This window comes from Canis lupus, chromosome 15 (assembly GCF_011100685.1).
Source record: "Canis lupus familiaris isolate Mischka breed German Shepherd chromosome 15, alternate assembly UU_Cfam_GSD_1.0, whole genome shotgun sequence".
Lineage (NCBI taxonomy): Eukaryota > Metazoa > Chordata > Mammalia > Carnivora > Canidae > Canis > Canis lupus.
Genome location: NC_049236.1, coordinates 6903310 through 7032180, shown reverse-complemented (window position 1 = coordinate 7032180; position 128871 = coordinate 6903310). Strand labels below are relative to the sequence as shown.

General features: G+C 41.5%; 2 protein-coding genes and 1 long non-coding RNA gene across 12 annotated transcripts in view; 1 reads left to right on the top strand and 2 right to left on the bottom strand.

Moving 5' to 3' along the window:
* Positions 1 to 15668: 15668 nt before the first annotated feature.
* On the top strand, positions 15669 to 51456 carry ZMYM1 (zinc finger MYM-type containing 1). Of its 7 annotated transcripts, XR_005370185.1 has the most exons (10): positions 15669 to 15803; positions 24347 to 24517; positions 26058 to 26130; positions 26530 to 26779; positions 32181 to 32352; positions 37264 to 37417; positions 38695 to 38832; positions 39082 to 39119; positions 48172 to 48404; positions 48612 to 51456. XR_005370185.1 is itself a non-coding variant. In XM_038557953.1 (9 exons), the coding sequence occupies exons 2-9, from the start codon at positions 24422 to 24424 to the stop codon at positions 41951 to 41953; spliced, it is 3177 nt and encodes a 1058-aa protein (XP_038413881.1). In that variant the 5' UTR covers positions 15669 to 15803; positions 24347 to 24421; the 3' UTR covers positions 41954 to 43392. The 7 variants fall into 7 exon arrangements, 6 of the variants coding, with proteins under 6 accessions (XP_038413881.1, XP_038413879.1, XP_038413880.1 ...); XM_038557953.1 differs by lacking the exons at positions 48172 to 48404; positions 48612 to 51456 and adding an exon at positions 39653 to 43392 and having other exon boundaries at positions 37309 to 37417; XM_038557951.1 differs by lacking the exons at positions 48172 to 48404; positions 48612 to 51456 and adding an exon at positions 39653 to 43392.
* Positions 51457 to 65661: 14205 nt separating this feature from the next.
* SFPQ (splicing factor proline and glutamine rich) lies at positions 65662 to 83067 on the bottom strand. 4 transcript variants are annotated; one of them, XM_038557947.1, is made up of 15 exons: positions 82991 to 83067; positions 81834 to 82181; positions 81049 to 81595; positions 80332 to 80520; positions 79082 to 79383; positions 78890 to 78985; positions 77816 to 78012; positions 77631 to 77715; positions 77164 to 77281; positions 76784 to 76832; positions 76583 to 76704; positions 70945 to 74126; positions 67726 to 67769; positions 66604 to 66690; positions 65663 to 65751 (listed from the first exon to the last, which is right to left on the bottom strand). In XM_038557947.1, exons 1-12 carry the CDS (start codon positions 83050 to 83052, stop codon positions 73989 to 73991), a joined length of 2253 nt encoding a protein of 750 aa, XP_038413875.1. In that variant the 5' UTR covers positions 83053 to 83067; the 3' UTR covers positions 65663 to 65751; positions 66604 to 66690; positions 67726 to 67769; positions 70945 to 73988. The 4 variants fall into 4 exon arrangements, with proteins under 4 accessions (XP_038413877.1, XP_038413875.1, XP_038413876.1 ...); XM_038557948.1 differs by having other exon boundaries at positions 81049 to 81592; XM_038557949.1 differs by lacking the exon at positions 70945 to 74126 and having other exon boundaries at positions 65662 to 65751.
* Positions 83068 to 96866: 13799 nt separating this feature from the next.
* Positions 96867 to 128871, bottom strand: part of LOC119877013 — a 41377-nt gene continuing 9372 nt past the window's right edge. The window contains exons 2-3 of the long non-coding RNA XR_005370184.1: positions 100618 to 101024; positions 96867 to 96978 (exon numbers count right to left, since the gene is read on the bottom strand). This is a non-coding gene — a long non-coding RNA (uncharacterized LOC119877013). The remainder of the gene's footprint in view (positions 96979 to 100617; positions 101025 to 128871) is intronic.

The window sequence follows — 128871 nt, the reverse complement described above, 5'->3', positions numbered from 1 at the left end:
AGCATGGAGCACAACACGGGGCTTAATCCTACAACCCATGAGACTATGACCTGGGCTGAAACCAAAAGTCAGATGCCCATTCGTGGGTATTCAGGTGCCCCTTCTTTTATGGCATTTTAAATGGTAAAATTTCATTTTCTAGTTGTTTGTTTCCATTATAAATATAGAAATATGACTTTTGTATGTTGGTTTTGAAGACAGTACCCTTGCTAAATTCATTCATTAATTCTAATAGTTTTTCCAATTTGTAGCTATTTTCTACAGTTTCAACTATCTAGAGAATAAAGACAAACTTATATTTTCCTTTCTAAACATAGAATTTTCATCTTATTCTGTTGCCTTAATAAAAATAGTGGTATCGGGCATCAGTATCTTCTTCCTGCTATGTTGTTTTCAATATAAGATCATTAAATATTAAATTTGGTTTAGAATTTTTGCAGCTACCTGTGGGGGATTAATTACGGCAAATTCTTTGCAACTTCTTTCATCAAGAAAGGGAGTCTATTTCCTTATCCCTTGTTTCTTGGTTGGCTTCGTGAGTTATTTTGACTGACAGAATGTGACAGAAGTGATATCCTATAAATTCCCAAGAGTGGGTCTCAATAGTCTTTGCTGCTTCTGCTTTGACTTTCTTGGGAACATTCTCACCATCATGTCAAGATCAGATGGGCTAAACACTGAATGATGGAAGATCAGGTGTAGAGCAGTCAGCACCAGGGCCACATACATATGAATGGAATCATTTTGGATCCTTCAGGTTGATAGATGACGGCAGTCTCATGAGCGGGCCCAGGCAAGATAAGCAAAAGAATTACCTAGCTAAGCCCAAATTATAGCATCATAAATGAATGAAGGGTTATTTAGCAGGAGAGAACTGTTGCAGAAGAGATATCTAGAAATGGAGACCGCCAGAACTAAAATCTAAAACACGTGACATCAACTTTGGGACCAGGCAGCCAGCAGAGTTTGGAAAGACAGCAGGAGTCTGTTAGTGGAGGCTGAAAGAGCAGTGAGGAAATTGTTATTGGAGGTTGGAGAAAGACCAGCTAGTGTCATGCAGTGGCAAAATGTTCTGCAGCCCTGCTGCTGATAATAACGTGGAAAATTAAAAAATGTAATTAGTGAACTTGTGGATCCAGTTTAGGAGATTTCCAGGCTGAATATTAAAAGTGCTTATTTTAAATAAATAAATAAAAATAAAAAAATAAAAATGCTTATTTATTTTAGTCACCTATGATAAGATTTTGCAAAAGATAAACAAGCTGAAGAAGGAACTTGTGTTTTCAAGCAGAAATTAGACAAAACGTGAAGGGCCCAGGACAGTCTCTCCAGCTAGCTAAATATCAGCAAAATAAACAAATCTCGGAAGAAAAGTCACGTATAGGACATTAAGGTAAAATGTGGCCTCAAGGTCAACAACTCAAGAGTGCAGCTGTAAGACATCAAAAGGAGTTAAACAGTGCCTCATAGACCCTCTTATCTAGACTGAAGGGCTTCTAAGAAACACAAGGGCCTTGTGCCATAGCAATCTGACACATACCCAGAGGAGAGAGAGTTTTGTCCCACAAAGAAGAAAGGATGTGGTTTGGGAGCCACAGAGTGAATCTATATCTCTTCAGTAAGACCCACAAAGCATTTGCCAAACCAAAACCTTAGACCAAAAGGATCACGGACAGCTTGAAAGGAAAGAGATCCTTACAGAAGCTGAGAAAGGTATGAGATGCAAATATGGACCATTTCTTATGGAAAATAAAAGTTCCTCAGGGGAGGAAGCCATGAGCCCAGAGGGAAGAAGCAAAAGCCTCTGAAGAAAATGGATTATGAAACCATTCCCAGGGAACAAAACAATCAAAGAACATCCCTTGTCATTGGAGTAGGAGAATCTGACCACAGGTGCCCAGGTAGTGAATTACTATGGATCAGTAACTGTTACATGCTTTCTGTTCTTCCTCTTTTTGAACAAGAGCCTTCATTGGAGTCATTATGTCTCTGTATCAGGTGTTTTGGGTGTATGGGGAACAGGGAGCAAGGGGACCAGATGACTTGACTTTTTAGTCCACAGGTCTTTGGATTGAAAAAGTTGTAGCTGAGCAGATGCACCAAATGAACTACACCAGAGGAGCTGCTTCTTCATAGGCCCGATTCAGAGGGTGAGAGCCTGGACTTTGACCCAATGCCTAATGATTTGAGGCTTTTGGTTGAGGACGTGAGTGTATTTTGATTCGGAAAGGACATGAATTGTTTTGTCCAGAAGGCAGACTATAAGAGATTGTTTCCAAAGTTGGTCACCAACAACTCCTCCTCTCTCCGTATGTGTCTGAGGCTTCTACTATCAAGAAGTGGAGTCAGTTTCCCTGCTGCTTGAATCGGGGCTGGCCTGCCCACTTATTTGGATCAATAAATTGCAGGGGAGTGACAGTGTGACAGTTACAGGTGTAGGCTTTAAGAGAACTGGCAGCTTCTGCCTTAGTTCTCTCGAAGCCACCATCATGTGAACAGGTGTGGCCAGCCAACTGGAGAGACCACACCAAGAGGAGGAGGGAAGTCCCTGAGCTTCCCTGCCAAAGTCTCAGGGATGTGGGTGAAGTTCTCTTGGGCATTCCAGCCGGATTCCTAGATGAAAACGTCAACGTGCAGAATAACTCCCCAGCTGAACCCAACCAAACACAGAATCATGAGAAATAACAAATCATTGCTTTAGGCCACAGTGTTTTGGAGTGGTTTGCTACATAACAATAGATAACTAACACACTAAAATAGTTTACATGTTTTATATTTTTTTATTTATTTTATTTATTTTTTATTTTTTTATGTTTTTTATTTTTTTATTACATGCTATTAGGAACTCCTTTGCAGAAAGTATGTCTTGTTTCAAGAATCCTTACTGTATACTTCTATTTCAGATTCCCGGTTGCAATATTGTGACCTGTTTAGAGTACAGATTTATTGTTTACCGCTCTTTCTTTTCCTTTCCCTTTTCTCTACCTTGAAAAGTAGAGTATCTTAATTATTTTCCTCAGATGAAGTTATGGATGATATATATTTTTTGAATCCCTATGTGTTGAAGACTATTTTTGTAACAAAGAAACCCCAAAATGCAATACCTCAAATAAACTGAGGTTTAGGGGTGCTTGGGTGGTTTAGTTGTTTAAGCTTCTGCCTTCAGCTCAGGTCACCATCTGAAGGTCCTGGGATCAAGCCCTGCGCTCAGCAGGGAGTCTGCTTCTCCCTCTACCCTCCTCCCTTGCTTGTGTGCTCTCTCCCTCTCTCTCTCTCAAATAAATAAAATCTTAAAAAATTAAAAAAACTGAAGTTTATCTTTCTTTCATATCACTGTTTGAGGCACGTGTTCTAGGTCATCAGCTGTTGTGCTTCTACATCATCATTTATGAAGACAAGATTCTCCCATCTTGTTTCTCCCATCATTGAAACTGGTCGCAGGCACATTTTCCAGAGAGTATGAAGGAGGCACACATGGGTCTTAGGTTGCTGGGCTCGGAAATGACGCATAAGACTCCGAGTACACATTATTAGAGATTTTTGTCCACATGACCATTGAAGCCAGGGGAGGGTGCAATGAGGAGAGAATAGCATCACGTTCCAGGCTATAATTATAATCCCACAGTAAAAATGACATAATTGGTCATGAGGTGTTGCCAAATCAAAACCAAAGTTGCTGGGAAGTGATAGGCAGCTTTCCAGCTCACGAGCACAGTGCAGACGGATGAGTAGTAAGTGCAGAAAATCCTAAATGAAACATGAAAAAGAACACTTACTTACAAAGGAAAGAGAATTAGACCAGCTTTGGACTTCTCATCTGCAATACTATGACAGAAACTAAAATCCAAGAATGTTCTACATGGCCGAGACATTTGCCAGGGCCAAATAATGACATTTCTGGAAATACTGTGCAAGATGTGGTGTGGATTGCTAACTTTCTAGTGCATTTCAGTCTTTTCTTTAATGAATAAATCTATCAGTCATCAGCGGACCAGGCCTTCTCCACCTCCGCCCTTCTCAGGACTGCCTGGGCCGCTCCTGGGAAGAGGAAGCCCCATAGCTTACCTCGGCCTGGAGGCAGTGGAGGAAGTGTGTATAAATTTGGGCCAATGAGGGATCCCTGGGTGGCTGAGCATTGAGCATCTGCCTTTGGCCCAGGGCGTGACCCCAGGGTCCTGGGATGAGGTCCTGGGATCAGTCCCACATCGGTCTCCCCGCGTGGAGCCTGCTTCTCCCTCTGTCTGTGTCTCTGCTTCTCTCTGTGTCTCATGAATAAAAAAAAATAAAATCTTTTTTTAAAAAATCAATTAAAAAAAAAAAAGAATCCGTGTTGCGCACTGCAAAGGGGCTCTTCAATCTCTGCAAACCTTTTGAGATAAGGAGTTAACTCCTCCTTCACAGCTCCTTTCACAGTGGACAGCTCTGCCTTCAGGAAGGTTTTGATCGTAAACCCTGGCTGGGCCCTAGGAAGGGAGTCCCCTTCTCCCTCTTCTGTCCTTGCCCCCACTTACATAATTCACCCTGGGGTACCACCCTTCTTTTGCTCAATCACGGTACCAAAAGTTATCAAGCACTATTGAGCCAGAGCCGGTGCTAAGCACTGGAGACATAGAGATGAATTTTAGCTTTTAAAGTTCATGTGCTAGAGGGGAGACAGACATGGAAAAACCATTAACAAGAATTAGAAGCCAGTGAGTAATGGGGCTGGGGAGGAAGAGAAGTGGCTTTCAGGAGAGACTCCCTGCAGGAGAAGACACCTGAGCTGAGTGGGGACAGTCAGGCCTAGGACCCCTGAAGTCAGCGCTGCCTCCTCCACCCACACACCCTCCAGCTGTGTCCCAGCTCCTCAATCCCACCTCCTGCGTGTCCCGGAAATGCAGAGAGGAGAAAACCGGCCTGGACATCCCTGAGGCCAGGTCAGCATGGCACAGAGTCACAGGCAAGGGTGGGAGGTGCCGCCCCGTGAACGCAGCCGCCCATCGACTGCTCCATGGGGTCCAGCCCTGCATGGGATTCCCCTCTGGCAGAGGCTCAGAGGAGGCTCAGAGGAGGCGATGGGCCCCCCTGCTCACAGAGAGAACCTCACAGGACAGTGGCTGTAAGAGAACCTTACAGGACAGTGGCTACCCAGGAGGCAGCCTGAAGCCCTGGCTCTCGTGAGGGTCTAGACCCCTGCCCCAGAGAGTAGGAAAGGCCATGGGCCTGGCCTGGCTGAGCAGCTCTTGCCCCCAGGGCCCCTGCTATGGGCTTGGACTCCTAACTACTGCTCTCCCGCATACATGTGCCAGCATCCTGGGAACTAGGGCGCACCTTAGACTCTGGTTACCTCAGCCCAGCTCAACTCTAGTCATAGATTCTTAGACTAGAGAAGGCTCCGGGGCACTAAGGAAGAAGGAAGGAAGCAAACGAATCCCTTCTGTACCAGGCACTACACACGATGCTTTACGCAGATCAATCCTTCGATACCACAAAATTTCAATTTTGGCATGATCGTAGGAAAGGATACACTTCAGACTGTTAACACTCACCTGGGATGTGTAAACTATTAGAAGATTTTGTTTCAGTCTTATACAATAATGTATTATCAGAAATACAATATTTCTAGCTGCCAAAATATCTGTGTTTTGATACATAGATATATCTTATGTCTCCCCCCGCTTTTTTGTTTTTTTAATGTAAAGGGTCAGTCATTAACATTTAAGTACTGACTTCTATTCACCCTCTCATTCTTCCTCAGTTGAGGCAGGGACTTCTCTAAATGGACGGTTTAGTCGGAGAAACTGTGCAGTTTAGCCCCTTCTGCTTTTCTCTCTACGTGAAAGCAAGTTGTCAACAGGGATCTAGTTTTCCTTGGCTCTCTTCTGCTCTAAGTCTCACAGGGGCAGGCCTGCCAGGTAGGGAGTCTCTACCCTCCAACCTAGCCTTTTCCAGTAATGAAGGTGATAGATACCTTTATTTGCCATTTCCCGAGTCTCATTTCTCAATTGGTTTAGAAGTTAGTGGGGAGGAGGAATGCTAATTACTGGGCCTCCTTCAAACTCCCACTAGTACAGTGGAAAGAACCCTGAATCAGGAGATATAAAGTCAAGTCAGTAAAATCCTAGGTCTGCCATTTATGAGTTGTGCCCTAGGGCAAATCACTTACCACTTAAGATCTCAATTAAGATGAAAGAGTCTACATTCTTGATTATAAGCAACAGGAACCAGGTCTGGTTGTTTTATCTTTGTTTTTAATTTTAATTCCAGTGTAGTTAATGTACAGTGTTATTTTCAGGTGTACACCATAGTGATTCAGCAGTTCCATATATTATTATATAATATATAATATATATTATTCAGTGCTCATCAAGATAAGTGGACCCTCCCCTTCCTCCTTCTCTTTCTCCTCCCCCTCCCCTTCTTTCTTGAGTAGGCTCCATGCCCAATACGGGCCTTGAACTCATGACCCTGAGATCAATAGTCACATGCACTAACAACTAAGCCAGTCAGGGACCCCGGGTCTGGTTGTTTTAAGGCAAAAAAAACAAAAATCATATTGTTTTAAAGCAATATGATTGCTTGCAGAATGATGAGAAGGGGTGCCTCGCTGGCTCAGCAGGTTAAGCAGTTGCCTTCCACTCAGGCCATGATCCAGGGGTCCTGGGACCCAGCCCCACATCAGGCTCCCTGCTCAGTGGGGAGTCTGCTTCTCTTTCTCCTCCCTGCCTGTGCTCTCTCTCACTATCTCTGTCTCTGTGTCTCTCTTCTTTCTCAAATAAATAAATTTAATCTTAAAAAAGAAAAAAGAAGCTCTAGGAAAAGGTTTAGGCAATGGACAAAAGGAGGGACCTCCCAAGATCTGTCAGCAAGAATAGCTTAATCCATGTCACTGATGTCGTTAAAATAAACTTGATGCCAAGCATTCTGTCTTTGAATCTGGGCAAGCTAAATGCTAAGACAACCTCCCAAATAACAGAGGTTCTACGTTGTGAGAGTTTATTTCTGTCTCACACATTCTGTCTCACACAATAGTCCAACGTGCGCGCTCCCGGTCTAGGGGCTTTTCTGGGCCGCTCTCCTCCAGGCATTGCCTCAGGGACCCATGATCCTTCCCTGTGTGTCTCTGTCCTCTTCTATAGGAGTTTTCTCCACTCAGCCAGTGGTTGTGGAAAAAGAGGGCAAAGATCACACGTGGGAGGTTTATCCAAGTTTATCCAGGTCAGTTCTACACGTTGGGCATCGTTTCTATGTTCCACTGTCCAGAACTCGAGTCACATGGCTGCACCTAACTGCAAGGAAAATGTAGGACACCTGTATGCCCAGGAGGGTAAAGAAGATGAGGTTTGAGGAACATTGGAAAGTCACTGTCACAACATCACTTGAACAAGATTCAAAGTTCTGAGAATGATCATCTGATTGGCCAAGTTCAGGTTACACGCTAAGCTACTGGGCATATCAGGGAGGAAATAAGGAAAGAATCTCTCTCTCTCTCTCTCTCTCCCTCTCTCTATTCTTCTATGAGAGGAAGCAAATAGAGAAATTGTCTTCAGTTACAATGGAGAATTTCTCTAAAAGGGAGATCAGGATCCTTCAAAAGAAAGGGAGAATTGGATGCTAGGTAGCCAAAAATGACAAATGCCTATTGTATTTGCAATCTGCATGGATTACACAAGAAAGTCTCTAAAGGCTTTTTCAGCTTTAATAGTTTATAATTCAGATGCAAGAACTAAAAAAATGTATAGCTATCCAAAGATTTCTGTTAAGAGCAATAGTCCTCCAAGTCCTGAGGGCATTCCTGACTCTCAGAAGAGCAAATAATTCATAGAACAATTCGTCAATGCATGGGACAGCATTAGTGCCCAATGGAATCTATAGTCTAAGAAAAGTATGATTCAGTAACATAACATGTTAAAATGGAAAATAGGGATGCCTGGGTGGCTCAGCGGTTAAGCATCTGCCTTCAGCTCAGGGCGTGATCCTGGAGTCTGGGGATCGAGTCCCACATTGGGCTCCTTGCATGGAGCCTGCTTCTCCCTCTGCCTCTCTCTCTGTGTTTCTCATGAATAAATAAATAAAATCTTTAAAAATAATAATAAATAAATAAAATGGAAAATAGCACTGCAAGATCATGACCTTGAATTTTTTTCCCCATGTCTGTCACTACTGAAAGAGGCCTAATATTTTGGTCCCACATTTTACTCTCATATATCCCTAACACCTAAATTTGATTTTTAGTAGTTTTATCCACTAAAAGTATCTGGAATTCATTGCAGAGTAGCTGATTATATGGGGCAGGGGGAAAAAATAGTATGACTTTAAAGAACATTCTGTTATATATAGCAAGAAAGAAGGGATGTTTCAAGGATGTCAGGGACAGAGCTAAAAGGACAAAGCCTAGAGATGTACCTACAGGTGAAGTTGTAATAATTTAATTTTAAAATGTCATAATTAGAATGAATTGGAATAAGTCAAATCTACAAAGGCTATGCATTCACACTAAGACTCAAATGAGAGAAGTAAACAAAAAATATAACTTTAAGCAAACAAAAAAAATTAATACAATAGATGGACAAACACAATATATGTTTTTTAATAATAAGTTATATGAGGGTGCCTGGGTGGCTCAGTGGTTGAGCGTCTGCCTTTGGCTCAGGGCGTGATCCCAGGATCCTGGGATCGAGTCCTACACTGGACTCCCAGTGACTAGCCTGCTTCTCCCTCTGCCTGTGTCTCTGCCTCTCTCTCTCTCTGGTCTCACATGAATAAATAAATAAAATATTTAAAAAAAAAAGAAATAATGAGTTATATGTGTGTCTTTGAGTGCACAGGTGTGAGTGCATGTGTATTTTTTCCTACTGTAAAGGGTGTGTTGACTTAAGTATACTCACATATATAATTTACCTATATTTATGTTTCATATATGAACAAGCAGATAAAAAGGAACCAAAAGGTAGGAGGAAGGATCCATCAATACTAGTAATTTTGTAAAATTATCACAACCAGATAGAAGGGGAGTCTGTCAATTATTCAGCACCAGATTTACAATAAGCAAGTAAGAATAGATTTGAAAAGCTATTCTAAGAATGAGAAGGGTGAATCAATCTTCCATCTCTCAGGAGATAAAAAAATGAAATGGCCCTCCTAATTACTGTAAAATACTAGTGATAAGTCCATAAGTTTTTAAGCAGATCAATGCTATATAATGGCAAGATGATTGATCAAGAACTGTTGGTCTTGCAAAACTTAGAGCTTAAATCATTACCAAGACACACTAAGTTTCAGAAATTAGAAACCATAAGGAAGACAGAATTACAAATCCTGTGGTATTTAAAAACTATTACTATTACAGGGGCACCCGGGTAGCTCAGTCAGTTAAGTGTGTGCCTTCAACTCAGGTCATGATCCCGGGGACTTGGGATCAAGCCCCACGTGGGCTTCCACTTCCTCTGCCTCTCCTCTCTGCTTGTGCTTCTCTCTCTCTGTCTCTCTCAAATAAATAAAATCTTTTTAAAAAATGCTACTACTGAAACCCTAAGAAGATATTGAAATAAACACAAGTATAATCTTAAGAAGTGGGTGGCTCAGGGGTTTAGCGCTACTTTCAGCCCAGGGCATGATCCTGGAGACACGAAATCGAGTCCCACGTCGGGCTCCCTGCATGGAGCCTGCTTGTCCCTCTATGTCTCTGCCTCTCTCTCTTTCTGTCTCTCACGAATAAATAAATGAAATCTTTTTAAAAACATCTTAAAGGATCACTGGGTGGCGCAACGGTTTAGCGCCTGCCTTTGGCCCAGGGCGCGATCCTGGACACCAGGGATCGAATCCCACGTCAGGGCTCCCGGTGCATGAAGCCTGCTTCTCCCTCTGCCTGTGTCTCTGCCTCTCTCTCTCTCTCTCTGTGTGTGACTATCATAAATAAATAAAAAATCTTAAGAAGTATAAAAGCAGTGCAAAAATAATGCACTCATATTCAACCCATGGCATTGAATTAGATTACAAGCATAGTTGATTTTGTAATTTTTGTATTTGTGCATACTTTGCTGATTGTTTAAGGTATATGAGATATTCAAAACTACCAGCCATATTATATTTGTGATTCCAGCTTAAATTGTTTAAGGGAATTAAATTAGTCAAATGTATATTATATATTTAACGATCAAGAAAAATGATTCCAACATTTCGTTTGTTAGAAATATGATTTTGGGGTTCCTGGGTGGCTCCGTTGGTTAAAGCATCTGACTTTTTTTTTTAAGATTTTATTTATTTATTCATGAGAGACACACACACAGAGAGAGAGACAGAGACAGAGGCGGAGACAGAGGCAGACTCCCTGCGGGGAGCCCAATGTGGGACTCAATCCCAGGACCCCAGGATCACGCCCTGGGCCAATGGCAGATGCTCAGATGCTAAGCCACTCAGGCATTCCAAAGCATCTAACTCTTGATTTCAGTTCAGGTCATGATCTCGGGTGGGGGTCGTGGGATTGAGCCGCAGGTTGGGCTCCGCACTTATCAGGCAATCTGCTTGATATTAGGTTCTCCCTCTCCCTGTGCTCCTCCCAGCCTCTCTCTCTCTCTCTCTCTCTTTCCCTCTGTCAAATAAATAAATGAAATCTTTAAAAAATATACATATATTTCCCTTTGGGTAGCCCACAGCATCTCAGACTCAACATATCTAAAATTGAACCCATTATTTGCCCCAGTGCCCCACTCCTTCAACAGCTCACCTCCCTCTTTCCTGTGTTCCCTCTTAGAATAATACCCCCATCCACCAGGATGTGACAATGAGAAATAGAAACAAAGATATTCTGAAGCATAAAGGAGACATTCACACATCCCTTCACTAAACAAACATTTATGGAGGAGGACTCCTTGCCCAGTATTGTGTTAAGTACTAAGGAGATGAGCTGTGAGAGACAAAGACCTACAGTTCCAGAAACAGAGAAAGCGCATGTCAGGCAGAGATGCAGAGAAAGACCTACACAGAAAGTTTCATTTCAACTTGCATGTTTGATAACCAGAAAAAAGTATATAAATATATATAAGTAAATATATATTAAGTATATACTTTATATATATATATACAAGTGTATATATATGTGTGTGTGTGTGAGTATATATATATATATATATTTCAAATAGTTGTCCTAAGACATGACACATTATTCGGGTGCCTTTTAAAAATTTTCTTTAGTAGGGTACCTGGGTGGCTCCATTGGTTAAGTGTCTGATTTTGGCCCAGGTTATGATCTCAGGGTCCTAGGATGGAACCCAGGTCTGTCCAGCTCTCTGCTCAGCAGGGAAGCCTGCTTCTCCCTCTCCCTCGTGCTTGTGTTTTCTCTCTCCCTCGTGCTCCCTCTCTCGAATAAATAAATGAAATCTTATTTATTTATTTTTTAAATATTTTATTTATTTATTCATGAGAGACTCAGAGAGAGAGGCAGAGACAGAGACAGAGAGAGAGAAGCAGGCTCCCCCCATGGAGCCCAATGTGGGACTCGATCCCTGAAATCCAGGATTTTGCCCTGAGCCGAAAGCAGAGCCCAACCACTGAGCCATCCAGGCGTTCTAATAAAATCTTTTTTAAAAATAATAAAATGAAATTTTCCTTTAGCATAAAGAAACTTGAAGAGGGAAAAGGGCTCAACAAGGAGACAAACAGAATTATGACTCATTCTTATTCTCTCCACCTGCAGATAGTTATTGGCAATTAGCTGTGTACTAATGACCTTGGGAAATCTCAAACTATTATTTCGGATCATTCTTTAACTCTTGATTTTTTTTTTAAATTTTTATTTATTTATAATAGTCACAGAGAGAGAGAGAGAGAGAGAGGCAGAGACACAGGCAGAGGGAGAAGCAGGCTCCATGCACCGGGAGCCCGACGTGGGATTCGATCCCGGGTCTTCAGGATCACGTCCTGGGCCAAAGGCAGGCGCCAAACCACTGCGCCACCCAGGGATCCCAACTCTTGATTTTTTTTCAATAAAGTTATGGGGCTTTTTTTTTCCATTATAAAAGTGATACAGGTTATAGTTTGAGGGGAAATATATGAGAAGTCTTTTGGGGGGATTTAAAATACAAAGAACACAGTTGTGGGATTAATTCTCATTCTTTCTGAACTCTTACTCTTGGACCCAAAGTAGGACACTCTTAATGTTTAGGTGTTGTCCTAAGGGTATAAAGGCATTGATTTTGGATGAGCTCCTGGGGAATTATAGGACTATGATTCGACTATTGGGCCTGTCTCTTCAGATACTTAATCAAAAGTAGTAAGTCAAGGAACTAAGTTGGGGTCTGATGCTTCATCCAGAAGTAACAGGGATGAATTTTAGGGCATATTCAGGTATGAAGAAAATACCATTTTTCTCATAATTGAACTTAAACCCAAATCTGAAGCCTCCTCACACTATTACACTGGCAGAAAATTCAATCTCGGTCGTCATTGGCATTCCCAAGAAGAAATCCACCAGAGGTATGTATAGGTGCCAGGGTGGGTCGCCCACCATTAAAGCATCAGGGAGGCTCTGCAGCGATTGGTTCAATAGTCCAGACTGGTTACCACAGAGATGGCTATTGCCCCAATCTGCACCAGGACCCATGGCTTTGAGGCATGAGGATCTTCATCGAGAATAAAAATCCTTATGCTCAAGGTCCAGCCCTCTCCCCTCAGTGCTGTCAAAGAACACGGTGCAGCTTCCCTGAAATCACACAACTGTAGATCTTCACCCCCTTCCTAGCCTTCTGAAATCTTTTCTTCCTTTTCTTTAAGGCACTTTCCTGTCTTCTCTCTCTCTCTCTCTCTCTCTCTCTCTCCCTGGATATTTTCATAATCTTTTCAAGTCAGGTTGAATTTTTACAAAACATAAGGCTGCTCTTGACTTCTAACAGCTTTGGGTCCTACCAAAACCCCTCTGTCAAAGATGCAAGGGAGGAAAGGTATATAATACAAATTAATGTCTCAAAAATTAGATAACTTCCCCATGAACAGTTTGCACACTCAATGGTAGTCCTCACCTGGAACTAGGATTCAATCTTTTTTATAGTGTTGCTTTTTCTCCCTTGGCTCCCTTGGTCTGATAATAATCAGAAACGCTCTGATATGGGATGTACACTGTGCTCCAGTTTCCTGAAGTTGTTACACAAAAGCTAGGGCTTATCTTTCACACATATATTTTATTTGTATAAGTCATTCATTTATTAGAAACAAGAATCTAGGGGATCCCTGGGTGGCGCAGCAGTTTAGTGCCTGCCTTTGGCCCAGGGCGCGATCCTGGACACCCGGGATCGAATCCCACGTCGGGCTCCCGGTGCATGGAGCCTGCTTCTCCCTCTGCCTATGTCTCTGCCTCTCTCTCTCTCTCTCTCTCTCTGTGTGTGACTATCATAAATAAATAAAAAATCATAAAAAAAGAAACAAGAATCTACATATCTTGAAGATTTAACTGCTTTATTTTGCTTGGACAAAGTTACATCAACTTAGAAAATATAATGCAAAAAAAAAAGAAAAGAAAATGCATTTGTTGTCAGCAATTGCTCATGGATACACATTTACTAGACAAGACTTTGGGCTGCTAGTGACAGAAAACCAAATCAAAGAAGGTTAAATACATAGGGAATCTATTGGTTGGGGCGCCTGGGTCGCTCAGTGAGTTAAATGGCCAACTAGATTTCAGCTCAGGCCATGATCTCAGGGTCCCAGAATCAAGCCCCACTTGAGCTCTGCACTCACAGGGTAGTCTGCTTGAAGATTTTCTCTCTCCTTCTTTTCCTCCCCACCCCTACTGCCCCACTAGTACTCTCTCTCTCTCTCTCTCTAAAACAAATAAATAAAACTTAAAAAAAGAGAGAATCTACCGGCTTACATAATATGGAAGTTCCAAGAGTTGGACATCACAAATGGATCAATCAGGGAAGGAAGGTGTCAAAATTATTATATGTTCTAGACTGGAATCAGAGTACTCCATCTTCCAGATATTATGACAAAGTCAGTGGTGGTCACTTGATAGCACCTCACGAGGATTTTTCTTCCACCCTATCAAGAAATACATTTTTTTAAAGATTTTATTTATTCATTCTGAGAGACAGACAGAGAGAGAGAGAGAGGCCAGAGACACAGGCAGAGGAAGAAGCAGGCTCCATGCAGGGACTGGATCCCGGTTCTGCAGGATCACACCGTGGGCTGAAGGCGACGCTAAACTGCTGAGCCACCCGGGCTGCCCAAGAAATACATTTTTTTAAAGATTTTTATTTATTTTCTCATGAGAGACACACAGAGAGAGGCAGAGACATAGGCAAATGGAGGAGTAAGTTCCACGTTGGGGAGCCTGATGCGGGACTCAATCCCAGGACCCCGGGATCACAACCTGAGCCAAAGGCAGACACTCAACCACTGAGCCACCTAGGCGTCCCAAGAAATACACTTCTATATCTAGTGAAAATATCCTTCAAAAGTGGAGGTAAAATAAAGACGTTACTAGAGAAGAAAACCAAAATAACTTGTTGCTAACAGTCCTGTTCTAAAAGAATTGCTAAAGGAAGTTCTTCAGATAGAAGGGAAATGATACCTGAAAAAAATCGGGGAACATCAAGAATGAAAGAACAGAAATGGTAAGTATATGAGTAAACATAATAGACTGTTCTCCCCTTGAGTTCTTTTAAAAATATTTACTAGTCGACAGTGAAAATTATTAACACTGCCTGATGGGTTTGTGATTCTAATACATAAAAACAACCATAACAAGACAGTAGGGAGAGGATAAAGGGATTTATTTGGGGTAATAGTTCTACATTCCACTTGAAGTAGTAAAATATGATTCCAAGGGGATTATGAAAAGTTAGTTATGTTTATTGCAATCACTAGAGCAACTACTAAACAAATCATACCAAAAGATACGATCATTAATACAATAGTTAAATGAGATACTAGAAAGTGTTCTAATTAGCCAAAAGAAAGCAAGGAAAGGGAACAAAGAGCAAACAATAAAATGATATAGCTAATTACTATAGATTATATTAGGAAGGTAAGAATGACTGTTGGAGAAATTCAGTTGTTACCAATGTAGTATTCAGAATCACCCAAAGGTCTGAATGTAAGGTTAACCGTAGAGGACATTTAGGGACCCTGGCAGCAGGGGTCAGGAGGGCGTTTTGCCCTGGACATAGACTTTTGATAATAGCACAGGAAGTATTTTTTTAATAAATTTATTTTTTATTGGTGTAGCACAGGAAGTATTATATAGTCAAAGACGAGACTGCAATACATTCATCACTCAACTCTATAAATCTTCTATTATCCTGTTAATGATTTTAGGAATAGAATAATTATTTGATCCTATACTTTTCTGAGTGTTGAAAATATTAAGTAGCCTTTAAAATATACCATACGAGCAGCCCAGGGGTTCAGCGGCTTAGCGCCGCCTTCAGCGCAGGGCGTGACCCTGGAGACCCAGGATCGAGTCCCGTGTCGGGCTCCCTGCATGGGGCCTGCTTCTCCCTCTGCCTGTCTCTCTATCATAAATAAATAAATAAAAATATTTTAAAAAATGAAATAACTCCCATTTCGAGGACGCAGAAATCGGGATTTACAGAGGTCGCTGACAGAGGTCGCTAACAGGCCCACCTGCCCCCGAGCCCAGCCCGCGAGGCTCAACCGTCGGGGTCAGCCCCGCCCCCTCCAGCGAGGGGCCCGGAGGCCCCGCCCCCCGGCTGCGCCGCGCAGGCTCAGCCGCAGAGCACGCCGGGAAGGGGCGGGGCCTGCGTGACCGTTCCGCGTCGAAGTCCCTCCGAGCCTCCTCGCGCGGCGAGCGTCCCTGAGAAAAATTAGTAAGCGTCCTCCGGCCGCCGCGGCGTCGGTGCCTCCCCGCGCGCCTCCCGCGAAGGGGCAGAGAGCGTGGCCGGTCGGCGGGAGGATGAGGCGTCCGGTCGGGCCGGGCCGGGCCGGGCTCCCGGACACGGGTCCCTGCGAGCGGGTCCGCCATGTGCGGCCGGGCCCCTTCCCGCGGCCGCAGCGCGCCCGCGTGCCCCTCGCCGGCCTGCGCTCCCCGCCCCGCGGCCGCCGCGGGCCTCCCGGAGGGGCCGCCCGCGCACACCCACGCACGCCCGCGCACGCCCAGCTCGCGGCCCCTACTGTAGTGCTTTTGCGGGAGACGCAGGCGGAGCGGCACGCACGCTCCTCTTGGGGACCCCGACGCGGTACTCGAACCTGGGTCTCCAGGGTCACGCTAACCTACCTGGGCCCCCGGGGGGCCCCGAGAAGCCGTAAAAAAAAAAAAAAAAAAAAAGAATCACGGAAGTGCTCTTGCAACGAGGTGCTGCGCACGGAGCGTCCGCAGAAGGGGACTGACCGGTGCAGGAGTGTGGCTCGAAGCCGGGCCGCGGGGAAGGTGCGCGGCCGGCCCGGCGCCCAGCTCTGTGGGCGGGAGCTGCAGCTCCGGGGGACGCCCGGCGGCCGCCGTGAGCCTCGCGCCGTGCTCGGGCTTGCGCGGCCGCCTCGGGGGCCGGGGGTCGCGGGGGCCCGCGTCGGGCTCTCCGCGGGGAGCCTGCTTCTCCCTCCGCCTGGGTCTCAGGAATAAATAAATAGGATGTCTAAATAAATATTTCTTTATTTGTGTTTATTATATATAGCATATATTATGTTTCTTATATTTTTTATTTTTATAAAAATTATTTTTGTTTATATTTATTACATTTTAATTTTTAATTATTATGCTTATTACATTATTTTTATTGAATTATATTTATATTATACTTATATTTATGTTTTATATTATGTATATTATATTTTTATTTTTTACAAAATAATTTATTTTATTTTTATTTTATTTTTAATAGTTTGTTTTATTACATGTTTATATTTGTTATATTATATATAATATATTTTTATTATATATTTATTATATATAATGTATTTTATCATGAAATATTTTTGTTTCTTATATTTTTATTTTTAATGATTACTTCATTATTATATATGATATATTTTATTTGTTTATAAAAATAAAATTTATTTTTATTTATTTATATACTTTTATTATATTTTTTAATTTTTATATATATTATATTTTTATTTTTTATATTATTTATATTTTTATTTTTAATAGCTTATCTTATGTGCTATGCTTATTTATATTTTTATTATATTTTATAGAAATATTTCTTTTTTTTTTTTTTTTTTTTATTTATTCATGATAGTCACACAGAGAGAGACAGAGAGGCAGAAACACAGGCAGAGGGAGGAGCAGGCTCCATGCAGGGAGCCCGACGTGGGATTCGATCCCGGGTCTCTAGGATCGCGCCCCGGGCCAAAGGCAGGCGCCAAACCGCTGCGCCACCCAGGGATCCCGAAATATTTCTATTATACATTTTTATTTATTATATTTTTATTCTTAGTTATTTCATTATATATTTATTATATATGATATATTTTTGTTTTTTATAAAAAATAAAATGTTTATTTTTATTTTTATATGCTCTTATATTTTTATTTTTAATAATTTATTATGTTATATTTATTATATATGCAATATATAATATATTTATTATATATAATGAGAAATTTAAATTTTATAGTAAGATCTTTTTTTTTTTTTTTTTTTACTTTTTATTTACTTATGATAGGCACACAGTGAGAGAGAGAGGCAGAGACACAGGCAGAGGGAGAAGCAGGCTCCATGCACCGGGAGCCCGACGTGGGATTCGATCCTGAATCTTCAGGATCGCGCCCTGGGCCAAAGGCAGGCGCCAAACCGCTGCGCCACCCAGGGATCCCTATAGCAAGATCTATATTACATTCAGCCCCAGCATCCTCAGGACCCAGCAGTTTGCCGTTTAGCTCGTAGGATGAGGCAAGAGCGTTTAGGGGAGTAGTTGCCCTTTGCTTGAAATAGTGATTTTTGTCCCCCAACCCGGGATTTTCTGTGCTGGAGCATATACACAGGTTGGAATCCAAAAAGAGCAGGTGAGAAGCTGTGAGCGTCCTCCTTAGTGTCACCGCTGCAGGGAGGGGGTGTGTGTGTGTGTGAAGTGTACTCCCCTAGATGGCAGGAAGGGCTATTTTTTGGATGCTTCAGAAGTCTCCAAAAATAGGTGACGCTTGGTATATTACACGGTTAACTGTATCTAATGATTTTTGTTTTAATTTTTAATTTTTTTTTTAAGATTTTATTTATTTATCCATGAGAGACACAGCGAGAGAGACAGACACAGGCAGGGAGAAGCAGGCTCCCTGCAGGGAGCCGGATGCGAGGCTTGATCCCAGGACTCCAGGATTACACCCTGGGTCAAAAGCAGATGCTCAACTGCTGAACCACCCAGGCGTCCTTCTTTTTTATTTTTAAAAGTAGGTTTAAAATATATATATATATGAGTGAAATGTTTGCTGAACCTCAAAAGCTACTGATTTTGTCAGGCTCCCCGCAGGGAGCCTGCATCTCCCTCCACCTGTGTCTCTGCCTCTCTCTCTGTCTCTCATGAATAAATAAAATCTTTTAAAAAAAAAAAAGCGTAATGTATAAAGAAGTAGCTGTAATGCAAAGAAGTAAAAGGTTAGAGTATACCTGCTTCTAGACTGAGTCACTTTATTTTTGCTTGTGACGGTACCACATATTAATTACCGTAGCTTTATAGTTAAGTCCTCCAACTTTTTTCTTTTTATATATATATATATTTTTTTACTTTTTTCTTTTTTGAGATTGTTTTAGCTTTCTATGTTTATACACATTCCCTATGCATTAAATCCTCTTGCAAGTTCCACAAAAACTGGGATTTTGATCTGTAGCTCAATTTGGGGAAAACTGACTTAACAGTATTAAGTCAGTCAATGAGCGTGCTATATTTCTCCATTTATTTATATCTTCCTTAATTTCTCTCAGCATTGTTTGGTTTTTCAGTGTAGAGATCTTGACCTATTTCATTAGATATATTCATGCATTTGATGTTTTGTGATGCTTTAGAAAATGGTTGTTTTAAAATTTTTTTGATTGTTCAAGTAAAAAATGATTTTTGAATATTGGCCTTCCTAAATTTACTTAATAATTGGCAGTAATTACCTGGAGATCCTTTTGGATTTTCTTTTTTTCTTTTTTTTTTTTTTTTAATTTTTATTTATTTATGATAGTCACACACACAGAGAGAGGCAGAGACATAGGCAGAGGGAGAAGCAGGCTCCATGCACCTGGAGCCCAATGTGGGATTCAATCCCGGGTCTCCAGGATCGCGCCCTGGGCCAAAGGCAGGCACTAAACCGCTGTGCCACCCAGGGATCCCTCTTTTTTTTTTTTTTTTTTTATTTAAAGCAGTATGTTTGCTTTCTCCCTTTCCAATCTTTACACCAAATTTCCGTTAAATATTTCACTTTAACTTAAGGAATTTTCTTTAGCATTTCTGCAGTATAGATTTGTTTGTGATAAATTCTCATTTTCATGTATCTGAAGGAAATATTGCACCTTTATTTTTTTTTTCTTATTTTAAAGATTTTACTTAGAGACACAGGCACAGGGAGAAGCAGGCTCCCTGTGGGGAGCCCAATGTGGGACTCAATCCTGGGCCCAGGGCCAAAGGCAGATGCTCAATCGCTGAGCCATCCAGGCATCGCTTACCTTTATTTTTGAAGGATATTATTACTGACTAGAGAATACTTTAAGTAGTTTTTTTTTGGGGGGGGGGGGGGTTGTTTTTTCCCATTACCTTAAAGACCCTCCATTGGCTTCTGGCCTTCATTGTTTCTGACAAGAAAACAGCCTTTATTCTTTTTTTTTTTTTTTCTTTTATTCTTATTTCTGTTTTCCTGTATGTCTTTTTTTTTTTTTTAAGCTATTTTTAAGAGTTTTTTATCTTTAGTTTTCACCAGTATGACTCTGATATGCATAGGTTTGGTTTTTTCCTTTTATATTTACTGTATTTATTACTCATAGATCTTCTTGAATTGTGTGGTTTGATGTTTTTCTTCATTTGGAGGAAATTGGCCAGTAGTTTTTCAAATACTGCTTCTGTAGCCTTGTCTGTTTTCTCTTTCTGGAACTCTATTTACATCTGTGTTAACCTTTTTGCCAGTTTCCACATATTGCTTACATTATTTGTATTTTTATTTTATTATGCATCATCAGTCTGAACTATTTTCTACTATTGATATAAAATGTATCTATTCTTAATTTCTCTATTTTCCAATTCTCCTATTTCTATGACTTCTTATTCCAGGGGTCTGCTAAACTTCTTCACCTTTTTTCTCTTATCCTCTCAAATGCATCAAAGTCCTAGCCTGATAATACCAATGTGAATTACCTATAGATCTGTTCTGTTGTCTTTTTTCTTTTTATTGGTTTTCAGTCAGTCTTATTTGGGGCTTTTTTTTTTTGAGGGTATACCCATACATTTTTATTGTATTGTGGATGACAAAATTTAAAGACTCTAGGTGCACTTCCTCCAGAGAGGGCTAAGTTCCTTATAAGCAGGCAGATAGTTCTAACAGATTACATTGATCCTGTTGAGGGTTAGCATTAGGACTTGTTGGGACTTTTTAGGGCTGATTTATTTTGGGTTGCCCTTTTTTCCAGGGACTGGTCTTTTCTCCTGGGATATGATCCTTACTCCTACCACATGGCCAACTGAAAGTCCAGATCTTTACCAAGCCCCCTCTACCTTTGCTGGGCTTAAATCTCAGCTTTGTTCTTAGCTCTGCAAAGCTACTGTAATCTCTGTTCAGCTCTTTAGACTCAATCTGCTATTTTCTGCTAGATTTTTTTTTTTTTAATTTTTTATTTATTTATGATAGTCAGAGAGAGAGAGAGAGAGAGAGGCAGAGACACAGGCAGAGGGAGAAGCAGGCTCCATGCACCGGGAGCCCGATGTGGGATTCGATCCCGGGTCTCCAGGATCGCGCCCTGGGCCAAAGGCAGGCGCCAAAGCGCTGCGCCACCCAGGGATCCCGGATTTTTTGATGTCATAATCCATAGATGTACATTTGGAGATCAGCTAAAAAGTGGAGAAGGAGGTATTTGTGTGCAAATTGGGAGGCTTATTTCTCCTTGGTTCCCACATCTCCTTTGTGCCTCAGGAGCTCCACCTGCTTTGGCAACCCAAAACTCCCATCTCCTTAGCTCAATGTGCTGCTGTTTTCCTCTACTCTGTTCTGGAAAGTGTCCTCAGGACAGATAAAATTAAAGCCTGTTATTTTTATCTGTTATGCCTAGATTTATCAGTCTCGTTTTTTTAAACATTCTCTACACCCAACATGAGGCTTGAATTCATGACCCTTAAGATCAAGAGTTTTGTGCCAACCGAGCGAGTAAGGCACCCCTAGATTTGTCAGTCTTATTTTTAATTCTTGCCAATCGGATAAAATTTGGAACAGAGTTGGTTTAGAAGCTGAATAGGATTTGAATAAGCAAAAATGACTTTACAGGTAGAGCAGTATAAGCACAGTTATAGTGGGGAAGAATTAAAAGATTAAGGGCGAAGCAACTTGAAGCATCAATATTGTAGTAATTTTCCAGGAGGAAAGCTACATACATTCTCTCTGGAGATCTGTTTGTGTGTCTGGAAATAATTCCTGATAGCTTGTAATTTCTTTGCAGTCTCCAGTTTTACTTTAAAAATTGTGAATTTTGAGGGGCGCCTTGGTGGCTTAGTCAGTTAAGCGACTGCCTTTGGCTCAGGTGGTGGTATCAGGATCCTGGGATCAAGCCTGAGTTGGGCTCCCAGCTCAGTAGGGAGTCTGCTTCTCCCTCTGTCTCTGTGCGCGCGCGCTCTCTCTCTCTCTCTTTCTCTCTTTCACTGTCAAGTAAATAAATAAAAATTTTTTTAATTAATGTGAATTTTATTCTCTGCTCCATGTTATCCCTCTTTGGTTTAAATTAAAATATTTTAATTGGTTATTACCTAGTAGTATTAACCAGTAGGAACCTGTGCCACATTAATACTCCAACATACATGGGTTAGCCCTAGTTGGGAAAGATAGGTGAAAGACTATATTAAAAAAGAGGTTTCATTGTGTCTTGGTGGCTCAGTCAGAGGAGCATGCAACTCTTGATCTCAGGGTCATTAGTTCAAGCCCCACATTGGGTGTAGATTTTTACAAAAATCTTTTTTAAAAAAATTTTTTTAAGTTTATTCATTTAAGTAATCTCTACACCCAGTGTGGAATTCAAAACTCACCACCTGGAGATCAAGAGTCTCATTCCTCTGAGCAAGCCAGGCACCCCAAAAATAAAATCTTTTAGGGTTTTTAATGTGCATCTTGTTGGAAAAGAAAGTACTAGATTTGTTATTCATATATGTTTTTTGCTCTTTTGCTTTTTCTAATAGCTGAAGAAATGTTACATACTGTTCTTCCTTGCTTCAGAGACCTAATTTAGATTAATTAATTACACTTTGAGGGTGCTTTCCATTATTTGCCTATTTGTGTGATGACTGACATTTGAAGGGATTCCAAGATGCAAAAGCTCATAGATGCGTTGTGGGTTTTTGTTGTTTTTTTTTTTTTCTTTAAAATGTGTTGTTTTTAATTGATTTTTAGACTTGCATATTTTCTTTTGAGTGAATGACAGTCTAGTAGTCAATTTTCCGTGAGTTTTGCTTTGCTCTGGTTATTTGGAGTGCTTAAGTAGGCTGCACAGAAGCCGTCTGAGCTTTTACTGCACTTCACAGTCAGGTCTTATTCATTTAATTTTCTGCTCTGGGATAGGGACTTTGAATTAAAGCTACCAGAAAAGTGGGGGAAAGACCAAAGATGAGAGAAAAGAAGATAGAAGGAACCAGTTTGTCCTGGAAAAAGAGACCTTGAGGCTGAGCAATCAAAAGGCACTTGTGATTCCTCAAAAGACATAAAATGGGATTATATTTTAAGCCTGAATGTGCAACAATCTTTTATATTTTGATTTGGGACTTTAACTATCTTATATAGTTCCCAAAAAGGAATCCATTCATGGGGGTAGAGAGTAGGAGACAGGCATGAGGTGTAATTGGAAAATAGATTCAGGGCAGCCCCAGTGGCACAGCGGTTTAGCACCACCTGCAGCCCTGGGTGTGATCCTGGAGACCTGGGATCAAGTCCCACATCGGGCTTCCTGCATGGAACCTGCTTCTCCCTCTGCCTGTGTCTCTGCCTCTCTCTTCGCTCTCTCTGAATGAATAAATAAATCTTTAAAAAAAAAAAAAAAGGAAAATAGATTCAAAATCTATTTAGAAGGTATATTTGATCCACTTTGGTGATTAAATGTGGGGACTTTGGGAGAAGAGGAATTTAGGACTACCCCTAGATTTCTGGCATGGGAAATTGGGTATAGAGCCATTTTATCAAAAAAGGGAACATGTGTAAAGCAGGTTTACAGGAATACTATAAGAATATAGTTTTAAATCTCTTGAATTAAAAAAAAGAAAAAAATCTCTTGAATTTGAGGGACCTGTGGAGCATCTAAGTGGAGATATTTAGTAGGCCATTAGATATATGGGCTGGAGCTCAGAAATGTAAGGCGAAATCAGCTTAAAAATGATAATTGAATCCAAGGTTGTGCCCACAGAGCAAATGAGAAAGAGTCCTGTGGAATTGAAGGAACAAAAAAAAAAAATTGTTTTAAGACTTTATTTATTTGAGAACATGCACAAAAGAGAGCATGAGTGAGGGGTGGGGAGAGGGAGAGGCAGACTCCTCGCTAAGCAGGGAGCTTGACTTGGGTCTTAATCCCAGGATCATGACCTGAGCTGAAAGCAGACCCCTAACTGACTGACCCACCCAGGCATCCCTGGAACACAAATAATTTAGAAGCAGGTGAAATAAATGTTTGAGAAGAAAACTGGCAAAGAGGTAGGAGGAGGAAGGAATATGTTTTGGAGTCATAGGATTCAAGGAAGTGGAGAGTTTCAAGGATGAGGAACAGGAGTGGTCAGAGAGAGGCCACTAGCTTTAAAAGTTGGACCCTTAGTGTATTTGAATGTTTATATGTGAAGAACCAGTAAGGATGGAAAGAGGAGTTGAGGGAGATGAAGATAATAACTGGCTCTATAGGAGGGCATTGGCGGGGGAGAGGTAGTGACTACAGCTATTTGGATTAACCTTAGATAGAAGACTTTATGTTTTCTAAGACTAATAATTTAAAAGTAAACGTGTGGGTTAATGAGTTTATGCTATAGGCAGGCCTGGGGGAATAAAAGTGAAGAAGATTAGTCCCAGAAGAAAGCGAGAAATATGTCCACCAGAGAATTACAAAGCGAAACTATGTTAGGGAATAGTGATGAAGGGAAGAAAGCCAGTGTTGGTACTGTGAAGGAACCTTGAGTCTAAGCTGTCTGAAGACCCGTTGTGCTTCCAGAAAATTACCATATTTAAAAGAACTAATGTTAAAATCAGACTCTCAATTCTTATTTTATTTTAGGAACCTGGACACTCTTCCCCAAAGAAGAATTTCATTAGTTTGGAACTGGAGGATTCCTTTGCATCAGATACTAAGATGAAAGAATCGCCAATAGATGGTGAATGTGACAAAGCAATGGCACCACAAATGGGGCGGGTAGATGAAATTAAGACTGAACCTGACAGTGCTCAGGTAAATATTCTATTTTCTTTTTTCTAGAACAGCATTTAATTGTACATTTCAGTTATGCAAGATGCTAGTTTACTGGTTGAAAACCTTAAATCTTTATCTTCCCCGAAGTAGTTGGTCACATAATATAAGGCATATGGTGTGAAATGCCATCCCAACTCTATATAAGAAAATGATTTGAGAAAAGAATGGATGTTTGTTTGTTTTTTGTTTGTTTGTTTTTTTTTTATTTTGTTTATTTATTCATGAGACACAGAGAGAGAGAGGGGGCGGCAGAGGGAGAAGCAGGCTCCATGCAGGGAGCCCAATATGGGACTCGATTCCGGGACTCCAGGATCATACTCCGGGCTGGAGGCAGCGCTAAACCGCTGAGCCACCCAGGGCTGCCCAAGAATGGATGTTTGGCATGGGGTTTTGTTGTTTTTTGTTTTGGGGTTTTTTGTTTTTGTTTTTTTTTTTTTTATATATTTATTCATGAGAGACACAGAGAGAGAGGCAGAGACACAGGCAGAGGAAGAAGCAGACCCCATGCAAGGAGCCCGACGTGGGACTTGAACCCAGGAATCTAGGATCACGCCCTGAGCTAAAGGCAGGCGCTCAACTGCTGAGCCACCCAGGCCTCCACCCAGGCCTCCCGGCATTTGGTTTTGGATTGATAAAAGGATTGCTTAGGAAATTATGGGTCTAGCTAAGGTTAACACATTTTTGTTTTCATTTTTCTTAACTTAAAACAGTATGGCTAACTAATTGTATGTAATTATTAGAATTTTTTCTTTGTAATTATTTTACCCAAATTAATTTCATGTTTTTTCTTAAACTTTTTCACACATATTATGTCCTAAAAAATCTATAAATAATAAACTGACTCAAGCCGTGAATGTTCTGTGAGTAGTGCCAAATTTCTTTAGACTGTTTATATATGAGCCAGCTGAAATTTCTAATGAAACAAAAAGTGAATTCAGTTTTAATTTATTTCTAGTATTCTGTTTAGAAATAGCCTAAAGTAAATCAGTGTTAAGTAGGGATATGACTCCCACTGAGTTGGTGATTCTGGGGAATATTGTCCATCTAGGAAGTGTTTGTTGCTTCTTCAGTCTGTGGACATTCACACATTGTGGATGTTGTGGACATCCAAACATAGATCATGTTTAGATAGATTGCCTACTGCTCTGAAGAATCCTCCGTAAGACTCGTAGCTCAATCCAACAACTTTTGTGTTTAAGGTCTTTACAAAGACAATTAGCTAGTACTAATTAAAACAAGGAGGGAAAATAGATGTCATTGAGTGTGTCTGCTCTTTGTGTGGTAGCTACCGAAGGACTGTGTGAACAAAGATTACTGAAGTCACGTCCAGGTATGATAGAATATAATGTAGTAATTGATTAGTGTTGTCAGCCAAAGGTCACCAGAAACGAAGTGTTCACCTATGGTTCAGTTCAGTTACACAATTCACTGCAAAGACTTAAACATAATTTATTATTTTCTATTGAATAACTAGCTGTTTTATACACATTGTATTCATTATTTTCATTTCTTGTTTTAGGAGTACTGTCAAGCCCAGCAGCCCAAAACTCAGGAGAATGAACTGAAAATAAACACTACCTTTTCAGAGAGTGGTAATAGAATTACTTAAATTAATCATATTTATCCTAACCAACGTATTAGCCAGTTTATTCTACTTTTTTAGAATGTCTTTGAAGGGATCCCTGGGTGGCGCAGAGGTTTAGCGCCTGCCTTTGGCCCAGGGCGCGATCCTGGAGACCCGGGATCGAATCCCACGTCGGGCTCTCGGTGCATGGAGCCTGCTTCTCCCTCTGCCTATGTCTCTGCCTCTCTCTCTCTCTCTCTCTGTGACTATCATAAATAAATAAAAATTAAAAAAAAATGTCTTTGAAAAGTGCATTGTTTGTTTTGGGTTTCAAGTCCAGTAGAAGTAACCTCTAAAAGAAAATGAAGGAATGCATACTTAATTTTATGTAAATACTAATTTTCTTTCTTCCTGTTTGTGTTTATAGCTCCACAGTTGACTGCAGGCATTCAGCTTTCTCTTACGTCATCTGGCATGAATAAAATGCTTCCTTCAGTTTCAACCACAGCTGTTCAGGTCTCCTGTTCTGGTTGTAAAAAAATCCTTCAGAAGGGGCAAACTGCCTATCAGAGGAAAGGGTCTACTCAGCTTTTCTGCTCCACGCTGTGCATCAATGAGTACATTTCATCTGCCAATTCACCAGCTCTTCCCAAGAGAACTTGTTCAAACTGCTCAAAGTATATAATTCTAAATTATGCCCTCTTTTACTTCCCTACATAGATCTTGATCAGAGTCTTGGTTGTAACTGTCTACATTTTCATTTTTTCTAAAGAAATATCACCTTGGTTTAGTGAAAAGAAGCCGCTTCCGCTTTCAGTTCCTCAATTAGATTCTTCAGAAATAGTTTTTCTGTTGAGAGATTTGCAGAATTTAAAACATAAGGAGTTCTGTTTCTCTTCAGCTTTAAATAATGTGACTTCTGAAACTTACTTTCCTGCTGTTTTCATTAGAAATTCTCTGTAAGTGGGATTATTATATGTCTATTCTATCATTTAACTGTATAGGCTGCAAACCACTAACACATTAATCATATAATAGTAGTCAATTTGGATCGTTCAAGGTATAAAATAACCAAGGTATAACATTATAAAGTAATGTTTCTGTTGTAATGACAAATGAATTTATTAGATACTTTTGCAAATTTGAGTAGTCCTAGGTAAACATGGTTGCATGTAATCTTTTCAAGATTTCAGTGAGCTGCTGTTGGGGTTTGTATTGCTACTTTTTTTTTTTTTTTTTTTTTAACGTATATAAGGCAATTTAGATGCAGAGAGAGGAAGTAGAGGTAATTTCATAATGAATTAGTGGAAAATGTCCAAAACTTTGAACTCTACCTTGAGATGTAAAGAATCAATGTGCTTTGAAACTCCTATCATACTATAATTCTGGTTTATTAGTTCTCATTAAAAAAATAAAAAAATAAAAAAATAAATGCTATTGCTAAATTTTAAATGTTTTTGTTTCAGAACAGAGGAAACACACAGGCCACCAGTTTTGCTTGTAAATATAGTAAATACCTTTCAAGTATCTTATTTTAGAATCCGATTGCCATAATTTGAATCTTTCTCCATTTATAGTTATATTTTACAACTCATAGCAGCTATATCAATATCATCTGGGAGCTTGTTAAATAAAAATACAGAGTCTCAGGTCTCACCCAGATCTACTGAATCAGAATTGCATTTGTCCCCAGATAATACATATATATGCTTAAGTATGAAAAACAGTGAGAACTTCTTTCTTAGTATTCCCATCTGTTTTATAAAATGTACATAAGAATTATGAGCATTAAATAATAGATTTAAGCCATCAGAGCAATACTGGCATGTAATAAGACCTCAATAAATGTTAATTATCACCATTATTATTCTCGTAACAAATTCACAAACCCTTTTTATTGGTTGCTTCAACTCCTCATTTGGCTGCTGCTTCGGGTGTTATCCGCTGCTTCAAGTCTTACTCCCTGAAACTCACCTTTATCTTTGTGTTTTTTTCAACTCTTCAATACTATGTCTTTTTTCCTTTTTGCTAAGGGCTGTAAGGCACTCTCTTCAGTCTGCTTTCTTTCTCTGCAGAATCATAAAACTGGAAGGGGCCTTAGAAATCATCCAGTCAAAACATTTTCTTTTGGTTTTGAGGAAACTGAGGTCCTGAGAAGTTAAGGTACCATGTTACTATGTTTGGAATTTACCTATTATACATCTTCAGCAGATCTCCCAGACAGATTGAAAAGGCTGAAACAGGAAAGATATAGTGTAAGTTTTTCTCTAAGATGAAGAAATCCAATATGAGCAAAAATATGAAACAAGTTTTACTTCCTTTGGAATATTTTTCCAAAATTACTTCCTTTCAAATATTTTTTAATACAAAATACTATTGTATAGGTTGGTGGAAAGGTGATAATAATGCATACATAGCCTGGAAGAGGCTGTCCATTGTTCAGAGTAACCTGTGCTTTTCTCAAAGTTTTTTTTCTTCCTCATTAGCCTCTGGTATTAATCTACAGTTCTCAAGATTTTAGCTAATTTTCAGTTACTATTGAGGTTTCTTTTATAGCAATGATTTAAAAATCTGTTTTGAGTTAATGCAGTTTTTGTTTCATGAACCAAATAAAAAGTGGCTTTGAAAATGACATTTTAAATCATGTTAGATAAGACTTCTTTTGAGAGCAGTGTGTTTAAGAAATGTCATTTTTGCACTGTAGTATCCCAATTTGAAACCAACCAGAGATTCTGAAAGCAGTCAACAGAGTGCAGAATATCCCTGTGCATTAATGCTGTATAACACATATAAATAAGAAAGTTGTTCAGTCCTGTGCTTGGAATTTGTTTAAGCTAATTTTAGGCACTTTTAAGAAAATTCATTTTTTAGTTTTTTATTTATAAGGACTTAGTAGATTAGAAACCAGGAATCTAGTATACTGGTAGCAGTAAATCAGTAAGCATTTTCAGACTTCCATGCTTCTGCCGATGCAGTTTCTTCTGCCTCCCTTTCCATTTGGCTAATTTATTTCTGTCACAAAGGTCTGCCTCAAATATCCTTACCTCTTGTCTGTTCCCACACAATTTTTTCCTCTCTTCTCACTAACCCCCACCCTTTCAGAATAATTGTTCCATGGTCTGTGTTTTAATAGTGTTCATAATTCCCACAGCATTAATCAAAATTTTTTAAAGAAAGAATTGATACTGCCCCAGTTAAACTATGAATCTCTTGAGATTAGGAACCAGATCACGCTCATCTTTATATTCCCAATGCCTTTACACTAGCTGGCACACAGTGAATCCGAGAAAAAAAATTTTTGTCAAATAAAATACAAGGATAGTACAACTCAGATACTGCATTTAGAGCTATATTTTAAACCAGTAAAATGACTGATTCATAGTAATGAAATGAACCTGTTATTTTTGGTACAATCTATTTCAGGAGGAAAATTTGTAAGTGTTAAAAATAGTGTTGATTTCAGGAGTATTTCATCTAGAAAACTATTATCCTGAAAGATTGATGTTCTGAGGTTTCTAAGTAGCCAGACATCATTGGCAGTTCTCAAACATTCTGGTTTCTGGAACCCTTTACACTCTTAAAATTTTTTGAAAAGCCAGAAGCTTTACTTTATGTAGGTTATATCTGCCAATATATACAGTGTTCGAGATTAAAACTGAGAAATTTTATTTTATTTATTCATGAGAGAGGGGAGGCAGAGGAAAGAGGCAGGCTCCCTGTAGAGCAGGGAGCCCGAGGCAGGGCTAATCTCAGGACCCTGGGCTCACCGCCTGAGCTGAAGGCAGACACTTAACTGACTGAGTCACCCAGGTGCCTCTAAAACTGAGAAATTTTTAAACTAATTATTAACTCCTTTAAAAAGAACTCAGTGAATGTGGACATAAATAATATTTTTAATGAAAAGTAGTCTTTAGTGAAAAGAATTTTAAGAAAAATTGAGTGAACATCATTTTATCAGTTTTGCAAACCTCTTCGATGTCTGGCTGGGTTTTCATATCTGCCTCTGTGTTCAATGAATTGGTAAATGTTTTGGCCAAAGTGTGAAAAAAATCTGGTCCTAACAATCAGTAATTGGAAAAGGGAGGTATGTTTTAATAGTCTTAGATTTTGTGGATGCTCTTTGATACTCTAGCAGAAAACAGGTTGTACTTCTTAAAGGTTAGTTACAATGTGAAATCTGAAACCATATCAATGAATTCTTTGTACTGTTAGGTTAAAATACATGGATCTGTTTGTACTTTGAATGGGTTTTTTTTTTTAACACGTGAATGAATGCTTTTTTGTTACATGCTATCATAATTTGGAAAATACTACTTCACTGAGTTATTTAGATCTTCCAAATGTTGGCATATTTCTTTATGCAATATTTTAACAATCACATTTGTTAAAAAAACAAAACACTAATCTCATCAGGAAATCTTAGCTATTGGGACGCAATCAAGTTGGAGGTGGCAAATTTTCCAAAATTATAATTTCAATGAAAGCTTGAATTTTATCATTGGCAATGAATACTGTCAGCTCTTTATCTTGAAGTAACAGTCTTACTTTATTCTTTTTTGAGAAAATATTTGCTAGATATCCACTCTGGATAATGGTATGTTCTTTCAAGTAAAAATATGTTCCATGAAAATAGTAACTACCTCAGGTTGTAGCTCAACATTCTCACGTGAGATTTTCCTGGAGACAACCATCATAGTTTGGTGTGCAGGAGAAATACTTTGTGTCTCTGTCCCATATCATCACACGGAATATGAAAAAGAAGTTTTCAAAGATAAAGCTTAATAAGAAAATGATTTTTACAGCAAATGTATGGCAATGAATAGCTGATACCAGGACGTTTTGGTGCAGCTGCATTAGTTTGTGCTAATAAGGCCCTGGCATTTTACCCAGTATTGGTTTTTTTTTTTTTTTTTCCTCCCAATTTACTGAGGTGAAATCCACATAAAAAGCCATTTCAGCAGTATTTACTACACTCAACAGTGTCTAATTCCAAAACATTTCTCCAACGTATCCATTAAGGAGTTTCTCCCCAGAGAAAATTCTCTTTAGCCTCTGGCAACCACCAATCTGCAGTCTATCTGGATTTATCTATTCAGGATATTTTATAATTATGGAATTCTACAACATACAACCATTTGTGTCCATCTTTTTAGCATAATGCTTTCAAGGTTTATCCCAGGCTTATACATGTTGTAGCATGTATAGCAGTACTTCATCTTTTTTGTAGCTGAGTAATATTCCATTGTATGGATATATCACAATTTGTTTATCTATTCATTCATTGGTAAACATTTGGACTATTTCCATCTTTTGGCTTTTTTTTTTTTTTTTTTTTTTTTTCTTTTTAAAGTAAGTTCCAGGCCCAGTGTGGGCCTTGAACTCACAATCCTGAGATCAAGAGTTATGTGCTCTACCAACTGAGCCAGGCCAGTGCCCTTATCTTTTAGCTATTTGAAATAGAGCTGTTAGGAACATGTGTGTCTTCATACTTTTTTCAGTACGAGGAGTGGAATTGCAGTGGCCCATTGTTGATTTTGCATCATCAGTTCCAATGTTAACATAGTGAAAAAGACAAATGACACTTTTTTGGGCAGATAATATTTTAATATGAAAATAGTTTTGTTTTAGTGGACCCCTCTAAAAGTATCCGGAGGATCCCTAGAGTTTTGCGGGCCATAGTTTGGTATCCTCTGTCTTGTAGATTACAGAGTTGGTCAGGTATGAATATGTGATTGCTCATCAACATTCTATTATCACTAGCACTAACTAATGCAACTAGGTAATCCTCAAAACTGTGCTATCAGATGTGTTTTGTAATCCCTACTTTATAGATAAAGGAATCAGCATTTGGGAGTATAAATGACTTACCCAACATTATGTAGTATAAATTCTAGAACTAAATACCAAATTCAGGTTTTGTTATTTCAAGGCTGATGTCCCTGCTGTTGCATAATCTTTTTTTTTTTTTTTTTTTTTTGCTGTTGCATAATCTAAAGGTAGGTGAAATGGGAGAGGGTTACTTGAAGGAGTGCTTTAACTTCTAAAAGTGTTTAATGGTGCCCTTGTTTTTCTTTTTAGAGACCTCTTAAATCTAAAGGATGTGATCAGTGTCCAGCTAGAAGATACATCTAGCAAAAATTTTTGCAGCCAATCTTGTCTTTCATCATATGAAGAAAAAAGAAAAGTATTTGTTACCATATGTACTAATAGCATTTTAACCAAGTGCAGCATGTGTCAGAAGACTACTGTTGTAAGTTGAAAATCTAACTTTTAAGAATTCTTTTTTTTAAAGATATTTATTTATATATTTGGTTTATTGAGAGAGAGCATGAGCAGGGGGGAGGGCAGAGGGAGAAGCAGACTCCCCGCTTAGCAGGAAGCCCAATGCAGGACTCAGTTTTATGACTCTGGAATTATGACCTGAGCCAAAGGCAGGCGCTTAGCTAACCAAGTCACCCAGGCACCCTAGTTTTTAGGGATTCTGATTATTTTGTTTAAATGTTAGAGTTTTTACTGAATTAAAAAAATTTTTTCCAAGATTTTATTTATTTATTTGACAGAAAGAGAGGGCCCAAGCAGTGGGAGCAACAGGCGAAGGGAGAGGGAGAAGCAGACTCCCCACTGAGCAGGGAGCCTGATGCAGAGCTGGACCCCAGGACACTAGGATCGTGTCCCTAGCCAAAGGCAGATGCTTAACTCACTAAGCCACCCAGGCTCCCCTTTACTGAATTTTTTTTAAATCCTAGATTCAGTATAAAGTAAAATACTAGAATGTGAAACACTGTAGTAATGCCTGTTTTTCACTTTCACTCCAGCAACCTCATCATGAAGTCTATCTTGAGAACCGTGGGGCTTACTTATTGTTACACTGTCTCTAGTTTGTTTCGAATGCTTCAGATGAAAGGACAGTCTTATTACTTTAATAGTTCAGAGAGAGGGTACCCAGGTGGTTCAGTTGGTTAAGCATCTAACTCTTGATTTTGGCTCAGGTCATGAGCCCCACATGTCCCTCTCCCTCTGCCTGCCCGCCACACGCTCATGCTCGCTCGCTTGCTCTCTCTCAAATAAATAAATAAAATACTGAAAAAAAATAGTTCAGAGTATTACAGCACATAAGTGGGTACGAATAAAGACCTGTTGCATAAAGTAAGGACAACTCCATTTGAATTTGACTACGTGGACTCAAAATATCCAAGATTGAGTTCCTTCCATTAGTTTAGTTGTGGATGTTTCCACTTTAGGAAAATGTAGGGATAAGATTTTAGTACCATTGGGAATAGTTTCAGTTGATAAGACAGTGAAGAAGATGAAATAAGACTTCTGACAGTTCCTCTTACATAACAATTCATGATAAATGCTGTATGAAGATTCTCCTAAAGACTCTCAGGATGATCTTGCCTTGAAGAAAACCAAGCAAATGGAAGCTTGTTTATAAACTGCAAATAAATAGGCCTCAGCAGTGTAGCGCCGCCTTCAGCCCAGGGCATGATCCTGGAGACCCAGGATCAAGTCCCACATTGGGCTCCCTGCATGGAGCCTGCTTCTCCCTCTGCCTGTGTCTCTGCCTCTCTCTCCCCCTCTGTCTCTCATGAATGGATAAATGAAATCTTTAAAAAAATAAATAAATAAACTGCAAATAAAGATAGCAGAAGTAACAATAGCCTACCTATCGTAAAACTCAACCACAAAGGTGTTTTTAATTCTGTTTTCTTACACCTAAGCAATGTTAAAATGAATTAAGAATGTCACAGGCTTTTCTGAATGAGAAATAATCCCCTTTCTGGTAGAAGAGCCGTGGGTAGGTGGTTCTGAGAGCAGAGAAGCTGTCCTGCTTTGGTGGACTACATGAGATTAACGCAATTAGTGGTCTGAGCCCCTTTCATGAGGTAGGATTATTGTCTTGCTTGTTCGGATGATGCTTTGAGACCCAATTCCATCTCCGTAAATTCTTCCTTAAAAACACGCGATTCAAGATAGGATTCTCCGCAAGTGTGAATTCAACTAAGTCATTTGTGAGCCACATCTTCCCTGTGGCAGAGTGCTCATGTGATGACCTTGGGCACAGAAGTGGGAAAATGGGAGGCATGGGAGCCTTCTGAAGGCAAGAAATGCCGTTCAGTCTTTTCCTTCTTCATCCCTCACACTCAGTGAATACACCTTGTCCTGTTTTTAAGAGCCTATTGTGAGTACCACATACTTAGCCTATGTGATTGGTTGAAAGAGTTTAAAAAGCACCATTTAACACTATATCCTGCATATGAGTTATTATGATAGTGATAATGGAGAAAAATTAATATTGTTAGTTAACTGTAATAAGAATTAGAAAAATATTCAAATCTATGAGTCTAAAAATAGGGTGACTTTTTATTTCTAAAAGTAGATTGTGGGATCCCTGGGTGGCTCAATGGTTGAGGATCTGCCTTCAGCCCAGGGCGTGATCCCAGAGACCCGGGATCGAGTCCCACATTGGGCTCCCTGCATGGAGCCTGCTTCTCCCTCTGCCTGTGTCTCTGCTTCTCTCTGTGTGTCTCTCATGAATAAATAAATAAAATATTTTTTAAAAAACACAAAACTAGATTGTTTGAGGGGCGCTTGGCTGACACAGTTAAGTGTCTGACTCTTAGATTCAGCTCAGGTCGTGATCTCAGGGTCGTGGGATCGAGCCCCATGTCCAACTCCACAGTCATTGCAGAATCTGCTTTAAGATTCTCCTTCCCTACCCCTCCCCCCCCCAATAAATAAATCTTTTAAAAAATTTCTTCTAGGGATCCCTGGGTGGCGCAGCGGTTTGGCGCCTGCCTTTGGCCCAGGGTGCGATCCTGGAGACCCGGGATCGAATCCCACATCGGGCTCCCAGTGCATAGAGCCTGCTTCTCCCTCTGCCTGTGTCTCTGCCTCTCTCTCTCTCTGTGTGACTATCATAAAAAATAAATTTAAAAAAATGTCTTCTGGGATCCCTGGGTGGCGCAGCGGTTTGGCGCCTGCCTTTGGCCCAGGGCGCGATCCTGGAGACCCGGGATCGATTCCCACATCGGGCTCCCGGTGCATGGAGCCTGCTTCTCCCTCTGCCTGTGTCTCTGCCTCTCTCTCTCTCTGTGACTATCATAAATAAATAAAAAAATTTAAAAAAAAAATATTTAAAAAAATGTCTTCTAATGGACTGGGGTTTTTTTTTTAATAGTTTTTTTTTAAAAGATTTTATTTATTTGAGAGAGAGAGCACGAACAGGGGGACTGAATCCTAGGACCCGGGGATCATGATCTGAGCCAAAGGCAGATACTTAACCTACTGAGCCACCCAGGCACCCTAAAGTAGATTGCTTGATAGAATTTTTTTTTTTTTTAAAGATTTTATTTATTCATGACACACACACACAGAATGGCAGAGACACAGGCAGAGGGAGAAGCAGGCATCATACAGAAAGCCTGACGTGGGACTCGATCCAGGGTCTTCAGGATCATGCCCTGGGCTGCAGGCAGCGCTAAACTGCTGCGCCACCAGGGCTGCCCTGCTTGATAGAATTATACTTACTTTGACCACATCTTTTTTCCCTCCACATCTTTTTTCTTTTTAATATTTTATTTATTTATTCATGACAATACATAGAGAGGAGAGAGAGAGAGGCAGAGACACAGGCAGAGGGAGAAGCAGGCTCCATGCAGGGAGCCTGATGTGGGACTCGATCCCGGGTCTCCCGGATCACGTCCTGCGCTAAAGGCGGCGCTAAGCCACTGAGCCACCCAGGCTGCCCCCTCCACATCTTAATAGAATAAATTAATTGTTATCTTTCCCAGATGAATAATAAATTAACTATAAATAATACCAGTATTGTTACTTAATGTTAAATATTGGGCTAAATAATTTTATTTTTAAGATTTTATTTATTCATGAGACACAGAGAGAGAGAGAGAGAGATGCAGAGACACAGGCAGAGGGAGAAGCAGGCTCCATGCAGGGAGCCTGACCTGGGGCTCGATCCCAGGTCTCCAGGATCATGCCCTGGGCTCAAGGCAGGCGCCAAACCGCTGAGCCATCCTGGGATCCCCTAAATAATGTTAAAATAGCTCTTCTCAAAATAAAAACGTCATACTAATAAAGGATAAAAGAATTTTCAAACTTAAATTGTTTTTTGTTTTATTGTTCCTTTGCCAATATCCTGTTTTTCATGGAAGAAAATCTGCATATGGTATTTTCATTTGTCCTTGTATTTTATGCCCCCAAAAGCAGTTCTTTTTCACCATTGCTCTAAGCCCAAAATGATGGTTCCTGTTACAGTAGAAACAATAGATGGGGAACCACACAGTTCATGTCCTTTACACACTTACTGCTTACTGAATGTACTATATTCTGTATATCTTACTGCTTCTGTGCTACTTTCTAACAATATGCTTTCAGTGTTTACCATGAAGTTAGGCTAGAAAAGCAATGATTCCCACAGCTGTTCTCTGGCTCCTCTGCTTTCCTGAGTTAATATTCAAAGTGGAATTGAGTGGGGCACCTGGGTGGCTCAGTCGGTTAAGCATCTGCCTTCAGCTCAGTTCATGATCCCAGGAGCCCCACATCAAGCAGGAAGCCTGCTTCTCCCTCTCCCCCTGCTTGTGCTCTTTCTCAGTCAAGTAAATAAATAAAATCTTTTTTTTTCTTTTTCTTTTTAAAGTGGAATTGAAGAAAGGGATATAATTGTAAGACTTTTGTGTATTTATCCAGTCAGAGTTGATTGCCTGGAGTGATAAACATATTCTATGACCTCTTTCTTCATTGCTTGCATATGAAGAAAGCATACTGCTTTCTAATATGTATCTAATAATGCTGCTGCTACTAATGTATATCTGATAAATAACACAAATATTGGAATGATCTATTTCTTTCATTTTAGTCACTCTAATCTATAGTGCCTTTTTTTCCTCTTTTTTGTTTGTTTCTAATTCAAGTTAGTTAGCATATAGTGTATTATTAGTTTCAAGGTAGACTTTAGTGATTCATCAGTTGCATATAACATTCAGTGCTTATTTTTTTCCGATTTTTAAGAAAGTGTAAAAATGTGACTTCATTATCATTACTTGTTATATTTTAGCTAAGAGGAGCAATAATGGGTGTGTTTTTGTTTGTTGATAATATGTCATACACCAGGAATATGAATATAACTTTAATCTTTAAACAGAAACCAACCCAAACACTTACATCTGTTCTTTGCAAATCATTGAAGCCCTCAGATGAAATGATTGAGACCACCAATGACTTTGGGAAGACAGACCTCTTCTGTTCTGTTAATTGTTTCTCTGCTTACAATAAAGCTAAGATGGAATCATCAACAGGTAATGTTTGCTTAGAAGTTATCAGAGGTTTAGAAACTGTTGAATATTACTAATTTCCTTTAGTTTATCACCTTGATTTATCTCAACATGAGTCAAAACAGTATAAAACTCGTTGCAAAAAAAATGTTTTCCAGGTGCACCTGGCTGGCTCAGTCGGTAGAGCACGTGACTCTTGCTCTCAGGGTCCTGAATTCAAGCCCCACATTGGGCATGGAGCCTACATTTAAAAGGAAAAAAATGTTTTCCAGTAGTTTTATGTAAAAGGAAGCCTACTTCACAACCAAAGACTTAATATTTATTTGTAAAGATCATCATATTAGAATATAGAATTTTATACTTAGCCCTGCTTTGTAAAAATAAGGGTATCAGTTATGTTTTTTTATAGGAAGTGGAGCTAGTTGGAAATACTTGAAAGTTCATTAATAGAAAAGCACAAGTAACCCAGGGCCAACTTTGTATTCTATCAAAGAGCCTCATATAGGACCATTAGTGCTATTTTACATAGATAATAAAGAAAATGATACCCCTGAGGTTTGTACTTCATGTAAACTGGTTTATTCTAGAAATCTCTGCAATACTAGCTTAGATACCAGTCTAACTCCAGTCATGTTGAGGGTTATGAATCTTGAAAGAGTTAGAAATGAGACCCATTAGGGGTGCTTGGCTGGCTCAGTCAGTAGAGCGAGTGACTCTTAATCTTGGGGTTATGAGTTAGAACCCCACATTGAGTGTAGAAATTTTTTTTTTTTTAAGATTTTATTTATTCATGAGAGACACAGAGAGAGAGAGAGAGGCAGAGACACAGGCAGCGGGAGAAGCAGACTCCATGCAAGGAGCCCGATGCGGGACTCTATCCCGGGACCCCAGGACCACGCCCCGGGCAGAAGGCAGGCACCAAACCGCTGAGCCACAAGGGGATCCCCTAGAAATTACTTAAAATAAAATAATGTGTTTAAAAGATGAAAGATCTGATATCCATTAGGAGATATTGAAGGAATCTCTTTTCTATTCTTCGTGGGTAATTTCATGTAAATGACATAAAGGGACTTGAGAAGTTGTATGCAAAGGTCAAATATATTAAAAAATGGAAAATGTAAATTATCAGTTTCAGGGTACTAATGTGTTTATGCTAAAGAACCTGGCTATAAGCCCTACTCCAATTTCCAGCAATACCTAAAGCTATTGGATATTTGCATTGTTTGTTGAAACACTGGTTATTAAACAGTGCTTTCTGATTGATTCTCCTGGTTGTTGAGAAATCTTTTAATTTTTTTCAGTAAATGTTTCTGTGGTACAGGATGCCTCAACAGAGCTCTTAGCTCCAAAGAAAGATACAACTCCAGTTATAAGCAATATAGTGTCATTGGCAGATACTCATGTTTCCCTGCCCATCATGAACTCTGATGTCTTACAAGGTAAAATTGATATAAAGATACTTGATATAAAAAAACAAAAGATACTTGATATATACACTGTCTTCACATCCTTGAGGAATCTATCTATATTCTTAGGTTGTTTTTGTTGTCTGATATGAAATAAGCAATTGTAGTTTATGATGCTGTTTTATTTATTTATTTATTTATTTATTTATTTTTTTTTTATGATGCTGTTTTATAGATTATAGTATAAGATCTTGAATTGATGTTACTCTTTTATTTTACCAGATACAGTTTCTTCAGTAACAGCAAAAGTCATTGTAGATGTAAGTTTTGTTCTTAATACTTTCGACCCTGTCTTTTTTAAGCATATTTTGTACATTTATATATGTAAACATATATATATGTGTATATATATACATATATATGCATATTCATTCCTATTTTCATCCTAAGGCTCAAAAAAGTTGAACAAGAAACATCTTTTGGTATTCATATTCAATTTCCCAAATCCCAGGTTTGACTTGACACTATTAATAAGAATATTTAAACAAGTATTATTAGTCATAGTTTTTCCTCTGGGTTCTTTATTACCTTTTTCAATATTCTAGGTCACATGAGCAATAAAAATTATTTTTATTACAATTACATACCAAAAGATTCTTTGAACGTTTAATGCTGAGTCTAGATTGCAACATTATATTATAAATAATTGTTAATGTTTCCCTCTAGTGGAGCTCATATTGCAACTCGCCCATTCATTTTATTGTGTTACTAGAATAGATATGTTTGATATATTAATCATTTGAAAACTGTTCGAACAAATGTTTTTTTTCTTTTTCTCCCAAACATTGCTAAGAGTTTACCCAGTGAATCAAGTAATGGTGTTGCTAATAATAGTGTTGAACAGCCAAGGCTTTCACCATCTTCATCAGTACCCAGTCAGCATACAGTTGACTCCAGTGTAGAAGTACAAAGAGATCAAGTGTCAAACCAAGATGCTACATACAATATGAAATCTATGAAAATAAGTGATGGACTATGTCACCCAAAGTTTACATCCAAAGTACAAAAAGTTAAAGATAAATCACGAAGTATTAAAAAATCTTGGTGTTCAAATCTCCAACATTTGAAAAACAGTATTAAGAAGGATGTGACATTCTGTTATTCATGCCAGTTGTTCTGCCAAAAAAATTTTAGTTGTGGAGGAGAATCATTTGCAGGCCAAGGAATTTCTAATTGGAAAAAGACTCTAGAAAAATTCAGGAAGCATGAAAAAAGTGAAATGCATTTGAAGTCATTGCAGTTTTGGAGGGAACACCAGTTTTCTGATGAAGCAGTCAATGATAATTTATCTATTCATTCAAAGCAGATTGAAGGAAATAAAAAGTACCTAAAGCTTATAATTGAAAATATTTTATTTCTTGGGAAGCAGTGTTTACCATTAAGAGGAAATGACCAATCAATTTCATCTATGAATAAAGGTAATTTTTTAGAACTGTTAGAAATCAGAGCAAAAGATAAAGGAGAAGAAATATTTCGACTTATGAATTCACAAGTTGACTTCTACAATAGTACACAAATTCAAAATGATATTATTGAAATAATAAAGACTGAAATGCTGCAAGATATTGTGGATGAAATCAATGTCTCCTCAGCTTTTTCTATAATATGTGATGAGACAACTGATAGTGCCACTAAAGAACAGCTTGCAATTTATGTAAGATACCCACAAAAAATGTCAAAGGCTATCTTAATTAAAGAAAGATTTTTGGGCTTCATAGATGTTAAAGAGATGAGTGGGACTAAATTACATAGGACTATCAAAACGTACCTGCAGCAAATTGGAGTTGATCTGAATAAGATATGTGGCCAGGCCTATGATAGTACCGCCAATTTGAGGGGAAAATTTAATAAAATTGCAGCAGAGTTCAAAAAAGAAGAGCCAAGAGCTTTGTACATACATTGTTATGCACATTTTTTGGATTTAGCAGTAATTAGGTTTTGTAAAGAAGTGAAAGAACTCCGAAGTACTCTAAATACTCTCAGCTCTTTGTTCAACACTATTCATATGTCTGGGGAAATGTCTGCAAATTTTCAAAACATCTGTAAGCTAAGTCCAAACAAAACATGCAAGAAACATATATCACAATCATGTTGGACAGTTCACGATCATATATTACTATCTGTGATTGAGGGTCTTCCGGAGATTATTGAAACTTTGGAAGTTGTATCAAGCCATTCTTCAAACACAAGTTTGGCTGATGAATTGAATAATTTGTTAATACTGGTCTCCAAATTTGAATTTATCTTTTGTTTGAAATTTCTTTATCGAGTCTTAAGTGTTACAGGAATTCTTTCCAAAGAGCTTCAAAGTGAAACCATAGATATTTTTTCATTGTCTTCAAAAATAGAAGCAATTTTAGAATGTTTATCATCTGAGAGAAATGATGCCTATTTCAAAACTATCTGGGATGGAGCAGAGGAAATATGTCAAAAAATAACCAGTAAAGGTTTTGAAGTTGAAAGACCTTCTTTTCAGAAAAGAAGAAAAATTCAGAAAACAATAGATTTTGGCAATTCAGATAGTATGTTTTTTCCTACCTCAACAGAAGAACAATATAAAATTAATATTTATTACCAAGGATTGGACACTATATTAGATAATTTAAAATTATGTTTTTCAGAGTTTGATTATTGCAAAATGAAACAAATTTCAGAACTATTATTTAAATGGAATGAACCATTAAATGAAACAACAGCCAAACAGGTCCAAGAATTTTATAAACTTGATGCAGACATCATCCCAGAACTTAGATTTTATCGGCAATATGCAAAGCTCAATTTTGTCATAAATTATGATTGTATCAACTTCATCGATCTTGGCTATTTGTTTATTCAGCATGGTCTTCACAATAATATTCCCTGCATATCAAAGTTATTATATATTGGTTTGTCTTGGCCAGTTACTTCAAGTGCTCAAAATATATTTTCTACACTGCCCCGTCTTAAAACATATTTATGTCATACCATGGGACAAGAGAAGCTTAGTGGCCTGGCCCTAATGGCTATTGAGCAGGAATTGGTAAATAAACTGATGGAACCTGAAAGACTCAATGGAATTGTGGAAAAGTTTATCCATCGGATGAAAGAAATATAACACTTGCTAATTTGGATTTACGTAAAAAGAATTTTGTATTTCTATTGGAATGTTTAATTTCAGAATTTTATTTTCTAAGAAAACATTTTTTTTTCATCAGAACATGTAACAATCACTTGATTCAAAATTCAAAAACCAGACTGATGTATAATGAAAAGTCTCTTTCCCCTTTGTAGTATGCAATTCCCCCTCCCTGTTGTGTTAGCTGTTTCTCAGATACGCTCCTGGCGATATTTTTCATAGATAGTACTCTGCAGTGCACACCATTCTTCAGCTTGTCCGCTTAACATATTTTTGAATTGTCCTATATCAGTACATAGTTTCTTGGTTTCGTTTTACAACTACATAGAATTTCATTGTATGGATGTACCATAAAATATTTGAGCAGTCCCTAAGAGCAAACATTTAAATTCTTTCCAGTATTTTGCTATTATAAAGAATGCCACATTTAGTAACCTTGTATGTAGGTCATACTGCACATGAGTGAGTTACTGTAAGATAAAATTTTATTTTTTATTTTTTAAGATAAAATTTTAAATTGCAATTACTAGGTCAGAAGATTTATGCATTTCTATTCTTGATAAATACTGACAAATTGCTCTATAAGGATTATGCCCATTTAAGTCCCATTCAACCATGTGTGTGTGATATTGCCTATTTCCTTGAATCTTTATAAACAGAGTTCTGAAACATATTGATCTTTACCAATCTGTTCTAAGCCCCAGTGGAATTTCGTATTTTCACTGAAGAATAAGGTTAGGTATCTACTTGAGCTATTTGTATTTCCTTTTCCTATGAACTGTCATGGTTAAACATGGCTGTGGTTTTGGTTGACACAAATAGCTAGATGACACAATATGAATTCTTAATCTGCCTTATGAAAATATGACTGAATAACAAATAACACCCCCCCCCAAAAAAAAAAAACTCTTTTTCTATCACTATACTTTAAAAAGGTTCCGGTGATAAAGGAAAATCTGTTTCTCAGAGACTTACAAGAATTTAGTGGTAGATGTATCTAGGCCTAGAATTTTGTTTCTTTTAAGAATATTTTTCTGCCACCATTCTGTTTCTTTCTCCTCAATTATTATTTGTAATTTTTCTAGAGAGAGCATCCATTTTATTTAGGTTTTTCAAAAACTGATTTATATAGAGCTATAGAAAGTTTTTTATTTTTTTTGTATACTAAGTTTCCTCATCAATTTCTATATACATGCTTCCTTTCTTGATTAGCCAGCCAGTGACTGACTGACTTGTTTTTCAGACACATTCTTAGATTTATTTATCAGTCCTACCTTTTAAAAATATTATGGTTTAACCTAAAAATACAAAGAGTATACTAAATAACATTTAATCCTATTAAATCCTAACATTTTACTATGTTCCAGATTTTTACTTCAGAAATAAAATATTACAGAGCAAGATGGAGCTCTCTTGCAGATTGTTTACTGATAGCATTCCTCTTCTATTTTCCCCAGAAGCAATGATTTGTTGTGCTTCTTTTCATGAATGTTTAATTTTATACTTAAAAGATAGCTTTGTTTCATATTTATGAACTTTATATAAAACTCTGTTGCATTGTACATACCTTCCAATAATTTTTTTCATTCAATGTTTTTGAAATTTATAGATGGGATTTCTAGTTCATTTATTTTTAGCTGCTGAATATTACCCCATTATATGATTGTACATGTTCATCCTTTCTCTATTTAAATGGAAATTTTATACTCCTTGATTTTGCACTTTTATAATACTCCAATGACATTTCCATATGTAGTATGCATTTGCACATTCAACAAATGTTTTTCAACAAGTACTATATACTAAACACTGTTCTAGCTGCTGGAGATCCTGCAGAGACTAAAACAAGGCCCTGACTCCAATGAAACTTAGCTTTCTAATGTGGCGGTCCAAGAAAGATGCTAGAAGAAGTTACTCAGCAGTTCTTTAGGTGGATGATAATACAGAAAATAATATTTATAGGCTGCACTAGGAAAAAGATGAGGTTTTGGAAGCTGTGGCCAGTAAAGGCCTTACCCAGCCACCTATCCCTGACATGCTAGTTGGGAAAGTCTGCTCTAGGGTACTTAACCTGAAAGTAGACTCGATAATTCAAGGCTATGTTCATCTTCCACTTTAATTAAGCCTCGGCTTTATATGTTTTTCTTTCCCACCACTACCTGAGTGTCTCTGTTCTGCACATACTTACCAACATTTGGTATTATCATTTTACTGTCTTTTTTTTTTTTAATTCATTGATTTCTACTTTACCTTTTTAAAAAAAAAAAAAAAAGATTTTATTTATTCATGAGAGACACAGAGAGAGGCAGAGACACAGGCAGAGGGAGAAGCAGGCTCCATGCAGGGAGCCCGACATGAGACTCGATCCCAGGTCTCCAGGATCAGGCCCTGAGCTGAAGGTGGCACTAAACCGCTGAGCCACCCGGGCTGCCCTCTACTTTACCTTTAAAAAAGAGAAAGAAAACAAAATAGGCAATTAGTTAACCTCTAGTACTGAATGCTTCTTGCATGTGTTTTCATTCTTTTCTATTTTGTAATGAAAGTGCTTTAGTGCTCTGAATATTCCTCTGAACTCACCTTTGTCAACCATGTGTTTTTCTCATTTTCATTATTTTCTAGCTGTTCGCAGTTGTAGTTTCTATATTATCATGAAACCAGGAATTGATTTCAAGAGGTTGGGTTGGGTTTTTTTTTTTCTTTTTTAATATTCAAATGTTTTGGTTTTTACTTTTTTTTTTTTGGTAGTCTATAAGGTGAGTAATATAAGACCTAGACCTGAAAAAGAAAAATACAGTAATTAAGACAGCTATCTTGGTTGAATACCTACTATGTAATATAGTACTCTGTTCAGTGCTTTACTTAGGTTGTTTCAGTTAGATCTCTCAACAACCTATTGTTTTACACAGGAAACAAAAAAAAAAGGGGATACGGATCACACAGTTAGTAAATGGTGAACGTAGGATTTATATCTAGGCAGTGTGACTAGCCCGTGCTCCCAATCACTGTGCTCTACTAACTCCTATACAAACTTGTCAGAAATGTTCCCAAATAAAAGATTAACCACCAGAAGTGTATTAAAGAACAGAAGAGGGATCCCTGGGTGGCGCAGCAGTTTGGCGCCTGCCTTTGGCCCAGGGCGCTATCCTGGAGACCCAGGATCAAATCCCACATCAGGCTCCCGGTGCATGGAGTCTGCTTCTCCTGCCTATGTCTCTGCCTCTCTCTCTCTCTCTCTCTCTCTCTCTCTCTCTCTCTCTGTGACTATCAAAAATAAATAAAAATTAAGGGATCCCTGGGTGGCGCATCGGTTTGGCGCCTGCCTTTGGCCGGCGCGATCCTGGAGATCCGGAATCGAATCCCACATCGGGCTCCCGGTGCATGGAGCCTGCTTCTCCCTCTGCCTGTGTCTCTGCCTCTCTCTCTCTCTCATAAAAGAAAAATAAAATTAAATTAAAATTAAAAAAAAAAGAACAGAAGATCACAGAAATAGTATAGTTTTTTAATCTCCCCAAATCCATTGAAGTAGAAATTGATGCCCAGCATCTACAACCAATCTTGGTGACCGTGTATCCCCATAGTCCCCAAATAAGATTAGGTAGTGACAAACTCAAAACCAATCCTGAATGGTATTGGCTATCTTTAGAAAGCCATGGAGGAAAAGCAGTGGGACATCTGATAGCCTTGAAAATCAAGAGATCCCCCAAATCAACAGATTTCCACTAGAAAGCATGGCAGGCTAATTTGGAAACAACCCAAACAGAAGGTTCCTGCAGATGTCAGCTGGTGAATTTAAGGGGACTGTGCTAAGTTCTGAAGATTTTGGGAGTAGTCTCAGTCCATATGAACTTTTTCTTTTTGGTTCTTCTGAAATCTTGAAACTAACAGAAGCTTTATTTCCAAACACCTCAATTAAGGAGGAACTGCTAGCTATAGACACCAAATTGATCAGGACAGGGATAGTAGGGACAAAGGAAAGACCATGTATAGAGTGAAATGAAGGAGAGAATCAGAAGCAGAATCTCAGGTCATTTTGTGAAAATAATAGAATTGAATGGACCTTGGGGCCAGAAAAGTTAATTTGTCCTTTCTACCTCCCTAAAAGTACAGGAAAATGCATTTCACATAGAAGCAAACAACAGAATTGTAGAATTTAATACAAAAATAGGAAACAGAATTATCCTTAAAAACATAAAAATGGTTTTAAACCAAGCTATAAAAGTTTAAGAAAATTATGAAAGCTATAAAAATTAGAAAAGCTCAGATAAGTAGATGAAAGATTTTAAAAGATCAGTAACAATTCAGCAAAGCATTAGAAATTAAAGGGGAAAAGTCACTTTAAAACTGAAAACTCAGGGCCCTGGGTGGCTCAGTCAGCTAAGTGTCCAATTTGATATCAGCTCAGGTCTCAGTCTCAGGGTTGGGAGTTCAGAGCCTGCGCTGGGCTCTACACTGGGCACGGAGCCTACTCTAAAAAGAAAAAACTGAAAACTAAACTAGAAGGGACTCCAATGTGAGTAAGACGACTGATAATCCCTAAGAAACAGAATGGGAAGGAAGGAAATGTTTCCCATCAAAACAAGAGACTGCAAGGATTCAAGAGACAGTGTTACCAAATACAGAAGACTTGATATCCATATAAAAGGAATCTTCAGAAAAATTGAGGCAACGGAAAAGAACATCGAAAGCTACACAGTAATCCAAAGCGATAGAAAAGAACAAATAGTAAAAACCGGATGCCAGTTACTAAGATTTTGTCTTGGGACACCTGGGTGGCTCAGCGGTTGAGCACCTGCCTTCAGCCCAGGGTGTGATCCTGGGGTCCTGGGATTGAGTCCCACATCAGGCTCCCTGCATTGAGCCTGCTTCTCCCTCTGCCTGTGTGTGTGTCGTGGATAAATAAACTTAAAAAAAAAAAAAAACAGATTTTGCCTCAGCTCCACACCCACCATTCTGTCTGCTTTGTGGATGATAAAGCTGGATCTCCGAACCACAGCAGTTCTCCAGCCTGTTCCATAGGGGACACTGGAGGACGGTGCCAAGCCTGAGGGAGAAGGGATTTGTTCCTTCCTGTGTGCTTCCTGGGCTTTATGTAGGTGCGTGGTTGTGAGCATCATTCCAACAGTGCTGCTTCACCGTGAGAGCGCCTCCTCCCTCCCGAGCAGGAACTGAACACAGTTGCAGTTTTCACAACACCTACGGAACTGCTTTGATCATGTCGTGAGACGCTAGCGTGACTGCGGGGATCTAGGTCTCAGGGCCACCAGCAGCACCAGCATCCTTCCTCAGAGGTCCGACTTTCAGCTCCATGAGGTCCCTCTAAATTTTAATTCCTATCTCCTTTATTTTGTTCTCTCATCCCTGAGAATTTAATTTGCTTCTATGACGTTTTGGTGTTTTCTTTTTATTCTTTCAGTAACCTACTTACCTCTTACTTGTTCATTTGTTTTCATAGTCCCTCTGCTCAGATAACTAATATGGCTTCTCTGTCCTCACTGGACCCTAACGAATACTCTGTAAATCAAAGGAGCTTGCCTGAAATTGAAAGACTTGATGTATTGGGGCCCATGGGTGGTTCAGGCGGTTGAGTGACACCTGGTATCACCTCAGGTCATGATCTCAGCATCATGCGATGGGGCGTTGGACTCTGGGGAGTCAGCTTGAGGTTCTCTCTCCCTCTGTCCCTTCTGACACTCGCTCTCAAATCTATAAAAAAAGAAAAAGACTATGTATTGAAAAGATAAGCTGTATGCTTAAGAACATGACCCAGAATAGTCATGGCCAAAAAAATTTTTTTGTTTAAAGAAAAAAATTCCTTTGAGAATCCAGGCTAGGGATCCCTGGGTGGTGCAGCGGTTTAGCGCCTGTGTCTCTGCCTCTCTCTCTCTCTGTGTAACTATCATTAAAAAAAAAAGAGAGAGAATCCAGGCTAAAAAGCGAAGTCACTTATAAAGGAAGGTAAATCTGATTATTTTCATAGTTTTTCATAATGACACTTATTTTTAAGGATTTTATTCATGAGAGATGCAGAGAGAGAGGCAGAGACACAGGCAGAGGGAGAAGCAGGCTCCCTGCAGGGAGCCTGACGTGGGACTTGATCCCAGGACCCTGGGATCACACCCTGGGCCAAAGGACTCAACCACTGAGCCACCCAGGTGTCCCTCATAATAATGATGTTCTTTTTTTTTTTTTTTTTTAAGATTTTATTTATTCATGAGAGACAGAGAGAAGCAGAGACACAGGCAGAGGGAGAAGCAGGCTCCATGCAGGGAGCCCGACGTGGGACTCTATCCGGGTCTCCAGGATCACGCCCTGGGCCAAAGGCACTCAACCACTGAGCCACCAGGACTGCCCTAATAATGACATTCTGTGCCAGAAGACAATGAAGTAACATAAACTTATTCAGGATTTTATATTCCAACGAAATTGACTTAAAAAGAGAGAGAGAGGGATCCCTGGGTGGCGCAGCGGTTTGGCGCCTGCCTTTGGCCCAGGGCGCGATCCTGGAGACCCGGGATCGAATCCCACGTCGGGCTCCCGGTGCATGGAGCCTGCTTCTCCCTCTGCCTGTGTCTCTGCCTCTCTCTCTCTCTGTGACTATCATGAATAAATAAATAAAATATTAAAAAAAAAAAAAAAAAAAAAGAGAGAGAGAATGTGGGAGAAAGCACAAGCGGGGAGAGGGAGAAGCAGACTGCACCGAGCAGGGCACCCAATGCAGGGCTCGGTCCCAGGACCCCGGGACTGTGACCTCAGCTGAAGGCAGACACTTGACTGACTGAGCCACCCACATGCCCAACAAAATTGACTCAAGTATAAAGCCACAAGCAAACTATCATCAATATGCAAACTCATAGAACATTGTTTCCAGGATCCCTGGACCTGAGGAATCTACCAGAGAATGAGTGTCGGATAACAACTTGATTGGAGGGCCATTAATACAAGGGTGGTAGTTTTACAAGTATTAAGAAGGAATAATAAAATTAGAATATCACTCATCTGAATTAATGTGCCTAGACAGTGATCATCCGTGACTACTGCTGCCACCACAAAGACCCTAGACCTAACTGCTCATTTCTGGAAAGATGGGGTCAGAGGAACATATTAACCTATTAAACATGATTGGGACGTAACCAGCAAAATCCAAATCCTGAGAGACTACACAGGACAAACACTTTAATAAAGACCTAAAAAGGAAAAACTAAAATGACAGAAGATTCTATAAACTTAGAAGTAGGAGTCATGTCAACGAATTGCAGTACGCACAACTTGTTTGGATCCCACTTGAAACAAATGTGAACACTGGATATTTGATAATATTTAAGAATTGTGGGTTTTTTTAAGATTTTATTTATTTATTCATGAGGGACACAGGCAGAGACCCGGGCAGAGGGAGAAGCAGGGTCCCTGCAGAAAGCCCGATGGGGGACTCAATCCCAGGACCCCGGGGTCACACCCTGAGCCAAAGGCAGTCGCTCAACCACTGAGCCACCCAGGTGTCCCTATATTCAAGAATTGTTGATTATAAGGGTATAATAGGGGGATCCCTGGGTGGCGCAGCGGTTTAGCGCCTGCCTTGGCCCAGGGCACGATCCTGGAGACCCGGGATCGAATCCCACGTCGGGCTCCCGGTGCATGGAGCCTGCTTCTCCCTCTGCCTGTGTCTCTGCCTCTCTCTCTCTCTCTATCATAAATTAAAAAATAAATAATAAAAAAAGAAATAGCCTATAAGGGTATAATAGTGACATTTGTGCTCATGTGATTTTTTTTTTTTTTAAGATTTTATTTATTCATAAGAGAGGGAGAGAGGCAGAGACATAGATGGAGGGAGAAGCAGGCTCCATGCAGGGAGCCCGATGCAGGACTCGATCCAGGGTCTCGATCCAGTGTCTCCAGGATCACGCCCTGAGCAGAAGGCAGGCGCCCAACCGCTGAGCCACCCAGAGATCCCCCCCCTTTTTTTTTTGCTTATGTGATTTTTAAAAAGTCACTGTCTTTTAGTAGATAAAATTATATGAAATCTGGAACTTCAAAATAGTTCAATGGAGGAGGAGTATGTGAGGGTTGAGATGAAACAATTGGCCATGATTTCATAGTTGTTGAATCTAGGTGATGTGTACATAGGGACTCATATGGTTACTCAACTTTTGTACGTGAAGTTTTCTGAAATGAAAACTTATTTTAAAATTTTTTTTAAAAAAGATTTTATATATTTATTTGAAAGAATGAGAGAAAACATGAGCTGGAGGAGAGGCAATGGAGAGCAGGGGGCCCAACATGGGGCCCAATCCCAGGATCACGACCCAAGCCAACTCAGACACTCAACCAACTGAGACACCATGCACCTGGGTATAACAAAATTATTTTTTATTTTTATTTTTTTAACAAAATTTTTTAAGTGATGAACTACTACCAATTATAATTTATGCCAGGAATGTAAAGGTGTTTCAATATTAGAAAACTTATTAATGAAACATAACAAAATAATATATTAAGAAAGTAATATCACTAAACACTATAAAATTGTTGATAAGGCTTTAATATTTGCACTCGATTTGATTTTATTTTGTTTTCTTTTGTTTTTCTAAGTAGACTTCACACCCAGCATGGAGTGGGGCTTGAACTCAAGACCATGAGATCAAGACCTGAGCTGAGGTCAAGGGTCAGATGTTTAACCAACTGAGCAGCCCAGGTGCCCCTTGTACCTGATTTTAAATAGGCAAAATTAGAATAAAAAGTTAATCTTGTTAATGAAATATAGGTTATGTTAGTATTAATATATATGTATAGATCTAGCCGATAATTAAAATACTAGGAGCACTGCTCCCAAAAATATCAGAAATCTACCAACTATTAATTTTACAAAATATTTTAAAATTAGACTGGATTTAGATAACTATAGACTCAGATTAAGCTATAGGAAATAATAGAGATCACACATATCTTTCACCCAGTTTTCCCTGTGGTAACATCTTGCATAACCTAATACAGGATCACAATGGGAAATCAAACATTGATACACTCTATCAAGGTTATTTAGCTATACCAGTTTTTCATGTACCTGTGTGTCTGCGGTTTTATCATGTATCCCTTCTTGTAACACTGTAATCAAGATACAAAACAGTTCTGTCAATACAACAATCCTCAAGTGACACACTTTTATAAATACATCCACCTTCCACTCTCCCTTCTCCTGTCCCTAACCATTGACAACTACTAATCCATTAACCATCTCTATAATTTTGTCCTTTCAAGAATGAATGTAATCATACAGTATGTAGCCTTCGGGGTTGTCTTTTTTCATTTGACATAATATCCTTAAAATCTGTCCAAGTTACTTTGTCTATCAACAGTTTGTTCCTATTTATGCCTGAGTAGTGCTATTAATTTACTACCGTTTGTGTAACAACCCTTGCATTGAAGGACATTTGGATTTTTTCCTGTTTTGGATTATTAAGAAATAAATGCCACTTTGAATATTTGTATACGTGTTTTTGTGTGAGCATAAGTTTTTTATTTTTCGAGTCTAAATACCCAAGAGTACAACGCTGTATTGCAGGGTAACTATGTGTTTAGTTTTATAAAAAACTGCCAAACTTTTTCCAGAGTGATTATACATTTTATAGTCCAACCAGCAATATGAGTGATCCAGTTTCTCTGCATCCTCAACAACATTTGGTGTTGTCACAACTTTGTATTTTAGACATTCTGATAGGTGTGTAGTTATATCATTTTATTTTTTTTTGTTATATCATTTTAATTTGCATATCCCTGAGGGTAATGATGTTAAAACATTTGCATATGGATATTTGATGAAATGTCTGTTCATGTCTTTTGCCTGTTCAAATTTGATTGTTTTCATTGCTGAGCTTTGGGAATTCAGGGTTTTTTTTAAAGATTTTATTTATTTATTCATAGAGACACAGAGAAAGAGAGGTAGAGACACAGGCAGAGGGAGAAGCAGGCTCCATGCAGGGAGCCCAATGTGGGACTCAATCCCGGGTCCCCGGGATCACGCCCTGGACTGAAGGTGGCACTAAACCACTGAGCCACCCAGGCTGCCCTGAGAATTCTTTTTTTTTTTTTTTTTTAATTTTTATTTATTTATGATAGTCACACAGAGAGAGAGAGAGAGAGAGGCAGAGACATAGGCAGAGGGAGAAGCAGGCTCCATGCACCGATGTGGGATTCAATCCCGGGTCTCCAGGATCGCGCCCTGGGCCAAAGGCAGGCGCTAAACCGCTGTGCCACCCAAGGATCCCGAGAATTCTTTATATATGCTACATATAGTCCTTAATTTTTCCATTCATGGATTGTGCTTTTGGTGTCAAAGTGCTCTTTACCAGGCCCTAGATCCAAAGATTTTCTCCTATATTTTTGCTTATAAAAATTTTATACTCTTACATTTTATATTTAAGTTTGTGAAATATTTTTAGTTAATATTTGTATTTAGGTCCGAATTCCTTTTTTTCCCCTATGGATATCCATTTGTTCCAGTATCATTTTTTGAAAGGCTAACCTTCTTCCATTGAACTTTTTACATCTTTGTCAGAAAAAAAAAAAAAAAGGCACACTCAGCAAACTAGAAATAGAAGGAAACTTCCTTAACATGACAAAGAGCATTTATTAAAACATATACACACACACCAGCTAACATTACACTTAATGGAAAGCTTTCAAGTTCAGAAACAAGGTAAGAATGCTCACTTTCACCACTGCTACTCAACATTGTACTAGGAATCCTAGACAGAACAATTAGGCAAGGGGTAGGGGGGAGAAGGAAGGATAAAGAAAGAGAAAGAAAGGGAAACACAAGAGGAGAGAGAGAGAAAAATCCATTTTAGTTTGAAAAATTGTGGGTGGTACTGTTTTTCATTTTGGTTTCAATGTTTTCATTGTTCGTATAAAAAAATGCTTTGGGGACACCTGGGTGGCTCAGCGGTTGGGCACCTGCCTTCGGCTCAGGGCGTGATCCCAGGGTGCCGGATTGAATACCACATCCGGCTCCTTGTGGAAAGCCTGCTTCTCCCTCCGCCTGTATCTCTGCCTCTCTGTGTGTGTCTCTTATGGATAAATAAACAAATCTTTAAAAAAAATAAAAATTTAAAAATGCTTTGGGGTTTTATATATTTATCCTACAAACTTGCTAAACTCACTTTATTCTAGGAAGTTTTTGGTAAAAATCTCTGAGATTTTCTACATAGACCTTGTCATTTGCAGATAAGGACAATTTATTCATTTCTAACTAGTGTGTTTCTTTTTAATTCTTTTTTTTTTTTTTTTGAGATTTTATTTTTTTAAGATTTTATTTATTCATGAAAGACAGAGAGAGGCAGAGACAAAGACAGAGGAAGAAGCAGGCTTCTCACAGGGAGCCCGATGAGGGACTCAATCCCCAGCCCAGGACCATGCTCTGAGCTGAAGGCAGATGTTCAACCACTGAGTTACCCAGGCATCCCTAAGATTTTATTTATTTATTCATGAGAGAGACAGAGAGAGGCGGAGACACAGGCGGACGGAGAAGCAGGCTCCCTGCTGCAGAACCCAGTGTGGGACTTGATCCCAGGACCCTGGATCACGACTTCAGCCAAAGGCAGATGATCAACCACTGAGCCACCCAGGCACCCCTTTCTTTTCCATTCTTATTCTGGAGGTATTAACTTTTAAAATAGTAGACAATATGGGATCCCTGGGTGGCGCAGCGGTTTGGCGCCTGCCTTTGGCCCAGGGCGCGATCCTGGAGACCCGGGATCAAATCCCACATCGGGCTCCTGGTGCATGGAGCCTGCTTCTCCCTCTGCCTATGTCTCTGCCTCTCTCTCTTTCTCTCTCTGTGACTATCATAAATAAATAAAAATAAAAATAAAATAAATAAAATACTAGACAATATTGTCAAATAAGCACACAAAAAAATATTTACTGAGCATACCTAATATGTACAGATAGCTACTGAGAATATATCATTGAATAGCATAAAATCCTACTTCATGTGGAGCTTGCATTCTAATGGGAGGTGATAAACCATAACTAAGCACATATTTAAAATATATCATCATTTTTTAAATTTATTTATTTATTTATTTATTTATTTATTTATTTATTTATTCATAAGAGATACAGAGAGAGAGAGGCAGAGACACAGGCAGAGGGAGAAGTAGGCTCCATGCAGGGAGCCCGACGTGGGACTCGATCCCAGATCTCCAGGATCACACCCTGGGTTGAAGGCGGCACTAAACCCCTGGGCCACTGGGGCTGCCCGAAAATATATATTATCTTTGAAAATGCTAAATAATGTGTAGAAAAGAAAAAGATTTGCTGCAGTCATGTCTTTGAGAAGGGATCTAGTTCACAAATGGAGGACTTGGCCTTAGAAATATGGACAGTTCATCCATTTTAACAGTAGAAAAGGAATATGCAGGTACAGCTGTGGGTAGGTCAGGAGATAGGACTGTAGAAGCTTGTGGAACTTCTGAGTGCTTCTGTTTTCTCAGTGAAATAGGAAGTAAGGTTATCTGCTGAATGTGAAGATGAAAGAAAAAGCATTAGACATGTGAATAGAAAGGATATAATATTAAGTAGATTAGGGGGATCCCTGGGTGGCTCAGCGGTTTGGCGCCTGCCTTTGACCCAGGGCACGATCCTGGAGTCTCAGGATTGAGTCCCACGTCGGGCTCCCTGCATGGAGCCTGCTTCTCCCTCTGCCTGTGTCTCTGTCTCTCTCTCTGTCTCTCTCTCTCTCTCTCTCTGTCTATCATAAATAAATAAATAAATCTTTAAAAAAATATTAAGTAGATTAAAGAAAAAACTGTGAGACACCTGGGTGGCTCAGTGGTTGACCATCTGCCTTCTGCTTAGGGCATGATTCCGGGGTTCTGGAATCGAGTCCCACAACGGGGTTCCTGCAGGGAGCCTGCTTCTCCCTCTGCCTGTGTCTCTGCCTCTCTCTATGTCTCTCATGAATAAATAAATAAAATTTTTTTTTTAAAGAAAAAACTGTGATTGCTGGGCAAGAAAGAGGAATCCCTAGAGATTCGTAAGCAGAATTTAAAGCAGTCAATATGTATGGATTAGATGGAGAATTGGATTTGAGATCATTTTGATTTTTGCCAAATGAGTTCAATTAATCAAAAGTAGGGCAAAGGAATTAGGATATTTGCAATGACATCTTACAGTTATCAGTATTAAGTCCCATCTTATTTATTTTTTTAAGATTTATTTATTTATTTTAGATCATGAGAGAGTGCCAAAGTGAGGGGGGGAGGGGTACGGGGAGAGGGAGAGAAAGAATCTCAAGCAGACTCCGCACTGAGCATGGAGCCCCACATGGGCCTTGATCTCACAACCTCAAGATGATAACCTGAGCTGAATTTAAGAGTCAGGCACTTAACTGACTGAGCCACCCAGCCGTGCCCCTTAAGTACCATTTTGAGTGCTTACCATCTACTGGAAACATTAAAAAGGAAGAAAATGAAAAAGTAAGCTTCTTTTTTTTTTCTAAGGATTTTATTTATTCATGAGAGACACAGAAGGAGGCAGACACAGGCAGAGGGAGAAGCAGGCTCCCTGCAGAAAGCCTGACATGGGACCCAATCCCAGGACTCCAGGATCATGCCCTGAGCCAAAGGCAGATGCTCAACTGCTGAGCCACCCAAGCATCCCAAAAGTAAACTTTTATTTACATAATTTCATCCATTTTTACATTATTTCTAGGAAATGGTGTTGACTATTGATTCTACTCCCATATTTACACAGGCCACATTTTCTAGGAAGATGGGAAAGGAAGTAAGCAAGCTGAAAATGGTTTTCTAGATTACTTTATTTTTTTTTTTAATTCTTTATTTATTTATGATAGTCACAGAGAGAGAGAGAGAGAGAAGCAGAGACACAGGCAGAGGGAGAAGCAGGCTCCATACACCGGGAGCCCGACGTGGGATTCGATCCCGGGTCCCCAGGACCGCGCCCTGGGCCAAAGGCAGGCACCAAACCGCTGCGCCACCCAGGGATCCCGGTTTTCTAGATTACTTTAAATATAAATGATCTAAACTCTCCGACAAAATGACAGAGATTGACACAATGGCTTTTTCTTTTTAATACATTTTTTTTTAAGATTTACTCATTTATTTTTGAGGGAAAGAGAGAGCACATATGAGGGGGGAAGGAGGAGAGGAAGAGAGAATCCTGAGTAGAATCATTTCTGAGTGTGGAGCCAACATGGAGCTTTGTCTCACAAACCGGATATCACAACCTGAGGCAAAAACCAAGAGTCAGATGCTTAAACAACTGGGCCACTGGAGTGCCCCAGAATGGCTTTTTTCTTTTTTTTTTTAGATTTTATTTATTTGTTTATTTATTTATTTGAGAGAGAGAGTGTGCAGGGAGAGGAGCAGAGGGAGAGAGACATGCAGACTCCATGCTGAGCACAGAGCATGATGCAGGACTCAATCCCACAGCTCCGAGACCATTACCTGAGCTGAAATCAAGAGTCGGGCACTTACCTGACTGAGCCAGCTAGGCGCCCCAGCAGAATGACTTTTTAAAAAATATATAACAAAAGGAATCCCTGAGTGGCACAGTGGTTTAGCGCCTGCCTTTGGCCCAGGGCGTGATCCTGGAGACCCGGGATCGAGTCCCACGTCGGGCTCCCTGCATGGAGCCTGCTTCTCCCTCTGCCTGTGTCTCTGCCTCTCTCTCTCACTGTGTGCCTATCATAAATAAATAATAAAAAAAATAAAATTAAATAAATAAATAAATAAATACAAATCATAATTTTTTTTTCTTTACAAATTTTAAATTTTAAAGGAGGGACAGCCTGGGTGGCTCAGCAGTTTAGCACCTGCCTTCAGCCCAGGGTGTGATCCTGGAGACCCGGGATCGAGTCCCACATCAGGCTCCCTGCATGGAGCCTGCTTCTTCCTCTGCCTGTGTCTCTGTGTGTGTCTCTCTGTGTGTCTCTCATGAATAAATAAATAAAATCTTTAAAAAAAAAAGTTACCATATGCCTGAGGAATCGCACTTCTAGTTATAGACCCAAAAGAACTGAAAACACAGTTCACACAGAAAACTTGTATGTGAATGTTCATAGCATCACTATTCATAATAGCTAAAAAGTAGAAACAACTGAAATGTCTATCAGCTGATAAACAGATAAAATTGGTATATCCATACCATGGAGTAGTATTTAGCCTTGGTAAAAAATGAAATAGTGGAACATACTAGAACATGGATGAATCTTGAAAACATGCTATTTTAAGGACGATTCATGGATTCCATATTTGCCAGTTCACTTACTTCTTAAAATTTATTTGTAATTCAAAAATCAATAGTCCGACTTTCTCACAGCCCTTTGAGGACATGTGGACATGTGTAGACACACACATTCCCAGCTGAAGCCAAACAAGAGGAGAGTGTGCCTTCTTTCGTCAGCTCTCATTCAGAAAGGGCCAGAGGGCAGAGATGTACTTGCAGTGTACTGCAAGAAGCTCCAGCTCGGGCCATCTGGGCAGGGTTTGGATCATAATTCCGGAACATGTTAGCAGGGCAGCCTCAGGCAAGTCACTGAACACTCCTCTTTTGTAAGAGAAAGAAAACAGAATCTACCAGGATAAGTTGCTGTTAGGATTTAAAATCATAATATATGTGAGCTCTACGTGCGTGTGCATCTTCATTGAGGACTTTTTTCAACCTGGGTCATATTTTCCTCCTTTCCGTGCCTAGCAATCATCAACTGAATGGCAGAAATTGTGATCTTTGTTGCTTTTATAAAAACCTCTGATCTTTGCTAAGTTACTTGTAAATCGTTTGATCCTTTTTGTTTCTGCTTTCATAATTTGTCTGGTGGTCTGAGGTAGTGCTCAGTCTAGGGCGGATTAAACTGAGGCAAGACCTTGCCGTGAGAATTATGAGATTTTCTAGTCTGGCTGGTGGGACCCGGCACTATTTTCAGCTGTATGTGAGTGAGTGGCAGGCCCTGTTCCGGAATCCTTTCTTCCTCCCCCCCACCCCCAATCCTTTCTTTCTTTTTTTTTTTTTTCTTTCCGAATCCTTTCTAATGGCTTTATCTTGGCCTCAGGAAGATCCTTCACACACATGAGCTGAGGGGTGTTCTGCTGAAACGCTTGAGGGAGACCCCTACAAACATCCAGAGTTTGCAGGCTAACATGCAGAGTTTGGAAATCAACACTCATGTCCCCAGAACAAGAAAAAGCTAAATGTAGTGACACTTAACAGCTTTTCTTAGATTAATCAGAAAGTTGAAGTCATCGGGCAAACGGCTGCCCCCAAACTGGAGAGACAGACCAGAGACAGACGAAATCCCAACCTACGGGGAGGAGAAGCCTGCAGCTGAGGCCAACAGCAAGCAGCAGAACACTTCAAACTGTGGACAAGCTGAGGAGTTAAAAAAGTCCAGCCCAGCCCCCCCACCCCCCCATGCTTAGGAGGAGGTTCCATGCTTTTGTGAGTTTTACCTCCAGGACCCCAACTGGTTCTCAAAGGGAAGACTAGAGAAAGACCCCCTTGTGTGTCCAGCCGGAGGGGGAAAATAACCAGACCAAAATACTCCCAGATCTCTCTGTTCTCACTAACAAGGCCTGCCCTCGAGGGAAACCATTTTGCCAGAGTCTAATTGACTAGGGTTTTACCAACGCTTAACAGACGTAGAGGAAGAACACCCAACTCAGGCTCACTGATGGAGACTAATCACGGGGCTATGGAAGGCTTCGTCTCCGCCCCCTTCTTACCACCACCTGGTTGTGTTCCTGGCTTCTAGCAGAGGACTACAGCAACAGGTGCTCCAAGCCCCAGGCTGTATTTAAGGAGTCTCTAGGGACACCCAAGACAACAAGGGAACAAAAACAAGGACACCAAGGGAATTTTAGCCTCTGACACCACAGCGACATGAAACAGTAAACACAGCCTAACTCCTAGGCCAGGCTAACATAAAAAACTTCACACTAAAGGACTATCTGCTTCTGCTTCTTTTATTCAATACCTGGGGTTGTCTATCTGGGTAAGGCTGTCTTTCCTATGAACTCGCACCACCTAGGATGCTCAGCTGCATCTCTAACTCAGAGTTCACTGACCTCTGCGTGGTTCCTCCTCCTGCACCATGGCCTGGAAGCTCTTCCCAGGCGGCGTGCTGGGACACTAAGGAGCTTCTCCCCGTTTGTCTCTCGTCTCTCAGCATTGTCGTGTGTTGCCTGTTGTCCAGTGCTTTGAAAAAAAACAAACAAACATTATTTTATATATGTTGCCTGGGTTTGAGGTTATTTGTTTTCTTTGAGGCAGTAAGGCAAATCTGGTTCCTTGCTCCATCTTGGGCACAAGGGGAAGTCTTTTTAATCTTCATATCTGAAATAAGTTCTGTAAAACTGTACTAGGGGTGCTTGGGGTGGCTCAGTTGGTTACATGTCCGACTCTTGGTTTTGGCTCAGGTCATGATCTCAGGGGTCCTGGAATTGAGCTCTGTGTTGGACTCCAACAGCTCCAACAGCTGTATTCAGCTCAGAGTCTGCTTGAAGATTCTCTCCCTATCCCTCCCTGTACTTGTTCTCTCTCAAATAAATAAATAAATCTTAAAAAATAAAGTGCTAGGGATCCCTGGGTGGCGCAGCGGTTTGGCGCCTGCCTTTGGCCCAGGGCGTGATCCTGGAGACCCGGGATCGAATCCCATATCAGGCTCCCGATGCATGGAGCCTGCTTCTCCCTCTGCCTGTGTCTCTGCCTCTCTCTCTCTCTATCATAAGTAAATAAATAAAAATTAAAAAATAAATAAATAAAATAAAAAATAAAGTGCTAGAGATTGCCCCATCTTACACAGTTGATACTACACAAACCTGGTCATCATATGCAGAAAGTACCGTCTTCAGAACACAAATGGCTCCAGACTACTGTATTATTTGGTTATATATATATATATTAGAGCTTACAAATACCTGCCACTGTACTAGGCTGAGAGTGACAAGAGGAGTATAATCTGGTCACCTCAAAACATTTGCACACACACATTCACATGCAAAAAAATTTTTTTAAAGATTTTATTCATTCACTCATTCATTCGAGACACACAGAGAGAGGCAGAGACACAGGCAGAGGGAGAAGCAGGCTCCATGTGGGGAGCCCGACGTGGGACTCGATCCCCGGTCTCCAGGATCAGGCACTGGGCTGAAGGCGGCACTAAACTGCTGAGCCACCTGGGCTGCCCCACAAAAAAAAAAAAAAAAAAAAAAAAAAAGTTTGATATGCTTTATAAGAACTATGTTTAAAGCAGTATAGGAATTGAGAGGAGCAATGTACTTGATTCACTTGCTGATAAGGGGTGGTGATATGTGTAGCTCTTGAGGCAAACCTCTAAGAGCTGATAGAAGTTCCCTTGGTAGAAAACAAGACATTCTCTGCAGAGAGAAGAGCCTCTTGGGAGAAGCAAACACTTGGCAGGTACTCTTCACCACCAGCATGCTAAATCAGCCCTTTTTCTTTTCTTTTCTTTCTTTTTTTTTTTAAGTAATCTCTACTCCCAACACAGGGCTCGAACTCACGAACTCAAGATCGAGTCGCATACTCCAGGAACCCCAAAGCAGCCCTTTTTCTACTTTATTGCTTCTGATTTGTTAGCTTACAGAACTAACAAGCTTGCTGAAGCTACCTTAAATTATTTTTTTTTTTAATTTTTATTTATTTGTGATAGTCACAGAGAGAGAGAATGAGGCAGAGACACAGGCAGAGGGAGAAGCAGGCTCCATGCACCGGGAGCCCGACGTGGGACTCGATCCCGGGTCTCCAGGATTGCGCCCTGGGCCAAAGGCAGGCGCCAAACTGCTGCGCCACCCAGGGATCCCGCTACCTTAAATTATTATTAAGGAGCTCAGAGGGTAAGATTTAGGGGCTTTTCCTACAAGAAAATTAAATGTAAGAGTTTTAATCCAGATCTAATAAATCCTACTTTGGAATTAGCTGATTACTTCCTGGGATCTCGAGTATCTTCAAATTGAGAAAAATATGATTGTGTAGGAGACTTCATATTCACAGAAGACACTATTTGAATTCATTATCCTATAAAAAAAATTCATACTTGGTGCACCTGAATGTCGGTTAAATGTCTACCTTCTGCTCAGGTCGTGATCTCAGGATCCTGGGATTCAGCCCGTATCAGGGTCCCTGCTCAGTGGAGGTCAGCTTCTCCCTCTCCCTCTGTGCTCACACTCTATCTCTCTCAAAAGAAAAGAAAAAGAAAAAAGAAAGGAAAGAAAAAAGAAAAGAAAGAAAGAAGAAAGAAAAAAAGAAAGAAAGAAAAAAAGAAGAAAGAAAAAGAAAGAAAGAAAGAAAGAAAGAAAGAAGAAAGAAGAGACAATATAGAGGTAGGGTTTGGTCCTTCTTCCTCCTTCTTCTCTTCCTCACTCCCCTCATCCCACCCCCACACCCTCATCCCTCCATCAGAAAGCCCCCTCAACGACCTAAGAAAGAAAGAAAGAAAGAAAGAAAGAAAAAGAAAGAGGAAGAAAGAAAAACCAAGCTCAAGTAATGGCTGCATAAAATAAAACATAAGAAAAAAACAAAGCGGGGCAAGAGAGAAGGAGATGAAAGAGGAAAGGTATTAAGTGAGGATGAAAACCCACAAGAGAGAAGGCAGTTAGAAATGACCACAGGCAACAGCTTTGTCCAGGGAAGAAAAAGAAAATGGTAGAAGAGAACTGCAAGCAGATCGTGTATGTCAGGACTCCCTACATGGAGCCTGAGGGAATTAAGGCTCAAAGCAGAGACAAGAGGAGGAGTGAGAGAATGTAAAGATGGTGAGGTGAAGTCAGGAGGGCATAAAGGGTAGGAGTAACATGAATCAGAAAGATGGGACACCCCACAGGGCGCCTGGGGGGCTCAGCGAGTGAGCACCAGACTCTTGGTTTTGGCTCAGGTCAGGATCTCAGGGCCCTGAATGGAGCCCCACGTTGGGCTCCACACTCCACGGGGAGTCTACTTGAGGGTTCTCTCCCTCCGCCCCTCCCCCAATGCACGCTCCCTAAAATACTTTAAAAAATATATGGAAGAGGGGCGCCTGGGTGGCTCAGTAGTCTGAGCGTCTGCCTTCAGCTTGGGTCATGATCTCAGGGTGCTGGGAGAGCCCAGCACGAGCAATGAAATTAAAAAAAAAAAAATCAATCATGTAAGAATAGGCAGTGTTACATTTCTATAAAACTGTGCTATAGATTTTAAAACCTACACTTTCATGGATAAGGAAGAGGTGTTGCAAAAAGAACAAGTTGCATGCAAAACAGTGTTTTTATTTATTTTTGAAGACTTAATTTGTGAAAGACAGAGGGATGCCTGGGGTGGTTCAGCGGTTGAGCACCTGCCTTCAGTTCAGGCCGCGACCCCAGGGTCCTGAGATCGAGTCCCACGTCGGGCTCCCTGCATGGAGCCTGCTTCTCCTTCTGCCTGTGTCTCTGCCTCTCTGCCTCTCATGAATAAATAAAATCCTAAAAAGCAGCAGCAGAGCCTGAGACAAGGGCTTCCAGGTAGGTACATAAGTACGTAGTTCATCTGGGAGGAGCTCCCAGGAAGTAGAGGGGGGAGGGTGAACTAAAGAAAAAAGCAGACCAGAGGTGGCTACAGGCAGGCAGGGGAAGGGGCAGTCAGATGACTAAGAGGCTCGAGGAGGATTTGGGGGTGATGCACACATTCGTTACCTGGACTGTGGTGAGGATTTACGTGGTGTACGTGTATGTCAAGTCTTACCAGTTTTATACTTTACTTATTGTGTATCAATTCACGGTTTTTAAAATATTCCTGTTTCCCAGTGTGAATAGAACTTGGTCCAACTTGCTCTGTCCTCTGGTGAAGCCAGTGTTGGATTCAGCTCCCACCTCAGAGCACTGGTGCCAGATCCGTCCTTCTGCTATAAAGCACCAGAGAACCAGCCACGCATATTAACCACTGGTTGTGTACTGTGCACTCGTTTGCTAGGGCTACCTTCACACCACCTTCACGCCAGACTGGATGGCTCAAACATCATAAATTAATTTTCTCAGTTCTGGAGGCCAAAAGTCCACGGTCAAGGTGTCAGGTTTGATTTCTTCTTGGCTTTCTTTTTTTTTTTTTTTTTTAATTTTTATTTATTTATGATAGTCAGAGAGAGAGAGAGGCAGAGACACAGGCAGAGGGAGAAGCAGGCTCCATGCACTGGGAGCCTGACGTGGGATTCGATCCCGGGTCTCCAGGATCCCGCCCTGGGCCAAAGGCAGGCGCTAAACTGCTGCGCCACGCAGGGATCCCTCTTCTTGGCTTTCTAATGGCATCGTTTTACCGTGTTCTCACATGGCCTTGGCATGTGACCCTGTATCTCTTCTTCCTCTTCTCATAAGGACTCTTAGAGTAAGTCCTTCTAAGTCTCTTACGGACAGGTTCAGAGCCCAAACTTACGACCCTACTGAATTACCCGTTTAAAGGCCCGATCTCCAATTCAGTCACATTCTGCTACGTACTGGAAGGGAAGACTTCAGCATGTGAATTTGGGAGACCCAAGTCTGCGCATAACAAACTGGAAAAGAGGCTACACGGTACTGTGATCCCTGCAATAAGAGTAATAAGGGGGCGTTTGTCATAGCAATCTGCCGGGAGGCATCATCCAGTTCGCCGCGGAGGAAGGAGGCCCCACTCAGGCCTTAAGGAGCAGAGATGGGCAGCTCCGGTGGCGCAGCGGTTTAGTGCCGCCTACAGCCCGGGGTGTGATCCTGGAAACCCGGGATCGAGTCCCACGTCGGGCTCCCTGCATGGAGCCTGCTTCCCCCTCTGCCTGGGTCTCTGCTCCTCTCTCTCTAGCTGTGTCTAAATAATTTTTTTTTAATTTTTTTAAAATTTTATTTATGATAGGCACACCGTGGGAGAGAGAGGCAGAGACAGGAAGAGGGAGAAGCAGGCTCCATGCACCGGGAGTCCGACGTAGGATTCAATCCCGGGTCTCCAGGATCATGCCCTGGGCCAAAGGCAGACAGTAAACCACTGCGCCACCCAGGGATCCCTAAATAAATAAAATCTTAAAAAAAAGAAAAAAAAAAGAGCAGAGATGGCTGCTTGAGGCGGCCGAAGCAGCTGCAATGTGTGCGACTGACCACAGGACGGAGGGAGATGCACAGAGAAAGCCATCTGTTTAAAGCTTTTGAATCGTTGGCAGAGCACAAAGCTGTGCAGACAGGAGACTCCACAAGGTCAGAGAAAAATAGTAGGGCTCCCCGGGGCTCAGTGGTTAGCGCCGCTTCAGCCCAGGGCGTGATCCTGGAGACCCGGGATCAAGTCCCATGTCAGGCTTCCTGCGTGTTCTCCCTCTGCTCTCATGAATAAATTAAAAAAAAAAAAAAAACCTGCCCTTCATATACCTAATTACATTGTATAAAGGAAAAAATCCTTTGAACTTCCTGTGAACCTTGGGGACTATAATGATTTTAAAACATCACGTGCTCCTTGTGCCCAGTACTGTGCTAACCACCACCTATAATGCTTTCTACCCTAATTGCCCAAAATGGTCTGTTCATTTTACTGATGAGCGAACTGCAACTTTGGGAACGTGGCAGATGCTGCAGCCAGGCCCACAGTTCAACACCCAGAACTCCAGTAGTTAAGACCCCATGATGCCCCAACCACTGTACTGACTTTTGCCTTGAGCTCCTGAGGTTCCCAAGGAAGCAATTAGAAAGGGGTCAAGTTGGACCAAGTAGATTGCAAATTTGGGATGGCTGGCCTCTTCTTTGAAGACATGCCAACCACTTAGCAGGACTAGGAGCATGAGGAAAACAGGAGGGTCTCGATCTCCTTCCTGGAACCCACTACACAGGTTTTCAAAGCAAATCCCATGGGAACAGTGACTGCTGTGGCTTTCAACTCTCTTCCTTCATGCCTTTTCAAGTTAACACTGAGCAGGATGTTAATTTTGAGTTTCTTCTACTTAATTACAAATCAACAAATTAGCACTTCCTGAAATTCTGCACCATTAGTAATGCAGCCCAGACACACAGCCACAAATTACCTTTTAAAAACACATGCCTCCTACATTTCCTGAACAAATGCTTTAGCAACAAGAATGACCACAGCAAAGGGAGAAAAGCAGATTTTACTTCCAAATTTATTAAACAGATTGTACAATCAATGCCAACAATCTTTTCCCTATACCTACAGTCAAAGAATCTACCCAAGATTTTATTGCGTATGAAATTCAGCTTCATTTTAACTTCAAGAAATTGCTACTCAAGGTAACCAAAATATGGTTATTTTGGCCAAATGGAATTCTGTTTGTGGCTCTTTGTGAAGTTATATAAGTAGCCTAATAACCATATCTGACAATTCTTTTTTTTAAATATAAAAATGGGATAACAAAATGCTATTATGCCTGAAACCCAACCAAGGAGGGGCATGGAGTTAACTGTTACTTGTCACATGCTAATTTTAGGAATAAAACTGATCTATAAAAAAATCAAGGCAAGTGTAAAATATTGATGGCTTAAGTCAGTTTAGTTAGGACATGGAGGGAGGGCCATAAAGTTGGATCAAATAATTTATGTTGAAGTAGCTCTGTCAAAAGGCCCAAGAAGATTCCTGAATTATCAGGTTCTACACCCATGTCACCTAGAAAAAAAGGTGATGACATAAGGAAAATTCAAGAAAACAAAAGTCTTACTTAAAAACAAAAACCAAAACAAAAGCACAAACTGATTTAAAAATGTCTTTATTAACAATTGGGTTGCTCATTCCTCTTTGTCCTCTTCCTCACTGGTTTTCTGGACACAGTTCACCTGATCCTGCCAATTAAAAGAAACAATTACTCCAAAAGATGTTAAGAATCAGAATTGTCATTTACCATTTAGCATCAAGTAAGCTTCCTAACGCCAAAGTAATACTAATCAAGGAATGTGGTAATAGCAGTATTTAATGGACTGAGGTGATTACTTTGCCACCAGCTACTTGATTCAAGTTTACTTCCATTCACCAGAACTTTAGCAGCAACCACTTAGAGATTCAATTGTCGCCTTCCCTAGGTTTAAGATCTAGTCATTACTTCTTATCACTATTTCTACCTCACTCTTTAATGATTGTAATAGCCCTTTAAACCTGAGTGATAAGCTATTTATGTCACTTTTATCAGATGAGACAGTAAGCCACCGTTCACCTACAATCTGTCTGAACTACTGGCACAGCCGCGGCCTCTTGTTTACGTACGGTCTAGGACTGCTTTCCCAGCTCCGACAGCAGTTGAGTTGCCCTTTAAAACTGCCAACCCTTCTAGTACATCACCAACTCTAGGTGACCTCATCACGTAACAAGTTGGTTAAAAACAGGCAACGTCTAATTTTCCAAACTCTCTTCTGCACAGTTCTAAGGACGAAGGGGAGGTGAATGGATGTACATACACTTACTGAAAACTAAACTCCTGGTCATTCCTAGGCTTGAGCCAACCAAAACAAAGGCCCACAAACCTCAAGGCTGTTAAAATGACTCTAAGTACTCAAATACTATATAAACAACTTATTTTCTACATAGGAAATTTTAAGGTAGAGTAAGTTAAAAAATATTCACATGCGAGTAGTCATGGTGGTAGCACCCAAGAGTTCTGAAATGAAGGCAGCTTAAAGCAGAACAATCACTCAGCTTACCTAGACACTTCCTCAGCCTAACAAGTCGTGGCTTTCCTTCTTGGCTCACGATGTGTGATGTCGTCTTGAGACTAATAGCTTATCCACCTATCATTAAAAATATAATTTTAGAATTTTATTAAAGTAACACATATAGCATATTACATTTTTACTGACTTTTCGTCTTATTCTTACATCAACGAGAGGCATATTCGCGGGCCCAGGTTTTTTTATTCTGCTCTTCTTATTGCTTAGAAAGACCTGGTACACACTACAGTTACATTCTCAATTTTCCTCACACTTTCGGAATTTTGGACTGGACTGTTCTCTAATATTTACTGGATAAGTACAAGAGAGGGTGATCTCTTAAGGGAGATTTTGAATGTGTCAAAAGTGGAATTTAGAGTTCTAAAAAAAAATAACATCTCTCCACTAATTCGAGCCTTCTTTGACTTTTCTCTACATAACCCCTGTATCTTCTTTTTCAATTGAAACATAAGGGCACCTCAGTGGCTCAGTTGGTTAAGTGCCTGCCGCCTTTGGCTCAGGTCACAATCCTGGAGTTCCAGGATCAAGCTCCGCATTGGGCTCCCTGCTCAGCGGGGAGTCTCCTTCCTCTGCACCTCACCCTGACCATGCTAATAAAGATCTTAAAAAAAAAATAATAGAACTATAATTAACATACAATGTTTATTAGTTTCAGGTGCACAACAGAGCTTCCTTCAAGCATGTACCTTTGGTCAATTCTATTGCTCAAAACTTTACAAACAAAAGAGTAGCCCTGGAGCACATGGGTAGCTCAGTGGTTGAGCCTCTGCCTTTGGCTCTGGTCCTGATCCCAGGGTCCTGGGATCAAGCCCCACATCAGGCTCCCCCACAGGGAGTCTGCTTCTCCCTCTGCCTGTGTCTCTGCCTCTCATGAATGTATAAATAAAATTAAAAAAAAAAAAAAAAAGTAGTCTCCACTTTTTCTCTCACATACCCACGTTGTTTTCAAACAAAACACATGAGTATTAGAAGTAAACATCTTAAAAAATCAAACATGTTTCACCCCATATGCTAAATCACATTTTTTAGCTGTTATAAGCAAATCACATTCAATTAAAAAGTCTTCTATAGGTTAGGACTTCTAAGGAAACTTACTTGGAGTAAGTACTCCAGTATCAGCCAACATCAATCATTCTTACCTAAAGAATAATAAGAGAAACTTAATATAAAAGACAAGGGTATAAAGGCTTGAAAATGCTAGTTAACTTCAAAATTTAAAGAGTAAAATTCCAGAGACAAAGATTGGGGGGGCAAGTTACAGCATTTAAAAAAAAAAAACAGGAAGAAACTTGATGGGGGGAAAAAATCTAAAATTACTCTTATGTAAAGTAATAAAGTAGACAGCTGAATTCAAATAAAAACTGTATCTTATTTAAAATACAAAAGCCTGTATCTGCTATTTTCACCAGTCTGAGCACAATCAAGTTTGACTGCAACCCAAAATATACTATCCCTTATGAGAAGGTATGTGACAACGTTCACCTTACCAAAGGAGTTTTAACATCAGCTCTCTTTTTAGATAAAAGCACATACCCTGCCCCCATTCAAGTAGGTCTTCCATTGTCAGGTGGATTGACCACCGTCAGCAGGAGTCCTCCAAGAGTGCCCTCCCCATTCCACAGTACACAACAATGCAGTTGTTACCCTGCAGTCCTAGGTATTTGCCTCGTTCTTTCCCTCCAAGTCCTCACTGAGTTTTAAGTTAGGGCAGGGAAGCTATGCCTTCTTCGGGACAGCAAGGAACCTGAGTTTTTCTGAGGGAGAAGACATTCACCTTCACTATATATGCCTGGCAGGGCCACGGTGCACAAAAACCAGAAAGATCAGCCTTAATTCAAGTTCCAGGTTTTTCTTCCTCCCTGATTATCAATTACTGCCAAGGGATTTAAAAAAAAAAAAAAAAAAGTTCCCTGTTGCACATGTACCATCCATAAGGGATACTATATCGTTTTGCATTCTCCCCCATTCTCCAGATTGTCCTATTCTGCATCCTGCCCCCTTCTCACCCTCCAAATAAAATCTTTTCAGCACTGGTGTTCAAAAGCAACATTTTTATGGTTGATGGTTTACCAACTGTGAGATTTCCACAGTTGAGTCTTAAAAATTGCCAATCATTATCTAGCAGCAATGACAGATGATTAGGAGCAGTCAAATCCTCAGAATTCTTTCCCTAATAGGCAGCCATTTGAGAACTGCACTAGCTGACAGAACACTGAAGCATTATCAGCTAAAGCCAAAACCAAATAAAGGGCCCAGAACAAACATCCTGGCTCTCTCAAACCTGTCCAAAATCATTAAGGGAAAGGCAGTAAATGCAGGACTGTGGATCATGTCACTGCAGCTGACAATGATTAACAATAGGAGACATGCAACCCCCATTAAGGTTAAAAGTCCAAAACTAGTCACACGCATCTCTTTTCTTGGGGAAAAATGAGACTCTTAGGCATTCTTTGTAGGTTTTGCAACCTTGTGTGAGGAGTACCCATTCCATTTCTTTCATCTTTCAGAAAGCACCGGTATCTGTTCCAAGGGCCTAACAGTACGAAAACGCATTCTGGCATCACACTTCTGAACCTCGGAGAATTCTCATTAAAAATAATTAATTTTGGTTTGTAACAAGAAAAGACTATGAAATACAATGCAAGCACCTCGGTATAGTGTTACTGAAACCCATTTATTCCCAGCTTTTTGAGTGAATGTTTTTAAGAGCCTCTACACTAAAATTCACAAATTATAGCTACATACAAATCGAAACTAGTAAGAATGACTTAAGTCACAAGTTTCTCATTTGAAAGTGCAAAAACCTAGTCACCTTGAAGTAAGCAGAAATGAAGCAAAATTAACCCCCCTCCCCAATGATTTTCCTCAAGTCCATAGATTATATAAGGAGTACATTCTCTGCAAAATTGTTATTGACTATTAAGAAATAAACCTGAGCTTTTATTTCTAAGCACTTGAATCACTAATCACGGTAGCAAGTGTTGGCCACCGATTTAATGATTATGCCACAGGAAAACCCGATCAGGGTTGTATGTCAATTTAGTGACACTCTTGTCACTAATACTGAGCATTATGTTTGCACTGCATTGTATTATTAATATACAGCTAAACTAGTCACCGTTTGCTTTTTCACCTAACAGGAGAGTCAAGGTATTTGCTTGAATAGACTACATATTAAAGTACCAATTTGTCCCCACCTTGTGAATTGCTTGCCAAGGAGCAAGGCATTTTTCTTGATACAATGAAAGAAAATTCTCATAGTCAGGAAGAGTTTTCACCGGCATTTATGCAAAGTAAACCAAACTTTCCAGTTACAGAGCAGAAAGCATTATACGTGAAAGCTGTTTCTTCTCATGCATGCTAGCTAAAAACCAGCTCGGAGACCAAAGTTAAGTGGAATTGAGGTCTGGAACAACAGTCGATGCAAAGCTTACAAAAAGCTTATTAAGCCCTAAGCAACAAAAGAAGGTGCTTTTGAAGACTCTTTTTTGTTTCTTTTGGTGAACACTTTGGATTATAACATCACATCCCTAAAGCTAAGGGAACCAAATTCGAAAAGCTACTCTGAACATTTGCAGTTATCCTACAGAATACGACGAAAAGTCTTAGGATTGGGAAATGATTCCCAACATGTCTTCAACTGCAGGCAAGTCAACATGCCACACCACTTTCCCCAGGTTTAGAGCATAGACATATTTAGACAAGTCACATAACTTGAACTATTCACATTAGATTCCCACCTAAGCCCACGTTAGTAACAAAGGTATTCCCGTGAAGCCCATTAAAAAAAAAAAATTTAGTTCACATTACAAAAAAAAAACTGTACTTTTACTCTTAATTCACTCAACCTGCAGAATAATTACCAAGATTGAATGCTGAAATCAATAGTGCTGACCTGTGGGCAGGAGGTCAGTTTGCTACAACAGAGACTCAGTATCACAGGCTATATACAGTCCATGTCAAGGTGCTAACAGCGCTCTACTTCCCCAGTATGGTTTGCTTCCCTCTCCCCCACACCACTGATGTGCTCCAGGTTCTCTTCAGTTACAATGCAACTAAAGGAAACCACGCAACTCAGACATACCAAAGAATCAAGTTTGCACTTTTTATCTGAGAACTGCAACAGCACTGAAGTCTGCCTGACAAATTACAGCTCTAAACCCAAACCCACGCAGTTTGGATAGAAACTAGCTTTACCATACAAGTGTTAGGTGCTGCACTGTAATTTCATCGTCAGAAGTGTGATGTCAGAATGCCCACGGAATAAAAGTACATAGCAAGTCACCAAGTTAGATTATATTGCTTGTTACCTACCTGTATGCAGTCGGCAATGAGAATCTTGGAGCAAGCAGGAATACTACATCCGGGTCCTAATGTCCATTGCCATTTGCGGTACTACGTTCCTCACAGTTACGCACTGCAGAAATGCTGGCTAAATGCAGTTATGTAGCAGGCCACTACTTTAATAGTGCATAATTGCAGTCCAAGAACACCAGAAAACATTCCGCCACAACATAGTGGCTTGCCCAAGAAAAGCCAAGTATCTAAATTTTTGTCTGCCATGATATGCCACTTATAAAAAAATTGCACAGGCGTAACGTTACAATTTCCCAGATTATCTGTTTATATTAGTGTTATAATACATCTATATATAGAGTGGTGGGGTTTACAGTACTTCTTAGGAGTTTAATTAGTGTTCTAAGCCAAGAGGATTATGGTTTCACTGAATGTGAGCCACTGGGTTCATCTTATAAGGTACCTATTAAATACACTGGGGTCTCTTAGAGAATGCAATTTTTAAAGATTAGGAGTAATAAGCTTAAAACGGATCAGTGTTCCTCTTAAAACATAATTATGAGAGAAAGTAGAGAAGAGGAAATGGGGGCAGGTGGTTTCTTTAAATGAGAAAAATGGCTAAAATACTCCAAAAGTACTACATTCCCTTTCCCACCCCATGTTCTTATCAGTTTTTAGGAAATTCCTTTTTAAGATGATTTAAATTCACATTAGTCTAAAAACTATCATATGCATTGCAAGACTTATTGAAAAGTCTATTTGAGTAGCTTACAACCCTTGGTACACTGCTGCTTCAGGGATGAAAGGCAAAACTTAGTGGAAACTAAGCAACATTATTTGCTAAACAAGGTTTAGCAATTCTACAGCCCACAGTAAGGCTATCAAAACCACAACTTTCAGGAGATTATCCATTAGCATCCTTCACCACTCTTCAAAGGTATAGTACTAACAAAATCTTATTTTAGGGGTCTGTGCCAGCATCCCTTATAAAGAAAGGCATGTAATCTGAAAAATAAACTGAAACATTAATTTTATAGGCAGATTTTCCCACTTCCCCACCAGCCCCCCCCACACACACATTCAAGTTCACCCTCTATGGGTGTCCCATGAACACCCCTTATTTTATCATTAGTGGAGTCCCTACCATACAATTCAATCAAATTGTAATGGATTCCTTTCCAATCCAGACCCTTGTTTCCATACAGAAAACCTCATACATATCACCAATTAATGACTTAGGACAAAACTTCCTCATTGATAGAATTATGGTAGAACTACTACCCATTTCCAAGTGTCTTTCTTGGTGAAGAAATAATGAGCATTTTCTAAGGAGATTCTCTTCCTTAATTAGCACACAATGTACCTGTCAGTCACACAACCAGAATTGAGTGACATGCCTTTATACTCCACTAGTGTTTTACTTTTAGTATTATCCAGTTTCCTATGCACAAAGTGTTCAATTGTTTCAACGATAGGTCTCCCTTTGTACTCAGGCACAATACTGACCTTCAGCATTTTAACCAAGATTTGATTTAGAATTTTACTTTTGCCAATTAGCACCAACAACAGAGGTGAAAAGGAGGAAGACACATTCCATAGGAAGAGTTCTGTAATGTACAAATTTGAATGGACACATCTAAGAACAAAGCCAAACCGTTCAGTTACTTTACCTACTTTTAGGAAGTCGTTCCTCTGCTAACATATATGCACTGGGACAACAGGTTCCCGGTCGTACTAACAGTCAACAGTAACAATCTACTGTAGTAGTAAGTCAGAATGTCTTATCCTAATGGAAGGAGATTCAATGAAGTTGACAACTGACAACACCATCGAAACACTCCAAAACTTTATGGTGGGAGAAAGGGCTATTTGTACTGTGTAACATGAGCAACTCTCTCCAGATTTAGTGCTACATCGAAAGTAAACTATGGAAAAACAGGTTAACAAATATTTTACAGTAAGAATCGTTATCTGCAACCCTATTTGTCATTTACAGTCACCACTAGTTCTTAGACAAGAGAATAAGATTTTTAGTCCTACAGATTTTGCCCACCAGCAGTAGCACAAGGAGATGTAAAAGTTACAGAATACAAATGTATATATAGCTACACCTACTTTATGGTTACTACGCTTCTTACTTTCAAGTTGCTTTTTTCAGACTAAATCCCCATCTTCATAAATCGCTTGAAGTAATACATGAAAAGGCTTCATGTTTAACAATCTTTAATTCAAATGTGAAAGTTCAGTACAAGCCATTTGTAGGGCTTGGGACTTGTTCTTTTAAAAACAAGAATGGAGGAATGCAACAGAATGATCTTTCCACTTTTCTTCAGAAACTTTCAAGGAAAGGATAGATCATAGGGCCATAAAGATCCATTTAGTCATACCCACTTTCTCCCCTATCCATAGTCTTTCACCCATTCCATAATCTTAATACACATTCCTGAAGGAAGATTTACAGTTCAGCTTGCTTACATAACCATTTAAAAATACTTAGCACCAGCTTGCTTCCTATAATGCCAAACAAATCAAATCATGAAACTACTTCAATATGCATTTCTTCTTTTTAAAACAAGGGGGTACTTATTTTTAGAAAGCAATACTTAGCCTACAGATACATTTCCCAGAAATGGCATGTGCCATTCAAAGGCCTAGACACGCTCATGCTTTCAAAGTGGAATACCTAGCCTAATGTGCATAGAAGCATGAATGGCAAAGTTGAAGATCCATATTATAACTATTTTTTCTATTTATTTGAAGCACAGTAAAAAAAAATTGGTACACTTTGGAAATTCAGTGGCACAAGGTACACTGCCATAACTTGAGGGACATTATACAGTTAAAAAAAAAAAAAGGAAATAAAAAGGAAAAAAATTCCCCTGTTTGAAACACTGCATTACATAATTTTACCTGCCCAAACAGACCATTTACAAATATTAGGTCAATAAACTGCTAACATCCATAAAAAGGTAGCTTTCTTACTAAAATGCAAGAATTTAAAAGATTGGTATCTAAACAAGAAAAGACAAAAACAAACTGGAATGAAAACCTAGATATCACATCTAAAATCGGGGCTTTTTGTTTGGGCCTTCATACTCTTCTCTCCCTCTACCATATCCTGCTGGAGTTCCAGGCCCCATTCCTCTAGGACCCTGTCCACCCACAGGTCCCGCACCTCCCTGCCCAAAGCGCTCAGTACGCTATTGGAACAGTAATTAACAGTTCATTATATGTAGTTGATGTCCATGTGTGTTAAGTAAATATTTTAGAAGGTTCCGTAGTCAACGTTCGTCGATACAATCACCAATGAGTCGATCCACAGGTACCGGGAACATAGAAAGGAAAAAAGGGTAATTTGAAAATTAGTTTACGATAATACATGCCTTGTGGTATGTTCCCACTTGAGCCATTCTCATACACCTGTTTCAAAGAATAGGTCTTCCCTGTAGTGCTAAAAAATTTAAGAAATTAGTGCAGATGTGAAAACCCATTCCAAAATGAGTTTTAAGAAATTTCACATCAGATTAACCCACTGGAAAAGCTTGCAAACTTCTCACTTTCAAGGTCTCAACAGGAAATTTAATTTCCAAGTAAGCCTAACAAGCCCAACCAGACAGATTCAATGCACTCAATGAAGTGACAAAGACCTACTCACCAGTTAGTGGCATGAGCTGCTTAAGAAACCTTGTGCTTTTCAAGATCTTAAGACACATCTGCTAAGTTGCAGAAATCTTAAAAAGTTCAGTTTTAATAAAATGCTACCAGACTACAAAAAGAAAAAGCATAAAAGACTAATAGATTTAGTCACTTAACCGGCACAGTAACTTCATTTAAAGTGTTGCCATATTCTCACAAATATACCACCTTCAGAAACATCACTATATAACCAGAGACAATTATGTTCACAGTAGTAGTCTGTATTGTTGCAAACTGACTGAATACACAGCCCACCCCCACACTGTCCCAGCTTTTCCTTCGGGTCTTTGAAAGCCCACTGGCACTTAGCTATGATGCCACGTTTTGGCTATCTCCCCAAGAGCCTAAACACCAATCTTAAATGACTGCAATAAAGCAGGATTTTATTATTCCATCTAGTTTTAAGTACTTCTAATCTGAGAAACCTATGTTCCTCAAACAGAAAAAACCTTATACATATGCAAACCACAGAAGCCTCAACTATCTTTCAAATCTCATTCAAAATAAATCAGTTACTAAGAGCAACACTCCAAAAATTGGGGGGGGAGGGGAGGGAGCATCAGAGTTTAACTGTTCCTATACATAGTTCCAACATGTTTCCTACTAAATACTATACATGGCTACTTAAAAATCTGAAACTCAATCCCTTAAACTATTTCTCAAAATTCTAAAAATTTCAAGGTTTTAGCGCATTGTGCTACGTTATCTCAAAAGCGGTGAGAAAATTTTGGGGTTTCACAATTACGTTATTGCAACATTTTAGAACCCTACCCATTACACGGGACATAGAAAGAACCTTAATTGTGGGAACATCACGTCAAATTAGATTTTACAAATTTGATACAGACCTACAATCTACCTTTTAGGAAGCATATAAACCAAATGTTGCCCACATTTATTTTCTAAATTTAAAAGAAAGCTAGTAACACTATGTTTAACCCAAACAGCTACTTACAATTCCAATTCTCAAAAAACCTTAAATAGATTTTAAGCAGATGAGGCCCCATACTATTTCTTTATATTCCTATGTTAAAGATGAATCTAACGAGCTAGGTGCTGCAGCTTCCCTCCTTTGCCAAAAGCCTGCAGGTGAACCAATCAAGATTCAGTTCACTTGTGAAAATGCACTCTTCTCTAAGCCCACCTCTAAATCCAATATTCAATTTTCCTACGGATTTGTTAAGGCCCTAACACAGCCACTCCAACCAATTCACTTGGTGGTTCTAAAGCATCCTGACAGGCTATCTGTACAGTTATAATATGAAAGCATCAAGAAGGTTCAGATCAAATGCACACAATTAGTATGCTTAAAATTGTCATTGGTTTTTACTATCCTGTAGCAAAATAGAGATGTCAGTTTATTTTAGAAGGTGCACCTATTGACAGGCCCAACAAGTGGGAAACGACGAGTCAAAACAGTAAACAACTCCCTTTTCATGGGTAGAAACCACACCAAATATAGGTCAAAGTCCTACACATCACTAGAACATGCCTAAAGCTATAAACTACAAGTCTGATTCATACTTATGGCAAATACCAACTTAATGAATGACAGTTTGCCATGTGATTACTCTCACTTGGATGTAGAATAATCAGGTACGTCATCTAACATTTAGAATTTGGATTTGCCATGTGCTAGAGTGCAAAAGTACACAAGCAATATAATGGAAAGCCCCTATGTCTACTTATTGCCAAAGAGAATTCCAACATACTACTGACAGCATTGACTTCTTGTTGGCAACCGTTTCAGTTTAGGTTACCACACACTGAGATCTTCTTTGTTGCCAAAATACTCCTCGAGATTATGATTTACATGATAAGGGAACTAAAAAAGAGGTCCAGTTACCTACTTAAAAAACAAAAACAAAAAAAAAAAACAAAAAACAAAAAACAAAACACACACACGTAAGTTGTGAAAAATGAGAATTTCCTTTGTACTACGTCACACAGGATACATTACCATGTCGCTTCCCATCATGGAACCACTCATGGTTGCTGGTGGGACTCCAGGATTAGCTTCATAACCTATGCCACCACCACCACCTAGAGGTGGAAATTTCTGGCCTCCTGAACCATAGGGATCTATGAAACAAAAATGCTGGTTATAAAGCAACCAGAATACTGCTCTCAAATGTATCGCTAATTCGATTTTCATGCTTACCTCCCATGTTCATTGCTCCTCCACCACCCATTCTCATGTCTCTTTCTCTCTACAAGAAAATAAAATCCTTTCATACACCTGTACTCTATCCATACCAATAATTCTTGAAAAGACAAAAAAAATTTCCAAGACTCTTTTAAAAAAAGTTATGACTATATTTAGAAGATTTATCATACAAGCCATAAAGCTTCTTCCTAAACCAATGAAATCTTTAGGCCCAGCCAAAAAGATAAAACTCAAGGCATATTAAGCATGATAATACATTTATAAAAAGAACAGCAGAAATGTGAAGTGCCATAATAAATTGAGAAAAATGTGATTTTAGGTACCTCCAAGTTTTGTAGACAACTCCAATTACATTTCAATAGGATTTTACTTACTGGATCCATGTAGCCCATCCGGCTATAACTTTCCTCTCTTTGGCGTCGCATTTGTTCTTCCATCTCACGCTGCCGAATCATCATCTCTTCTTCCCTTCTACGCCGTTCTTCTTCTTGCCTGGAAATATTCATCAAGCATGTAAACTGAAGCGTCATCCACAGCTTTTAAAAAGTCAATTTGAAGAAAGCTAGAAATTTGCCTCAGAGCTTTAACAAAGTCTAGATTAGAGCAAACACACATGAAGGCCTGGAGAATGGAGAGTAGCCTTAGAAACTGCTGGCAAAGAAAACAGGCATCAACAACAACGGAAACCCTACATCTACTCCAACTTAGTGTTAAGCCAATACTGACATAATAGCATTTAACCTCTCCCTAACCCCATCAGACTCACTTGCAAAATTTCAGTTATCTTTTCCTCTAAACGTTAACACAGAAAAAAAGACTTAATAGCCTAACAAAATTTTACCTCAGTTGCATTTCTTTACGTTTCTGCATTTCTTGATTGTGAAGTTCTTCCATGCGTCTTAATTCTTCCTGGCGTCTCATCAGATCTGAACATTAAAAAATTGTTTTGAATTCACATTAATGGAGTTCTAAAGTTCAAAAGGCAACTGATCCTATCAGTGACATTTACACAAAAAAATCTTTTACCTTGACGCAAAAGATTTGCCTGATGCTCATGATAGGCATCTTCCATTTCACTTTCCAATTTGTCTTTCGCATCTTTCATGTTTTTTTCAACTTGTTCCCTTTGCTGTTTTTCCATTTCATCCAGGGACTTCCATCGCTGAGAATATTCATACTCAAATGTGCCATGCTGGGCAAAACGAGGAGGTGTTTCTCTCTCCCTAACAATATTTAAACATTAACCAATTTGTGGTTGCCCACAAGAAATACTACCTGATTTGCCCCCAAAATGCAGACTTCCCTCCCTAGTCTATCACTTGTAAGAAATGCCAAAAGGCAAAAAAAAAAAAAAAAAAAAGGCCAAAAGGCAAAGACCACCTTGGTTCATGTAACATAGCATTACATCCAAATTGAAGTGTTCCACCTGGGTGGCTCAGTCAGTGGAGCATCTGAGCCATGAGACTGAGCCCTGCAGAGCACCCTTGATATTCTTTCCCTCTACCCTCCACCCCCACCCCAAAGCACACTTGGCTCATGGTCTCAAATAAGTCTACAAATATAAAAATTTTAAAATTGTTTACTTAGCAAATTCTTTTTTTTTTTTCTTAGCAAATTCTTAATCAAGAACGTTATTTTCCATCCTTAAAAAGGGAAACACCTATTCATCACGCAGTCGTTTAAAAGACAAAACAAAACTGCATATAAAATATATCTATCTTAGCAACAAACACTAAGCATTTGAACATCTACTTCCTGAGCCTTAAAAGTTCTACCAAGCACATATATTCCAAAGAATTTTGTATTCTCTATACAAAACTGAAAAATTACTAGAGTTCCGTTTGCAATGAAAAAAAAAAAAAAAAAACAAAAACAAAAACAAAAAAAAACCCCTTAGAATAAACCAATTTGGGACGCCTGGGTGGCTCAGTGGTTGAGTGTCTGCCTTTGGCCCAGGGCGTGATCTTGGGGTCCTGGGATTGAGTCCCGCATTGGGCTCCTGGCATGGAGCTTGCTTCTCCCTCTGCCTGTGTCTCTGCCTCTCTCTTTGCCTCTCGTGAATAGAGAAAATCTTTTAAAAAAATAATAAACCAATCTTACTTTTGATACATTGGATTCTTCTGTGCAAGTTTTTCAGGAAGGCCATCTTCATCATCTAATTGTTCAAGTGGTTCCACAATGACTGGACGAGGCGTTCTAACAACAAAAATGGTTCCCGTCTTAAATGGTTTCAGTTTTTATCTCAATTTCTCCATCCAAGTTAATAAAAAGTAGAAGAACATAAGAACTTACGTTGTCAGTAAGAAAACACCTTCGCTGCATCTTTCAAATGCTTTTCTTGCCGCTGGTTTAGAAGCAAATTCAACAATGCCTTTCCCTGTAGATCTCCCACGATCATCCACAATTACAACAGCCCTCTCAATAGGACCAAATTGGCTAAAGGCTTCTTCCAACAGTTCATTGGAAACATAAGGTGAAAGATTTCGCACGGACAAGGCAGCAGCATGTGTGGCAAAGCGAACCCGAAGCTGCCTACCCCTCATGGGTGTATCATCCAGTTCAGCTTTGGCAATTTCAGCCAATGCCCTAGATTCCTGAAAATACCAGACTCAAGTTAATGACCTCAAGGCTGGCTAAGGCCCATTCAACTGTCAAAAACCTAACTCCCACTCCTTCCTCCAGCTCAGTTCAAGCATCTTCAGGGAGCCCTCCCCCCGAACTGCCGAACACCGCCCCCCCACCCGTGGGTAGTTAGAGCTCTCACTAACCTCTTCATTTAGATATCAACATTCACCACGCAGTAGATGCATCTTTTCCAGAAAAATGATAAAAAATTTAAAAACCAACTTATTATTGTTGGTTTGAACATTAGAGTTTGTAATAGCTAATAAACAAGGAAAACCTTCCAAATCCACATCAAAGAAAATCCCCCCAAACCAGGGCAGCCCAGGTGGCTCAGGGGTTTGGCGCTGCCTTGCGCCCAGGGCGCGATCCTGGAGACCCGGGATCGAGTCCCACGTCGGGCTCCCTGCATGGAGCCTGCTTCTCCCTCTGCCTGTGTCTCTGCCCCCACCCTCTCTCTCATGAATAAATAAGTAAACAAAGTTAAAAAAAAAAAAAAACAACTTTAAAAATAGAATTACTGGGATCCCTGGGTGGCGCAGCGGTTTGGCGCCTGCCTTTGGCCCAGGGCGCGATCCTGGAGACCTGGGATCGAGTCCCCCATCGGGCTCCCGGTGCTTGGAGCCTGCTTCTCCCTCTGCCTGTGTCTCTGCCTCTCTCTTTCTCTCCGTGTGACTATCATGAATAAATAAATTTAAAAAGAAAAAAAATTAAAAAAAAAAAAAGTAAAAAAAATAGAATTACTGGGAAGCCCGGGTGGCCCAGCGGTTTAGCACCGCCTTCCGCCCAGGGCGTGATCCTGGAGACGCGGATGGAGTCCCACCCACGTCAGGCTCCCCGCATGGAGCCCTCTGCCTCTGCCTCTCATGAATGAACAAAAGCTTAAAAAACAAAACAAAAACAAAAACAAAACAACTCACAAGTTTAATAAACCCAAATCCTTTGCCTTTGTTGATAAAAACTTCTCCTGGTTCTCCGTATTTAGCAAAGAGTCTTTTGAATTCATCCTCCGTGATGTCAGCAGGTAGATTCCCGACAAACAACCGGCAGCGCTGCGTATAGGTTTTCTCTCCGGGCCTCCTCAGGAGCGACAAGTTGGCTTTGAACCCCTAACGGAACAGGAAGGAGCCGTTCAGACACCGGTGACCTCCGCGGGTAGGAAAAACCCCGGCGACAAGGCTCACTCCTCTCGGACCCGTGACCCCATCCGGGGTCAAGCTCGCCATTTCCCTGCACCGGCGGGGCGCCCAGGCCAACAGCACCGACGGCTGGCCGCTCCAGGCTCCACTCCACACGAGCCACCCGCTCAGCCGCCGACGGCGAGGCCCTCACCAACCGCAACCGCTGCGGCGCTTAGGTCACAGCGCTCGTCGGTCAAGCGCCAGATGAGAAAGTCGAGTCCTCGACGCCGCGCCGACCCCCACCTGACCGGCGCCTGCGCCCTGCAGGCCGCAACGCCCCCGGCCTCGCAGCCCTCCTCTGGCTCCCGGGCCCCGCCCCCCGCCGCCGCGCACGCGCACGCGCCTCTTCCGGTCCCCGACAAAATGGAGGCCGGGAAGAGAAGGAGGCGGGGGTCGCCGCCATCTTAGGGACACCGCCGCGAAGCCCGGGGCGGGCAGGGGTGTGGGGACACTCACCTCCGAGTCGGAGATCTTCTCCTCGCTGCGGCCGACGGGCCCGCCGGGCGGGGGCCCCTGGTGGTGCTGCTGGTGGTAGGGCGGGTGGTGCTGCCGCCCTCCGCGCGGCTCCCCGCCGCCCCGATGCGGCGGCTTGGGGTGGCCGCCGGGGGTACTCAGGCCCGGGCCGCCGCCGGGCTTCGGCCCGCCCGGCATTTTGCCGCCTTTCGGGCCTCCGGGGCCTGGGCCCTGTTTAGGCCCCGGGCCCGGGCCCCCTGCGGGCGGAGGCGGCGGGCCCCCGGCCTGGGGCGGGGTGGTGGGGACCCCGCTGCTCGGCGGCGCGGGCGGGGGCGCCCCAGGCGGCGCCGAGGTGACGGCGGGCGGCGGAGTCGGGGTGGGCCCCGGGCCCGCAGGGGCCCCCGAGGTCGGAGGAGTCGCGGGCGGTGCCGAGCCGGAGGCCGGCGGCGCGCTGCCCACTCCCGGCGCCGGGCCGGGCCCCTGAGGACCCACAGGCTTGGACGAGTCCTGCGGCGGCGGCGGCTGCTGATGCGGCGGCTGATGCGGCGGCGGCTGAAGCGGCGGCGGTTGCTGCGGCGGCGGCTGCTGCGGCGGCGGCTGCTGCTGTTGCTGGTGCGGAGGTGGTGGCGGGATCGGGGGCTTGGGGCCGCCCTGGCCCGGGCCGGGCCCCATGGGTCCCCGGTTCTGATTGAGGCCCATGCCGGGCGGCGGGGAGCGGAAGTCGTGGAGGCCACCGCGGCCGCCGCCGCCTCCGCGCCGGTGGAAGCCGCCGCCGCCGCCGCCGCGGCTCCGGAACCGGTCCCGAGACATGTCTGTGATCAAGGGGCGGTCGAGGCAGAAGCGGAGAAGACGCTCGGGGAACGTGGAGGCCACCTTGCTTCGCACAAGATGGCGGATGACACAGGCGGCGCGCCGCCTTTGTCCTCCGCTTATATAGGCCGGCCGGCGCGGCCCCGCCTACCCTTCGATCGGCAGCTCCCTGGGCCAATGGCACGCGCGGTCGGCGATGACGCCTGGTGACGGAGCGCCGCTGCTGCCGATTGGCTTCCGGCGGAGCGGAGGGCAGCGCGGAGGGGCTGGAGTTTCCAGGTGGCCAATGAACAGGAGAGGAGTTGGCCGAAGGCCGCTGCGATTTGCTGCCAGAAATTTGAAAGGGGTCCGCAGACCAACGTAGCGTGCTCAGCAGGGCCCGACCGCTCCCGCGGAGGGAGGCCGCCCACCCTGCCCTCCCGGCGGACCCCCAGCGCCGCCGGCCGCTCAGCGTGCAACCCGCCCCGCGCGGCGCCCTCGGAATGGGGCGTGGGGTCCTCGGGCTCCGCGCGCACGCGAGATGGCGCCTGGGCAGAGGCCCCGCGGGGGGCGGCCTGCGCTCGGAAGGACCCGTGCTGCCGCGCCTGCAGCTCTCTAACGCAAGTTGCCCGAGGACTGTAACATTTTCCCTGATTCCACCAATGCTCGACACCTTCTGACCTCGGAAGATACTTTAAGGTTACAATGTTGCAATAGGTCTTCCGGGGCCGCCCGGGGCGGCGGTTGAGCACCTGCCTGCGGCCCAGGGCGTGACCCCGGGTCACGGATCCAGTCCCGCGTACGGCTCCCTGTGTGGGGCCTGCTTCTCCCTCCGCCTGTGTCTCTGCCTCTGTCTCTCCCTATGTCTCTATGAATAAATAAATAAAATCTTTTAAAACATAAAATAAGGGGATCCCTGGGTGGCTCAGCGGTTGAGCACCTGCCTGCGGCCCAGGGCGTGACCCCGGGGTCACGGGATCGAGGCCCACGTCGGGCTCCCTGCGTGGAGCCTGCATCTCCCTCTGCCTGTGTCTATGCCTCTCTCTCTGTATCTCTGATGAATAAATACATAAAATCCTAAATATATATATTTCTTTGGAATCCAACAATGAGAAGTATCTGGATGCCCTACTTCAAACTCTTAACTCTGAAGTACCTTGGCCAAATCCTGTAATACTCGTCTTGGTTACCGTCCTGATGGATCCGTCCTCCTTGCATCCTAGCTCGGGGCGCACAGTCCTCCTTCCCATCTCGACTTCTCTTTTTTTTTTTTTTCCATCTCGACTTCTCATCGTTCAACACCTGTTTGAACGACTACCCAATACGCCGCCAGTTCTTCACCCCCACAGCCTTCCCTTCCCTCCTGTCCCTAGTGGGCGGCCAACCCGCATCACAGTCCTCTTGTCCTTGTCACTGCCAGGAGCTACAGCGTCCCTAGAATTTCCTTTCGAGAATCTCAACTGTCCGATCAATAGTAACTCCGATTCTTTGACTCCCCCCCCCCAAAACCTCCAAATTGGTCAACATACTACTCTTTCACCACCTCCCCCATTCTTATATTCATATCCTCTGTCACCAGGTTTAGATGTTATGATTGCTTACACATACGATTCTTGTTTCTCTCTTTCTCCATCATACTCACTTGGTAAAACCCCAGTTCCAGTTGGACCCTACTATTCACCTGCTTAAGGGGAGAGCAGAGGCTTTCACTTTAAAGTCTTTAAATAAATAAATAAATAAATAAATAAATAAATAATAAATAAATAAAGTCTTGACCACAAGTCTCAAAGGGCATCAGATTTTCTTTTCTTTCTGACTTTTTTTTTTTTTTTTTTTGGCAATCTTAGTGAATCTCACTAAAGTCACTTTCCCACTTCCTCACTTCCAGAAATAGTGTATTTCATGCTTTGTCTCTTCTAACTCCTGAACCTTCTCTCACTTCACCATAACTAATTCTTCTATTTCTTTGAGAAAATAAAAATCATCAGAGGGGAACATTTTCATCCAACTGGAAGCCTCCAGCCTCCTTGTATTTGTACCTGTCCTATCTGTCTTCCTTCCTGATACCATGAAAATGTGTCTTTGTTCTTGTCAAAGGGCAGACCCCTCCCCTAGTGCTGTGGATCCTACCCCCCCAACCCCCCCACCCACCTTCTCAAGGATTTTGCCTTGGTGTATCATCAATGACTTCTACTGGAACACTGTCATCTTATTTTTTTTTTTTTTGAACACTGTCATCTTAAAAATAAACAAAACTTTCCCTCATCCTTTGATCTCATTTCTCCAGTCCTCTTTACAAAACCAAAGCAAGTTGTCGGGATCCCTGGGTGGCGCAGCGGTTTGGCGCCTGCCTTTGGCCCAGGGCGCGATCCTGGAGACCCGGGATCGAGTCCCACATCGGGCTCCCGGTGCATGGAGCCTGCTTCTCCCTCTGCCTGTGTCTCTGCCTCTCTCTCTCTCACTGTGTGCCTATCATAAATAAAAAAAAATAAAAAAAAAAAAATTAAAAAAACAAAGCAAGTTGTCTACACTAGAGGTCTCCATTTCCTCACTTCAATTTCCTCTTAAATCCACCCCAATCTGTCTACTCTTCTCCCCTTAAAGGATGCCTTGCCAAGGATGCCAGTGATCCACGTGTTGCAAAATCCCATAACTGCTTCTCTCTTTTTTTTTTAATATTTTATTTATTTATTCATGAGATACACAGAGAGAGAAGAGAGAGGCAGAGACACAGGCAGAGGGAGAAGCAGGCCCCACGCAGGGAGCCTGACATGGGACTGGATCCCAGGTCTCCAGGATCACGCCCTGGGCTGCAGGCGGCGCTAAACCGCTGCGCCACCGGGGCTGCCTCAACTGCTTCTCTATAATCATCTCTTCTTACCTGTTAGCAACCTTCCACATGGATGGTCCTCTTTCACGAAAAACACTTTTCTTTTTTTTTTGAAAAACACTTTTCTCACTGGCCTCTGTGACACCACACTGATGATTTTTCTCCTGTATCAGGGATCCCTCTCCGTTGCTGACTCCTCCTTCATAGGCCTTCTAAATGCTGAGATATTTCAGAGCTCATTTCTAGAAACTCTTTAATTTCTGTTCTCTCCTAATATAGATAATCTATTCAACACCAAATATTATCTAACTACTAATCATCTTTAAATTTGGATTTCCACAGTAGGGTAGGTCTATCCTCTAAGTTCCCATCTCATAAATTCAACTACTTAGTAGACCTCACCACTTGGTGGTCTCACTGGCATATCAGAATAGTATATATAAAATATAAACTGGAGCTCTTGATTTTATCAACCGAACCTGTTCCTCCCCCACAATCTTATCCAACATATGAATTAGCATCACCTAGTTGTTAAAAAACAACAAGGATTCATCCTCTTCATAAAATCCCAAACTCAGTTTTGTCTACAAAGTGTTGTGAATCCATTTACCTCTCTCCAGCTCTACCACTATCACCTAATTGTTTTCATCTCCATCTTTCACCTAAATTAATGCAACCACTTTTTAATTTCCAACTCGAGGGCAGCCCAGGTGGCTCAGTGGTCTAGCACCACCTTCAGCCCAGGGCGTGATCCTGGAGACCCGGGATTGAGTCCCAGGTCAGGCTCCCTGCATGGAGCCTGCTTCTCCCTCTGCCTGTCTCTGCCTCTCTCTTTCTCTGTCTGTGTCTCTCATGAATAAATAAATAAAATCTTTTAAAAAGATAATTTCCAACTCGATTTTGGCTCTGGTCCATGATCTCAGGGTCACAGGATCAGCCCCTCATAGGGCTCTGCACTCAGTGGTGAGTCTGCTCAAAATTTTGTCTCTCCATCTCTCTCTGCCCCTCCCCCCCAATAAATAAATAAATAAATCTTTAAAAAAATATTTTATTTATTGGGGCATCCAGGTGGCTCTGTCATCTGCCTTTGGCTCAGGTTATGATCCCAGAGTCCTGGGATCCAGTCCCCATCCAGCTTCTGCTCAGCGTGGAGTCTGCTTCTCCTTCTCCCTTGGCCCTCCCCTCAGTTTATGCTTTGTCTCTTGCTTTCTCTCTTTCAAATAAATAAAATCTTGGAAGAAAAATTAATTTGAGAGAGGGAGCCTAAGTGAGACAGTGCAAGCAGGGTGGGGGGCAGAGGGAGAAGGAGCAGCAGACTCCACGCTGAGCAGGGAGCCACCCAGGCACCCTGTATATAAATAAATCTTCTAAAAAAAAACCCCATAATTCAGATGTAATTTTCCTCATTTATTTAAAGGCCCTACAGTGGCTTCCCATTGCTCCAAGAATAAAATTCAAACACCCTGGGGCTCCTGGGTGGCTCAGTCAGTTAAGTGTCTACCTTCTGCTGGGGTCATGATCTCAAGGTCCTGGGATTGAGCTCAGCATCAGGTTCCCTGCTCAGCAGAGAGCCTGCTTCTCCCTCTCCCTTTGCCCCCCCTCCCCGCCCCCACTCCTACCTCCTACTCTCTTTCTCTCTCAAATAATAAATAAATAAATAAATAAATTCAACCACTGAGCCACCCAGGTGTCCCTAAATAAAATCTAAAAAAAAAAAAGAAAATTTCAAGCACCTTACCAAGGTTTATAAGGCCTGACTTGATCTGAGCCCTGTGTGCTTTCCCAGTCTCTCTCTCTCTCCCCCACCCCTCTCTCTGTCTCTCTTTTCTTACTTTTTAAAAATTAAGTAAAACTCTACCGGCAACGTGGGTCTTGAACTTACAACCAGAGATCAAGAGTTGCATGCTCTCCTGACTAAGCCAGCCAGGTGCCCCAACGCAGTCTTATCTGTCTAGTGCCTGACAACATCCACTTGATCTTAGGACTTATCAAGTTACTTTATCTGGACACTTTTTGCTCCAGGGTACTTGGATTTGCTGTTTACTCGGCCTGAAGTGCCCCCCCCCCGCCCCCCAGCAAGTTTCTGCAGATTCTATAGCTTCTTCATTCTTTTGTCTCAGCTTGAATGTCACCTCAAAAAAGACTTCCCTGCCGGTCACCACATCTAAACAGGCCTCTGTTCCACCATCCTGGACCCAGGGTAGTGCATGAAAGAACTCTCTTCACAGGTTGTATTTATCTTGGGTGTTTCCTCACTTGTTTATTGTTGATCTCCTCTGGTTAGGCTGGGATTCTGAGCTTGAGTTTTTGTTGTTCTTGTTGTTTTTATTTGATAGAGAGAGTGAGCAAGAGGCAGCACAAGCAAGGGGAGGGGCAGAGGGAGAGAGAGAAGCACACTCCCCACCAAACCGGGAGGGAGCCCACCTCGGGGCTCAGTCCTGGGATCCAGACCTGAGCCAAACACAGATGCTTAACCACTGGCCACCCCGGTGCCCCTGTTAGACTGGGGTTCCGAGTCTGGGTTCTTGAAGGCTGTACCACTGGTAGCTAACAGACACCAGCCCGGGGATGCTTCATAAACATGTGTGAAATGAATGAATGAAAGCATAACACGGAAAATCAGGCTCTGGCCCATCTGCAGCGCCTGGTCCCAAGATGCTGCACTTCTCTTACACACTCTCCAAGCAGTACACACTCCTTAAGGAGCTTGTGAGGATTATGCAGTGTTTAGCAGTTTCTAGGTGCTCAGTAAATACTAGCTTTTGTTAGGGGAAAAATCAGAGACTTCCAGAGGCTCTTGAGTATTGAAGACAAATGGAGCTCAGTAAAAAGGTCTGGTTAGTGTATTTTTGAAAAGACAAGGAAAAAAAAAAAAGAAAAGACAAGGAAGTTCGTAACACTTTTTTTTTTTTTTTTTTTTTAAGAATTTGAGGGATCCCTGGGTGGCGCAGCGGTTTGGCGCCTGCCTTTGGCCCAGGGCGCGATCCTGGAGACCCGGGATCGAATCCCACGTCGGGCTCCCGGTGCCTGGAGCCTGCTTCTCCCTCTGCCTGTGTCTCTGCCTCATTCTCTCTCTCTCTCTGTGACTATCACAAATAAATAAAAATAAAAAAAAATAAAAAATAAAGAATTTGAGCTTTATTTATTTATGGTGGGGGGGCACCTGGGTTGCTGAGTCTGCTAAACATCTGACTCTTCATTTTGGCTCAGGTCATGATCTTAGGATCATGGGATCGAGCCCGACGCTGAGCTCTGTGCTGGACTGACTGGGGCCTGCTTAATTAAGATTCTCTCACTCTCCTCTTCCTTGGCTCCTCCCCACCCTCTTAAATATAAATAAATAAAATAAAAATGAGTTCTAGTTTATTCATCTATTTATTTTTATTTTTTTAAATATTTTATTTATTTATTCATGGCAGACAGAGAGAGAGAGAGAGAGGCAGAGACACAGCCAGAGGGAGAAGCAGTCTCCATGCAGGGAGCCTGACATGGGACTCAATCCCAGGCCTCCAGGATCAGACCCTGGGCTGAAGGCAGCACTAAACCGCTGAGCCAGCTGGGCTGCCCTTTCTTAGACTCTATACTCAGTGCAGAGCTCAACCCAAGGCTTGACCTCATTACCCTAAGATGAAGACCCCAGCTGAGATCAAGAGTTGGATGTGCTGGCTAAACAACCCAGCATCCCTATTTTATTTAATTTTTAAAGATTTTTTTAAATTTCATTTGAGAGAGAGAGCAAAAGAAGCATGAGCAGGGCAAGGGGGAGAGGGAGAAGGAGACTCCCTGCTCAGGGAGGCCTATGCAGGGCTCAATATGACCTGAGTCAAAGGCAAACACTTTAACTGAGCCACCTCACACCCCTATTTTATTTTATTTTATTTTATTTTATTTTATTTTATTATTTTATTTTATTTTTAAAGACTTTATTTATTCACTCATGAGAGTCAGAGAGAGAGGCAGAGACACAGGCAAAGGGAGAAGCAGGCTCCATGCAGGGAGCCCGACGTGGGACTCAATCCCTGATCCTGGGATCCCGTGTCCTGAGCTGAAGATAGATGCTCAACCGCTGAGCCACCCAGGGATCTCCAGAAGGATATTTTTCGTAGAAAGTCTTTATTATATTATATTGAGTGAATTTATATTATACCAACCACATTTGGAAATTGAAAAGTGGTCATTTCCTCCATTCTACATATTGGGAATAGCTGCCACTTCGTGGTCATTTGCTCTGTACCAGGCATTTTATTATCTCCATTCATCTTAACAACAGTTATGAACTAGATATTGTGATTATTTCTAATTTACAGATGAGGAAATTGGGGCTTACAGAAGTTTTGTCACTTTCCCACCATTGAGCTGGGATTTGGTGTTTTTGTTTTGTTTTTTGTTTGTTAGTTTGTTTTTGTTTTTGTTTTTTCTTAAAAGATTTTATTTTATTTATTCATAGAGACAGAGAGAGAGAGGCAGAGACACAGGCAGAGGGAGAAGCAGGCTCCATGCAGAGAACCTGACGTGGGACTCGATCCCAGGTCTCCAGGACCACGCCCCAGGCTGCAGGCGGCGCTAAACCGCTGCGCCACCGGGACTGCCCTTGTTTTGTTTTTTTAAGATTTTATTTATTTATTCATAAGAGACATAGGGAGAGAGAGAGGCAGAGACACAGGCAGAGGGAGAAGTAGCCTCCTCGCTGGGAGCACAATGTGGGACTCGATCCCAGGACCCCAGGGTCACACCCTGGGCCCAAGGCAGCTGCTCAACCGCTGAGCCACCTGGGGGTCCCACGAGCTGAGATTTGAATCCGGATCCGTCTCACTTGGCATTTCAAGTTCTTCACCTTCTGTTATACTTCTTCCTCTTTCTTTTCTTTTTTTTTTTTTTTAATTTTTATTTATGATAGTCACACAGAGAGAGAGAGGCAGAGACATAGGCGGAGGGAGAAGCAGGCTCCATGCACCAGGAGCCCGATGTGGGATTCGATCCCGGGTCTCCAGGATCGCGCCCTGGGCCAAAGGCAGGCGCTAAACCACTGCGCCACCCAGGGATCCCCTTCTTCCTCTCTCATTCCAGGGGTTGATGCCTAGGCTTAGTTATTATTTTTTTTGAAAATTCCCTATTTTTACACAAATAGGGATCCCTGGGTGACTCAGCGGTTTAGCGCCTGCCTTTGGCCCAGGGTGTGGCCCTGGAGACCCGGAATCGAGTCCCACGTCGGGCTCCCTGCGTGGAGTCTGCTTCTCGCTCTGTCTCTCTCTCTGCCTCTCTCTCTGTGTGTCTCTCATGTAGAAGTAAAATCTTAAAAAAATAAAAATAAAAAATAAAAATAAAATAAAAATTACACAAATAGTACACTGCACACATGTTAACTGTAAAAGATTCAGGTAATTAATACATTTCTAGAACAAAATCTGACCTTCATTCACTCATTCCCACTCTATTGTTAAAAGTTTGATGTGTGTACCAAAAGGAAAATTCTTTAATCTAGTAAGAAACAGCTGCCTCAAATAATAGCCAATATCATAACAGTAGCCAAAATTAATTGATCATTTACCACATGCTAGACACTTTTGTAAATACTTAATATTGAACTCTGGTTACACCCATGAGGATAATAGTATTGTTTCCCTCATGTTACAGATTAAAACACCACTATTGTAATGCCAGTGAATACAGTAACAAGATTTCTCACCTAGACCTTTGCAAAAGCTTCTTAAATGGTGCCACAGTTGCCCTCCTCCTTCCTGTTTTCCAGGCAGCAACCAAAATTATCTTTTTTTTTTCTTTTTTCCAAAATTATCTTTAAAAAAAAAAAGCAAATCTGGGACACCTGGGTGGCTCAGCAGTTGAGCATCTGTCTTCAGCTCAGGGCGTGATCCTGCAGTCCCAGGATTGAATCCCAAGTTGGGCTCCCTGCATGGAGCCTGCTTCTCCCTCTGCCTGTGCCTCTGCCTCTCTCTCTCTGTGCCTCTCATGAATAAATAAATAAAATCTTTAAATAAATAAAAAATAAATAAAAAGTAATAATAAAAAGCAAATCTGATGCTTCTTACTATCTGGGGACACCTGGGTGGCTCAGCAGTTGAGAGTCTGCCTTTGACTCAGATTGTGATCCCCGGGTCCTAGGATTGAGTCCCACATCGGGCTCCCTGCATGGAGCCTGCTTCTCTCTCTGCCTAGGCTCTCATGAATGAATGAATGAATGAATGAATGAATAAATAAATAAATAATTTTTTAAAATAAAAAGATAAAAGGGATCCCTGGGTGGCGCAGCGGTTTGGCGCCTGCCTTTGGCCCGGGGCGTGATCCTGGAGACCCGGGATCGAGTCCCACGTCGGGCTCCCGGTGCATGGAGCCTGCTTCTCCCTCTGCCTGTGTCTCTGCCTCTCTGTCTCCCTCTGTGTGACTATCATGAATAAATAAATAAAATCTTTAAAAAAAATAAAATAAAAAGATAAAAATAAATAAAACTCCTATTTGGGGCTCCAGGTGGCTCACTCAGTTAAGCCTCAAACTCTTGATTTCAGCTCAGGTTCTGACATTGAGTCTTACATCAGGCTCTGGGCTCACCAGGGAGTCTATCTGAGATTCTCTTTTTCTTTCTCTGGTCCTCTTCTTGTTTTTATAAAATAAATATGTTATATTTATTAAATAAATAAATTTTTTAACAGAACAAAATGAAACACTCCTCATTGTCTTTGCATTGTGCTTAGGAGAAGCCCACAAAGTCCCGGGATGTCCCCACTAATGCCTCTTTCTTGCATCTTTTTTTTTTTTACATTTTATTTATTTATTCATGAGAGACACAGAGAGAGAGGCAGAGGGAGAAGCAGGTTCCATGCAGGGAGCCCGATGTGGAACTCTATCTCAGGTCTCCAGAATCAGGCCCTGGGCCGAAGGCAGTGCTAAACCGCTGAGCCCCCGGGGCTGCCCTCCCTCTAGCATCCTTTGCTGAGTCACACTGACTACATTTGAGTGATTGTAACTGAGTGATTGTAAGGCACAGTGCTCTCACCTGAGTCTCCCTCTGGCCACTCTTCCCACGTTTTGTTACCTCCCATCTGTCTTTCAGGACTTAACTTGTACCTGCCCTTCTCTGAAGGTTTTCTGTGACCCCAGAGACCAAGCTGCTTCACTTGATTGTCACCCTAACGTCATCTCAGTGATCTCGGAGACTTTCTCAATTGCACCTCTAGGATATGCAATCACGAGGGGGCAATGAGTGCGCTTGTCTACTCACCACCATTGCCCCCGAGTGCGGTGCTGGGACACTCAATATAGAAGTGGATGAATGAAGAGAGTAGCGAATGAATGAATCCCTTAATCTTTCCTTTTCTGGGCCGTTGAAGAAGGCCCTCGATCATAAATGACTAATTTCAAATACTGAGCACACCCCTGGGGTTCAGATGTGTGGCAAATGATCCTGGATGGCCCGGGGAACAATCTGCGCCTTGGGAAACTCTGAATGTGGGTGAACCCACCATTCAAGATTATAATTACAATAAATAAAAAGTATGATTATCCCCTGGTTCAACTTTCTGTGAGTCTAGACGCGTGTGGGATGGAGATGATCCGTTTGCTGAAGCACATTGCTGCTCCCTATGAATGTTAATTGAACTGACTACGTTGGCCTCTTACCAGGGCTTGAGGCCTTAAGGTGGGGCCATCTCGCTTCTTGGTTCCAACTTGGCAGGGGCTACTCCGTTTCTGGATCTTTTGGCACTTGTTTCTGTAGCTTCACGCACACGCATCAGATTAGGTTGTCGTGGAGGAGAAACGAGGGCACCGAGGGTCCCCAAATGCACACTCCCCTGAACCAGTGGCTCCCAGACAGGCCCAACTGGCCAAGTCTAACGGTGCAGTAAAGCTCCTCACCAGCAGGTGTCTCAGTGGCCAAGCCCGGCCCCACCTCCTGGGAAGGCAGCTGGCTGCACACCCTCCATTCCTCTATTGTTACTGAGCCTCCAAGCAAAGAACACTTTCGAAGGATTGATTTCAACCCTGGGTAAATTTGCCAGCAGATCTCATGAGGAGCTGGACGGCCTCTCTCAATAATAGGAACGTTGGATCAATCGCAGTGTTTCACTCTTCCTGCTTTCCTTTGTTTAGGGGTGACATGCTGTGTTGGTAGTACATGTATTTATTTAATTATTTTTCCTCTTTATTTATTTGTGCAGGGAGGAGTCTCAGCCTGCAGTGATTGTGATGTTCTACTTGACCTTGATGACCTCTCACCCCCACAGTGAGCTAACTGTCCTTCTAGACTTCCTTCACGCAGACACTACACAGCCTTGAAGAGTGTTCATCACTCTTTGCAGCTGACTTGGCCCCTTGCACTGATTTTATTTTATTTTTTTTTTTTAAAGATTATATTTATTTATTAATGAGAGACACACACACACAGAGAGAGAGAGGCAGAAACACAGGCAGAGGGAGAAGCAGGCTCCATGCAGGGAGCCTGACATGGGACTCGATCCTGGGTCTTCAGGATCATGCCCTGGGCTGAAGGTGGCGCTAAACCGCTGAGCCACAGGGCTGCCCTCTTGCACTGATTTTAAAGATGGACAAAAGAATGTAAAGGATCACCAAATGGAGGGACGTAGCACAGAGAAAGATCCCATAGATGTGAATTCTCACCTGAAGGTGACATCACCAATGGATGAACAGTGAAAGAAATATTCGACAATGATGTTGGAATAACTAGTGCACACACACAAATTACCAAAACTGATTCCAGATGGATTAGGGAGTTAGAGGTATTATAAAATCAGATCGTGAAAGAATGAGAAAAAAAATACAAATGGTTATCAGATCTTTGTCAGGAAATCTCTAAGATTTAATGTGATAATATAAATCACAAAACAAAATATCAATACATTTTCCTGCACGAAGATTGGAAATCACCATGTGAAAAAACACAAACAAACCAAGAAAATAACAACAGCTAGAAGTTAAACTGAACAAAATAGCTGCAGAGAAAAATTTTAAGTTGTTAGTACCTGTAAAATATAAAGAATTTATACAATTTTATAATCCAAGATCCCAATAAACAGCCAAAATAAATGAACAAACATATGGAAAATATTTGACTTCGCTGATACAGAAATGCAAATTAAGTTGAGATACCATTTTTCATCTAGCTTAACACCAGTTGAAACAGCCACTACTGATAGGGCACTTTTGGAAAATAATTTAGCATGTCCTTCAGCAAACCCATTCTCTCTCTCTACTCCCTCCCCCTTCCTCTCCTTCCAGCTGCCTCCGGCCCCCCTTTCATTCATTCATTTTTATTCAACAAATACTCTCTGTGTGCTTGCTAGGTGCTGGAATCCAGCCTAAATTCTAAATACAGGAAAAACTTTATGTACAAATTTGCTCATCTCAACATGATCAGTAATAGCCTCAAATTGAAAACATCCTACATTGTCATCCACAGACAAGGTGACAAAATGTCCTGTTTTGCTTGGGACAATCTTGGTTCATGCCTGATGTCCCCACGTAATTAATAAATGGTGCCCCCTATTAAGACAACTTTCTGGCTTGACGGCAGTTAAGTATCTTGAGGCAGGGCCAAGTTTTCTAATTTGTACAAAAGCACCACTGAGATTAGCTGCTGTTCGTTGAGCTACGGAGGTTGGGTGATTTCTGGTTTTGTCTCTCTTTTTCTATAATTTCCAGATTTTCTAAAATGGACTTTATATGCATATGGGCTTTATACACATTAATTCATTTACTCTTCATAACCCTATAATTACTCTTTTTTGTTATTTCACTGCTTTTTTTTAAGATAAGGCAATTGGAGTACCGAGAGATTAAGTTACTTACCTAGAGTCTCACAGTCATTAAGAATTACAGAAATTACAGACAGAAAAAAAAATTACAGAGAGACAGTCTGTCTTCATACCTTTAAACACTAAGAGTGATAACCTATATCCAGTTGGGCTTGTCATTCATTTATGGGAGAATAAAGACCTACCTATGCTTATAAATGTTATTTGAAAAGTACCAAAGAGGTCTCCTTTTATTTCATAGAAACAAAATATTTTCTCTTAAATCCACCAAATAGAAGCATATTATAAATATAAATAATTGATTTTTAAGAAACATAAGAGGGAAAAGTTCATAAATAAGTAAACTGTAGGGGAACCCTGGGTGGCGCAGCGGTTTAGCGCCTGCCTTTGGCCCAGGGCCCGATCCTGGAGACCCGGGATCGAATCCCACGTCGGGCTCCTGGTGCATGGAGCCTGCTTCTCCCTCTGCCTATGTCTCTGCCTCTCTCTCTGTGTGTGACTATCATAAATAAATAAAAATTAAAAAAAAAAAAGTAAACTGTAGGAATCCCAAACACCATGCTATGAATGTCTCTTTTTAATAGATGTTTATATGTCTGTTTAAATTTCAGCATACATTAAATACAATAAAAATATCTGTTTTAGGGTTGCCTGGCTGGCTCAGCCAGAAAAGCATGTGACTCTTTTTTTTAAAATAGATTTTATTTATTTATTCATGAGAGAGACAGAGAGAGAGAGAGAGAGAGGCAGAGACACAGGCAGAGGGAGAAGCAGGCTCCATGCAGGGAGCCCGATGTGGGACTCGATCCTACGTCTCCAGGATCAGGCTCTAGGCCGAAGGTGGTGCTAAACCGCTGAGCCACCCGGGCTGCCCCAAGCATGTGACTTTTGATCTCAGGGTTGTGAGTTCAAGCCCAATGTTGGGTGTAGAGATTACTTTAAAAAATATTAAAAATATCTGTTTTGAATGTATTGGTGGGGGGTGCGTGGGTGGCTCAGTCAGTTAAGCGTCTGCCTTTGGCTCAGGTTATGACATGATCTCAGGGTCCTGGACTGAACCCCAAGTTGCCCAAGGTCACCCTGTATTGGGCTCATCCTCGTGGGGAGTCTGCTTCTCTCTTTCCCTCTGCCCTTTCCCCCACACTCGTTTCTCTCTCTCTCTGTCTCTCTTTCAAATAAATACATAAAATCTTTTAAAAAACGTATTGGTGAACAAATATTTTTTCTTATATCATTAAAGTGAATTAAGCAATATGCCTTACTACTTAAGTGAGGAAATGTAAAAAATTATATATATTTTGAATGTTATTAAAGATTGGTAAGAATAACTGTAAATGTCCACCTTTTTATGTTAATCTAAAATAAATTATTTAACTTAAAAATCACTTTCAGGGGATCCCTGGGTGGCTCAGTGGTTGAGCGCCTGCCTTTGGCTCAGGGCCTGATTCTGGAGTCCCGGGATCGATTCCCACATCAGGCTCCCTGCATGGAGCCTGCTTCTCGCTCTGCCTGTGTCTCTGGCTTTCTCTCTCTCTCTCTGTGTCTCTCATTAATAAATAAATAAAATCTTTTAAAAAAAAAGAATCACTTTGGGATCCCTGGGTGGTGCAGCGGTTTAGAGCCTGCCTTTGGCCCAGGGCGCGATCCTGGAGACCCGGAATCGAATCCCACGTCGGGCTCCCGGTGCATGGAGCCTGCTTCTCTCTCTGCCTATGTCTCCGCCTCTCTCTCTCTCTCTCTCTCTCTCTCTCAATGTGTGACTATCATAAATAAATAAAAATTAAAAAAAAAAAAAAGAATCACTTTCACTGAGTAGCTCAGTTGGTTAAGCATCTGGCCTTGAACTCAGTTCATGATCCAAGAGTCTTCTGATCCAGCCCTGCATGGAGCTCCCTCACTAGTGGGGAGTCTGCTTCTCCCTCTCCTTCTGCCTCCCACTGTATGTACTCTCTCTTTTGCTCACCCTCTCTCAAATAAATAAATAGATAAATAAATAAAATCTTAAAAAAAGAAAAAAGAAACCTTAGAAATCACTTTGTTGGGATCCCTGGGTGGCGCAGCGGTTTAGCGCCTGCCTTTGGCCCAGGGCACGAAGGGCACGATCCTGGAGACCCGGGATCGAGTCCCACGTCGGGCTCCCGGTGCATGGAGCCTGCTTCTCCCTCTGCCTGTGTCTCTGCCTCTCTCTCTCTCTCTCTCTATGTGACTATCATAAATAAATTTTTAAAAATTTACAAAAAAAATAAAAAAAAAGAAATCACTTTGTTATTACATATTAAAGAAGGGCAAAATTTAAATTATTTCCCTAAAAGAGATACTAGTTATTTAAGTATCACGTCACCCATCGGAATCGTACTAGCTGGTACCAGTCAATTAAAATTCCCTTTATTTTTTTTAAATTAAATTCCATTTAATGGGCTTGAGTTGGCTAGATACACAGATCACCTGCAGGTCGGCTGTGGATGTCTCATCCACTATGTGCTGTCATCTCCGAGTGTCGTTCTCAGACCTGGAAGCAGCATAGGTTGGCTATGGAAGGAAACAGGTTCGGGTTCCCATCGCACCTCTACCTCAGGCTGTTTGTCCTTGGGCAAGTTCCTGAACCCCTCTGAGCTTCAGCTTCCTCATTGGTAAAATGGTAAAGCTAGTAATACCTCCTGTGTTGGCTTGAGGGTCAAGCGAGGTGAGTCACACTAAGCATCTAACACAGGCTCTGGCTTCTAGTAAGTTCTCAATTAAATTCAGTTGTTGTGATCACTATGACAACCGAGTTTGGGAAGCCAGCTGGGACTCCTGTGTGGTGGCCCTGGTTGGATGAAGCTCTTTGAAAATAACTTGACTGGCTCGGGCAAGGAAGGACACAACAGAAGCCCAGCCTGAGTGACATTTCCCGAGAGAACGTAAGGGAACGATCTGGAAGGGCAGGGCAAAGCCGGTAAGATCGTGGAGACTGGTTTTTGGCAAGTCAGCGGGGGTGTCTGGGGCGGGCAGGATTGAATTCCCACACCCTGCAGGCCACACAGGGGTCGGGCTCCCGCCCTGCTCACACCGCACGGAGCGCCCGCAGCGGGGCGGCGGCGGCAGCCAAGAGCCTCCGTGTGCGCGGCCTCGGACCAGCCCAGGACGCGGTCAGGAGCTAGCCCCGGGCTCTCGCCATCGCGGCCCCACGGGCCCGGAGCCTGCTGCACACGCGGGCCGGGCACCCCTGGGAACCCCCGGGCACCCCTGGGAGACCCCGCGCACCCCTGGGAACCCCTGGGAACACCCGCGCACCCCCGGGCACCCCTGGGAACACCCGGGCACCCCTGGGAGCCCCTGCGCACCCCCGGGAACCCCTGGGAACACCCGCGCACCCCCGGGCACCCCTGGGAACACCCGGGCACCCCTGGGAGTCCCCGCGCACCCCCGGGAACCCCTGGGAACACCCGCGCACCCCTGGGAACCCCTGAGAACACCCGGGCACCCCTGGGAACACCCAGGAACCCCTGGGAACCCCCGGGCACCCCTAGGAACACCCGGGCACCTCTGGGAACCCCTGGGCACTTCCAGGCACCCCTTGGAACACCCGGGCACCTCTGGGAACTCCTGGGAACACCCGCGCACCCCTGGACACCTCCGGGCACCCCTGGGAACCGCTGAGAACAACTGAGCACCCCTGGGAACCCCCAGGCACCCCTGGGGAGCCCCGGGCACCCCTAGGAACCCCTGGGCACCCTTGGGAACCCCCGGGCACCTCTGGGAATCCCCAGGGCACCCCTGGGAACCCCCAGGCATCCCTGGGCACCTCTGGGAACCCCTGGGCACCCCCAGGGAGCGTGCCTCCACATCCCTCTGCCATGGCAGTCCGACGGGGATGCGGGTCGTGGGGGTCAAAGGAGCCCGTGCTACTTGGCACCGTGCACCGCGGGTTGTCCCCCAGTCCCTGTCCCTGGTGGCCCCGGCCCCGGCCAGCGCAAGGCCCTCGTCCCGGACTCCCTCGGGCAGCGCCGGCCACCTCCCCTCCCCTTTGGGTTCCGGGTCTGGCTCCGGCCCCGCCCCCTGCGCCCCGGCACCCCCCTGCCGCGCTCCCCCCCCACCCCGCTCCCCGCCCAGCCGGGCCAGCTCGGGGCCCCCTGTAAAGGAGCTCCCTTCCCTCTTTGCGAACTTGCCCCAGTAACTTAAAAAATAAAAGCAAGCACCGATCCCCGGGACTCCGGGCCTCCTTCCCGGCCGATGCTCCCGCAGGAAGAGCGCCCGGCTGCGTGGATAGGATCTGCCGGCTTCGGCTAAGCACCGGCGCCTGCGCCCAGGAAGCCCGAGGGGCAGTCCCCTGGGTCCTTACTGGGTCGTCAGGCCTTCCTCGGTAGTCTCCCCCAATGAAGGAAATGGCCCTCTCCCTGAGGGACCCGAGGAGCAGTAGGGGCTCGAGGGGCGGCTGGGGCAGGGACCGAGGGTGCAGGGGCCGAGGGTGCAGGGGCAGCTCACTCCCCACCCCAAGCGGCAGCGCCTCTTCCCAAGCCGCGGCACAGGCCCCGCGGACATGTCGGGCCTGGTTGGGGGCGCCTCCTCCTCTGGGGCTGCCCAGAACCACCCCAGCCGGCCCAGAGCTGCAGGCGGGACTCAGTGGGTCGGGCGGGGGCTGACAGCAGGGCCCCAGGGGGGGTAGATAAAGGCAGATCCGGGTGCACAGAGGCAAGGGATGAGCATGGGGGAGGTGAGCTCTGCTCCCCTAGCCCCATAAGGCCGGTAGTGAGGTCGGCCCAGCTCCTCCCGCAGGGCCCCCGGGGCCCACCTTCCATCCCCCCCCCCCCTCCGGCACCCGGCTGCCGCTGCATTTAGGGCACAGACCACGTGCCTGCTGCCTTTCAAGCCTTCCTGGGAGCGGGAATCCGATGCTCTGAGGCCGCCCCGTGACCCCCGCACAAAGTCAAACAGCCTGAGTCTTCTGTTCTCCACGGTTGGCACCAGTCATTTGGGAGGAAGAGATGCCATCACACAATAGAGGGCTCCAGGAGTCAATGGTCTAAAATCCTGAACAGCATATTCACAAAACTGAACGAAACCCATCTGCCTGCAACCCCTTTGAGTTATCATCTCACCAGCCGTCCACCACTGCCCGCCGCCTCCTTCCTCCCTCACCTGCCTTCCCGCCCGGGCCCACTAGAGGCTGAACGGCATCTTCAGCCCCCGCTTCTTCCCTGAGTTGAAAAAAAATTTTTTTTTCTTTTTTTCAATCACACAAGCTTGAACCCATGATTTTGAATTAAAAACAAAACAAAACAAAACCTCAAAAGCCTTCCTTCTGAACATCAACACCTCCAACCTCTTTTCTTGGGATATTTTATCCAACTCTGCAAGAGAATCGCCCGATGCTATGTTTCTCATGTTCTCAAAATTCACCCTTAGATGTCTTAACTGTTTTATAGAAGAACAACAACAACAATAAAACCCAAAAAGCTTCAGGATATAGAAACAAAACTCATTCCTGAGAGGCTGTAAGCGTAGCTGTTAAAAAGCACCTAGGCGGTGGGTCCAGCCTGACTGGCTGGGTTCCAATCCTGGGCCCCACCATTTACTAGTTATGTGGCTTTGTCAAGTCTGGGAACCTCTCTGGGACTCCAGAGAGGTTTCCTCACCTGGAATATGGGGATGATAATAATAATAGTACTTACTGGTAGCATTAGGAGGATCAAATGACTATTTAAAGCCCATAGAGGGGCATTTAGCACATGAGACACGCTATAAAAAAACACACTACTGGGGCACTGGCTGCATCAGTAAGTAGAACATGTGACTCTTGATTTTGGGATCATGGGTTTGAGCCCCACATCAGGTACAGAGATTATGAAAAATAAATAAACTTAAAAAATAAACAATTTAAAGAATATATATGTTATATATAGTATATATATAGTATATAGTATATATATATATATATACTATTGCTTTACTACAATGTAGATTTGAACTCCAGTATGTAAGTAAGCAACTGGAATTTTTTTTTTTTAGCAACTGGAATTTACATCTCAGGTCTTTACTAGCTACTCTGGTGGGTGCTGACAAACCACCATGGTGGTTCCCATCTAAACTCTGCTCCAACCTCTTACCTTTCTCCTGGGTGGCCCCCTGAATGCTGCTTCTTACAGGAATAAAGTAACTCCCATCCTTGAAAGGAGAGAAGGAACCCACCTGGTCAGAACTTCTGCTTTGGTGAACTGTGAGCGGCTCCATTCCTTGTTGGTTTGAAGTTTGAAGAGATGTCAACTCATGGAAATGAGACTGTAGAGTTGGACGGAAGGGAGACGAGACTCAGGGCTGAATGAGTTAAAATGGGCTCCACAGAATCCATAGTTATAGACAACAAAGGATGAGCTTCAATGCATGAAATTCAGCTCCTGTCACAACCACAGGACCGCAGTCGTACTTTGAAAGGTCACCAGTGTCCCTTTTGAGCCAATCCAGGCCTCTCCTCGGTTCTCATCCTTGTTAAGTCTTTGTAATTCCTTCTTGGCTGTGCACCAAAGCCTGCAGGCTCCTCAGAGGAAGGTTCAGGGGGGATAGTGGCAAGGACACTGTCAAAAGATTATATACTCCCACTGTCAGAAAAAATAAAAAGATTGTAACTGTATGGTGATGTGATTGAACTGTATGGTGATTACCTAGACTTATTGTGGTGATCATTTCACAATGTATACAAAAATCAAATCATCATGTTGTACACCTGAAACGTAATGTATTATATATTAATTACATCTCGGTGAAAAATTAAAGAGAAAAAAAAAGATTACAAGGAGCCTCCACTAAAACAGAATGGCGGAGATAATACATTAGCCAGAAAAGATGGAAGCTAGGGATGCAGCTGCACCAGATGCCACGGGGACAGACTTAAAACCTTCTCCATTTTTCTCTTCTATTTGCTTTCCTAACATTACAATGAGGAGAGGAGAGATCTTTCCTGGGAGGAGATAACAGGATACGAATATGTAGACAAGTTAACAATGTCTTTCTTTCATAGCTTTACCATTATCTTTTTAATTTTTTTTTTAATTTTTATTTATTTATGATAGTTACAGAGAGAGAGAGAGGCAGAGACACAGGCAGAGGGAGAAGCAGGCTCCATGCACCGGGAGCCCGATGTGGGATTCGATCCCGGTTCTCCAGGATCGCGCCCTGGGCCAAAGGCAGGCGCCAAACCGCTGCACCACCCAGGGATCCCTACCATTATCTTTTTATTAATAGGTCTCTTGCCCTTTTCTCAAAATATTTTATTTATTTATTCATGGGAGACACAAAGAGAGAGGCAGAGACACAGGCAGAGGGAGAAGTAGGCTCCCTGCGAGAAGCCTGATGTGGGACTCGATCTCTGGACCCCGGGGTCACGATCTGAGCCAAAGGCAGATGCTCAACCACTGAGCCACCCAGGCGTCCCTCTTTTCTTTTCTTTTCTTTTCTTTTCTTTTCTTTTCTTTTCTTTTCTTTCTTTTCTTTTTTCTTTTCTTTTCTTTTCTTTTCTTTTCTTTTCTTTTCCTTTCTTTTCTTTTCTTTTCTTCTTTTCTTTTCTTTTCTTTCTTTTTTCTTTTCTTTTTTCTTTTCCTTTCCTTCTTTTCTTTTTTTTTCTTTTCCTTTCTTTTCCTTTCCTTTCCTTTCTCTTTTCTTTTCTTTTTTTTTTGTTTGTTTTTGTTTTTGTTTTAAGAGAGGGAGAGAGAGAAAGGTGGCGGAGGGGCTGAGGGAGAGAGGATCTCAAGCAGACTCCTTGCTGAGTGCAGAGCCCAACACAGGGCGACACAGGGCTCGATCACACAACCCTGAGGTTGTGACCTGAGCTGACATCATGAGTTGGAAGCTGAACCGACTGAGTCATCCATCCAGGAGCCCCAGTTCCTTGGCTTTTTCTGCAAGGTAAGCTCCAGAAGGTCAAGAAACAGACCCACAGTCTTGCTTATCCTTATATCCCCAGCAACCAACACAATGCCTGGCATATTGTCACAGATTCTAAGATAGAAAACAAGCTATAAGAATACTAGAAGGAGATATTGGAAAACATTTATTTTTATATTCTTGGGGTACATAAAGCCTTCCAAAACCAGAGAGAAAATCAAGAAGCCATGAAGAAAAAGATAAATAGCTCTAACTATATTTTAAAAAATCCTCAGGGGATCCCTGGGTGGCTCAGCGGTTTAGCGCCTGCCTTTGGCCCAGCGCATGATCCTGGAGTCCCGGGATCGAGTCCCATGTTGGGCTCCCTGCATGGAGCCTGCTTCTCCCTCCTCCTGTGTCTCTGCCTCTCTCTCTCTCTCTATCATAAATAGATAATAAATCTTTTAAAAAAATTCTCCCTGAAGAATAATAGCTAGAAACTATTTGTCCTTTTATATGTGCCAGTTTCTCATCTAAGCATTTTATACATCTTAACTCATTTAAGGATCCTAATAATCTTATTATCATCTCCTTTTACAGATGAGGGAACGGAGGCACAATGGGATTAAATACTTTGCTTAAGATGAGCTACTAAATGGTGGAATCCAGATGTGAACTCATGCAATCCAGTTCCAAGCTCCTTTAGAAACTCATATAACTAATTATTAAGCCCTTGTCTATACTCTATGTGTATAGTATACACATAAAAGCTCCTTGCTCTCAACCATTATGTTGCAGTTGCTCCTGGAAGAAATGATAGCAAGATTTTAAAAGAAGCAAAAGACTGGGAGAAAAATTTTGCAACACATATAGTATAGATAAGGGCTTAATAATTAGTCATATGAGTTTCTAAAAGTCAGTAAGAAAAATACAGATGAGGCACCTGGGTGGCTCAGTGGGTTAAGCGTCTGCCTTTGTTTCAGGTCATGATCCCAGGGTCCTGGGATGGAGGCCACATGGGGCTCCCTGCTCAGGAGGGAGCCTGCTTCTCCCTCTTCCTCTGTTGCTCCCGCCACTTGTGCTTTCTCTTTCTGTCAAATAAATGAATAAAATCTTTTACAACAAAAAAAGGAAAATGCAGATAATCCAGTTGAAATATTGGCAAAGATTATGAATCAAAAGTTGACTGAAGAAATAAATACAGTCAATAAATTCCTCACTAGTAAGTAGTGATTCTTAAAGCTGTAAGTGTAGTGAGCTGCTACTTTTTACTCTTTAGCTAGGAAAAAAGTAAAATATTGCAAGTATCCAGGATTGGCAAGGATGTGGAGAAATATAAAGAATAACCCAATTGGGACGCCTGGGTGGCTCAGTGGTTGAGCGTCTGTGTTCAGCTCAAGTCATGATCCCCAGGTCCCAGAATCGAGTCCCACGTCAGGCTCCCTGCATGGAGCTTCTCCCTCTGCCTGGGTCTCTGCCTCTCTATCTGAGTCTTTCATAAATAAATAAATAAAATCTTAAAAAAAAAAAACAGTTAAGCTGCTTTCTTGTTTTATTTAATGGATTATTTTTCATCATTCTCATGAATGATTGACTAATCAATAGCATTTGGCTAATCAATGAGTGTTAAATTTTAGGCTGTCCCAGGTTTGACCAGTGGGAGCCCCTTCAAGATGGCACATGTGCCCTGTTGACATGTTCCATCCTTCATTGAGTGCTACCTACTTTCTGGCCCAGCAAAATATTTGCAGGTTCATTCTAACCCAGCCCTGTAATCGGTATTTCTCTAAGGGATCCTGGTTCCTTGTAGAAACCAAGTGTATTCAATGTTATCATATATTATTATACATGTATATACTGTATTATTTATTCATTTTATTGATCATATTACTAATGTTATTAATAATATCAATGTAATTGATCAATAATATAATATGTACATATATTAACTGTCGTTGCCTTTAGGTCCTCTTGAAAGGCTAGAAAATGCATGTAAAAATGTATAATGATGAATATTAAGTAAAATAATAAAGATGGAAAGTTGTACATACCGTATGGTGGTTTTCTTTAAAAACAACAGTCAAGGGATCCCTGGGTGGCGCAGCGGTTTGGCGCCTGCCTTTGGCCCAGGGCGCGATTCTGGAGACCCAGGATCGAATCCCACATCGGGCTCCCGGTGCATGGAGCCTGCTTCTCCCTCTGCCTATGTCTCTGCCTCTCTCTCTCTCTCTCTGTGACTATCATAAATAAATAAAAAAATTAAAAAAAAAAAAAAAAAAAAACCAACAGTCAAAGGTGCCTGAGTGGCTCAGTCGGTTAGGCGTCTGACTCTTGATCTCAGCTCGGTCTTGATCTCCAGCGGGCAGCCTACTTAAACACACACACACACACAGATACAGCAAAAGGCTGATTTATGACATTTCGAATGATTTTTTAAATTTCAATTTGTATCTCAAATTTTATGAAATTATTTCTTTTTATTTTTTATTTTTATTTTTAAAAAATATTTTATTTATTTATTCATGAGAGACACAGAGAGAGAGGCAGAGACACAGGCAGAGGGAGAAGCAGGCTCCACCCAGGGAGCCCGATATGGGACTCAATCCCAAGACCCAGGGGTCATGCCCTGGGCGGAAGGCAGGTGCTCCACCACAGAGCCCCCCTGGGTGTCCCTATGTTCTTTTCTTTTATTTTTTTTATTTTTTATTTTTATTTATTTATGATAGTCACACACACAGAGAGAGAGAGGCAGAGACATAGGCAGAAGGAGAAGCAGGCTCCATGCACCGGGAGCCCGACGTGGGATTCGATCCCGGGTCTCCAGGATCGCGCCCTGGGCCAAAGGCAGGCACCAAACCGCTGCGCCACCCAGGGATCCCTGTTCTTTTCTTTTAAAGACACATCTGGAAGATGCACATTTCATTCACTTTGCTCCTATTTCATCGGCCAGAACATATCACATAGCCATATGTAGCTGCAAGGGGACTGGGTAGACAGCTCTGGGTTCAGCTAAAATTTCTATGATGATTAAAGAAGGGAAGGCTGGGTGTGGAGGAGGCAATCGACAGTCTGTCAAACTGGAATGCAAGCATACTAAGGGATAATAGGACACAGAAAATCTAACACTTAAGTGGCTATTAATCATCACCTTTTCACATCACCCCCCAAAATTTCAACGTGAACACAAGACATTTTTTTCTTTTTTTATAAGCAATTTTTAAAAAGATTTTATTTATTTATTCATGAGAAACACAGAGAGGAGAGAAAGAGGCAGAGACACAGGCAGAGGGAGAAGCAGGCTCCATGCAGGGAGCCCGATGTGGGACTCCATCCCGGATCTCCAGGATCACGTCCTGGGCTGAAGGGGGTGCTAAACCGCTGAGCCCCCCAGGCTACACAGACATTTCTTTTTCTGATGTCATTTAGCTACTTTCGCTCCACAGAGTCCCCAACCTCATGCTACTTCCACATTTCTCCGTCCCATCCCATTCTCTTTCCTCTCCCTCTCAGAGGCAAAACCAAGTTCCTTGATTCACTTGAAGTGGTTTACTCAGCCACAGTCAGGACCACAGGGTTTCTCCTTCTACTTCAAGAGGATTATCAAGGTATCTTCCCAAGATCTACTCTTAGAAAACCTTAAAATGTCACCACCTTCACACCAAGACATCTTTCCCACCAACAAGTGAGGTACAATTCCCTTGCATGTGCCACTACCTGGACATTTCTTCATATGGCAACCAGGAATGTCTGCTGAAAACCGCTGTTGGCAGCATACTTCCCGGCCCCGTGCGGGACTGTAATGTTGAAAAAGTTCGATGACTTCAGTTTTTCCCTACATTCTTCCCCTTTCCCTTAGCTTTCCTCTTCTTCCTTTTCCTTCATGGTACTGGCAAGCCTTCCTCCTGCTTTTGATTTTGCAAAATAATTCATGACCCACCTTTGGCTAAGGTATAAATAACAGTGAGGCATCTATCACTAATTTCAGGGCTATTTACATTTTTTAGGGCCATTTACATTTGAATAGGGACTAAAGGTTGAAGCCCCTGAAGCAAATATCTAAAGGATAGAATTTCTAGGATCTCTCAGTTTTTGGAGGAAACTCTTTTTCCTTGCTGTCATTTGGGCAAAAAGGATGATATGAAAACAAACTTTAACAGCTAGTATGTACTAGACGTTGCGTACAACACCTTCACGAGGGCCAGTGTATGCGATCCACCCTTTAATGATGAGTGATATCATCCCTATTTCTCAGATATATTGAGGTTCACAGACATGTAGTCATTTGAATCCAGATCTCTCCAATTTCCCAAATCTGCATTATTTCCATTCCAGCAGTTGTGGCTGAAATGAAGGATTGCCCAATCTTCCAGAGCAGATTTGGCCCCCAGACAGATCTTGGGCCAGGATTAGCAACACAGGGAGAAGCTGTAAGAGATGAGTAAATTCTCTACCCAACCCAGACGCACTCCCTTTTGTGGTGTTTCCCAAAAAGTGGCCTACAGCAGAATCACCAGGGACCCTATGAGAATGTGGTCTCCTGAATCCCTTCCAGAACTACTGATTCCAGCCTCCAGGGACAGAGCTCTGGAATCTGCATTTTAAATAAGATTCCCTAAAGTCCCCTAAGTTTGTAAATCACTGGTCTAGTGACTAAACAGAAAAGAAGAGCTGTCATCCTCCTTCCGAGACTGCTCATATTTTTGTAATTTTAGAGCTTGTTAGCACTCTTGGGAGGCTGGGAACCAGAAAGGCTGGGATTCATTCTTCTAAATTATTCATTTAACAATTATTTATTGCATGCCTTCAAATATGCCAGGCATAGGAAAGCAAACGCATTGCTTGTGAAATGTATTAGAAAGGAGGACAAAAAACCGGGGTGGGGTTGGGGAAGGGGATTTGAGAGCAATGGTCGAGAGGAAATCAAGAAATTATCCGACTGGTTGATCATCTCCCAGAGACTTGCAGGGTCTCCAGAGAGGTGCCTGCAGCAATCCAGGACCACATGGAGTTGCCGGTCACCTGTGCGCTCTAGTGTGACAGGAGAGGAGCATGCCTGTCCGGATCTGCTGGGGGGAGAATGAAAGGTGAGAGAACCATTTCTCCTCTGTTTCTAGTGGAGAAGCCAGATTGCTAGCTTTTATCGGGCTGGGGAGGAATTCATTTCCATGTATGCAGCAGATCCAGATTTTGCAGGACCTTGGCTTTTGCAATTCTTGGAGGCCCTCTTCAACAAAAAGAATACAAAATTATGAGTGCGACATTAAGCATGAATGTAAATATTTGTGTAGAAGGAGAAAAGAAATCTAGAAAAATTATTGAAGAGTCGGATACCCATCCCTCTTTTTCTGAGATCTTTAGGCGGTTTTCCAGAAATGTTCCTTGATTGCAATCTGCTTCCTCTCTTCAACACCCAGACTACAATTCCCAGCAACCCCCGCTCTCCCAAGGGCCCATGCAAGTGAGGGGCCCTGAGATGTAAGCTTCACTGACTTCACAATAAATCCCTTCTTCCTTCCTTCTTTCCTTATTAGGCAAAGTGCTAATCTTTGCTCCCGTGGCCTTTGCTGTAGGCTAACTCCAGCAAATATGCACAAGGCCAGTTAAACTTATTTAGCTCCGGGGTAATCTAGACACAATAAACTGATGAGTGGGGGGGTACAGGTAGAGAAAATGGATTGTTGAAGATTCAACAATCTATGAGAGTTAACCTCACTTCATTCTTCCTAGGAGTTCTGAGAACAGCAAAGAAGACCTGGGAGCATTCCTACAGAGTTTAACTATTTGCTTCAGCCAGGCTGGGCAATCAGGATGACAAAATTATTTGGGCTTGAATTTAATTCCCTTAAGGTTGCAAGAAGTATCTCTCTCCTGCTACTCAGAAATCCTCACTGACTCTCAACTGGTCTGAGAAATACACACCAAGAAAGAGAATCAATAACTTCTTAGCAAATGCAATTTGTTTGGTGGATAAAAACATGGTGTTCAAGGGAAGAGCTTTCCCAGTAAAAATGTTGAGGAATACTGTTCTGGGCCAAGCTCCTCACTTTACAGATGCTAAAACTGAGTCCAGGGGATCCCTGGGTGGCTCAGTGGTTTGGCGCCTGCCTTCAGGCCCAGGTATGATCCTGGGGTCCTGGGATCAAGTCCCACATAGGGCTCCCTGCATGGAGCCTGCTTCTCCCTCTGCCTCTATCTGCCTCTCTCTCTCTCTGTCTCTCATAAATAAATAAAATCTTAAAAAAAATAAATAAATAAATAAATAAAACTGAGTCCAGAGGGAGGAAGAGATGTGTTGAAAACCATAGTCAGGCAATAGCAGAGCCAGAATAGAATTTCCAGTTCTGACTTCTCTTTGACTAAACAACCCAGTTCAAAAATCTCTGTTTCTAACAAGAGGCAGAGGAATGACCCAGGAGGCAAATAAGAAGAACCTGTTAAATTGGGTTTGGAGCTGCTGAGAACCTGGTGAGGAGATGGGGGGCCAGGCTCCTCCTCTGATGAGCACTAAGCAGCCTGGCACCGCTGCAGGGTTATTTGGCAGCTGGTGTCAAAAGCCTTGAACGTAGGCCTGCCGTTTCCCCCCAGCCTGGAATTCTAGCTCTCAGAATTCCTTGGGCATAATCCGAAGTGAGTGCAAAGACATAAATAATGTTCCCTGCAGTATCGTTTAGAACTTAAAAAAATTAATATAGAATTTTATAGATAACAGAATAAAATTCCAGTAAGAGCAATCTTATCGTGAAATTTTCCTACCAGTCCCCACCCACTTGTTCCACTGGTCAGACTGTGGACTGAGTCACCTGTATTTTTTTCTGGTGTCTTTCTTCATGTCTCAACCGTGTCTACTCCCGCTGCTATCTCTTGCTTTCCCAATTCAGATATTATTCATTGATTCCTTATTATGTGTAAGGGAGGAGTTAGCTCCTCTCACTACCTCTCCCACCTTCCCTCCCACTCTCCCTGGAGCACAATCCTTTGCTGGATCACTAATCACTATTTGCATTATTAAGGTTTCACAAGCATTAATCCCTTCCCTGCCCCACACAGGGCTCCGAATGCAATTTAGTTTCTGTCCTTCTGTTGAGTGGTCCCTTTTCCTACAGCTGATCCCTCACCTTTACATTTGTTTAGTTCTCGGTATTCCTAAAACTAGAACCAACTGTCCTTGTGTGTTCTCTGGGGTCTGCTATATGCCTGTCAGTATTATTTTTCTTCTTAAAAAATTATTTATTTATTTGAGGGAGAAAGAGAGACAGAGAGAGTGAGCATGTGCACACAGGCAGAGGGAGGAGCTGGGGCAGGGAGAAGCAGGGTCCCCAGGGCCTCCATCCCCAGTTCACAACCTGCACCCAAGTCAGACCCTTATTCGACTGGGTCACCCAGGAACTCCAGTGTCTGTCAATTTTATTTTCCTGCTGTTCAAACATAAAATTGAATTTTATGACTCAATTGATATTCTATCAATTTCATTTTTCCCCCTAGACATCTCTGTTCCAGAGCCTTCTGTTGCTCCATTCTGGAGTAAGAGCTGGATTTCTAGATCTTCTTTCTTTCTCTTTCTAGGTTTATCCCCTTGTTTTACTGGAGAACATCCTCCAGGTGTTTCTCTAGGAAAGGGGCAGGTAAGTTACATCTACTGAATCCTTGTAGATTGGAAAAGTGTTAATTCAATGCTTACACTCAATAGCGTGCTAAAGTGAAGAAAACTAGATTTTTCTCCTCAGAATTTAGAAAGTTCTTGCTCCATCGTATTCTAGCTTCTAGTGCTACGTTCTAATTTCAGAATGTCATCTGTTTCCCCCTTTCTAGAAACTTATAAGAATTTCTTTTAGTAGCTTGTAATCTGAAATTTTAGGATAATTTCACTCTTTTTAAAAAAAATTTTTTTTATTTATTTATGATAGTCACAGAGAGAGAGAGAGGCAGAGACATAGGCAGAGGGAGAAGCAGGCTCCATGCACTGGGAGCCCGACGTGGGATTCGATCCCAGGTCTCCAGGATTGCGCCCTGGGCCAAAGGCAGGCGCCAAACTGCTGCGCCACCCAGGGATCCCTCATTCTTTTTATTCATTGTGCTGGGCACTTTGGTCAGCTTTTTGAATCTGAAGATGATTTCTCTTAATATAAAAATATATAAAATATCAATCGTATATGGATTCCTTCTTAACACACAAATTATAATAATATAGTTTGGTTCTCTTGAACTTCTCTATATTAAATTCTCAAATTCCTCAGAGTTACAAGATGCAGACCAGAAAGGGAGATACCTACTGAGATTACGAATGGCCACACACATACTGAACCCTCTTTAAACTTAATGTATCAGTGACTTATTAATTCAAGTGGAAAGTGAAAGCACAGCCCGTTAAATATACATATTTCTTTTTTAAAAAAGATTTTTAAAAACATTTTAGAAGATTTTATTTATTTGAGAGAAAGAAAGAGAAATTGTGCACGCCAGTGGGAGGAGGGGTAGAGGGAGAAGCAAATTATCCATTGAACCGGTAGCTTTTTTAAGATTTTATTTTTAAAAAATTTTTTAAAGATTTTATTCATTTATTTGACACGGAGAGAGAACAAGCAAGGGAAGCAGCAGGCAAAGGGAGAGGGAGAAGCAGACTCTGCTGAGCAAGGAGCGGAAGGCAGATGCTCCACCATTGAGCCACCCTGGCGTCCCTACCTTATAGCTATTGTGAATGATCTTATGAACATGGGTGTGCAAATAAAAGTGGTGTTGATAGATCATATTTTATTTTTTTTTAAAAGATTTTATTTATTTATTCATGAGAGATACAGAGAGGGAGAGAGAGAGACACAGGCAGAGGGAGAAGCAGGCTCCACGCAAGGAGCCTGACATGGGACTCGATCCTGGGTCTCCAGGATCGTGCCCTTGCCTGAAGGTGGTGCTAAACCACTAAGCCACCAGGGCTGCCCGATAGATCATGTTTTAATTCCATTAATTTTCTGATGAGCTGTCACACTGTTTTCCATGGGGCCTGCACCATTTTACATTTCAGATTCCACACTGAAACTAGCTTTTAATAAACTCCTATATGTTGATTATTTATATAAAACAAAGAAAAATATCCATATCCAGAAAGGCTTTTAAAATACTTCTCCCTTTGGAGCACCTGGGAGGCTCAGCGGTGGAGCATCTGCCTTTAGCTCAGGGCATGATCCCGGGGTCCCGGGACCAGTCCCCCGTCGGGTTCCCTGCATGGAGTTTGCTTCTCTCTCTGCCTGTGTCTCTGCCTCTCTCTGTGTCTCTCATGAATAAATAAATAAAATCTTAAAAAAAATAAAATACTTTCCTTTTCAATATAACTGTGCGAAGCCGGATTTTCTTCATAGACTTCAACCAAAACTACATACCATAGTAGACTGAATGCAGAAAATATTAGAATCCAGCTGTTTTCTATTAGGCCAGACATGAAAGAAGTTGGCAAAATGTAAAACATTCCACTTTTCTCATCAATTTTTGTTTTGGAAAATATAGTTGTTTGTCATAAAATATATTGTTTATTTTAACACACAATGGGTTTATTACTATAATTTTAAGTAAACAAATACTTAAAAACTTTCTCAGTTTTATTTATTTTTTTAAATTTATTTATGATAGTCACACACAGAGAGAGAGAGAGAGGCAGAGACACAGGCAGAGGGAGAAGCAGGCTCCATGCACCGGGAGCCCGACGTGGGATTCGATCCCGGGTCTCCAGGATCGCGCCCTGGGCCAAAGGCAGGCGCCAAACCGCTGCACCACCCAGGGATCCCAATTTTAATTTAAAATATGGTTAATATACATAGACAAAAGCTCACTAATTTATTATTTATCATGTATTACTTTTTAGTATATGTGCTGCCAAAGCGAGCACTATGTATTACTTTTTAATTTTAGTATAGTTGACAGAAAAAAAAGGCTCTTTTTTTTTTTTTTAAGATTTTATTTACTTATTCATGAGAGACACACAGAGAGAGGCAGAGACACAGGCAGAGGGAGAAGCAGGCTCCATGCAGGGAGCCCCATGCAGGACTCCATCCCAGGACCTGAGCTGAAGGCAGAGGCTCAACCATTGAGCCACAATGGGTTTTTTTTAAGAGTGTAAAGGGGTCCTAATAGGAAGAACTTGAGAACTGGTGATTAAGGGGTTGAGTGCAACATAATGAGAGGTCCTTTTTTTTTTTTTTTTTTTTTTTTTTTTGAGAGACACACACGTGTGGGTAGGGAAGTGAAGGGTCAGAGGCTGAGGGAGAGAGAATCTTAAGCAGGCTCCATCACTTCCCAGGGTGGAGCCTGATGCAGGGCTGGATCTCACAGCCCTGAGATCCTGACCTGAGCTGAAACAAAGCAGGAGTCAGAGGATTAACAGACTGAGCCACCAGGCACCCTCCCTAGAGCTATTTTTAAGAATATAATTCTGAAAGTGGTAAATAGAAAGCCTGAAAAGGTAAAAAATCAGAGGTAGGATAACCACTGAGGAAGCTATTAAAATAGGTGAAGTATATATGTTAACTATACTGGTAGCTAAAAAAAACTAATTAATGAATTAGAAAAAAATAGTTGTAAGGAGCATTCTATAATCTCAATGCAAAGAAGTAACAAAAATATAGACAAAAGTTTTCAACGCAGTAGAAAATTTAAGAATACTTAAAACGGTAAGCTACTGTTTATCTTCATCTAATGAAGATGCTTAAGAAGTCAGGAAAGAGGCTTAGTCAGTGAAAGTACAGGGAGACAGTCACTTTCATAGATAGCTGGTGGGTGAACAGACTTCTACAAAACACTAATATCTATCAATATTTAAAATATATATGAAAAAAAAAACAAAAAAAAAATATATATGAAAAAAATAAAAACAAATAAACAAATAAATAAATAAATAAATAATAAATAAATAAATAAATAAAATATATATGCGTGGGAAGCCTGGCTTGTAGAGGATGCCAAGCTTGATCTCAGTGTCGTGAGTTTAAGGCCCATGTTGGGTGTAGAGATTACTTAAAAACTAATAATAATAAAAGAAGGAAAGTTTTTTTTTTAAGTTTTAAAAAATAAAATGTATGTGTATGTTGACCCAGAAATTCCACTTTAGGACTTTATACGACAAATATATTCATATTTGTATAAATATATATATATATAGGGAGTAGAAAGACTCCAAGACTCCACATGTCCATGGAGGATGGTTAAATAAAAAAATTTTTTTAAATTTTTATTTATTTATGATAGTCACAGAGAGAGAGAGAGAGAGAGAGAGGCAGAGACACAGGCAGAGGGAGAAGCAGGCTCCATGCACCGGGAGCCCGATGTGGGATTCGATCCCGGGTCTCCAGGATCGCGCCCTGGGCCAAAGGCAGGCACCAAACCGCTGCGCCACCCAGGGATCCCGAGGATGGTTAAATAAATTAAGCTATCCATGGGGCGCCTAGGTGGCTCAATCGGTTTAGCATCTGCCTTCAGCTCAGGTCATGATCCCAGGGTCGTAGGATGGAGCCCCACATTGGGCTCCTTGCTCAGCTCTCCCCTCTGTTCATGCTCTCTCACTCTCTCTCTTTTTCAAATAAATAAATAAAATCCTTAAAAAAATTAAGCTATCCATACAATGGCATAGTAGGAAGTCATTGAAAAGAATGAATAGATTTATGGGTATTAGTGCAGAATTGTCTCCAAAATATATTGTTAATGAAAAACAAGGTTGAGAACAACGTACATAGGATGCTGACATCTATGAAAAATGTGTGTGTGTGTGTGTGTGTGTGTGTGTGTGTGTGTTGTGGACCTGTAGCCTCTGAAAAAATATACAAGAGACTTCTATAAACTTGTCAGATCACTCTGTTGTAGGCCTGAAACTAATGTAGCACTGTGTGACACTGTGTGTCAACTATACTTAAATAAAAAATATGATAAAGGAGCATGAGTGATGTTTGAACAACAACAAAATAGGAACAAATTTTAAAAATGGAGAAAAATTTAAAAATAAAGAAAAAAAAAGACACTTGTATCAGTGGCTACCTCTGGGGTGGAGAATTATGGGCCCGGAAGACAATCACAGAAGGGAGATTTGCTTTTCACTATATGAGCTTTTATGTCTCTTTTTTCTTTTTCTTTTATGTCTTTGAAAAAATTTACATATGGAGTATTCTTTTTAAGATTATTTATTTATTTATTTATTCATGAGATACACTGAGAGAGAGAGAGAGAGGTAGAGGGAGAAGCAGGCTCCATGCCGGGACTCCAGGATCACGCCCTGGGCCAAAGGCAGGTGCTAAACCGCTGAGCCTCCCAGGCTGCCCTATATGGAGTATTCTTTTTTTTTTTTTTTTTTTTCATATGGAGTATTCTTGAGGGGCATTTGGGGGGCTCAGTTGGTAAAGCGTCTGCCTTTAGCTCAGGTCATGATCCCGGGGTCCTGGGATTGAGCCCCATGTCCAGTTCCCTGCTTAGTTGGGGGTCTCCTTCTCCCTCTCCCCCTGCTCGTGCTCTCTCTCTCAAATAAATAAATAAATAAAATCTTTTTTTTAAGTGTGTTTTATTAGTCGAATTTTTTTTTTAATTTTTATTTATTTATGATAGTCACACACAGATAGAGAGAGAGGCAGAGACACAGGCAGAGGGAGAAGCAGGCTCCATGCACCGGGAGCCCGACGTGGGACTCGATCCCGGGTCTCCAGGATCACGCCCTGGGCCAAAGGCAGGCGCCAAACCGCTGCGCCACCCAGGGATCCCCTATTAGTCGAATTTTTTACATAAATATTTAAGAAAAATAAAATAGTTCCAACCATTGTTGGGAAGCGTCTTATCTATGGTGGATGCACTGAACTGGACACATTGATGGGTATCGCCAAAGTAGAATTGATTGGTCTCGATAACTGATTTGATCTTGAAGGAACGGGTGGTGATGGGGCTAAAAGGAAAGAGAAAGAAGAATTAAAGAGGATTTGGTTTACTGGCCAGAGTGACTGGTGGCGCCATAATTCTGAAAGAAACACAAAATGAGGAGAGGTTTATGGGTGGGAGTAGGGACATGGGTGAGAGTGTCAGGGGTAGTGTTTATGGGAGGTGCACCTATAATTTACTAAATGCTGCTAAATTTATTTTCACAAACATAGTTTCCTGAATTCAAATAAAAACAAACAAAACCATAAGAGGTAGGAATTATTATTGCTATTTTACAGTAACAAAATAGCCTCATTGATGTTAAGAATCTTGCACAAGCCCCAACGGCTATTAAATGACAGAGGCTGGACTTGAATGAAAGCTGGTCTTGTCCTCCAAGACGTCGTTCCCACCCCTTCCCCCTCCCCCTGTATCCCAAAGACGGGGCCTTGACAGGCAGAAGCAGAAGCTGAGAGAACAGGCTTTGGACTTAAATTTGGAATCAAATGCCAACTCTGCTAATTCTTAGCTCTATGACCTTGAGCAAGTTACTTCACCTTTCAAAGGTCACTTTCACCCTCAGTATCTAGGAATGAGGTATGTATATAGGTATGTATGTAGGTATGTATGTATTTGAGACAGAGCGAAAGCACACCTGAGCAGGTGCATGGGGCGGGAGAGTGAGTGGACTGAATCCCAAGCAGGTTCCATGTCCAACACAGAGCCCGCCTGGGGCCCCATCCCAAGACCCCAAGATCACCCATACATCACAACCCCAGAGAAATCAGGAGTCAGATGCCAAACTGATTTAGCTACCCAAGTGCCCCTAGTAATGGGACTTAAATTATTATTATTTCTAAAGTTTTATTTATTTATTTATTTATTTATTTATTTATTTATTTATTTATTTATTTGACAGAGAAGAGAGAGAGCACAAGTAGGCAGAGTGGCAGGCAGAGGGAGAGAGAGAAGCAGGCTCTGAGCAGGAAGCCTGATGCTGGGCCCCATCCCAGGACCCCAGGATCACAACCCCAGCCAAAGGCAGATGCTCAACCGACTGAGCCACCCAGGCGCCCCTGAGATTTAAATTAGATGATATATTTACAGCCTTCGGCAGATCCACGGTTGCTTACTATACAGCAGCTCAACTGTCATATTGGTTGGACGTGGAACATACCAGTCAGCAAATTGACAATAAGAATTCCAGCTCTGGGGATCCCTGGGTGGCGCAGCGGTTTGGCGCCTGCCTTTAGCCCAGGGCGCCATCCTGGAGACCCGGGATCGAATCCCATGTTGGGCTCCCGGTGCATGGAGCCTGCTTCTCCCTCTGCCTGTGTCTCTGCCTCTCTCTCTCTCTGTGTGACTATCATAAATAAATAAAAATTAAAAAAAAAAAAAAGAATTCCAGCTCTGGGGGCATCAAGTCTTCTCTTCTTCCTTTGATGAATTTAATGAAACTAACTGAATTACATTTTATGGACAAAAGATATTAACCTTCAAAGAGCTGTTAATTTGAAAGTTAATATGGGGGCAGCCCAGGTGGCTCAGCGGTTTAGCACCTGCCCTTGGCCCAGGGCGTGACCTCGGGATCGAGTCCCACATCAGGCTCCCTGCATGGAGCCTACTTCTCCCTCTGCCTGGGTCTCTGCCTCTCTCTCTGTGTCTCTCGTGAATAAATAAATAAAATCTTTAAAAAAATAAATAAAAAAATAAAAAAATATTATGTAAGTTATGTTATATCACATGAATTTTCATTGCTTAATATTTATTTTCATTGCTTAATAAATTCATTTCTTTACCTTTAAAAATTATTTGTATAATCTTGGGTTCTAAATTGACTCCTAAGATTTCCATCTCCCAGTGCACACACTCTATGAAGTCCCTTCCCCATAAGTTTTGGATAGGACCTGTAAATATAATGGGATGTGATTTTGTGATGAAGTTATTTTACACAGTAGAAGTAAGGAGTCGACTTTAATCAGTTGACTTTAAGGTAATCAAAAGGGAGAGAACCCTGGATGGGCGTGACCTACTCAGCTTGGATTTTTATGAAGGGGCCTAGATAGCAGAGATGGAAGAAGTCATAGAGATTTGAAACATCAGATGCTCATCTGTTGGCCTTGAAGAAGTAAACTACCAAGTCTCAGAGGGACCCGGGTGGCAGGAAACGATAGGCAGCCTCTAGAACGGTAGGCAGCCTCTAGGCACTGAAGGCCTCAGTCCTATGTGAAAGGAATGGAATTCATCCAATAACCAATAAGCTTGTAAGAGGACCCCAAACCTCAGATGAGATTGAAGTCCTGGCTAGCATCTTGATTTCAGCTTAATAAGAACAGAGCAAAAAAAAAAAAAAAAAAAAAAGAACAGAGCAGAGGACCCAGCTAACCCACTCCCAAATTTCTGACCCTCAGAAACTATGAGATAATAAATTTCTGTTGTTTTAATCCACTAGGTTTCCGATAATTGTTATGAAGCGGTAGGAAATCGGTTCCAATGTACATAAATTAGTTACTGTCACAATAATTCTATATAACACACCATTCCAAAACTCAGTGGCCTAAAGGAACCACCATTTATTTCTCATGACTCGTGGGTCACCTGGTCAGTTTTTTTTTTTTTGTTTTTTTTTCGGTCAGTTCTTTTGACTGGGGCGAGGCTAGACTAATCTCACTTGAACTTGTTCATGAATCTATAAACACCTATTGGGTGTGCTGGGGGTTGGTTGGTCTAGAATGACCTTGGATGAGATGACTTGGCTCCACTCCACATGGTCTCTCATCTTCCAGCAGGCTAGCTGTGTTTGTTTTCAATGATAGTGGCAAGGTTAAAGAGAGGAAGAGAAGACATATGAGCAATTTTTCAATTGCTTGCGACGTTTGTTACTGTTTCATTGACTGAAGCAGGTTATATGAGATGAGAAATGGAAATATGTCCACACAAAGACTTGTAAAAAGTGTTTATAGTAGCTTTACTCATAAAAATCAACAACTGGGAACAATTGAAATGTTTGTCAAAAATAGAAAGAATAGGGATGCCTTGGTGGCTCAGCAGTTGAGTGTCTGCCTTCGGCCCAGGGCATGATCCTGGAGTCCCGGGATCCAGTCCCCCATCGGGCTCCCTGCATGGAGCCTGCTTCTCCCTCTGTCTGTGTCTCTGCCTCTCTCTGTGTCTCTCATGAATAAATAAATAAATACATTCTTTATAAAAAAAATGGAAAGAGGGACGCCTGGGTGGCCCAGTGGTTGAGCGTCTGCCTTTGGCTCCAGGAGTGATCCTGGAGTCCCGGATCGAGTCCCACATCGGGCTCCTTGCATGGAGCCTGCTTTTCCCTCTGGCTGTGTCTCTGACTCTCTCTCTCTCTCTCATGAATAAATAAATAAAATCTTTAAAAAATAATAAAAATAATAAAAAATGGAAAGAATAAACAAATTGTGGCACACTCACAAAATGGAATATTAGTCAGCAATAAAAGAATGAATTACTAGTAAGCAACAGTAGAACATCAAAAAACCATTATGTGGACCCAAAAAAGTGAGACACGAATGAGTACATATGAATAATTCCATTGATACGAAGTTGGAAAACCGGTAAAACTAATCCCTGGTGATAGAAATCAAGGTAACAGTTGTCTGAGGGGGATAGGGATTCAGTGAAAGGGGGCAAGAGGTCACTCTCTGGCGGAAATGTGCTTTATCTGGATCAGAGGGGTGGTTACATAGGTATATGAATTTATCAAAGTACATTAAATTGTACACTTTAGATCTATGTGTTCACTATAGCTAAACATTACCTTAAAAAACAAAAAAACAATGATTTAGTGGAAAGAATGTAAGTGTTGGTTTTTTTTTTTTTTGTAAGTGTTGGTTTTAAAAAGCCTTGAATTTTTTAAAATTTTATTTTATTTAAATTCAGTTAATTGACATATAATGTATTATTAGTTTCAGGGGTAGAAAGCCTTGAATTTTTACTTAGTATCTGCATTTTTACTTCCTACCTGTGCCAAGTCACTTAATCTTGATAGGTCTGGGATCCCTGGGTGGCGCAGCGGTTTGGCGCCTGCCTTTGGCCCAGGGCGCGATCCTGGAGACCCGGGATCGAATCCCACGTCGGGCTCCCAGTGCGTGGAGCCTGCTTCTTCTCTCTCCATGTCTATCATAAATAAATAAATCTTTAAAAAAAAAAAAAACTTGATAGGTCTTTTTTGTTGTTGTTGTTGTTGTTTATTTATGATAGTCACAGAGAGAGAGAGAGAGAGAGAGGCAGAGACATAGGCAGAGGGAGAAGCAGGCTCCATGCACCGGGAGCCCGACATGGGATTCGATCCCCGGTCTCCAGGATCGCACCCCAGGCCAAAGGCAGGCACTAAACCGCTGCGCCATCCAGGGATCCCTTGATAGGTCTTAATTTTAATCATCTAGAAATGAGAAAATTGTATACTTCAGTGTTTTTTTTATTATGACAAAATATACATGACATAAATGTATCATTTTAACGATTTTAAATCTTTTATTTATTCTTTTTTTCTTAAGATTTTATTTATTCATGAAAGACACACAGAGAGAGGCAGAGACCCAGGCAGAGGGAGAAGCAGGCTCCCTGTGGTGAGCCTGATGTGGGACCTGATCCCAGAACCCCCGGGATCACGACCTGAGCAGAGGCAGACGCTCAACCACCAAGCCACCCAGGCGTCCCTAAAGTTTTTATTTTTATTTTTTATTATTTATTTATTTATTTATTTATTTATTTATTTATTTATTTATTTAATTATTTTATGATAGTTACAGAGAGAGAGAGAGAGGGAGGCAGAGACACAGGCAGAGGGAGAAGCAGGCTCCATGCACCGGGAGCCCGACATGGGATTCGATCCCCGGTCTCCAGGATCGCGCCCTGGGCCAAAGGCAGGCACCAAACTGCTGCGCCACCCAGGGATCCCTAAAGTTTTTATTTTTAAGTAATCTCTATATCCAACATGAGGCTTGAACTCACAACCCCAGGATCAAGAGTTGCATGTTCCACTAACTGAGCCAGCCAGGTGCCCCTTGTTTTAATGATTTTAAAGTGTCCAGTTCCGTAGTATTAAATACATTCATGTTGTTCTGCAACCATTAACGTTGTCTACCCGATAGCTTTTTTCCTTCACCAACCAAACCATGTTCCCATTAAACACTAAGTATCCACTACCCTCTCCCCTCAGCCCCGGCATCTAAACTTCTATTTCTTGTATATATGGATTGGACTGTTCCAGATACCTCACGTAAGTGGAATCTTATAATATTTGTCATTTTGCAAATGGCTTTTTTTCACAGTATAGTTCTTCAGTGCTCATTTATGTTGCAATGTGTGTCAAAAGTTCCTTCCTTTTAAAGGCTGAATAACATTCCATTATATAGATGTACTACATTTAAAAAAAAAATATTCGGGATCCCTGGGTGGCGCAGCAGTTTGGCGCCTGCCTTTGGCCCAGGGCGCGATCCTGGAGACCCGGGATCGAATCCCACGTCAGGCTCCCGGTGCATGGAGCCTGCTTCTCCCTCTGCCTGTGTCTCTGCCTCTCTCTCTCTCTCTGTGTGTGACTATCATAAATAAATAAAATTAAAAAAAAAATTCATCCATTGGTGGATGGGTTGGGTTGCTTCTACTTTTTGACTATTATGAATAATGCTGCTATGAACGTAGGTATACAAATATTTGTTGAAGGCCCTGCTTTCACTTCTTTGGGGCATATAGCCAGAAGTAGATACACTGGACCATATAGTAATTCTATGTTTAATTTTTTGAGTAATTGCCATACCGTTTTCCACATCATTTACATTCTCACCAGTAATGTACATGGATTCCAGTTTCTCTACATCCTCACTAGTATTCATTGTGTTTGCATGTTGTTGTTTTTTTATAATAGCTACCCTCATGGGTGTGAAGTGGTATCTAACTGTATTTTTGATTTACATATTTCAATGACGAGTGATGCCGAGCATCTGTTCCTAAATTTATTGGCCATTTGTATATCTTTTTTGGACAATTGTCTGTTCAAGTCCTTTGTTCATTTTTTTAAAAGATATTTATTTATTTATTTATTTATTTATTTATTTATTTATTTATTTATGAGAGACACACAGAGAGTGAGGGAGACACAGGCAGAGGGAGAAGCAGGCTCCATGCAGGGAGCCCGACACGGGACTGGACCCCAGGTCTCCAGGATCACGCCCTGGACTGAAGGCAGGCACTGAACCGATGAGCCACCCAGGCTGCCCTATATGCAAGGATTTCTTCCTGAGCTCTCCAATCGATTCCATTGTTGTATATCTCTGATTTATGCCAGTACTACACTATTCTAATCACTGTAGCGTTGTAATAAGTTTTAAAATCAGAGAGTATGAGTCCTCCAGGTTTGTTTTTCTTCTTCAAGACTATTTTGGCTATTTGGGGTCCCTTGAGATTATATATGAATTTTAGGCTGTGTTCCAGTTCTGCATTAAAAAGTCACTGGGGGGCAGCCCCGGTGGCTCAGCAGTTTAGCACCACCTTCAGCCCAGGGCCTGATCCTGGAGACCAGGAATGGGGTCCCACGTCGGGCTTCCTGCATGGAGCCTGCTTCTCCCTCTGCCTCTGTGTGTGTGTGTGTGTGTGTGTGTGTGTGTGTGTGTGTGTCTCCTTGAATGAATAAATAAATAAATAAATAAATAAATAAATAAATAAACTTTCTCTATTAAAAAAAAGAGTCACTGGGAGGGGATCCCTGGATGGCTCAGCAGCTTAGTGCCTGCCTTCGGCCCAGGGCATGGTCCTGGAGTGCTGGGATTGAGTCCCACATCAGGCTCCCTGCATGGAGCCTGCTTCTCTCTCTGCCTATGTCTCTGCCTCTCTGTGTGTGTGTGTCTTTCATGAATAAATAAATAAAATCTTAAAATAAAATAAAATAAAAAGTCACTGGGATTTTGACAGAGATTGCACTGAATCTAATAGATCACTTTGGATAATATTGTCATCTTAAAAATATTAAGTCTTTTAATTCATGAACATGGGAGTTGTTTCCACTTATTTATGTCTTATTTAATTTCTTTCAGAAATATTTTGTAGTGTTTATTATATAAGTCTTTAACTTCCTTGGTTAAGTTTTAGGTGTTGTATTCTTTTTGATTCTATTATAATCAACTTTTTTTTTTAAATTTTTTATTTATTTATGATAGTCACACACACAGAGAGAGAGAGGCAGAGACACAGGCAGAGGGAGAAGCAGGCTCCATGCACCGGGAGCCCGACGTGGGATTCGATCCCGGGTCTCCAGGATCGCGCCCTGGGCCAAAGGCAGGCGCCAAACTGCTGCGCCACCCAGGGATCCCTGATTCTATTATAAATGGAATTATTTTTGTAACTCCCTTTTCGGATTGTTCAATGTTAGTATATAGAAATGCAACAGATTTTTGTGTGTTGACTTTAAATCCTGCTACTTTGCTGAATTCACTTATAACAATTCTTTTTGTGGAATCTTTAGGGTTTTTACAAGTAAGATCATATTATCTGTGAACAAAGAACTTCATTTCCGATTTGGATGCTTTTGATTTATTTTTCTTGCCTAATTGCTCTATCTAGGATTTCTTTTTTTTTTTTTTTTTTTCTATCTAGGATTTCTATTACTACATTGCATATAATAGTAAAAGTGGGCATGCTTGCCAGGTTTCTGATCTTCAAGGAAAAGGTTTTAGTCTTTTTACCATTGAGTATGATGTTTGTTGTTGGTTTTCATAGGTAGCCTTTATTATGTTGAGATAGTATCCTTCTATTCTAGTTTGTTGAGTGTTTTCTTCATAAAACAGTATTTTATTTGTCAAATGCCTTTTCTGTATTAATTGAGGTGATCACGTGGTTTTCTCCTCCTTCATTCTATTTAAGTGGTGTATTACATTGCTCAATTTCATATGTTGAACCATCCTTGCATTTCAGGAATAAATTCCACTTGGTCATGCGCATAATCCTTTTAATATGGTGTTGAATTCAGTTTACTTGTATTTTGTTGAAGACTTTTGCTTTAGTGTTCATAAAGGATATTGGTCTATAATTTTCTTTTATTGTAGTGTCTGGTTTAGATATCAGGGTAATGTTGACCTAATAGAATCAGTTAGGAAGTGTTCATTCTTTTTTAATTTTTTGAAGAGTTTGAGCAGGACTGATGTTAATTCTGTAAATGTTTGATGGAATTCACCAGGGATGGCAGCTGGTCCTAGACTGTTCTTTTTTTCTATGTTTGCAATCATTAATTCAACTTTTCAGATTTTCTTATTCTCTTTGTTTTTTTGAAGGTTTTATTATTTTTTTAAAAATTTTTTTCAATTTTTTAAAAATTTATTTATGATAGTCACACAGAGAGAAAGAGGCAGAGACATAGGCAGAGGGAGAGGGAGAAGCAGGCTCCATGCACCGGGAGCCCGATGTGGGATTCGATCCAGGGTCTCCAGGATCGCACCCTGGGTCAAAGGCAGGCGCCAAACCGCTGCGCCACCCAGGGATCCCCTGAAGGTTTCATTTTTAAGTAATCTCCACACCCAAAGTGGGGCTTGAACCCAGAAACCAAAGATCAGGAGTCATACACTCCACTGAGTCAGCCACATGCCCCATAAAATTTTCTACTCATTATTTAGTCTTGGTAGTTATTGCTTTAGGAATTTGTCCATTTCATCTAGGTTATCAAATTTATTGGCAGATGATTATTCATTTTCATTTCTGATTTTAGTTATTTGAAACTTACCTCGGGGATCCCTGGGTGGCTCAGCCGTTTGGTACCTGCCTTCGGCCCAGGGCGTGATCCTGGAGTCTCTGGACGAGTCCTGCATCAGGCTCCCTGCGTCGAGCCTGCTTCTCCCTCTGCCTGTGTCTCTGCCTCTCTCTGTGTCTCTCATTAATAAATTAAAAAAAAAATTTAAAAAAGAAACTTATCTCCTTTCTTAGTCAATCTAGATAAAGATTTGTCAAGTTTGTTGATCTTTTGCAAGAACTAACTCTTGGTTTTGTTGACTTTCTCTCACAAGGTTCTTGTGAGCATTAAATAAGATGATGTGATATTAATTCCTAAATAAGAAATACAAAGGGTCAAGAGTTATATTTTAAAGAGTTCAGCCTCCTGAAAGAATTCAAAGAAATTAGGTTAACAGTAAGATATCATTTTATCAAATCAGCATAGTTAGAAACAGAACCCAACTAGAAGTCAATCGCTTGTGAATGGGTTTAGTTACTAAAAGGAAATCCTTTGGGGGAATTCCAAGACATTGGTAATATTTTATTTATTGATCTGGGAGCTGGTTTCATGTTTTAAAAATTCATCAAGCCATGAGGAGTTATTGTCTACTGGGTACAGCCTTTCTCTTTTGCAAGATGAAAAGAATTCCTGAATTGGATGGTGGTGATGGTTTCAGAACAATATGAATGTACTTAATGTCAAAGAATTGTACACTTAAAAATGGTAAGATGGTAAATTTTGTATTATGTGTGTTTTACCACAATTTTAAAAGTTTAATGAGCTATAAACTTATAGTTTGTGGAATTTTATGTGTATAAATTATATTTTAATTATTAAAAAAATAGTACTTAGGATGGAAATCTGCAGTAAGGAATCACTATTGGCGAAAGTGTAACTAATAGCTTTCTAGAAGGCAATCTAGGAGTATGTATCAAAAGCTATTAACCTTTGTCTCTGCAATTCCACATCTAGGAATTTATCCCAGGAAAATATTTAAGATGTTTGCAAAGCAATACATAAAAGGATATTTACCCTAATTTACTCCTATAACAGCAAAAAAACTGGAAACCATTTACATGTCCTATAAAAGGGGACTGGTTAAATGTTAGAGCCACACAACAGAATATATAAAGCCATCAAAAATGCTGTAGATTGGGCAGCCCGGGTGGCTCAGCGGTTTAGCATCGCCTTCAGCCCAGGGCCTGATCCTGGAGACCGAATAGAGTTCCACATCAGGCTCCCTGCATGGAGCCTGCTTCTCCCTCTGCCTGTGTCTCTGCCTCTCTCTGTGTGTGTGTGTCTCTCGTGAATAAATAAATAAAATATTTAAAAAAAATTAAAAATGCTATAGATTAATCTTAATCACCATGGTAACATATTTATGTTATATTAAGTAAAAAAAATTAGGATATAAAAGGATATTAAAAAAAACAGCAAGGGATCCCTGGGTGGCGCAGCGGTTTGGCGCCTGCCTTTGGCCCAGGGCGCGATCCTGGAGACCCTGGATCGAATCCCACATCGGGCTCCTGGTGCATAGAGCCTGCTTCTCCCTCTGCCTATGTCTCTGCCTCTCTCTCTCTCTGTGACTATCATAAATAAACAAATAAATAAATAATTAATTAAAAAAAAAAAACCCAGTGCTCCTCTGTTTTGGGCAATACAAGTATATTGGTCTTTTTTTTTTTTTTTTTTTTTTTTTTTTTTAGTGTATTGGTCTTTAATTTACTTTCTTCTTTTAAAAAAAATTTCTTTAAGGAACATATTATTGACTTTCTAATAGGAAAACAAGTCTTCAAGTTATCAGAACATAGAAAAACTGGTGTTTGGCTCAATAATGACAGTGCCTGCTCCTTTCATTTGAAAAATAATCACTCACTGCTCATTGCTTGTGTTAGAGTTCTGTCTCCAAAGAAATAGAATAGAATGTGTTTGTATATATATACATATATATATATATGTATATATATATGTATATATAGAGAGAGAGTTTCTTTTTTTCTTTTCTTTCTTTCTTTCTTTCTTTCTTTCTTTCTTTCTTTCTTTCTTTCTTTCTTTCTTTCTTTCTTTCTTTCTTTCAAGAGAGAGACAGAGAGAAAACATGAGCAGAGAGAGGGAGAAGCAGACTTCCCGCTGAGCAGGGAGCCTGATGTGGGCTCAGTCGTAGAACCCTGAGATCATGACCTGAGCTGAAGGCAGATGCCCAACCAACTGAAGCACCCAGGTGCCCCAGAAAGCTTCATTTTAAGGAATTCGCTCATGTGATTATGGAGGTTGGCAAGTTTGAAATATGCAGGGTAGGTTGGCAGACTAGAGACCCAAGAGCCAATGTTACAGTTCAAATCTCAAGCTGTCAACTGGCAAAATTCCCTCTTGCCTGCAGGACCTTCAACTGATTGGATGGGACCCACCCACATCATGGAGCATTATCTATTTATTCATAGTCCACTGAATGTTTTTTTTTTTTTAAGATTTTATTTCTTTATTTGAGAGAGAGAGAGAGATAGAGAACATGAGTAGGGGGGAGGGGCTGTGGGAGAGGGAGAAGACTCCCTGCTGAGCAAGCAGCCTGATGTGGGGCTGGATCCCAGGACCCTGAGATCATGACCTGAGCCAAAGGAAGACACTTATCCAACTGAGCTACCCAGGTGCCCCTGTTTTTCTTTTTTTAAGATTTTATTTATGTATTTGTTTTGAGAGAGAGAGAGAGAGAGAGACAGAAAACCCTATGGTGTGAGTTGGAGGCAAGGCAGAGGGAGAAAAAAAGAATCTCAAGAAGACTCCATGCTGAGTGCAGAGCCAAATGCAGAGCTGAACACAGAGCTCTATCTCATGACCTTGAGATCATGACCTGAGCCAAAATCAAGAGTCAGATACCCAACTGACTGAGCTACCCAAGCACCTCTCCATTGAATTGTTCACTTCATCCAAAAAACATAGAAATATGCAGAACAGTGTTAGACCAAACATGTGGACACCATGGCCTGGCCAAGACAACACATAAAATTTATCATCACATTACTATTCTGTAGGGCTTGACTATGGGCTCCTGATGAATGGTAGAGGAAAAAGACAAAAGATAGATCTCTGGGCCATTTGAGTGTTTCCAGGTTACATGGACTTCCCACATGGAAGCCAGCATACCACAAACTCTTTAAATCTGCTTTAGTTAAGTATTTGTAAATCAATTTTCTGAAATAGCCCTGGTCCAGATCACCAATGATCTTCCAATTCTATAGTCAATCCTTGGGCCTTATCTTACTTGTCTTCTCAGTGACATTTGACGAGTTAGTAATTGATCCTCTTGAAATACTCTTGGTTTCTGAGATTGCATTCTCTCCTGGCTTTCCTGCTACTTTATCTGATCCTCTTTCTCTTCCTGAGTTATAAATGTTGGAGTGCTTTAGGGCTTAGTTTAATTTACTTTCTTGGGATCCCTGGGTGGCGCAGCGGTTTGGCGCCTGCCTTTGGCCCAGGGCGCGATCCTGGAGACCCGGGATTGAATCCCACATCAGGCTCCCGGTGCATGGAGCCTGCTTCTCCCTCTGCCTATGTCTCTGCCTCTCTCTCTCTCTCTTTCTGTGACTATCATAAATAAATAAAAAAAAAAAAAAAAAAAAAAGACTCGCTCTCTCTTAAAAAAAAAAAATAATAATAATAATTTACTTTCTTTGGGTAATCCTATCCAGTTTTATGGCATGTACTGATGACTTTCACATTTCTATCTCTAGCCTGTTATCTCTCCTGAACTCCAGACTCTAATATCCAACTGCCCATTTGATGTTTCCACTTGGAAGTCTAAGAGTCATCTCACGTCTAAGACATGACTTTTGGGGTGCTTGAGTGGCGCAGTTGGCTAAGTGTTTGACTCTTGGTTTTGGCTAAGTTGTGATCTCAAGACATTACTTTTGCTTCCTTCTTTGTCCTGCTCTCTATAACATTTTGCTCCATTCTCTATTTCAAATAATGAGCAACACCATTCATCTAGTTGTTTAGGCTGAAAAGCCAAGAGTCACCCTTTCATCACCTTTTCCCCCCTGTCATCTCCAGCATTCAATTCATTAGCAGCAATCCTACAAATCTCCAAAACATGTCCTGAATTTGACCAGTTTTCACTATCTCCGCTGCCAACACCCTCAATCAAACCACTGCTATTTCTCATCTGGACTTCTCAATTTATGTCCCACTCTTGCTCCCTTATGGCTCATTCTGCACATGGTATCCCCAGGGTCACAGCACACTTTTTTAAAGTTTCCAATGTCCTTCTCTCATACACAAAATAAAATGAAAAGTTCTCACAATGGTCTCTACTTGTCTGACTTAACCTCCTGACTTTCTCTCATTGGTTCTAGTAACGTTGGCACCTTGCTGTTCTTGAACACTTTGAGTTGTTCTTGCTGCGCAGATTTACGCTTGCCGATCTCTCTTCCTGGAATGCTCTGTCTACACATTTTCGCACAGCTGGCTTTTCGTCATTTTTTAAGTCTCAGCTAAAATGTTCCCTCCTCAGCAAAAAATTCTCTGACTACTATATCTAAAGTAGCCCTTTCTAGACTGTAAGGCAGAGAGACCCAAATATAAACCTTTTCTGTAGTGTATTAGAAATTAACATGGATTTGTTAAAAAATAAATGCAGAGAAAACATTTCAAATGCAGTAAATATACTAGTGAAGATGATCCTTCTTCCATATTTTTAAATTTATTTTATTTTTTTAAACGATTTCATTTATTTATTCATGAGAGACACAGAGAGAGGCAGAGACACAGGCAGAGGGAGAAGCAGGCTCCATGCAGGGAACCTGATGTGGGACTTGATCTCGGGACTCCAGGATCATGCCCTGGGCCAAAGGCAGGCACTAAACCGCTAAGCCACCCAGGCATCGCTTCCATATTTTTTTAAAAAAGATTTTATGTTTAAGGAATCTTAACACCCAATGTCAGGCTCGAACTCACCACCCTGAGTTCAAGAGTCACTCACTCCA

Bases quoted from the DNA above. Each gene is read 5' to 3' on its own strand.
- ZMYM1 (XM_038557951.1), top strand. From the start codon at position 24,422: ATGAAAGAATCGCCAATAGATGGTGAATGTGACAAAGCAATGGCACCA. The intron at 24,518-26,057 runs GTAAATATTCTA...TTCTTGTTTTAG, and splicing joins CTGAACCTGACAGTGCTCAG to GAGTACTGTCAAGCCCAGCA. The intron at 32,353-37,263 runs GTAAGTTGAAAA...ATCTTTAAACAG, and splicing joins TGTGTCAGAAGACTACTGTT to AAACCAACCCAAACACTTAC.
- SFPQ (XM_038557947.1), bottom strand. From the start codon at position 83,052: ATGCAAGGAGGACGGATCCATCAGGACGGTAACCAAGACGAGTATTAC. The intron at 79,384-80,331 runs GTGAGTTGTTTT...TGGTATTTTCAG, and splicing joins GATTTGGGTTTATTAAACTT to GAATCTAGGGCATTGGCTGA. The intron at 78,013-78,889 runs GTAAGATTGGTT...AAATATTGTTAG, and splicing joins AAGAATCCAATGTATCAAAA to GGAGAGAGAAACACCTCCTC.